At 38.6% G+C, this 144,179-nt stretch overlaps 1 protein-coding gene, 1 long non-coding RNA gene and 1 pseudogene across 3 annotated transcripts; 1 reads left to right on the forward strand and 2 right to left on the reverse strand.

The window, feature by feature from the left end:
* Positions 1-7,650: 7,650 nt before the first annotated feature.
* On the reverse strand, positions 7,651-27,123 carry LOC309965110. The gene is made up of 3 exons (XR_014326370.1): positions 27,056-27,123; positions 22,492-22,616; positions 7,651-7,693 (listed from the first exon to the last, which is right to left on the reverse strand). It is a non-coding gene; the product is annotated as an uncharacterized lncRNA (long non-coding RNA).
* Positions 27,124-32,023: 4,900 nt separating this feature from the next.
* FAR1 (fatty acyl-CoA reductase 1) lies at positions 32,024-103,787 on the forward strand. The gene is made up of 12 exons (XM_082844356.1): positions 32,024-32,094; positions 65,239-65,434; positions 75,426-75,601; positions 82,734-82,913; positions 85,832-86,009; positions 87,060-87,104; positions 87,228-87,346; positions 88,267-88,334; positions 89,837-90,008; positions 97,084-97,213; positions 99,592-99,719; positions 102,071-103,787. The coding sequence occupies exons 2-12, from the start codon at positions 65,246-65,248 to the stop codon at positions 102,231-102,233; spliced, it is 1,548 nt and encodes a 515-aa protein (XP_082700482.1). The 5' UTR covers positions 32,024-32,094; positions 65,239-65,245; the 3' UTR covers positions 102,234-103,787.
* On the reverse strand, positions 43,180-43,632 carry LOC309965569 (small ribosomal subunit protein eS24-like; annotated as a pseudogene). Its single transcript has one exon. The product of its transcript is annotated as a small ribosomal subunit protein eS24-like (transcript).
* Positions 103,788-144,179: the final 40,392 nt, after the last annotated feature.

The raw sequence follows: 144,179 nt of genomic DNA on the forward strand, positions 1-144,179 counted from the left end.
TTCTTAATGGTTTCCCATGGGATTACAATTAACATCTTAATTTACAACAAGATAATTTCAGTTAATACCAACTTAGTTTCAATAATATATAAAAACGTTGTTCCTATATAGCTCCTCCATTCCCTATGCTGTTATTGCCTCAAATTACATTTTTACACAATATGTGCCCAACACAGATTTATAATTATTGTTTTATGTAGATTTTTAAAAATTGAATAGACTAAAAAGAGAAGTTATAACCAAAAATACATTAAGACTAACTTTTGGGCTTCCCTGGTGGCGCAGTGGTTGAGAATCTGCCTGCCAATGCAGGGGACACAGGCTTGAGCCCTGGTCTGGGAAGATCCCACATGCCACGGAGCAACTAGGCCCATGTGCCACAACTACTGAGCTGAGCCTGTGCGTCTGGAGCTTGTGCTCTGCAACAAGAGAGGCTGCGACAGAGAGACGCCCGTGCACCGCGATGAAGAGTGGCCCCCACTCGCCGCAACTAGAGGAAACCCATGCACAGAAACGAAGACCCAACAAGCCAAAAATAAATAAATAAAATTTTTTTAAAAAAGACTTTTATATTTAGCTATGTGGTTACCTTTATTAGTGGACATTTCTTCATGTGGATTTGAATTTACATCTAGTGTTCTTTTATTTCAGATTAAAGGGCTCCTTTTTTCATTTCTTGTAGGGGAATGTTTACCAGAAACAATTTCTCAGTTTTTATTTATCTGCGAAAGTCTTGGTTTCTTCCTTTTTTGTTAGGCTTTTCTTGTATGTGGTTAAAAAACAACAACAACAACACATGACATAAATTTACCATCTTAACAATTTTTAAGTATATGTTACAGTATTGTTAACTATATGCACATAGTTGTACAACAGTTCTCTAGAACTTTTTCATCTTGCATAACTGAAACTCTATATTCATTGAACAACAACTCCCATTTCCTCCTCACCCCAGCCCCTGGAAACTACTATTATTTCATTTCTATGAGTTTGATTACTTTAGATATTTCATATAAATGGAATCATGAGTGTTTGTCTTTTTGTGATTGGATTATTTTACTTAGCATACTGTCTTCAAAGTTCATACTTGCTGTAGTATATGACAGGATTTCCTTTTTTAAGACTGAATAATATTCTATTATATGTATGTTCAATATTTTCTTTATCCTTTAATCCACTGATGGGAATTTAGGTTGCTTCTACATATTGGGTATTGTGAAAAATGATGCAATAAGTATACCTCTTTCATTTCTGCAAGATCATTTTGCTGGATATATAATTCTTGGTTGACAGGGTTTTTTTTTTTCTTTTAGCATTTTGAATATGTTGTCTCATACCCTCTGGCCTCTGTGGTTTCTGATGAGAAATCAGCTGTTAATCTTATTGATGATCACTTGTACTTGACAAGTCATTGCTCCCTTGCTGATTTCATGATTCTCTTTGTCTTTGATTTTTGACAGTTTGATTATAATGTATCTTGGTGTGTATCTCCTTGATTTTATCCTACTTGAAGTTCACTGAGCTTGTTGAATATGACCATTCACATCTTTTATCAAATCTAGGAGGTTTTCAGCCATTATTTCTTCAAATGTTCTTTCTGTCCCTTTCTCTTCTCTCCTTCTGGGACTCCAATTACGTGTACGTTGGTATGCTTGGTGGTGTCTCACAAATTTCTGAGATTCTTCATTTTTTTTCATTCATTTTTCTTTGTTCTCCTCAGATCAGATAATTTCAATTGACCTATCTTTAATTTCACTGACTCTTTCTTTTGCATATTTAAATCTGCTGTTGAACCCTCAAGTGAATTTTTAATTTCAGTTATACATTTTTCAGCTCCAGAATTTCTATTTGGTTCATTTTTAAATAATCTCTATTTATTTATTGATATTCTCTATTTGATGAGACTTTGTTCTCCTGGTTTCCTTTACTTCTTTGTACAAGTACCTTTTGAATATTATAATGCAGCATCTACAGAAATTATATTCTTTCCTCCCCAAGGTTTGTTGTTCCTGCTTGTTGTAGTTGTTGTTTGTTTCTTTATTGAGTTTTCTGAATTAATTTTGTAAACACTTTTTTTTTGGTCATGTGGGCCACTGAAGTCTCTGTTCAATTATCTCAGTGATCAGCTAATGATTTGACAGATTTCCTTTAATGTCTGGAAAACAACAACAGAAAACCTCCCAGTTTGTTACAGGTCTCCATGTGCATGTTGTGGCACACATTCAACACTTATCCAGATATTAGCAACTCTGCCTTAGACTTCACTTCCTGCTTGAGCAGAGACTTAAGGCCAGCTAGAGGTGAGAGCCCAGGGTCTTCTCCGGTCTTTTCTGAACACACACCAGCCCTGGGCATGCAATGCCCTTCCAGAGCCTTGGGAACTTTTCAAAAGCCTTATTCCCCAAAGCATCTCATTTCCCAGGATTTCCCCTCCCAAGCTTTTCTATTGCTTGTTCCAACTGTTATTTTTTGCCCCATGTAGCAGCAGATAATACATTTGCCTTTAAATGTTTTTGACAAATACCTCCAGGTAACTGCCTTAGCATCGGGAGAGATCCAAGTTAGGTGAAATAAAGTCAAGTCCTTTGATCTGGTCTTTCAGGGAACCACCAGACAAGTTAAAAAAAAAAAAAAAACTACCACAATTCTTTGAGAATAAGGTCTGTTCTTCTCTCTCTGGCACTTGGAACTTAACCTATAATGCAAGATGTCTTGAAAGCTGCTGCTGAATTAACCAGGGAGTGAGGGATGGAGGATAAGGAGTGAAAAATCAAAATTCCACAAAGCTGTCTTACCAAGATTCACCTGTTTTTTTTTTTTTCTTGATTAAGCATTTGCCTGGTTGCAAACTTTTTATTACTTTCTAGAGGTTCTGATAAAGTTGGTTTTGACAGTTTTCTTTTTCCAGTTTATTTACTGCTTTTATGGAGGGGAAGAACTTTGGATTTCCCTCTCTACTTTAAAATTTTCACTGATGTGGGAGTTCCCTGGTGGTCTAGTGGTTAGGATTTGGTGCTTTCACTGTTGTGGCCCAGGTTCAATCCCTGGTCAGAGGAGTGAGATCCCACAAGCCGTGCAGGTGGCCAAAATTTTTAAAATTAAAAATAATAAAAAAATTAAAAATTTCACTGATGTCACTCTGATTTAGGTTTCTGAAACTCATTTAAGGACTTTCTACATCTAGGATAATAAATCTATTCCCTTAAATTTTCTTTTATTCTTTGAAAGATATGTTTTTTAAAAAACACATGGATCTGAGAGACTTCCCTGGTGGTCCAGTGGCTAAGACTCTGCACTCCCAATGCAGGGGGCCTGGGTTCGAGCCCTGGTCAGGGAACTAGATCCCACATACCACAACTAAGAGTTTTCATACTGCAACTAAAGATCCCGCATGCCTCAACTAAAGCCCGCATGCCGCAACAAAGATCCCGCACGTGGCAATGAAGATCCATAGCACCAAACTAAGACCTGGCACAACCAAATAAATTATTTTTGAAAATAAAAATAAAAAACACATGGGCCTGAAATTCATCAGAATTTATTTTTGTGAACAATGTGAGAAAGAGATTGTGGTAGGCTGAATAGTGGTCCTCCAAGAACCACTGAGTATTATCATATATAGCAAAAGGAACTTTGCAGATGTGATTAAGGATTTTTAAATGGGGAAATTATCCTGTATTATCAGAGTGGGTCTGAAGTAATCACAAGGGTCCTTAAAAGGAGGAGGCAGGCAATCAGAGTAAGTAGTACTAGGAGATCTGAAGTGGAAGCAAGAAGTTGGAGTGCTGCAAGGAATGAGCCATGAGGCAAGAAATGGGACATGAGGAAAGGAATGCAGGCAGCCTCTAGAGGCTAAAAAAAGGCAAAGATACATTCTTTCCTGAAGCCTCCAGAATGAATACAGCCCTGCTGATATCTTGATTTTAGTCTTCTGACCTCCAGAACTGTAAGAGAATAAATTTGTGTTGTTTTAAGCCACTAAGTTTGTGGTAATTTTTAACGCAGAAATAGGAAACTAATACAGATTTCTTACTTTAAATTTTAGCCAAAGGAATGAGATATGACCTCACACCTGTCAGAATGGCTATCATCAAAAAGTCTACAAATAACAAATGTGGGGAAACGTGTACCCTAGTATACTGTTGGTGGGAAGGTAAGTTGGTGTGCACTATGGAAAACAGTGTGGAAGTTCCTCAAAGCACAAAAATAGAGTTACCATATGATCCAGCAATTCCACTCCTGGGTATATACCCATAAAATAACAAAAACACTAATTTGAAAAGATCCATGCACCTTGATGTTCACAGCAGCATTATTTACAATAGCCAAGATATGGAAGCAACTTAAGTGTCCATCAACAGATGAATGGATAAAGATAAATGGATGTGATATATGTACAATACAATATTAATTAGCCATATAAAAAGAATGAAATTTTGCCATTTGCAACAAATGAATGGACCTGGAGGGTATTATTGCTTAGTGAAATAAGTCAGATGGAGAAAGACAAATACTGTATGTTACCACATATGTGGTATCTAAAAAATAAAAGAAACAAATGAACATAACAAAACAGAAACAGACTCACAGATATAGAAAACAAACTGTGGTTACCAGTGGGGAGGAGCAAGATAGGGGTAGGGGATTAAGAGGTACAAACTACTATGCATAAAATAAGTATACTGCAAAGATATATTGTACAGCACAAGAATATAAGCAATATTTTATAACTTTAAATTTATAAAATCGATTTAATCTATAAAAATATTGAGTCACTATGTGATACACCTGAAACTAATATGATATTTTAAATCAATTATGCTTCAATAAAAATATTTAGCCAAAGGACTATGCAAATATACCCAATGCCAAGTACTAAAAATGTATCCTCTCACTGATTGGAAATGCAGGGGTTGGGGTGGGATGGAAGGGTTGTGCAAGAGTAACATGATCTGAATTATGTATTAAAAGGATCATTATGGCTGCTGTCTTAACAATAGACTATGGGAAGGTGGGGATAGAAACACAGGAAGATAAGTGAGGAGGCTATTAATCCACATGAGAGCTATGGTGACTTGAAACAGGGTAGCATAAGTGGTGGTGATAAATAAGTGGTGGCTAGATTCAAGTTATATTTTAAAGGTAGAAGAAGTAGGATTTCCAGAGTGACTGGATGTGAGGTGTTAGAGGAATCCAGGATCATTTTTTGTCTGAGCAACGGATAGAATGGAGTTGCCACTTTTTAAAATAAGAAAAACTATACGAAGAGCAGGTTTGGGGGAAGAAAGACAGTGTTGGACATGTAAACTTTTACACTCTCCAAATGGAGATACCAAGAAGTGGTTGTAAAAGTTATTGACTTGGGAGTGGGGTCAAGGTCAGGACTAGAGATAAGAATTTGAGGGAGTCATCAGCATATAGATGACACTTAAAGTAATGATACTGGATGAGATAATCTAGGGAGGGAAGGTGGATAAAGAGAGCTGGGCATTAAGCCTTGGTAGACTCCAATAAATGCTGAGGAGGAGAAATCAACAATGGAGGCTCTGAACAAATGGTCTATGAGGTAGAAGGAAAATCAAAGAGATATGATGCCCATAAAGCCAAGTGAAGAAATATTTCAAGAAAGAGGAAATGATCAACTGTGTCAACCACTGCTGGCGGTTAACAAGATGAAACTGAAAAATAATCATTGGACCTGGAAACATGAAGATTGATTACTTTGCCAAAGTTATAAAGCCTGAATGGAGTGAATATAAGAGAGAATATGAGGATAGGAAGTAAAATAGAGATAATAGACAACTCTTTTGAGGAGCTTTGCAGTAAGGTGGAATTGAGAAATAAAGAAGCTTTTGCAAGGGGAAGTGTGGTCAAGAAGCATTTTTTGAAAGATGGGATGTACAAAATTATATGGCTCTGAGCATCCTCTAGCTAGTGATCTGACGCAGTATCATATTCCTCTGCAACTTCCCCAATACACTCTGCCCTTTGGAAGTCTTTGTCATAAACAAAATGTTCCATTCTCTCAACCTGTTTTCTGAAACTTTGCCTATTTATATGGATCAGCCCCATGTACACCAAGTTGGGCTGGGAGTAGAGGAGATCAAATCCCAATCACAGATGTTCCCTGCTCCTTCTCTTTTATGGGGAATTTATCACTAGATACATACCTTTTGTTTTCAAAGATGCATTTCCTAGGGATTCTCAAATTAGAATCACTTTTGGCCTGTGTTAATGATGTAAATACCTTGCTTCTACCCCAGACCATTTATGGCCCATGCTGACCAAGTAACCTTGTTTTTTATTATGTGACTACCTCACCCCATACCACATGGGGTGATTGAGGCCAGGTAGGCACCTGACTGAAGAACCACCAATACACAGGCACCTGACTGAAGAACCACCAATACATAGGCTGGCCCACATCCTGTACAGTGGAATGACATGAAATTCTTTGCCTTAACTGAGGAAGGAGTTTGCTTACTAAAGACTGGACCTTACAAAAAGTGTAGATGCAAGAACATTTTCATTTTATACGCTGCAAGCACCTTCTGCCACGCAGGATGGAAAAACAGATTACTTTTAGGAGCAGACCCTCCCCGCACTCTGGAAAGTATTATTTTTGCATGACTTTTTAGTTACATGAATATGAGTCAAGTATCTATCAACTTTCCTTGGGGAATTCTGTAAAAATATACAAATATAGATGGTCTATGTTGAAAAATCGAGGGTCCTATCTAAAGGAGTAAATTGTTTTTGTTTTTTTTTAGCAGAACCACATCCCTGAAAATGATATTAAAAACATTTTTTCTTAATCTGGAAATAGAATAGCCTACACCTAAAAATCACTGTTTTGAAGGAAGGGATGTGATTTTGTCCAAGTAACTAGAAGTAGGAAATTAGAACTGAAGACAAGCCACAAATATCCAAAACGAGCTTGACTGCTTGGTTGTAAGCCTACATGTGATATTATAAAAGATTGAGTTGTTCACATTTTGGAAAATGGACGGCTCATTATTTTCAGAGGAATCTTTTGATGAGAACCTAAGGTAAGGGAGGATAGCTCTGAGAATGGGGGGGTGAAGAGAATGTGTGCTTCCACCTTCAATCACCCTGGGACAAGGTGAATTCTGGAGCATAATATGAGGACTCTGTGGGGAAGATAAAAGCAATGGCCCCCTCCCAGAACCTTGGGGATTTGAGGAATGTACTTTAGGGAGGGAAAATTGACTCAAGGGCACTCTAGCAAGCATTAGGCTGGCCCTCCAAACACTGTGCTGAGGCAGTCCAGGGCCAGCACTAGGGTGAGGCCAGCAAGACCACCAGGGGGCAGCATGTCAGGAGGCATTCCCTCTTAGGGTTGTACAAGTGCGTGGTTGGCATCACAGAGTGCATGCCTTCTGAAATTCTGTTCTCTGGGGGCCTTGCTTGCTTCACACTAGTCCTGGCCCTGTGTGGCACTCTGATTATTGGGGAATGAGCTGTGGCAGAGTCTCACTCACAGAAGTTTAATTGCTGAATCCTGAAAGTTTCAGTAAATTAAGGATGAAAGCAGAGGCTCAGAAGCCTGAGGGGAGCAGAACATGCCAAATGCAAATCGAAATACACAGCTTTGACACATTGATTATTTTGAGTGGAAGGCATTTGAGAAACAGCAGATGCAGGAAGGGCTCTCTGAACTTCTCCTTTCTACCTAAAAGCAGATCATAAAATTTCCCATAAGAAAAGTGTCCTCCACGTATCAGGAAGAGAACATTCTTATCACCAGAGATCGGGAGTCAATGCCAAAATTGATCTGTACAAACCAACCTACTAAAACAACCCTTGGGCTTCCCTGGTGGCGCAGTGGTTGAGAGTCCGCCTGCCAATGCAGGGGACACGGGTTCGTGCCCCGGTCCGGGAAGATCCCACATGCTGCAGAGCGGCTGGGCCCGTGAGCCATGGCCACTGAGCCTGCGCGTCCGGAGCCTGTGCTCTGCAATGGGAGAGGCCACAACAGTGAGAGGCCCACATACTGCCAAAAAAAAAAAAAAAAAAAAAGTAAAACAACCCTTATCTTTCATTACTTTCCCCTAATACTTCCTAGTCACTTCCTCACACTTTACCACTCCTAGAAGGTTAAACTCTTTTCCTTTGTCTTGTCATTTCTCCACAGATTTATTGTCTTTTTGATTAAAAAAAGAAAAAAAGGTATATAAGCTCTTGGTCCTAATTGCTTCTTCGGGTCTTCAGTTTTCCTATAAAGGCTCCAAGTGCACATAACAATATTCAATAAAATTTGTATATATTTCTCCTGTTAATCTCTCTTATGTCAGTTTAATTCTCAGGCCTGGCCACAGAACCTAAGAGGATAGAGGAATGGTTTTCCCTCCCCTGCAGGGGTCATGAATGTGTTAAAGAGACTAATTGAAAGTTTGAGTATACAGGAACTGTGAGCTGGAGAGAAGATAAAGGGTGAGGATGAATTCGTAGTAGGGAAAGAAACAGATGCAGAGAATAGCAGACAAAGAATAGCTGATCATGGTGCACTAGAGAGATAGTACTTCAGTTTTTACTGCTGAGGACCCAAGAGTTGTTTTGGATTCTGCATGACCACCCAGTCCCATGGGACCCAGCTCTACCATGGTTCCAGCCATTCATGAGTAAAGCTCTCTGTGGCAAGCTGTAGAAAATGGCTCTGACTAACTTAAGCAGAAGGGAATTTATTCAAAAGGCATTGGGGGGGACTTCCCTGGTGGCCCAGTGGTTAAGACTCTGCTCTCCTAATGCAGGGGCCTGAGTTCGATCCCTGGTCGTGGAACTAGATCCCGCATGCATGCCACAACTAAAAGATCCTGCATGTTGCAACTAAGACCGAGCGCAGCCAAATAAATAGATACATAAATTTTTTTTAAAAAAGAAGAGGCATTAGGGGTATAATCAAATTGACAGGAGGTGGGAGAGTCAGACTTGAGGACTGGTGGGAAGCAAGACAGCCCTAGAGACAATAGCTGTCTCGGTGGCAGGAATGGTCTGGTCGAGATGTTGCTATACAGACAGAGTGAAATTTGATAATTGATAGCTTCAGTCTCTTTGTCCCTGTGCTAGAGATTCAAATTCCAGGAAGGGAATATACAATGCCCTAGCTTGAGTCATGGGCCTGCCCTCCTAGCTTGGGTTACAAGCCAAATCTCAAACAATAGCTCCAAATTAATCAAAGTGGAAGAGGCAATAGGGGAAAAGGAAACTGGAGGGCTAAGAACAGGAAAAGATGAATATAGGGAAGCCAAACCAAGAACTGTCCACTGCCCAGCAACATGGCTTTCTGTCCTTTTCTGTGTTGCCATAGGCCTTCCCACATGCTTCTGATTCCTGTCTTTTGATTCCTGTGAGTACCATTACCCTGGCTATCCCATAACTGTTACTTGAATGACGATTCTCAGTCCCTTGCAACAGAGACAGCTGAGGCAGATTGTGAGGCAAAGGGTGCTCTTCTGCTTTTTTTTGGTCTGCCTCCTACAGAAATTATCAAAAACCTCTCAAAAAAAGATCCCAACTTGCTTCTTCAGAGACTGTTTGGCTCTGCTGGATCCTCTTGACTTGTCAGCTTTTTCTTGGGACATTTTCCATGTGGGAAGGGAAAGGGGTCATAACATGATAGTATTTCCTTTCTCAGTTAATGTTTAGCATGGTTCGGCTCAGAGATCAGCCCAAATGGGCAATACATGGGCCCTTACACTCCCTCATTCTTTTTTTTTAATTGAGCTATAATTCACATGCCATAAAATTCACACTTTTAAGTAATGTGACTCAGTGGTTGCTGTATATTCACAAACTTGTGCAACTATCACTACTATATAATACCAGAACATTTTCATCAGTTACTCCCGATTTTCACCTTCCCTCAACCGCTGACAACTACTAGTCTATTTTCTTTTCTTTTAATAAATGTATGTATGTATTTATTTATTTATGGCAGCGTTGGGTCTTCATTGCTGTGCGTGGTCTTTCTCTAGTTGCGAGAGCGGAGGCTATTCTTTGTTGCAGTGCACAGGATTCTCATTGCGGTGGCTTCTCTTTGTTGCAGAGCACAGGCTCTAGGTGCATGGGCTTCAGTAGTTGTGGCATGCAGGCTCAGTAGTTGTGTCTCATGGGCTCTAGAGCGCAGGCTCAGTAGCTGTGGTGCACGGCCTTAGTTGCTCCACGGCATGTGGGATCTTCCCAGACAAAGGATCGAACCCGTGTCCCCTGCATTGGCAGGCGAATGCACTTAACCACTGTGCCACCAGGGAAGTCCCTACTAGTCTATTTTCTGTCTCTATGAATTTGCCTATTCTGGACATTTCATATAAATAGAATCATATAATATGTGGCATTGTGTGTCTGGTTTCTTTCATTTAGCGTAACGTTTCAAGGCTCATCCACGTTGTAACATGTATTAGTACTTTATTTCTTTTTATGGCTAAACAACATGCCATTGTATGGATACATCACAATTTATTAATCCACTCATAATGATAGATATTTGGGTTGTTTCTACTTTATAGCTATTGTAAACAATGCAGTTATGAACATCATGTACAATTTTTTGTGTCCATGTGTGTTTTCAATTCTATTGGGTTTACACCTAGGAGTGTAATTGCTGGGTCATGTGTTAATTCTATGTATAACATTTCGAGTAACTGACAAACACCATCTGCAAGCTATAAGGTTCTATTCCAGATCCTCAGCAACACTTGGCCCTCATTTTTATTTTAACCATTCTAGGGGGTGAGAAATGGTATCTCATCGTGGTTTCCATTTGCATTTCCCTAATGGCTGATGATGCTGAACACCTTTTCATGTGCTTATTGGCTATTTATGTAACTTCCCTGGAGAAATGTCTATTCAAATCCTTTGCCCATATTTTAGTTGGATTGTCTTTTTACCGTTTAGTTGAAAGTGCCCTTTATGTATTCTGGATACTAGTTTCTTATCTGATATATAATTTGCAAATATTTTCTCCCATTCTGTGGTTAGTTATTTCACTTTCTTGACATTGAAGCACAAACATTTTTAATTTTGATGAAGTCCAATCTAATTTTTATTTGGTGGCATTTTTTTAAACATCTTTTTTGGAGTATAATTGCTTTACAAAGGTGTGCCAGCTTCTGCTGTATAACAAAGTGAATCAGCTATACATAAACATATATCCCCCTATCTCCTCCCTCTTGCGTCTCCCTCCCACCCTCCCTGTCCCACCCCTCTAGGTGGTCACAAAGCACCGAGCTCATCTCCCTGTGCTATGCAGCTGCCCCCCATTAGCTATCTATTTTACGTTTGGTAGTGTATATATGTCCATGCCACTCTCTCACTCTGTCACAGCTTACCCTTCCCCCTCCCCATATCCTCAAGTCCATTCTCTAGTAGGTCTCTGTCTTTATTCCCATCTTACCCCTAGGTTCTTCATGACCTTTTTTTTTTTTTCCTTAGATTCCATATATATGTGTTAGCATACGGTATTTGTTTTTCTCTTTCTGACTTATTTCACTCTGTATGACAGACTCTAGGTCCATCCACCTCACTACAAATAACTCAATTTTGTTTATTTTTATGGCCGAGTAATATTCCATTGTATATTTGTGCCACATCTTCTTTATCCATTCATCTGTCGATGGACACTTAAGTTACTTCCATGTCCTGGCTATTGTAAATAGAGCTGCAATGAACATTGTGGTACAAGACTCTTTTTCAATTATGGTTTTCTCAGGGTGTATGCCCAGTTGTGGGATTGCTGGGTCGTATGGTAGTTCTGTTTTTAGTTTTTTAAGGAATCTCCATACTGTTCTCCATAGTGGTTGTATCAATTTGCATTCCCATATTTGGTGGCATATTTAAGAAATCATTGGTTAATCCAAGATTACAAAACCTTATACTCATGCTTTCTTCTAAGAGTTTTATAGTTTAAAGTTTTACATTTAGTTATTTGATTCATTTTGAGTTAATTTTTTTATATGGTGTGAGGTAGGGGGTACAAATTCATGTGGATTTGTTGCTGTCCCTGTGTCATTTTGCACGTGGATATCTTGCTGTCCCCATGGATATCTTGCTGTCCCCATGTCATTTGTGGAAAAGATTATTCTTTTCCCCATTGAGTTGTTTTGGTATCCTTGTTGAAATCAAATGACTGTAAATATAAGGGTTTATTTCTGGACTGTCAACTTGATTCCATTAATCTATATTGCTATCTTTATGCCAGTACCACAATGCCTTGATGATTGTAGTTTTGTAATAAGTTTTGAAATCAAGAATTGTGTGTCCTCCAACTTTGATCTTTTTCAAGATTACTTTCACTATTTCAAATCCCTTGCTATTCCATGTGAATTTTAGGATCAAAAGAAAAGCTGTTGGTATTTTGATAGTGATTGCACTGGATCTGTAGATCAACTTGGGGTATACTGCCATCTTAACAATATTAATTTTTCCAATCTGTGACCATGTCTTCACATTTATTTAGGTCTTCTTTAATTTTTTTCAAAATTTTTAACAATTAAAAAAATTATTTCTAAATATTTTATTCGTTTGATGCTATTGAAAATGGAATTGTTTTCTCAATCTTATTTTCTTACTGTTGTTTGCTGGTGTACCTAGGTACAAGTGACATTTGTATATTGAGCTTCTATTTTGCAACTTCAGTGAGTAAATTTATTTCTTAGTTTTAATGGTCTTAATGGAGTCTTGGGATTTCCTATGTACAAGATTATGTCATCTACAAGTAGAAGTAGTTTTACTTCTTCCTTTCCAGTCTGAATGGGGCTTTTCTTTTTTTCTTTTCTTTTTTTTTTCTTTTTGCCTAATTGCACTGACCAGACTCTCCAGCACAATGTTGAATAGAAGCGGCAAGAGCAAACATCCTTGTCTTGTTCCTGATCTTAGGGGGAAGCTTTAAAACTTTCACCATTAAGTATGATGTTAGCTGTGGTTTTTTCACAGATGCCCTTTATCAGATTAAGGAAGTTGCCTTCTATTCTTAGTTTGTTGAATGTTTTTATCAGAAATATTGAGATCATATGATTTTTAAACTTTATTCTATTAATGTGGTGTATTATATTGCTTGATTTTTGTATGTTAAACCAACATTGCATTCTTGGGATAAATCCCAATTGGTCATGGTATATAATCCTTTTTTATACGTTGCTAGACGTGGTCTGCAAATGAATAAATATGCAGCTATTATTTTGCTGAGGATTTTTGTGACTATATTCACAGAGATGTTGGTCTGTAGTTTGGTTTTGTCATTTTCCTTGTGACGCCTTTGTCTGGTTTTGGCCTCATAGAATTAGTCAGGAAGTTTTCCCTCCTCCTCCATTTTTTTGAAGTTTGGAAAGGACTTTAGTAATGCAACTAAAGTCAAGAAAATGAAAGACTGTTTTGTGCTGCATAATTCTACCCTTAGAATACAAAATATTACATATCAAGATAGACTATTACGAACAAGATACTAAATATTTAAAAGACAAAAATCAAGACAACAAGTTTTGTCCCAGATTAAGTTTACCCCCTCCTAAAATTCCTAGAGATAATTTACTTAATCTATATCACAAATTTATTTTTAAACCAATGACTTCTGTGTTGGTGAAAAGGCAAATAAAGCACACTCTTTGAAAAGCATTCAAGAAGCACAGCAACATATTAGTAAGAAAGTAAAAAGAAATAAAAATACTATCCTCCAGAAATAATCATCAGAAATATTTGGTGAACACCATTTCAGACCATGCTCTATATCACAGTTATTTAACTCCATATTTAAATGTATTCATTGTTTACCACCAATCCTCTTACTTTACCTTCTGTATACTTAAATCTCATGGATATATGGATTTTTTTTTTTAAGTAGGTTTGTGCTAGGACTCCTGGGCAATGTGATTCCTGAGTTCCTTTCTGCTTAGGGATGTTAATATGCTTCCTTACATGTGTAGTATTCTTGTCTCACATTTTAGCTTATTAGAGATTGTTCTATTATTTTCTGGCATGAATACTGTTGTGGAAGAGTCAAAGGATAATCCCATTGCCCCCTCTTATAGATGACCTTCTTTTTCTGGGTTGATGCTTAAAGAACATTCTTTAATCCTTGAAATTCAACTTAATTTGACATGTTTCATCTCAGGTAGATCATTCTGGAATGATCAAAATCAGCCCTTTAATTTACAGTTTCAGTTTCTTTTAATACTTTTTTTTGCTGCATTTTTTTGGTCACCTCTATTTAGACCTCTTTTTAAAAATTTTTTATTGGAGTATCATTTATTTACAATGTTGTGTTACTTTCTGCTATACAGCAAAGTGAATCAGTTATACATATATCCACTCTGCATTTTTTAAGCTCACTCTTCTAGGGATAATAATTAGTCTTATGTTGGATAATGTTTGTCCTCTGCAATGTCTAACTTCTAATTGCTTTCACCTTTGTTTTCTTCTCTTATAAGTGATCAACCAGGCTTTCTTTTGTGTTAGAAATCTCTTTTCAGTTGTGCCCATTCTATTTCTTCCTATTTCATATTAATTTGTTAGAGAAAGTTAGTGTTATTTTGGTCCTTGAATTGGTTTTGCAACTCTGCAATTTCCCTTTCCATCTCCTGGTCTCATTTTATCTGGTATTTGAGCTCTTGCTTTATTGAACGGAAATTCTTATTAAATTTTCCTTAGGTGTACTTATGAACATTTTTATTCCGCAAAGTATTTAAATAGTTCCAGATGTTTCTTCCTTAACATCCCACACTCATCTAAACTTTCACCATTTGGGTATTTTGCAGGGGCAGAGAATGTTTAATGCATATCCTTATTTCTGTCATGTTTTAATCCTATCAGTTAGGATGCTTTTGCCTGCAAATAACAGAAGCTCTAACTAACAATGTTTTAAACAATAAATACTTTCTGTTATCTGACATGTCTAGTATCTAGAGGTAGTCAGCTCCAAGGTTATTTCTGCAGTTTAACTATGTCCTTGAGGATATAATCTCTTCCCATTTTTCTGTTCTGCCATACCTCAAAATCACAGGATGGCTGCCACAGCTCCAAGATTCAAGTTTATACACACCAGCATCCCAGGCAACAAGGAAGGGGATGCGCTAAAAGAGCCTTATCATTTTTTATCTCTCTTTTTTTCAGAAAAGAAACTTTTCCTAAGAACCTCTCTCCCTTTCACCCCAACCCCTAAACGGACTTCTCCTTTCTTTTTTCCAGAACTTGATCATATGCTCTTCCGTAAATAAGTCACTGAAAAAGGAGAACTGGATTGTCATGATTGGTCTAAGACAGTGATTCTCAACTGAGGGTGATTTTGACCTCCAGGGGACATTTGGCAATATCTGTGAACAGTTTTGGTTGTTACAACTTCAAACCAAAATCAAACCAAAACCAATATTGGCAAGGATATAGGGGGAGAATAGTAGTGGAGTATGTGCACTACCTAACTATACACCATTGTCTAGTGGAAGGAAACCATTTTCAGTTAGAATACTAATGAATAATTTATTTTTCTCACCAAAAGGGTGGTTAAGTTGTCCTTCCCTTGCCATACAAAGGACAAAATAGAACTCAGAGAGAATGTAGAGGTCCTAGATATATAGAGAGAAATGCTTCAAAATAATGCAGTCAGAAAAAGAGAAAAGTAATCAGGGTTTAACAAGTGAAAAATACTTCTGCAGAGTATAAGAAGAATAAACCTATGAAAATGAACTAATCAAAACAGTCCTTAATGTGAACTTTGTAAATAACTTTATGAACAAAAGTAAAGGTTAAGTAAAACAGAGAATAAATGAGAAAAAAGGACATCTATGGTAGACAGAATAATAAGTCCTCAAAGATACCCATGTCCTAACCCCTGGCATCTGTAAATGTTACATGCAAAAGGGGTTAAGATAGGAATAAATTGTCATGAAATAATAAAAAAATTGTCATGAAATAATCAAAAAATCAAATATTTTTTGATTATCCTCTGAGGCCCAGTGTAATCACAAAAGTTCTTACAAAAGGGAGGCAGGAGGGTCAGAGTCAGAATAAGAAATGTGATAACAGAAGCAGAGTTGAAGTGATGCCATAGCCAAGGCATGCAGATGGCCTCCCCAAACTAGAAAAGGAAAGGAAATGGATTCTCCGTTGGAGCCTCCAGAAGGAATGTAGCCCTGCTGACACCCATTTGAGACTTGATCTCCAGAACTATAAGATAATAAATTTAAGTTGTTTTAGGCCACTAAGTTTGGGATAATTTGTTACAGCAGCATTAGAGCATCCAGTACAGGCTGATGTACAATAAGAACAGCATGAGACAAAGCAAAGATCATCTACAAGACTTAGACAATGCAAAGACAAGAGGAATCAAAACTGGATCAAAACAGAGGCAATACCTAGCTAAAAACTAATTTTTTCATCATTTTTCATAGTAAGAAAACTGGACATTTCTATGGGAATTCACTGTGTATTTGTTACAGTTTGATGTATGTATTATTTAAGGTTCTCCAGAGAAACAGATCCAATAGGAGATTTTATATATGTGAGGTGGTGTGTGTGTGTATGTGTGTGTGTTTTAAGGAATTGTCTCATACAGTTGGGAGGGCTGGCAAGTTTGAAATCTGTAGGGCTGGCTAGCAGCCTGGCAATTCAGGTTGATGTTGCAGTTTTGAGAACTCTGTAGGGCTGCAGGCTACGAACTCAGGTAAGGCTTCTATGTTGCAGTTGTGAGAATTCCTTTTTCAGGAAACCTCAGTCTTTGCTCTTAAGGCCTTGAACTGATTGAATGAGGCCCCATCATATTATTCAAATTGCACTGATTTAAATGTTAATCACATGTTAAAAAAAAACAACCCTTACAGATCATCTAGTCTGTTGTTTGACCAAACAACTGCGCATATAATCTAATCAAGTTGACAGATAAAATTAACCATCACAATGTACACATGTACATTTAACTCTATAGTAGAATACACTCATTAATTAACAACAAATCCCTTGTATTCATCAATTTGCCTTACTAGTATTTAGATAAAGATTCTTAATCTGGAATCCATGGACCTCTAGAGGGTCTCCCATCTTCAGGTGGGGGGAGGAGGTCCATGAAACATTCTAATTACATACAGCATTTTGAGTTGATGTGTGTTCATTTTTCTGGGTGATGAGTCCATAGTTTTCACCATATTCTCAGAAAACTCTAGAAGGGTATGAGACTGGCCAAGAAAGGTCAAGAAGCCGCTATAGACAGACATCTAAACTGAGTGGACCATTCTTGACATTTGAAGGCTGGGTTCTCATGTCTGAAAAAGCAGCACCCTTACCAACTGCCCTGGGAGTTACTCATTACACAAATACTAAGTCCTCACCAACTGCAAATAATAGATTAAATATAAATCTTTGCTTTCCAACAAAGTTTTCTATATCTTACTCTGATATGATATTGCAAAGTGGGGGGATGGAACGGTCTCATAGTTCAGTCCCAAATTAGTCTTTCAGAAGCAATTTTTGGGTCATTATAATTTTATGGGTGAGCTATTTAGTTAATTCCTGGCAGTGGAGTGAGCAGCAGTGAGGAGCCTTCTAAAATTTTAGAAATGAGAAAGAATGCTGCTCTTTGAATCCTAAACCTATCAACTCAACACATAAGAAGCCAGCAAAATGTCTCCTAGGCCCTGAGAACAGCTACATAGTTAAAGTGAATAAATCAATTAATAGGAAAAACTAGTATTTTAAAGCAGTTCAGACTACAAATAGGCTGCACAGGGGAATTTATAGGGTGATGGAAATACTCTATATGATACTGTAGTTTTAGACAGATGACTTGTATCTTTGTCACAACCCACAGAATTATGCATCACAAATAGTGAATTTCTGCATGCAAATTTCAAAAATACCAACCAGGATGCCCAGAGAACCCAGGATGGAATGCAGACAATGACTAATGAACATAATTGTATTACAAATGTATAATATAACTTGACTGAAGGAAGTGAGGAAAACAGGAGCTAACAAGTAACTTTGGAAAACCATGTTTTGACTGGATACTTTAAGGCTAAAGACAAAACTAGTGACATGAGTTAGCATTTCTGAAACTGCTTTATATATATACTAGGGTAGAAGAATTAAATAAGTTGTAGATAATAGGAGGCAGATTTCCAACTGTCAGATAATAGTTAAAAAATTAATTATAGAGAAAGAGGCTAGAGTTAATCCTATTGTGCTGTATTAGAGTTGGGGATGTATGAACTCATGTTTATTTTAAGATATATGTAGACAGATACAGAAACATATATATGTGTGTTTACATGGGTTAGTATCTTCATGTACACACATACATACACACACACACATTTACTAGCTTTGTTCACTGAGTGGGCTGAGAAACAGTGGCAACTCAGTAGCAATGAGCACACCCAGGACCCAAACCTTGGTTTCTAAGTATAATTCTCCAATAAAAGGATACTGGAGGCAACCTGAAATAGCTCTCAAAGCTAGAAAAATTTGGCCAAAGCTGGAACTATTTGAGCAACAAAATAATGACAGTACTCTATTATGACCCAAAGAATAAAATATCCATGAACCTATACTGATATAAACAATTGAATAAATAAGTAGATAGGTAAGTGTTGAAGAAAGAACAAATTTTTCTTACAGAAGAATTCAAAACAATATTTGTAGATACTTCCTCCTCCAGGAAGTAGAGATAATTCCCCTCTCCTTGAGTGTCGGCTGGATTTAGTGACTTGCTTCCAAAGAAAGTATGGGAAAGAAAAATAGTAACTTTCAGTGGAGAAAACTGGCAGGTACTACCTTAACCAACTGAATAAGGTTAACATCATCAGTAATAAATCATTTTGATATCATAATACCTCCTGATACATGATGTGTGGAGAAGGCACTTCACCTTTGTGGTAATTTCCCCCAAAACTCATAACTCTCATATAATCAGGAGAAAAACCCAAATTGAAGGACATTCTCAAAGTATCTGACCAGCTCTCATCAAAACTGTCAAAGTCATAAGGAACAAAGAGACTGAGAAACTGTCAAAGATTGGAGGGGATTAAGGAACTGTGATGACTAAATGCAGTATGGGATACCAGGTAGGCTCCTCAAATAGGAAAAGGACATTAGCAGAAAAACTGGTAAAATAAAAATAAAGTGCAAGGTTAATGGTATTATAACTATGTTAATTTCTTAGTTTTGACAACTGTATCGTGTTTGTGTTAAGATGTTAACAGTAGGGGAAGCTGGGTGAAGGATACAAGGGAACACTTGATACTACCTTTGCAACTTTTTAGTAAATCTAAAATTATTCCAAAAGTATAAGGTGGTTCTGAAAAGCAAATTCTGACAGAGTGCCTAGTACAAGAAAAACGTTCTTCTGTGGGTCAAGAATACTTCCCCAGGCCTGAGCTGGCTGAAATATGCCTCAGGTCTAACTATATGCTTTGACTGGATTTCCCTGCTTATTCAACAACTTTCGGAATGTTGATTCAGCCTACAAGGGACTGTGGTCCTGGGAAAGGAATGCAGTGAAGAGGGCACAGGAGCATAATGTCACTAGAAAGACATATCCCCTTATTATAAATCAATCATCCAGCATTCAAGCTAATTGCACCAACTCAGAAGATTCTGTTATGAATCTCTCACTGAGAACCTGTTCATTCTAGGGTCCAAAGTCTATTTTCTGGACTAGCAAGCCTCAAATTCAGACCTTACAGTCTGGTGGGTTCCCTCTCCAATTCCTCCCCACGCCCACTCCCAGCACCCCTTTATCCACGTTGTTGTTCCAGCCCATTAGGCCTCCCAATAGTCAGCTCTCCCAGTGATACCTCCAGGAACACCATACCAGCTATATACAAGGTATTTCTGATATCTTGGCATCCTTTTTACTTTCTTGAATAACATGAATACCAGTTTAAAAAGTGAGATTCCCTCAGCTCCCTTGATATTTTTACTAAGTAAATGTTGTGGCTGTATCCTAGAAAAATTAGGGCACAACACCAATAAACAATGACTCTAGAATACAGCCTCTACCAGGTTTTTACTGTGCTGAAAGAAAAGAACTTGATTCTCTCCCTCCTGTATAAGTAATTTTTCTTTAATCTCTGTGTACATTACTTGTGCTTTTCCTTATCATTCTATGTTTGAAGGCCTGTGTAACCTGAATTGCCACTTTCCTTTACAGAGATGAAGAGAGAAGTACTCATGTCATTTGTATTTCAAGTATGAAGTCATTCCTCTTTCTCACTTTTTTATCCATTCTAAAACTTTGCCTTGAACATCAAGTTCTTCTGGCCCACATGACTCTAACCTGGTTGTCAATAATTTTTAGTAACTATTGTAACTGAGAGCTTTTCTTTCCACTCAAAGTTCACCAAACCCTATATTAAAGACAGAAATGTGTTAGTGAATCAAGCAGAGGCATGCAGAGCGTCTTCTGTGTAACCCACAATGAAAAGTAAAGTTGCTGAATATTTGTTTCCTTTTCATTATTCAAACTTGATTACATATAATTTTGTGTGTGTGTGTTTCCTACAGTAAATACACACTTAACTTTGAGAAATGGATGGGGTGATTTTTGATTGAGAGAATTTTTGTCTTATTACTACAGACAAGCCTGGACCTTGAAATGCCTGACTTCTGTATATTTCTCTCACAGGATTGGGTAAAGAGTGGGAAATTTCCTTCCCTTTACATTGTGGATGAACGGTTAACCCCCCTCATTCTTCTTTCTGGGAGCTGATCCTTGCCAGGGTCCCAGGGCCTTGACTCAGTTTCCTCTTCATTCTGGTCCCCCGTTCCATACTGTGCTCACAGTAGGTGAGGTGAAGGCGAAAGCAAGCAAGGAAGGGGGAAAAAGGTCCAACCTGCTGTTGCCACGGTATTAGTCAACACCATGTCCTTCTGCATCACCTCCTTCCTAACTTTTATACTACCCTCATGGTCAAGAAAGGCTGACTGGACTGGGAACTTCCCAAGTTGGGATTTTATGAGAAGGAGAAGGAATGAGAAAGGGTAAACTCCATCCCAATACAAGCTTCAGACCCTAATTCTCCCACTCCCTGAAATAATGCCTCACCCTTTTCCATAGAACTTTCTTTAGGTTCTTTGTACACTAATTTCTTGCCTCATGTTTCAGCCTTTGGTCAGCCCCTATTCTCCCTGCTCCTCAACCATCCCACACCCTTACTCCATTGTTATGCTGTTCTTGCACCAGTGCCAGTAATGCGGAAGGCCCACTCTCATTGTCAGAGGGAAGAGAACAGCACCTCCAGGGAATGGTACTGAAGAAAGATTTGCTTCTAGCACCTCAAGATGGAATTCTGTCACTTACCTTGATAAACCTAAAGAATAAGCATATACCACTATCTCTTGATTCATTTATTTTATCAATGAATGATCAATTAACTGCCTAGTCTCTCCACCTTTTCAACGTACTCACATATTTCCAAGTGAAGATACTTAGTAGGCAACGTTCAGGGGACAGGATAAGCCTGGATGTTTAAATTTGGGAGTTGTCAGCATCCATATGATATCTGACATACAGACTGAATAAACGCGCAAGCTTCAATCCTTATAATACATTTTAGTAAAGCTCAATTTCTTTTTCATTTCTGTATATATACATATTTTAAAAACACATCTATAGAAGTTCTCACATTTCCTTCCCACACATGCCTGGGGTGGTAGAGCCTTGCTTTGCAGAACAGTGCTCAGGGATACAGAAATCCAATGGCCAAGTTCTACAAAATGTACATTTTCAGTTTTACTGCAAACTGCCAAATTGCTTTTCTAAATGCAACGTACTAATCTGCAAGCAGTTTATGAAGGAGCTCCTGTTTCTTCACATCCTTTCTTAAACTTTATATTATCAGACTTCATACCTGCCAGTCTGTGGATTGATCTCTCCCCTCAGGGATCAGATTCCTGCTCTATCTCATTAGAGGAGGAACTGCCACTCTCACCTTAGCACAAGAACTTTGCCCATTTAATGTCCCTGAAAATAAGATTATTCCACAGAAATAAAAGTTTCGTTAGTGGGCCAGTAATTAAATGTGGATTTAATACTTTCTTTTCTGATCCCTATAATCACATAACGTTAAGACATTGTACCAGGAGCCCATTAAGCACTACTACCTACTACTTGGCACGTAAGTAAGCCTTCAATAAATATTTTGTGAATGAACAGAAGGAGATGTCACTACATAGCCATGTACAAATACAACTGGGCATCTCTCTTGATCCCTCTCTTTTTGTTGCTTCCCTGACATGAATTACCAGGTCCTGTCAGTTCTACTTCTGAGATATCTTTTGTGGCCCTGTCTTATGAATTCCCACTACCATTGCCCAAGTTATGGACATCTAAATCTCCTCTCTTCCTTTCTCATTCTTCCATCCCCAAATTGAAAATGTGTGGGTTATTCTCTCATGTTTATGTGACATTCTACATGCTCATCTTCTGCCTAGAAAATACTCACCTGACAATATTCATACTTATCCTTCAGAATTCAAGTCAAATATTACCTCCTCTGTGAAAACTTTCTTCACTCCTGGGCAGTTTCTCCTCTGTGCTCCCACAGATGTTCTAGTGACTCTTCTCATTGGACTTACATTCTGTTGGTTCATCTTTTCTGCTATCTTGACCAATGCTGTCCAATAGAAATATAATGCAAGCCACATGTAACTTTTCTAGCAGCCACATTAAAAAATGTAAACAGAAACAGATTAAAAGAATTTAAATATTTTAATTTAACCTGATACATCCCAAATATCATTTCAACATGTAACATTTATTAATGAGGTATTTTATTTTTTGGTACTAAGTCTTCAAAATTGTGCGTGTTTTTTATACTTATAACATTTTCCACTCCAGACCGGCCACATTGCAGGTGCTCAATAGCCACATGTGGTTAATGGCTCCTGTACTGAAAGACTAGTATGACGTTCAAAAGGAATCATACCTTGTTAATTTTTGTATTCCCAGGTGTTCGACTTGTCAGAAATGCCTAACAAATGCTTGCTAAATGAATTAATGAATAAATGAACAATGATAAAAATTACCTAGTGCTGATTGCATGTGAAAGGCACTGTGGTAAGCAATATACATAACTTCATTCCTTTCCCTACCGGCAAATGTTTAGTTGGTATTCAATGGCTACTTAACAGTCATTAAGTAATTAGTCTTGGGAAAGCCACTTGTTTGTTAAGAACTCAAGTTTTCCTACTTGTGAAAGACAGAGGGGATGGGCAAAGTGAGACTTAGACCAGTTCTGAAATAGTGTGGATACAAATGAATGCAGAGCATTTAGAGTTGAGTCATGAAAACAATGAATGATCAGATAAATTTTAAGAGACAATGTTGCACAGTGGAAGGGCACAGGCTTTGGAATTAGGCACACCTGGTTAGAATTCCCAGCTCCACTACTCAGTTATGTGCTCTTAGGCAATGAAATTAAATTTCCCAGTCTTCCACTTCTTCCCTGTAAAATGGAGACAACAGCTACCTGTTGCGGGGTTCGGAAATAATACCTATAAAGTCTTTGGCATGTTAGTATACCTTTAAAAAACAGAAGACATTATTATTGGTTCTGAGAAGTCTTTCATTTTATTTTTTCCCCCTTAGGATTTTAACAGTCGTAAAGGTAAGAGTTTAGATAAGGTTTACCATGTGCCGGAAACTGTGACAAAAAGCTTAAAAATATTAACTCATTCAGCTTGATAGCACCCCTATGAGGTAAGTGCTATTACTGTCATTTCCATTTACCCCCAGGGAACTGAGGCACAGAGGGTAAGTAACTTGCCCAGGGTCACACACATAGTAAGTCGTAGTGCTTCGATTCTACACCCAGGTGTTCAGAGTCAGGACTGTTAATCACTGCTCTATTCTTCTCAAGCCAAGCACTGACTAATTTATTAGAAAAAACCTACAATTGGCTGCTCTAATAAATATCATAACAGAGTGGTTAAATGGCTTTTTTATGGAGAACCTAATCTGCGCACTGTTCTCTGATCTGGAGAATAAGTGATTAGGAACTGAGTTAAATATAAGTTTTATTTCCTTAAGAGTCATACATGTGTGTCACATACATGTGTGTGACAGATTTTTTTTACACATAGATGTGGTTTGCTGTCTGAGGTTCTCCCAGTTCAGGTCCTTTGTTTCAACTGTTTCTGGGAAGAGGGCTTTCCCTAGAAGCTCAAGGGTGAGCTGATACTGATCTCAGAGACTTTAGGCACAGTTCTCAAAAAGCACCACCCAGAGAGCAGGACATAGGGGAGACAGAGTCTGTGGTTTACACCTTGAACATGCTGTGATGTTCTAATACAGATAATGAACTAGTGATTCCCACTTCTGGGCATCTGAAGCAGCTCGGTTCTGACTAATGTGCAAAGAGAGTAAATCCCTAAAAAAGAAAGAAAAAGAAAAAAAGAATAATTTCCAGGTCTCAGGGTCCTACTGAGTTACTACTGCCCCCAAAGTGAGCTCCAAACAATGACAATGCCACCCACAAAAGAAGGGCAAATGACCACCAAATCAGTTGTGGGAAGAAACTGGCCAGCAAGATGGTTACTTCTTTCCACAGTGACACTTGGAAAAAAGACAGCAGATGGTATTTAAAGAAATGTTACAAATACTGTTCCTCTTCCTCCCAATACCTGTGAGTCGGGTAACATCAGAACACTGTTAGAACAGGGTCTGGAGGAGACACTTGAGAATGTAGGGAAGGCAAAATTTTACCTCTACCTCCTTAGGGGTTTTCAGCTGGGCCTGAGAATTAAACTGACATAAGACAGGAGAAATGTATACAAATTTATATGTTTTACGTGACACGGGGGCTCTGACAAGAAAATGAAGACGCAAAGAAATGGCAAAACCTACAGGCTTTTACATTAGGTTGAACAAAGAGAGGAAATTGTGGGAAAGTAACTAAATTATATGGGGAGGTTAAAGGAAGATAAGAATTAACAGTTCTGTTTATACAGGATTCTTTCAGCTTTGATTCCCCATTGAAGAATGTTTCTTTCTTCTGGTATAGGAAGGGTATCTTTCACCTGGGAGATTTTATCTCCTGTTTTCAGGAAGAAATGGGGAGATTAGAAGGCCGTTTTGGCATCTGCTATTCTTTCAAGTGCCTTTAGTTCAAAATAATCCTTATGTCACAGTAGCATATTTTGGGGTGGTATATTCTGCCACTTTTTATTCCTCCCCTGTGAAACTTCACCCCAAAGATTCATAGTGCAGAATCTGAGCTTGCAGATTATTCTGTTTCTTCTCGAATTAGTCTTGAGAATAGGTCAGTTTATTTGAACAGTTGTGTCTTAGTTAAGGAGGCAGTGGTGCAGGTGAGAGCAGTAGCTCATCTAAGTTAGATCTCTATATGATGTGAACAATCAGGCATTTAGTGAGGGTTTTTTTTTTGTTTTGTTTTGTTTTTTTGTGGTACGCAGGCCTCTCACTGTTTTGGCCTCTCCCGTTGCAGAGCACAGGCTACGGACGCACAGTCTCAGCGGCCATGGCTCATGGGTCCAGCCGCTCTGCGGCATGTGGGATCCTCCTGGACCGGGGCACGAACCCGTGTCCCCTGCATCGGCAGGCGGACTCTCAACCACTGCGCCACCAGGGAAGCCCTCTCCAACTTTTTTAATGTACTGCTGTGTTTGACATGCATCAAGCAATTTATTTTTACTATACGTCCTGATTTTAAATTGAGTTTAAAATTTTACAATCTTAAGCATCTAGTAGAGATAACATAAATTCATTTGACTAGTAAACGCAAATAGAATAAGTGCTATGTCTTCATTATATTTACTGTTGACAACTCTGAAGACATGACTTAAACAAGCTTTTATCCCAGATCCTGTGAACCTGAGAAACATTTGGGTTAGTTTCTATATTTCTGAGAGTTTTAGGAATACTTCATACAAGCGTTTATTTTTTTAAACCAATGAAATAGAACTCTTTTACAGAGTAATTTTGGCAGTATCATCCAGAGGTAGAAAAATATTACATGTATACATAGACATATAGAGACATATACAAAAAGAGATCTTACAGTTTTCATTTTAAACCTTAGCCATGAGTTAGGTATAAATATAGAAACACAAAATTTACTAACTTATACAAGAGTTATCTTCATCTTATTAATTTTTTCCTTTCAATTTGACCTTCCCATAGGTAACAGTAGGATAATTGTATAGGGTGGGAGCTCTCTAAAAAATCCTTTTAGATATAGAAGTCCAAATATTCAAGAGTATACCTATTTTAATTATGACTCAAAACCAATAAGCCTTTTATGGCTTAGCCACAGACATGAGAGGCATCCCCAAAGACAGTACAAAAGATGCAGCCCTCCCAAAATCCAGAAAGTTCACTCCCAGCGTTAGCCTAAGAATGCAAAGAGCTTTACTGTCACAGGCAGTAAGAATAGTGTTTGTGAAACTGGTGTCTCTTGTTTCCTACAGGAACTTGAAATGTCTCCAGCTATAGACCAGCTCATTTGTGGCATCGGGTGGGTGACATTAGGATAAGGGCTTCCTAGCACTATGAAGACAACAAAGGTCAGACAACCAAGGCTCCTTATGGACTGGAATCTCTCAAGACAAACTGGAATCTCTCTTAAGACACACTTCTCTGAGAGGTGGCAAGGATGGACAAAGAGAATGCTGCTTGTCATTTTGTGTCTTGATTTCCACCCTGTCTGGCTCATTACCTGACTCAAGCCAATACTTGTACTGTCCAGTCCAGCTGGTGGAGACCAGAGAGAATATTTTCCCTGGTCACAAAGCCAAGCTCTGAAGATGTGAAACAAGATGAATGGTGCAGCTCATTTTATGATTTTCCTCCTTATGACAAGCACCACTAAAGACAGAGACAAAGAAACAAAGACTAGGAGGCTGTGGATTATAACCAATCGGTACTCAGAACCAAATACAAAGGTCACAACTCAAAGAACTAAGTTTTACATACTTTTTCTCCTGCCAAGCTACATTTAGAAAGGGAAAAAGATAAGGAGAGACTTTCATTATTCTTGCTTTGGTTGGGCCATGCAGGCAGAGATCTAAGGGATTGATGTGTAAGAATTCTTACCTTCTGCTGGCTTTTTGTCAGCTGTCCCAGGATCTCTCAGTGTCCCAACCATTGAAATCCCAACCTCATAACCAGAAACTGTAGGGGAGGCAAAATTTTACCTCTATCTTCTTAAGGTTTTTTGGCTGGGCCTGAGAATTAAATTGGCATAAAACAGATTAACAGTAGAACTGTATACACATTTATGTTAAATGAAGACTCAAAGAAATGGCAAAATCTACAGCCTTTTATACTAGGTTGAACAAATAAAGGCAATTGTGAAAAGTAAATTATATGGGGAGGCTAAAGGAAGATACGAATTATTTTAACAAAGTCTATGTATACAGGATACTCGGCTTTGATTTGCCACTGAAGAATGTTTCTTTTCTTCTGGTATAAGAGCATCCTTCACATGGGAGCTTTTATCTCCTGTTTTCAGGAAGAAAAGGGGAGCTTAGAAGGCTCTTCTTGCATCTGCTGTTTCTTAGGTGACTTTAGCTCAAAATAATCCTTATGCTAAAGTGGCATATTTTGGGGTGGCATATTCTGCCACTCTTCAAGAACCAGAAAGTCAGTGGTCAGGACACAAGGAATATTTTAGAAGAGCCAAGAACACAGCAGCTCCATTTTTGTTCCACGTAGATTAAAGCTGTTGAATAACTGAGGGTCAGATGATTCGCCTCCAGGTGAAAACCAAACTTATTTCACAGATCTCTAAAACACTCAGAACAGATACTGGGCATTAAGTTTCACCCTTCTTTTACAGATGAGGAAATGAAACCACAGAAACCTGTGTGTACTCGTTCAGACTGACAATTGATGTATTAGCAGAAATGTTAGAAACTTGGTAGAATTTTTTTGTTTGCTTTTTAATAACAAGCTTTAAAAATATGTTTAAAGCAGACCAATTCTGGATGTCATAATTGAATACAGAACAAGGTAGAGATCACCAAATGAATTGCAGAGAGTAACTGTACTCACTAGAAATTTGGCTCTCTTGAGAAAAGCTGCCTGAAACTCTTTCTATGCTGTGCTCAGTCTATGCTATGAAAGTGAGCATCTCTGATGCATTCTAGATAGCAGTAATGGGCTCTTCACTGCAACTACAAAGTTGTGTTCCCTTTAGTTTTGTCAAAAGAAGTAGTTACTTTTAAATAGTTCACACTCTCCTTTGTCATGAAATCTGTAAAGATAAAGCATGGTGAAAAGAATTATTAACACCATGAGTTCCATGAAAGACATACGTAAGATTCTGTGCTACTCATTGTGAGGAACACAAAGATGTATGGAGGAGAAGGCAAAATGACCAGATCTTGTTTTGGAGGAGGCAAATGTGGCATAGTAAAAAGATTATGGAATTTGCCATCAAATAGACCTAGATTTCAATCCCACTTCTGCCACCTAACAGATGTGTGACTTTGGGCAAATTACTTGTCTCATTGAGCCTCAATTTTCTCTTCTACAAAATTCAGATGAATAGATGAACATTTGCATAGGGTTGTTGTAAAGATGGAGTGAAGAACCTCAACAAAACTATGTTTGATGAGACATTGACAGAACAATATATCATATGAGTTAGAAAATGATACATGCCATGAGAAAAGTATTTCCTCAGAGCAGGAAGAGGTACTATTTGCATAAAAAAGTTAATGCTTGACCTTACTTGACTTCTGTTTTTAAAGAAGTTATGGAAGTTTGAGGGAATGCACAAATAGCTATAACTAGTTTATGAGTAACATATGTGTTTTTGGTGTCTATTCCTATTTATTTTCTCAGTAATGTATGGTATCCTTAGGCTGTAAACTATAGTAATACATTTTTGGCTTGGTATAATTTACCTTCATTTACAGAACTGTGTTTCTGTAGCAAGAATCAAAAGTATATACAGGTGTTCCATACGTGAATAAAATTACAATGTAGTAGATTCCAATATATGGCAGCCCAATTTTCGGGGCTCTTGCTGAAAAGAGATGGGAAAAGCATTTGAATGAATTATTACTTTTTTTTGGTATTACTATATTTTAAGTGTTAGACTCTGGGCAAAATCCTTCATTACCTTTTGTGAAGACTATTAGTCACTTTTTATAGATATATGACTTGGAATTCACGTACAAATGGTGGTGCACTGCAAGGGACATGAGCCACACAACATGCCCATGAGACTGTACCATCTTGGATAGTAAACCGTTGTTTTAATTTTAAGTCCTCTTCCAGAATGCATGCTGCCCATCTGTGGCGGGTCTCTGCTGGAGGGACATGTTACATACACATGGACTTGAATCAAATGAATGCCTTTAAGCTTGCAACCCTAAAGCTATTTTTGAAAGTCATAATGTATTCATTAAGCAATTACTTAATTTCTTCACATGTTTTTCTCAGAACTAAGTATTAATTTATATATTTATATATAGCTATTATATTGTTATATTTACATATAACTATTTTTAAAAAATGAAGGTATTTGCACAAAAATTTAAAAATTTGTAATGAAAGTACTCTCCAGAAATAGTGCCTAATTGCTTATGGTATGGTGATAAACCTTAGCAGTGGTTAACTTAGCTCTGTATCTTCTAAGAAGATGCCCCTAAATTCCCTAGGCTGGGTTAGATCCTTTTTATATATATCCTCTCATCCTTCATTATAATGGAATTATCCGTTTATGTCTGCCTCCCTATTACACCCTATACTCTGTGGGAAATACTGTCTTACCTAACTTTATGTGCCTAGTTCAGGGACAAGTACTTTAAACAAAGGTATTTATCAGAAATGAACAACTAATGACTGAGTTAATAAACACGAATCCTGTAATCTTTAACTTGTTTTGCTGCTGATGCCCTTCCACAGGCTAGCATTTGGCCCATAGTTCTTATGGCTATTTTGGGAAGAATATTATTGACCTATAGCTGCGAAGTGTTTCATCTGACCCTGGATATTTCAGAATTTTGCTAATGGCCTGGGTTTTAGACACACATACATCTTGCCTAGCCTAGGGAAATGACTCATCCCTGAGGGTAGGCAGCTGTATTAGTTTTGTGTTCAGTGCCCTCTGCCAGGAATGACTGTATCGACAGCCTCAGTATCTGTGGGTTCCACATCTGTGAATTCAAATAACTGTGGGTTGAAAATATTCAGAAAAAAAATTCTAGAAAAGTTCCAAAAAGCAAAAGTTTGAATTTGCTATTTGTCAGCAACTGTTTACCCAGCATTTACATTGTATTTACAACTACTTACATAGCATTTACATTGTATTAGGTATTATAAGTTAACTAGAGATGATTTAAAGAATGTGGGAGGATGTGCACAGTGGTTATGTTAGCAGTGGTTAACTTAATTCTGCATCTTCTAAGAAGATGCCCCTAAATTCCCTAGGCTGGGTAAGATCCTGTTTATATGTATTCCCTCATCCTGCATTATAGTGGAATTATCTGTTTATGTCTGTGTCCTTATTATATCCTATGCTCTGTGGAAAATACTATCTTACCTAACTTTATATGTCAAGTTCAGAAACAAAGATTCTTCACCATCTCACATAAGGAACATGAACATCTGTGGATTTTGGTATTTGCGGGGGGGCGGGGGGAGAGTGTGTCCTGGAACCAATTCCCCACGGATACAGAGGGTGACTGTACTTGGTGCTGGACTGAGCTCCTCCAAGGCAGAAGCCATGGTGTTCAAATGAAAGTAAAGTACGCAGCTCCTTAAACTTCTGTAGTTTCCAACTGGGTGCAGCACCATGGGTGCTTTAGTTCTGGTAACAGTGTCAGGCACTGAAACAGGCTCTAAATCCTCAGAGAAAAATCATTCTGAACCATCTTAGCTCATCCTTAAAGCACCAACCTGTGAGTGTTATTCACCGTGCCAGGAGCTTTCACTCACTTTAAATTCTCACAGTCCTTTTTTTCTTCCTCTGGTTTCTAGTTTTTGAACGATAGCTAAATCCTAGTGGGATTGTCTATACCATGGGTGTCCCATGGAGCCTACGGTTATGGTAATATTAGAGTTTTTCTCACAATCCTTTTATCATTTAAAAAATTGAGATATTATACATAAAGTGCGTTGAGTGAACTAATCTTAAGTGTACGACTCGGTGAAGTTTTATCTAGGCAGACACCACCTCGGTAACCCACCCAGATCAAGAGGCAGAACGCTCCGAGCTTCCGTGAGGTTCCCTTGTGCCCTTTCCATTTCCCCTCCTCCCCCCCGCGAGATAACCATTATTCTAATTTCTCTCATGGATAAATTTTGTATGAAATTACTCTGGAAGCAGTGTTAAGTGGAAATATTTGACCCACAGTCCCGCGGGGCTGGACGAGACGCACGCTCGGCTCCCTCTCTATAGGGCACCCCGCGGAGGCTCCAGGGGACCACAGAGCCACGATTCCGCTCTCACCGACCCAAACCAGCCCCGCCAAGAGGCGCGTCGGGACTCACGAAGACAGCACGGGAGCACGCCACAATGGCTGCCAGCGGTCACCCGCGGCCGCCTCGCCGCATCTTCCCCACCTTTCCAGTTGGCGCCGCTCCCAAGCGACGGGCAGCCCGGGTGTGGCCCTGGACGCGACCCGCCAGAACGCGAGCTGCCGGCGGGGGCGCTCGTGAGCTCGGGGTGTGGGGCGCGCGACCATTGGATGAACTTTCCCCGCGAGCTGGCCGGGAGCAGAGCCCACCTCCCGGCCCTCTCTCCGCCCTCCCATTGGCCGTTCGTGTCCCACCCGCGCCCGCTCCCGTCTCCTCCCGCCCGGATGGAAACGGGGTTGAGGGGGTGGGAGGCCGAAGCCAGGCGGAGGGTGAGCGGTCCTCCTAGTAAGGGGGCACTAGAGAGCCAATCAGGACAAGACGTGGAAAAGAGGCGCCGCGTTAGCCAGTCACATTCCGAGGTCCGTGTCGGGGCCGGCTGACGCGAGCGCGGGCCGCAGCCAATGGGCGTGCCACCGCCCGTTTGCTCTTCAGCGGCCGGTCGGGGGCGGTGGAAGAGCGAGTGAAGGGAGCGCGACGCCGACGGCGACAGAGCCCTCTCTGGACTGCCAGGAGGAAAGCGAGGCCCGAGCCTCTGCGTCTAGGTGAGAGGCGGGGACGCCGGGCGGGAGAGGCGGGCTGCGGGTCCCTCCTCGCCTGGCCGGGGCCACGGCTCTGGGAGCCGGGGAGGCAGGCCTGGCCGAGGCGGGGGCTACACCAGCTGCCCCGCCCCCGCCCACGGCTGCGTAGAGCGGGGGGCGCCCGCTTCTGCCCGGATGGTCTCTGCGAGGCTTGGCGGGGCCACTGCCCTCTGGAGAGCCGGGACTGAGAGCAGTGCCATGGGGGGGGGGGGCTTGGTTTGCAGGCGCGGAGCCTGGGGGCGCCGCCTGGGGCGGTGAGACCGCGTAGAGGTGGCGAAGGTGGGGCGGAGTAGTTAACGGAGGAGCAGGTTTGTGCGCCTGAGGGTGGCAGTGAAAGGAGGCCTGTGATGGCAGGATTCTGGGTCTGGGGACGAAGAAAGTGATGGGAATAGGGTGATGCTCAGAAAAGGGTGCCCGGGGAGAAGGTGCGGAGCCGGGGCGTGTGGTTGGCCTCTTGGAAGTAGGCATTGATTGAGACTGGGGGGAAATCAGCTGGGAGTGAAGGGAGGACAGGCTTGGGACACGTGAATCTGGAGTAAGAGGCACTTACTAAAGCCGGAAGGTGACTGAGAGGCAGAGGTTTTAGGTGAGGTGTGGTTGGAGGCTGTTAGACTAGAAAGCGTTAGGTGACCAGTTAGGAGAAAGTATACGAGGAGCAAACGAGGTAGGTTTATGTATGGTAACTGAAGGGTGTGGATCTTTTATGAGTAAGTCAGCAAGAATAACTGTCGGTTTTGTCAGGTAGGAGTCAGTCAGCCAGGTCCATAGGTTCATTCACTACTCATCGATGGCCAAACTCACAGACTTGTTAACTCTCACCGCTGAGGTTGATTGTCCTCCCTCCCCAACCCTCCTCCTTCCTCCCCAACCCTTCTCCCACCCGTGTGACAGTTCATCTCATTGTTTTGCCTCAGCAGCACACGAACTCATCTTCTCACAAGCCATGGCACAAATATTGTTTGCTTTTGATTGGATGGCAGTGAGGAATCGCTTAATTCTTATATCAAAAAAAGTAGAATGTGTTAGTTTAAAGACAACATCACAGGATACTTTGCGAAAACTGCAATACAGGGGAGTTTCTCAACAGTCATGTGTCATAAAAATGATGTAAGATCTCTTACAGCAACACAAGTAAGAGTGAACATAAGTACAATTCTCTTACTCTATAAGAATCAAGCATTTTGATGTAGAATTTGATTATGCATCATGCTTGTTGGGAAATTTTTCAGCCTTGGGAAGAGTTTTGTAGCTAAATAGGTTCAAAGTTCTTTTCACTTACAGGAAAGAAAAACGTGGTATCACTGCTACTACCTTTCTGTTTAAAGCTTTGGAAGTTTTATTTGCGGGGTATGGGCAGAGGTTGGGGGCAGGGAAAAGATAGTAGAAAAGAAAATGGTCCATTACTACATTTCCATTGGATTTAAACAGGAGGAGGTGATACAACTGAGGTATTATTTCTGCCTGAGGATAGGACAAAAGGATTGTGAAGAGTTAAGTGCTTCTTTACCAACATGAAGTAGTATAGTGTTAAGGACAAAACCCAAAGAGGGCATTTGTCATATAGGATGTTTTCTAATTAACCAAATCAACAAAGCATTATAGGTAATGGACCATTCTTTAGGATGTAGAAATAGTTTTGTGGAAGTAATTTCTTGGTAATGCTATTTACTGATCACATTTTACTCTTAGTATAACAGAGTACCTAAGTGCTGAGGGGCTGAGGCGACTCGAAGCAGAGAAGTAATCTGAGTGGTGTGGAGTTAATCAGGGAAAGTTTCCTGGAAGAGGTGAGTGTTGAGCCATCTTTTGAACTAGGAGTTGGGACATGGGTTATTGCAAGATAAGAGGATGGCATTCCAGTAGTATGGACATGTTATAAGCAACTGTGGACAAGAGTGACAAATTAAAAATGGTTTTTAAGGAGGATTGAAGATTTGAATGAAGATCTTTTTAAAAATAAATTTTATTTATTTATTTATTTTTGGCTGAGTTGGGTCTTCGTTGTTGCGCGCAGGCTTTCTCTAGTTGTGGTGCGCTGGAGCTACCCTTCTTTGTGATGCATGGGCTTCTCATTGCGGTGGCTTCTCTTGTTGTGGAGCACCGGCTATAGGTGTGCAGGCTTCAGTAGCTGTGGCACGCGGGCTCTAGAGCGCAGGCTCAGTAGTTGCTTGAGGCACACGGGCTTAGTTGCTCCGCAGCAGTGGGATCTTCCCGGACCAGGTTTCGAACATGTGTCCCCTGCATTGGCAGGTGGATTCTTAACCACTGCGCCACCAGGGAAGCCCATGAATGAAGATATAAAGGTGTAGAAATCAAGTAAGTCTGTTGTTATAGCTTAGTTGATAAATGATGGTTTTGTATGGTGGCTAGGAGAGAAAAATTAGAATAGTTGACGATGGATTGGAGATAAGTGGTGAAGAGTACAAAAATGTTTTTTGATAGTTATGATAAGAGGAATATGGTGAAAGTAAATTAGGTTATTGAGAAGTAGATTTGGTGTTCAACCATATATAATAATAAATTTTTTTTTTTTTTTTTTTTTTTTTGCGGTACACAAGCCTCTCACTGTTGTGGCCTCTGCCACCGCGGCATGTGGGATCTTCCCGGACCGGGGCACGAACCCGTGTCCCCTGTATCGGCAGGCAGACTCTCAATCACTGTGCCACCAGGGAAGCCCAATAATAAATATTTTTGATTCCTGTACTAGATTATGTTGATAATAATAGCAAAATTTATTGGGTGCAACTTTGTGCCAGAAACTGTTTTGAGCTTTCCAAGCATCATCTTCCTTTGATTATCCCTACTTTATAAATGAGAGAACTGAGGTTCAGAAAGATTTAATTTAACCAAGGTAACACAACTAGTAGGTGGCAGGTCAGGGTTGGCAAAGTCAGTAAGTAAACGTAAATTGAGCATCTGCTTCATGCCAGGTATTGTGTTATTAAGTGCTAGGGATTCAAGGTTGACAAGCAAATTCAAAGTCAGGACTGAGCCATGTTTTAGAGATTGTCAGGAGTTAACAGAAGAGAGCCAGTGAAGAAATAGAAAAAGATTAGTTGGAGAGACTTTTGTAGACACTGAGGAATATACTGTTTAGGGAAACTTAGGATAGAGTTTTAAGAAAGAGGAAGTGATCATCAGCAAAATATGTAGAGACTCAGAAGAGGAAAGATTGAGAAGAAACCATTGAGTTAAGTAAGGAAAAACAGTGTGAATTTGGTCTCAAGAAAGCCATAATGAAGATACTAACATATGGACTGGTGGTTAATTGTGTTTAGTGGCAAGTGCTCTATACAAATTTAAAGTTTGGTATGATCATAATTATGGTCAAATTCATAGGAAAGATGTTGGTATGTCCTTTTGTAATATTTTAGTTATTGGCTGGTAAGATCATGGGTAGTTTAAAAATGCTGGTACTTTTTGTATTTTTCCAAGTTTAAAAAAAAGCATTGTTATTTTTATCATTAGTGGGGAAAAATCATTCAACTAAAATGAACTAATAGTGAGAGAATATGTGGGTGGTCTAGTCTGTACTATGTTTGGGGTAGGAGAGAAGATGGTCTTATTTCAGTGTCTACTGCATATGAGCCACTTTGCTAGGCACAGTCCCATCTTGGCAATGACTTGTTATTGTTGGAAACAACCTGAAACTACATTTGCTTAATCTGGGGGATCAGGTTACTAAAGCACCCTGAATCATGGAGATACGGTCTTGGCTTTTCTGAACATTGTTTAATAAATGAATTTAAGGTTAAAAAAAACCAAACCAGTCGTACATTGAGTCATTTTAAATGTGTCTTTTTGACCTTATACCCTTCTCTCCTCCCACACGTAGGCTTATAGTTCCTCTCTTCAGTGGGTTTGTATTGGGCTTAGAGTCTCAGTTCAGTAAGGCAACATGAAAGTGCTGAGTTTACATATAACAAGTTTAACTTAAACACTTAAAATTTGTCATTGTTTTCTGTTCCTAGTTTGAAGAAGAAAAGAGAGAAATTTCAAGAAAATAAGCTTTTCTTATCAAATAATTATTCCAAAGGAAATTAGTATTTGCCCTAGGGTTAGTACAGATTTATTCCAATCTTATAAGTCAAGAATGGGACGTAGTTTTTAGTTTTAATTTCATTTGGTCCATAGGAATTGTGGAAGGAAACTTAATATTTCATCTAGGCACTGTACTATGTTCCTTAAATAAATTATTACATTTAATTCTCAGGCAATTCTCTAAGGTGGTTATCTTATTTTATGAAGAGAATGAGATTTGGAGAAATTAGTAACTTTCCAAAGGCCAGAGAGCTAAGTGGCAGAGCTGGAGATTCCAGTTTGCTTTCTCTGACTCCAGAGCTCATGCATATGAGATGTATGGCAAAAAGGACTTGTTTATTAATACAGACAACTGAAAAAAATGCCACATAGCCTTAGGTATTTAGTAATATTCGTTACTTTAGAAGATGGGACTCTTGCTCTGTGTGTTTGTGCCTGTGACATGGGGTCTTAAATGATAGTGATTTTTGTGTCTTGTAGGGTGCGTTATATTTTATTGCTTTAGAGGTGTGTGTTTTCACATTTTAATATTTTTTGAAATGAAGATTTTACAGTGTCTATATTTTTTAAAAAATGTTTACAAAATGGATACTATGTCTTAAAGTCAAATGTGTCTCAGAATTAAGGAAGTGTGGTATATGCATATAGTATTCATGTAAAACTGTCTTAGCAGTTTGTTTGCATTTTCTACCCAGCCTCCTCCCTTTACTTAGTGTATTGCTTTTTTTTTTTAGTGTGGTAGAATACAGAATTGAAGTGTATATTAATAATAAAATAGTCATTCTCTTTAGGTAGTGAATATTATGGGGTAGGAGGAAGTTTTTTATGTAGAAAATTCACATTGCACTGTGAATGAGCAGATCTGAATTTTACTTTTGGTTTTGTTAGCAACTTGATGTGTAACTTGAGGCAAGTCACTTCCCCTCTCTGAGCTTTAGTTTCCTCATCTGTAGAATAGAGTGCGGAGGGGAACTTTTAGACCTGTCTAGCTTAAAGAAACTGTATGCCTTCTTTCTAATTAAAAATGTGAATGCCTTAGAGCCCTTTCTTAAAATACTGTATTTGTTGCTTTTTACTATTTTTTCTTTCCCTTTATCTCCCTTTCTTCCCTCCCTGCCCTTTTTCCCATGGATCTTTGAGGGTATTGTCAGATTCTTAATTTATTAGAGAGTATGAATTACTTTTTATATCCTCCATTTATCAAGACAGGATATCTGAGAAAAGTAGGTAACCAGTAAGTAGTGAATGAATGAATATGTTTTATCTGGGTTAATAAAAGAATTGTTTAAATAAAATACCATCAAAGAGTTGTTGAAGTTTCATTGAAGGATAGTACTGCTGCCTTTCACATAAAGAATGAAATGTGTTTAGCAAAGTAACTGCTCTCTACTGGGCAGATGTACAAAGAGGAAAGCTCCTGCACCTGTCTTTAAGAAGCTCTCTGTTCTAATAGGCGAGGCCAATGTCTTTAAACTTTGTATTATGGAAAATTGCAAACATAAAAATATAATAATATGCATATCACCAGCTTTAACATTTTTCAACTTGTGGTCAATCTTGTTTTTTCTGTATCTCCACCCACTCCCCTCCCCCTTCTTAATTTTGAAACAAGTCCCTAGACATTTTTACCTGTTATTACCATACAGCATGATAAATGCAACAATAGACATGCTAATCTAAGTGAAGTGGAAATTTCTTCATATAAATATATTTGAGACTTGTATATTATACTGTTCTGAGCAAGAGAAATTAGATATAATAATCTACTGTAGGACAGGGATAAGTAGTTGGAGAGACTGAATATACATGTATAAAACAGAATGTAGCAACGTAAGATCATATGCCAGTATTAGAGATTCTAAATGGGAAATGACATTGGTGGAGTGTGTGTGTATGTGTGCGTGTGTTTAAGTTTTAACTGTTTGACAGTTTTAAGATTGCTTTGAGATATCTAGTCTAGATCATTCTTGTTCTTTATGGAATTTTTGCCAAAAATGTTGGCATGGCAGCCACATGAGAAATCCTTCTTGAATGTAAGGAATTCTTACCACTATATCTTATTATTTTGGAGTATTGACTTAAAAACTTTGAACTATTAACTGAGAATTAAAATCTTAAAATATATCCCATGATGCAGAGTCTTAGTCAAAGGTCATAAACTTCTTTGAGCATCTCAGAGCTTTGTGCTATCTCTTCTCCTCAGAAAAAATATACATATACATTTAGTTTTTCTAATAATTTCAGGAGGCTAATAATAAGACTTTCAAAACCCATTCAGATATCTTTGAAGGTTTACAGATTCTGGTTTAATAATCCATTCTTTAATGTATAGGCAGATAGCATACTGCTAAAATTCAACTTTATTTATTTCTTTGTGCTTTCCACCTTCTACATATAAGTGTTTTTGTTTTTTTTAACTTTAAACAATTTTTATTACACAAACGTTGTCACATAATTGGATATTGCTCTACTCTGTACACAATTATTCTTACTCTCCACAGAAAGGCTGCTTCTCAGCTTCTCATCTGTTGATGGCAATCACTAAAATCCTGATTTTAATAGAATAGTAGTAAAAATGCCTCAGTGATTTAAGTTGAAAGCAGTACATTGGTACATGGCTCTTATACTCATTTACCAGGAATGTGCAAATGTCTTTATTCAAAAATACAAAATAAATTATCTGTAGGTATGGACAATGACAGCAGTAAACCATTCTATGTTGTCAACTGAAACCAGTAACTGATGGTTATAGTGATTTTCTTAAACATCAGCCAGCCTTTTCTTCAGTCATCTCCTTCAACGACCTCTCTTAAAGTTATTGGTGAGGAACGCTGCCTTGAGCTTCCTTTCACATCTCATTAATGATGGTAAAGCACTATTCTAGGAATTAGGACATGCCACCTCCCATCCCACCTCCCATCCCACCCATTCCGCCCATTCCAGGATCCTTCTCTTCTTTAGGAATTTCTGTGACTACGACTTCTACTGTAGTTAACAGAGAGGCCACTCCAGCAGCATCCAGTAAGGCACTTCTTACAACCTTAGTTGGATCGGTGATTCCTTTCCCCACCATATTCACAAAATCTCCAAGCATAGCGTCATAACCAACTTCTGAAGAACTTTGCAAAATTTTCTCGACTATCAGTGATCCTTCGACACCTGCATTCTTAGCAGTGGTCATTGAAGGAATTTTGAGTCAAACAAGTGTTTTTCATTATTGAGTGAAATTATAAAATTCATTATGCAATGCCTAATTTTTTAAAAGACCAATTCTTAATTGCATTCTTGGGGGAAAACAAGCTGTAGCCAGTTTGAATATGTAGGAATGATTTTACCAAAGAGTTTGGAATAAGTGTATGGAACTTTATATAATGGCTGCTATCCATCCTGAATTAAGATGAAGTAGAATATGATTTAAGAATGAATAAATACATAAATACCACTTTTTCAGAGGTAAAGGAAAATCTTTGACCTCTCTTGCCCTTAAATAGTTAAGATCTGTGGAGGAAAGGATCTGTTAAAGTATTTTGAGGTTCACATTTGTGTTAAAACAACTCCTAGATATGATACACAGAGGCTTAGAAACATGTATTGGTCTGACAGAGGATTGATTCTCTGTAGAGCCCTGAGATCATAAGTGTTTATTGTCCATCTAGTTTGAAGGATGGACCTAAATATATTTCTTAGAAGTATGGTTTTTTTTTTAACATCTTTATTGGAGTATAATTGCTTTACAATGTTGTGTTAGTTTCTGCTGTATAACAAAATGAATCAGCTATATGTATGCATATATCCCCATATCCCCTCCCTCTTGCGTCTGCCTCCCACCCTCCCTATCCCACCCCTGTAGGTGGTCACAAAGCACTGAGCTGATCTCCCCTTGCGATGCGCCTGCTTCCCACTAGCTATCGATTTTACATTTGGTAGTGTATATGTGTCAGTGCTACCCTTTCACTTTGTCCCAGCTTACCCTTCCCCCTCCTCGTGTCCTCAAGTCCATTCTCTACATCTGCATCTTTATTCCTGTCCTGCCCCTGGGTTCATCAGAACCTTTTTTTTTTTTTTTTTTTAGATTCCATATATATGTGTTAGCATACGGTATTTGTTTTTCTCTTTTTGACTTACTTCATTCTGTATGACAGACTCTAGGTCCATCTACCTCACTACAAATAACTCAATTTCGTTTCTTTTTATGGCTGAGTAATATTCCATTGTATATATGTGCCACATCTTCTTTATCCATTCGTCAGTGGACACTTAGGTTGCTTCCATGTCCTGGCTATTGTAAATAGTGCGGCAGTGAACATTGTGGTACATGACTCTTTGAATTATGGTTTTATCAGGGTATATGCCCAGTAGTAGGATTGCTGGGTCGTATGGTAGTTCTGTTTTTAGTTTTTTAAGGAACCTCCATACTGTTCTTCATAGTGGGTATATCAATTTACATTCCCACCAACAGTGCAAGAGGGTTCCCTTTTCTCCACACTCTCTTCAGCATTTATGGTTTGAGGATTTTTTTTTTGATGATGGCCATTCTGACCAGTGTGAGGTGAGAAGTATGGGGTTTTAAAAATTTGTGGATTGTACCTAAAATATAATCGTAATAATGGTTATTAGCATAAGCAGAATCCTTAGGAGATAGGAACAGATCAGTTAGCTGCTAAATGAGACATTTGACTGCAGAGCAGAGCATAGGTTGTTTGAAGATCAGTGAATATTAGGTGTATGGCTTTAAAGTGATAACCTTGTGACCCATTGGAGTTAATAATTTTCTGAGTATCTAATGTATTACTAGGAAATAAACTTATTCTAATATACAGTAATACATAGACTTTGAGAGCTAGAAGAGGATTTATCCATCAGTGATTTAGCCTCCCCTTCAGTGAATTTTATGACTGATCAGAGCAATTAATTGACTTTCCCAAGGTCACGTGGTTAGTGGCAGTCACAACAGTGTAGTCTGTTGCTCTTATTTATCTTGGCTGTCTTTTCGTTCTGGATCTCAGTTTCTGGAGAAGGAAATATCTTGACAGAGTTTTTAGCATTGTGACTTTGATTCTCAATTGATAAATTGACTAAGAATTCGCTGGGCTTCTTAGATGCGTTAAGTCAGTTTCAGAGCTGGAAAGAGATTCTAAGAATCCACAAAGTCATCAAACACTTCCCTCCTGTTTTCTGTACCTTTCTATGCTTGACAGCATTTTGTTTGTTGCAAGCTTTACATAAGAACCTGGCAAGGTTTTAAAGCTAGACCAGGAAGATTTTTGAGAAGAGGCTTTGTTACGGGATTCAGTTGTTTAAAGAGATTCCTGGAAGCTTCCTCCTCAAAACTAGAGACTGGAGGGATCATTGACATTCAAGTTCAGAGAAGTTTCTATTACTTCCACGAAGGGCTCTGATTCCAAGTCCTCATGCCACATTTGGTTGGTGTGGACCTGGTGACCAGGGAGAAGACCTGCGCCTATAGCTGGGGTAAAGACCTTTAGAACGGTGACCCTCCAGCTCTTTTAATCCCGGCCCTTTAGCTGGGTCATTCTTTAGCTCAGTAATTCCCATTTTCTAGTGGAATAATAACAACTAAATTGTCAAGGTATAAGCATTTTGTGGGAGAGAGGGACTTTCTTCAGCAGTTAGGGAAATGGATGGTTCCTATTTGAATCACAAAAAATATACTTATCTTAAAGTCTAGACTAGTTAGAAAACTGTAGGTCTCAAATTCTAGTGATGGAATTATATAACAGATTCTCCTGGTTTAATAAAACAACTAAAATGATAATAATTAAGCTCAACTTAATTAGAAGTAAGAATAATGATAATTGAAAACCATGACCAGTTTCACTGACAATGATTGATTGCTCCTCTTGAAAATTACAGAATTCCAGGTTTTGAGTGTGCATATTTGGAGCATTGTGAGTTGCAGCAAGCAGAGTTATTAATTGTATACAAACTGAAGTTTTCGGTGCATTCTAATAACATACTCATATTTGCAACTCTTAATAACTGGCTTTATAGTTTATTCATAAGTAGCCTTGTGGATCAATGGAAGGTCATGCTTTCTAAATCATTTGTAGACCATGGGAGGTTTGGTCCATGTTTGTATAGTCATTACCTTAGAAGGCTGATGTGGCAATAATGAGCTTTTCAGGAGCATTGTTTCCCTAGCGGTGCTGGGAAATTGGTGAAAGGCCAGCCTTAAAAAGAGGTCAGATGAACCGGTTTGCAGGGCAGAAATTGAGACATAGATGTAGAGAACAAACGTATGGACACCAAGGGGGGAAAGCGGCGGGGGGGTGGTGGGGTGTGTGTGATGAATTGGGCGATTGGGATTGACATGTATACACTAATATGTATAACATGGATAACTAATAAGAACCTGCTGTATAAAAAAAAAATTAAATTAAAAAAGAGGTCTAGGAGTTTCTTTACCTTAGTACATTTTGTAGGTCTTTGATATGCTAATGCACTTTGTAGCTCTCCTGGTTGGGGATAAAATGTACAGCATCCCAGCCCCATTTACCACAATTTGGAAAATGCTGCCTTGGTGGACTAGAGCCTGTTTTTAGGTTCAGCCTTGGGAACAGATTCAGAAGGCTTCATAAGAAAGTGACACAAGAGAAATGGAGAGGAAATAACAGCATACAGCAGGAACTTCAAAGCACTTTTCCGTAGTTAAGAGTTGCAGGTTATTTGCTATAATAATCAGACTGAGTATAAACAGCTTTCAAACAAAGTCTACTTCTGTAACCAGTGAAATACCTGATTCTAACAACTTGTTCTTAAAGTTACTAATCTTCATGAATAGGCTTTGGTAGTTTTAAATCAGACCACACAAGATACATGATTAGTAATCTGCCTGAGTCAATTTTTTGGGTAAACTTGTATGTGTACGTCTACATGTAATGTTCGCGGTATACATGGAACATTTTCATGTTAAAATCAGTTTTGCTGAGTAATTTGAAATGTGTATATATTTTCATGTAAAAGTTCTTAGTTTATTAATCGTCTCATGAAAAATCTGCACAGTCACCACAGATACAATCACTGCAGAGTCTTTACTCCTTCTGTTGTCCAATCTACAGCTCACTTTTTCCCAGCACCAACATTGGCCTTTGCAGTCCTCTTGACTTTCTTCATTCTGTTCTTCGTTCCTTTTGCTGTTTCCTTGAGGTGTTTTTCTTAATGCAGGCCATGTCTTGCATGTCTATGTTAGGGTTCATTTTTCTTTCTGTAGTCCAAGGAATCGTAAATCCTGCCAAAGCCAGTTGTCTTGCCACTGCCAAAATGGATTCTGAATCCACATCCAAAGATGACATCTGGTGTGGTCTTGTACATTTTGGCTAGTTTTTCCTGAATATCTCTCTTAGCTACTTTTGCCTTCCCAGGGTGAAGGATGTCGATGACCAATTGTTTCTGCTAAAGTAGTTGGTTGGTCATGAACTTCCTGGTCTGGAGAGCTACTGTGTCATTTATGATGGTTGCTGATCTTCAAGCAGCCAGAGAGGAAAAGAGTGAAATATTTTTATATTAATTCTTAGGTATATTATGGAATCAGATGCACAACTTTAATGAGTTTTTAAGCAAAATGGGATATTTTGATTTCTGTGTTGTATTGGAGAAGTTTAAGAAGCCTTATCTTTGCTAATACACTTAAAATACTAGTATGCCTTCGTATATTGTATTTCACTTTTTTGAGTCTGAAAGTGTTAGGATAAAAATTACAATATTTAACATGAAAACATTTTTATTAAGGTAAGGCATCTGTAGCACAATAGTTGATCTAAAGAAAATCATGTATGACTTTTGGAGGTTACTTTTTTAAGATTGTTTTCTCCCAGAATGGAATTGGATACATGTTTTTGCAAGCTGTGGAACTGTTTATTACCAAACTGTGTTAACAAGAGCACAGCCCTTCTTCTGTAGGCTTTACAGTAGAGAAGTTACCCTACTGGTATACAAGCCTCGAGGACAGAAACAAAGGAAAATGGGTATTGCTAAAAAATTTAAGTTTTCTTGTCAGCAAATAATTTTAATGCTGTAGAATTGACATTTCCTCTCTGATGAAGTAGAACTTGACTTTTAAGGATGTTTTTGTGTTTGATTTTTACATCACTCAAAGGAATTCTGAGTCTGATTTTTCTTAACGTTTAGTATTTTCCAGGATAATGAGGTTTTAGAGGCATTTTAACTTGCCAAAGTGCCATGCTTACGGAGTAACATCAGTATACAAAATAGTTGTGTAGTGCCCTAAGAACTAACGAACCTACTGAGATTCCTTACCAAGATGTGTCGTAGAAATTGGGGAAGATTGGATATAGAGAGTTAAATATTGGCATATCAATGTCTGTGTAGGCAAACAGAGTGGCCATTATATTCACTTCAATGGGTGCTTACAACAGGGTTGGACACTAGCATCTTTTATTGAAAACCAAGATGCTAGAGTTATTCTTTTGTTTGTTGAAAAATGCTTTGTAAGCCTTAATTTTTGAAAAGAAAAAGGAACCCACTATTCTTATCAACTTGTACATTTTGAGTTTGCATTTTTTAGTCCTCCTTTTGTTGTTTACAGTTCACTTGCAGAGGTTTTCTTTTATGTTGAGTCTTAATCAAAACACTAAATATTCTAGAGTTATTAAAATATAGTAAAAAGACGCTATACCAGTGGTTCCCGATATGCCTCCAGATGAGAGTCTATCAAAAATTTTAAAAGAAAATATATGCTTACCTATAATATGAGGCCTCTTAATAGTCTAACTAAAATGAGTTGGCTTGTTTTTGGCTACAAGTATGTCAACTCCAAGTAGAAATCTACTGGTTATAAGTTCACAATTAAGTGAATATGGGAAAGTGAAATTTTTATTCAGTGAATGAGATTATTTGGTGGGCAAAATCAGTTGACCCTGGAGCAGCAGTGGAGGTTATGGGTGCCAGTCTTCCTAGAAGTCAAAAAAATCTGTGTGTAATTTTACAGTTGGCTCTCTGTATCTGTGGTTCTGCCTCCTCAGGTTCAACCAACTGCAGGTTGTATAATGCTGTAATATGCATTTGTTGAAAAAAATCTGTGCATAAGTACACCCATGTAGTTTAAACCTGTGTTGTTCAAGGATCATCTGTACTTAGAAGTATGAGGCCCATGGGGCCATTTTTTTTTTAAGGCATTTTGGGTAACTTGAACATGGATTAAATGGGTTACCGAACCAGGTTTGTTTGCCTGATGTGCAGCAAGCCAAACGCTGAGACACCGAGGTTTGCAGCAGAGAAAGGGGTTATTCAGGAGACAGCCAAGTGAGGAGACAGGAGACAGGAGAGCAGATCTCAGATCTGCCTCCCTGAAGGCAAGGGGTTTGAAATATTTATGGGATAAAGAAGCAGGGTGGTATTAGGCATGGGGAGGCACCTGATTGGAGGTAGGGTGGTATTAGGCATGGGGAGGCACCTGATTGGAGGTAGGGAAAAGGTGAGGTAATTGGTGTTCTTTGCAGGCATATCTGAGTTACATGCTTCTTCTTGAGATGCATGTTCAAAAATGGAGGCACTTAGCATGATCTGAGGGGGGAGTTTTGAGTCCTCTGATGTCAAAAGGTCATTTATTGGACACCTTTGCAGGCCCAGTTTTAGGGTCAGTGGTCCCAACCAAAAATCTTAGCCGGCTTGAACTGGATAAGAGCTGACTCCAAGTTTCTGGAAAACAGCATAAGCCCCCAATACTGTAGGGACCCATACGACAGAGGTGTTATCTATAGGTGGTGGTTAAGGAGCCAAAAGAAATAATTAAGATGAGCTTGATCAGTGAAAGCATATTACAATCGGGGGTTTTTAATAAGCTGTTCCCTTAGCTGCTGTTCTGTAAGACAAGCTCAAGAATTTCTTTTAGTCATCAGTTTCTGTTAACCTATGGGACAGTTTCAAATGGTTGACCATCTCAGGAGTAATGAGCAGTTACTTTACCATATTCTTTGTGGCAGATTGTATTTTCTAAAAGTAGTTGTAACAATGTGTCCCTTCTCACATGTTCTTGTGACCTTGACCATTCTCTCATCCTGAGGTGGAGTTATGTTCCCTTCCCTTGAATTTGGGTGTTCTTGTGAATCACTTGTGAGCAATAAGGTGAGGTCAGAAAAGGTGAGCTTCCATCCAGCTCACCAAAATACTGGTCTTGAAGTCTTCAACAGCTTTTCATCAGTATAGCCTGAGATTGCCGTGCTATAAGGAAACCCAGACTGCCTCATGTGGACAGACCACGTGAAGAGGCTCTAAGATAGGAGCTAGAACTGTTCAGCTAAAACTGCTTATTTGAGCCATTCCCAAATTCCTAACTCTCAGAAACTATGAGAGAGAATAAAAATGATTATTGTTGCTTTAAGATGTTGTTTTAGAGTGATTTTGTTACATAGCCATAGATAATCAGAACACTACTTTCCCTGAATCTGCTACTATATACTGAGATTTGTCAGTGTACAGATGTACAGTTAGTGATATACCACAATGATTTGTTCTGGGATCTGAACATTAACTTTATTTTGGTCTTTACCTTTGATATATAAAGCTTTTTTTCTATCATTCTTTCCTGTACCCATTTGGAAAAGCCATTCCATCCTTAACTATTTAGTAGAATATATTTTGGTAATTGAAACTGTCATGTTTGTTGGAAAGTGTCCATGATATGTTTATTATGTCATGAGAGCATATGATCATCTTTAGAAGGCCTTTTGCTCTGTACCTTAATTTTAGTTACTATGGTATTTGGCCTTCTCTTAGTTTCCTAGGGCTGCTGTAACAAAGTACTACAAACTGGGTGGCTTAAAACAACAGATATTTATTGTCTCACAGTTCTGGAGATTAGAAGCCCAAAATCCATGCTCTGTCCGAAACCTGTGAGGGAATTCTTCCTTGCCTCTTCCTAGTTTTTTCTTAGCAATTTTGATATTCCTTGGCTTGTAGCTGTGTAATTCCAGTCTCTGCTTTTGTTGTCAGGTGGAGTTCTCCCTGTGTATATCTATGTCTTTACATGCCTCTCCTCTTATAAGGACACCAGTGATGTTGGATTAGAGACCCATTCTGCTCCAGTGTTATATCATTTACCTTAACTAATTACACCTTCAACAACCCCATTTCCAAATAAGGTCACATTCTGAAGTCCTAGGGATTAGGATTTCAACATATCTTTTTAGGGGGAACACAGTTCAATCCATAACAGGCTTCAAGGGAGATTGATATAATTATATGTTAACCATTTAAACATTTTTACTCCAGATTAGATGTGAATGGGGTTTTTAATCAGTGACCATGAAGCTCTATTCTCTGCAGTTTAGGTCCCCTTTCTCTCTAGCATACATACATACTACACATAAAATTTGATAGTAGTTTTTTACTGTTTACGCTCATTGACCCTTTTGAGAATCTGATAAGAACAGTGGATTTTTCCTCTAGAAAAAATGTACAGATATATGCACGAGAGTGCACACTTGTACACACACACATAAACACACTCAAAACAATATTTTGCATGAAACTTTAACACGTTCTTGGATTTCCCCGCCACCCCCCAAGCCTGTTCATGAACTTCTGGATTAGAGAGTTATTAATTCCCATCAGTTACAGATACCTAATTTCTATTTCCCTTTTAGTGGAAAAGCAAACGAAAAGGAAAAATAATGAGGAAGCAGAAGTATGTATATGGAATCCCCTCATGGTCATTGTAGCTCAGTGCAGCTTTTTGGGGAATTTTCATAATTCTGTGATATTTACCATGTGCGTAGTCTCTTTTCTGCTTCCATTCCCGTTCCCTTAGCCATGTATTATAACCTTTGGCTACATAAAATTATAAGTAACGTTATACTTTTATGTAGAAAAGAATAATCTATGTAGTTTTAGACCTGTACACAGTATATAAACAAAGCTTTGTATCCTGCAACAGTGTTGGGTTAACTCTTGACCTCTTTAAATTCTGTGTTATTTTTTGATTATTATATCAAGATTTTTTTGAACATGGTAGCGGTCTAGGGTTTCTGAGACTGCGACAGGGTTATATTCTGTGCTCTTCTTCACTTGTAGCCTTTTCTCCAAAATAATATCGCCCAAGCTTCACCCCTGAACATCTTATCTTAATGGGCTCTCTTTTTAAAAATACGTATTTTTAGGTACACCTTGAAAAAGGCTAAAGGTCATGTCTTTGTGTTGTGTTTAGTCTCTGACATATCTGTGTTTCTGAAGCCTGTCATTCATTTATTGTTTTTGTTTTGAAAATATTATATCAATTATTTACTGTCCATTTTAGAGTGATATGCATAGTAACTCTAGTAATAGTGAAATCATAGGCAATGGATATTTAGACTGTGCTGGTTTCCCATTGATGCCTTTCTTAGTAGTTCATTTTTCTGAATGTAGAATATTCAGAATCTTTATTTAGAACAGGGGTTGGCAAACTGTGACCTGCAAACTGTTTTCCTGTCTTTGTGAATAAAGTTTTATTGAAACAGAGCCATGCCCATTTGTTTACTTACTGTTCATGGCTGATTTTGTGCCCCAAATGGCAGAATGGAGTAGTTGCTACTAAGATTGTATGGCCCACAAGCTGAAAATATTTACTACTTGACCCTTTACAGAAACCTTTGCCAACTCTTGGTTTCGAATATTTTGGAATTAATTCCCCCTCTTTTAAGGATATTTGAAATTCTTTTATTTATTTTACTTCTTCAGCCATGGAATCTAAGGAATATTAAAAGACCATTTAGCTCAGCATTCTATCTACTGCTGCTTGAATTTCCTCCAGTACTCCTGCCAAGTGGTCCTCCAGCTTAGAGGTGTAGTAGGATTATGAGACAAAACAGCATTGGATGTGTCTGTGTTAAACACAGAATTGCCCCTGATTGGGAGTCAATCAGTGACTCTCAATAAAAAGATAGATGAAATAGCTTATTCTTTGTCTCTTTGCTCTCCCCACTGTCTCCATTGGTAGGTTATTTACTTTGGGTTTGTTTACATGCTAGAGGCACAGAGGAGTCACTTTTTAAGAGGAAGACAACTAAGTAGATCCTACTTTAAGGTGTAGCTGTAGGTGGAAATTTATAGGAAGCTGGAATGAATGTTTAGACATTGTCTAGAGATTTTCATATTCAGTGCTTAGTTTCCCTAAATAAATTTATAGCAGCTAAAACAAGGAACTAAGAGTTCTTACAATTACCTTTTGTCAGTTTTTAGTGTATGTTCAATAAATACTGGTGCAGAAAGAAACATATAGGTAGAGCCAGTCTCACTGCAGAACTTCACTGCAGAACTGTGTTTGGTAATTCTGTGTACTTGACTCCTTGGTGAACATGGTGAGCATAGGGGTCCTCTCAGGAGATGGGAGAGAGTGGTATCTGATCCAAAGATCAACATTATCCAGACGGGGGAAGAATTTCTCACATTCCATTTAGGAAATCCAGCCTGCTAAAGTCTTGTTAAACAACAGTTTCATAGTTAAAACATCATCTGGTTTTTAATCTAGTAGGTTTGCCATCTAATAAAGAAATGAAATAAAAACTCAAGTAATAAAGATTAGCAGAAGAAAGATATTACACTTTTTTTCTTAACACAATGCTCGTCTTTTATTTTTCACTTTAGAAAAGATTTTTCGTACTTTTTTTCTCATAGATGAAAGTGAGTTTGTAAATTGTTAGAGGACAAAAGATAGTATAGACTGGCTAATTGATGGGAAAATATACGCTTTCAATTTTTTTTTGGTACCTTCTGATTTTTCTATTTACAGGCTCTACCTGTATGTTTCTTTCTGCACCAGTAGTTTAAAATATATAACACATGCACTTTGTACATAATTTTAAATTGTGCAAAAGGATATATAGTGTGTATAGTGAAAAGCAAATGCCCGTCATTTCTCTTCCCTAATTATCCAGTTCTCCCTCCCAGAGGCAACCATTATTACCAGTTTTCTGGCTTTTTTGCCAGAAAAATCTGTGTATTTATAAACATATGCATTCATTTTTTCATTCCTTTTCCATAAAAGGTGGTATATCATACAGAATATTACATCTTGGCTTTTAAAGTTAATCATGAATGCTGTGTTTCATATCAGTATAAGTTGAACCACCTCTTTCCTTCTTTAGTCCTCAGAGGTTTGGTTTAAACCTACTTCTCCTAAAATCATTAATTTCCTTCCCAGAATTAAAAAAATGGGTATATGTGCATGTGACTGTAACAGTATACAGTCCAGAGATAAAGTAGCTATTATTTTTACTTTGATAATAAAAATTTTTTCCTAGTCTAAAAATTACACTCATAACTAAATGATTATTTCCATAAAAAAAGATAATTAAAGTATTTTAGACTGAAATATTACAGATCAGACTGACTGCTGAGGGACCACAGAGAAATCACTGCCAAAGAAGTATGGGGAAGATGAATAAGGAAATGTAATTATGTGCCCAGCCTTAATCCTTACACAGATGCTATGAAGTGAAGGGGTGGGGATGTATATGCTGTCTATATGTTTTAGAAATGAGGAAACTACAGAAACAAACAGATAAGTAAGCTCACCCCCAAGATAAATGGATGAGCCTGGATTCCAGCCCAGCCCTGCTAGACTCAGAGCCCAAAGGTCCCCACTACATCATGGCATTGGGTTATCTGAAAGGCTTGTTTCCACAAAGGGGGCCTACCTTGTTTATCAGGAAGCAGTTTATAACAGGGCCGGATTCAATAGAGTACTGAAAATGGCTTCACTAGAGACTTAATTTCTTAATAGCTTATGTAAGGGAGGAAGACTTTTCTTCTATCCTTTTATGTTCTAGGACTGATGCCTGCAAATTAAACTGACAAAAGACATTAATAGAAAAGGCATATGTATATTTTTAAAATGTGCATAAAGGCTTCACAGAAAAGTGAAAACCCAAAATAAGATGGTTAGACTTGAGAGCTTATATACCATATTAACAAAGGGCTATAAATTATGGAGAAGTGACTAGACAAAGGAAAAGGAGTTTGGGCTTCTAGGGGCAATAAATTGTGGGAAGGTAAATATGTGGGAAAACGAATAGAAGGTATCGGTTGCTAACATTCCATCTTCTTCATGGCCATAAAACTCACCCAGAGAGTCCTCATTATGGCAGCCCTCATTTCTTGAAAGTTTCTGCTTTTAATCAGATGAGGGAAGCTCTGAGAAGAATTCTTTCTGCATCTGTTGAATCTCAGTTCCTTCAGCTCAAAGTAACCCATGTGCTATTAGTGATAAGCTTTGGGGTGTAAATTCTGATCCCATACTCCCTTACACAGAACTCACTGTTTTTCAAAGGTAGGTAAGTGTGATACATAGTATATATATTGGTACAGATATTTGCATATATTGGTATAGATATTTATAGAAACATGTTTGAATTTTGTTATTAATCTTAAGCAAGACCTTAAGAAGCTCTCAGAGCTTCTTGTCTTTACCTTATCTTATTACCTTTACTGCCTTGAGTTTTTTGTTTCTAGTCTTCCAATAAATAGTTCTGTTTAGAAAAGTTCTTTCAGTGGGTCGGGTAGAGTAGAGTTGGAAATAAATCCACTAACCTTCGATAAGTGTGTATTTCTTAACCTGAGAATGATGTCTTTTTATTCAAACTGATAGTGGCAATAATTAAGTCCGCTTCGGTGTTCTTGTGAGTCGAGTTCTAAGTTTGACAACAGACCTTTTCCTTTCTCATTCTCTTTGTTGGGTGCCTCTGGAAATGGCCTTCAGGGAAATACTGGTAAAGTCTAATTGCTCTTGAGCTTTAATTGTTTAAGAGTCTACCTGAACCAGTTAATAGTCTCATTTCTAAACTGTGTTGCTTAATTGGCCCATCAGCTTTTACTGTGAAATGATGTGGAGTTTTAAGGATTTTTCAGCCAGAATTTGCCTTATTTCATATGCTAAAATTTTCTGTGGAGCAGGTTCTTGACTGTTATATGCCAAGAAGACTCTGTAGTAAAGATACTGTCCATTTCCTCTTATAGTGAATCATACAACTTTAGAAATGGAAAGGAAGACCATCTGTTCCAGCCTCTTCACTTTCCTGCAACTTCTCTTCCAGTGTTATGCACTCACTCCTTACCCATGAGTTGATGCCTTTACCTCACTGTAGGACAAGTGGAAACTTCTTATACTCTCTATAAATGTGGAATTTAGTTAGAAGATACTGGTTTAAATTTGCCTCTGTCTATATATAGGTGCTGAGTGACCTTAGGCAAGAAACATTATTAAGAAGACTTGTAGGAAATTGTAGCGGAAAGCATGAGAGATATAGTTTTTCGTGCTTAATCTCTCCTTTTCCTGTCTTCCTTTTATTATTTATTTTTCTCATCACTAATGACTTCTGTAAAGCTTTGCTTCAAGCCCATGGACCCACCTCGTTCCTCTCACCATATCCTAATCTCCATGTACTTTGTTCACATTTGTCTTTCTGCTTAGCAAGTTTCTGAAACAACTACTTGACAGTATATTAAAAGTTTTAATTAATTTGAGTTGTTTTTAGCGGTAATATAGGCAAAGGAATTCCCATTTCTTGGCACTAAAGAGCTGCTTTTTTTGGCAGATTTTTGTGGTTTTCATGTTACTGTAATACCCCAGTCTCTCACTTTGATTGCTTTGTCTATTTAAAGAACTCTTTTTTAAAAATTTAAGTTTATATTTTTAGTTTTTTACACATATCCGCTTTTTTGGATTTTCCTCCCATCTAGGTCACCACAGAACACCGAGTAGAGCTCCCTGTACCACCCAGCAGACTCTCACCAGTCATCCACTTTATACACAGTATAAAGAACTCTTTTTTAAAAAGTTGAAAATGAGAGAAGGAACTTGTCTCTAATTATTTATCTTAACTAGGTTTCTGAAAGTAATGAGACAACATGATTGGCTTGCCATTAATTTTAGGACATCTATTAAGAGACTACAATTATGTTACAAGGGTGCAGTTTATATTGATTGGGTGAGTGCTATCTTAGAATTATCTGTGGTTTCTCCATTTACATCCATTCCAGGCTCTTTTTGCCCATAAGCCTGCATGTTCTCCTTTTATAGATAAGGAAACAGGTTAAGAGTAGTAGGTTTATCTTAGGATCTCATGGCTTCAAAGTGGCAGAGCCTGGACCTCAGCCACTAGCAAGTGAAGGTATCTTAGTTTAAGTAGCTTTATAATATATTCTCTTAATGTAAGTTTATGTGCATAATATAAAACCCACTAGGAAAACCCACTTTAGCAAGAAAGCCTCTAAAGTAATTGTGATATTTGGTACCCACCATTTTGCTGGTCTTCTGAAAGATTTCTGCCTCTTTAACTATTGAACCATAGGATAAGGCACTTTTTGAAGAAAATACCCAGCTGCCACTGCTAGGTGGTGTATCCTAAGGCATCTCAAGAACAGTGAAAATAAATATGAATCATGTTTCACAGCTTCTCTGCCCTGGCACATGGAATAATATTGCTGCTTTTCTCATTACTGCAGTGCTGCAGCTACTTTTTAAACAGCTGATAGGAGCTTTAGATATTTTCCTGTGTAAGTAGAATCATACAGTAGGAACCTAAACAGCATGCTCTGGAAGGATTGGCAGCATTTCTTTCCTGGCTTCTGCTTTTCCTGTAGCTTTTGGCCATACTAGCAGGACTATGTGGAAGATGTGATAAGTCTAGACTTTCCTTAAAAGGAGTGCTCATATGCACTTACTTTGCCAGTAAGTTAATAGGGTAAAGTATATTGGTGGGTGGGGGAATCAAGAATACCTGGAGACAGAGTTTAAAAATACTTGGTGCTTGTAAAGTTTTTGGGTGGGGTAATCAAGAATACCTGGAGACAGAGTTTAAAAATACTTGGTGCTTGTAAAGTTTTTGGTTGTGTTGTGATAAAGTTGGGGAGCTGTGGGAATCTGTTCTTTCTTCCATGAAGAGAACCTTAAGGATAAAATCACATGCAATTAGCTTTAAGCTAGTTACCTGAAACTGGTAAGACGTAGTTTCATTCTACAACTCTCTTAGCAAATAATCTTTATACTGTTAAGGAGAGAGTATTAAATTCGGTAAAAATTTTCTGTTGTTTGGTTTTAACAGATTTTTATAGGGAGGGTGTCCTGGTAGGTGAGGAAGGGTTGAGCCAATCGTTTTAGGGTTGAGCCAATCACATATTCAGGCTATAAATCCTCAATTATTAAAGGGCAAACTGCTTAGTATCTTTTTCTGTCTTAAATGCATGTGTACACCTATGGAAAACTTTCTGGTTCCTGGTATCTGGTAGGTGCTTAATAAATATTTCTTGAATAGATTTTTACATATGAAGCTCAGAGAATTAAATAACTTGTTCTAGGTCATGTGTCTAGGACACTGTGTTTAATATATATTTAGTATGTAATTGTCATTAATACTTACCAGATTTGTTAGGTGTATTGATGCAGAATTATTCTTCATTTCTCCCCTATGACAACATTTTAATGCTCTATAGTTTTAATTAGGTTTGGGGGTCAATGAAGTCTTGAAATAGTCTTATTAGACCTGAAGCAGATTATAAGTAGAGTAACCATACTGTGAAAACTGGAACACTTTCGAGAAGAGGGGGCTCTAATCAAAGTTAAGCTGGAATAATGTGTAAAACCAGGCTTATTCCAGGAAAACCAGGACATATATGGTCACCCTATATTTACTTTTATTTTTTACAGTAAACTTTTTTTTTTTTTTTTTTTTGCGGTACGCGGGCCTCTCACTGTTGTGGCCTCTCCCGTTGCGGAGCACAGGCTCCGGACGCGCAGGCTCAACGGCCATGGCTCACCGGCCCAGCCGCTCCGCGGCATGTGGGATCTTCCCAGACCCGGGCACGATCCCATGTCCCCTGCATCGGCAGACGGACTCTCAACCACTGCGCCACCAGGGAAGCCCTACAGTAAACTTTTTATTGACGTGTAACATACCTTCAGAAAGTCCATAAATCCTGTGTACAACTTGACGAGTTTTAAAAATGAGCCACCCAGATCAAGAAATAGAACATAACCAGTATCCCAGAAGCCTCCCTCACACCCTTTTTGGTCACTACCTCTTCCTCCCCTGGAATATAACCATTGTTCTGACTTTTAACCGTAGATGATTTTTGCCTGTTTTTGAACTTTATATGCATGATATCATACAGTATACACCTTTTGTGTCTGGCCTCTTTGGCTCAGTGTTCTCTTTGTGAGCCCCATCCATGTGGTGTGTAGGATAATTCCTTCATTCTCATTGTTTTTTAATATTCCATTGTATGAATATACTATAATTTATGTAATATACTATTGACCAGACATTGGGTTTTTAAAATTTTGGGTCAGTAGGAATAGTGCTCCTACAAACATGTAAACATTGTTTATGAGTCTTTTGGTGAACAAATGTACTCGTTTCTGTTGGGTATATAATCAGGAATGGAGCTGCTACATCATATGATATGTGATTGTTTAGCTTTATTAGGTTGTACAACTTTTACTAAGTGTTATAACTATCTGTACTTCCTCCAGCAGTAGATGAGAGTTCCATTTTTCTCTCTCTGAAACTTTACCAATACTATGTATTGTCTGTCTTTTTCATTTTAGCCATTCTGGGGACAGTGTACCAGGATCACATTGAGATTTGATAACTAATGAAGTTCAGCCCTTTCTAAATTTTTAAAACTATATTTTATTTTTATTTATTTATTTTTGGTTGTATTGGGTCTTTGTTGCTGTGCGCAGGCTTTCTCCAGTTGTGGGGAGTGGGGGCTACTCTTCATTGCATGCGCGGACTTCTCGTTGCAGTGGCTTCTCTTGTTGTGGAGCGTAGGCTCTCGGTGCGTGGGCTCAGTAGTTGTGGCACACAGGCATAGTTGCTCCGTGGCATGTGGGATCTTCCCGGACCAGGGATCGAACCCATGTCCCCTGCATTGGCAGGTGGATTCTTAACCACTATGCCACCAGGGAAGTCCTCAGCCCTTTTTTATGTGCTAATGGGCCATTTGGATACTCTCCCTTATGCTTCCTTTTCTGTTCAAGGCTTTCCCATTTTCTATTGTTTTTTTCACTTCTCCTTATTCATTTGTAGTTCTTCATATATTCTGGGTAGTAATCAGTTGTCATTTATACATACTACTGCAAATATCTTTTACCTGTTTTGCCTTTTCTCTCTGTTAATAGTGTTGTGGGATGAACTCAGTTTTAGTGTCTTCCAGTTTATCAATATTTTTCTTTTTTGGTTAGCACTTCTTGTGTCCTATTTAATAAATATTTGCCTACCCCATGATCATGGAGATGTTCTGTGTCATCTTCTAGAATCATAACTATTTTACCTTTCACATTTGGGTGTATAGTCTGTCTGGAATTCATTTTTGTGTGTGGTGTGGTATAGAAGTCAAGATTCATTTTTTGCTATATGGACATCCATTGATTGTACTCTTCTCTTCTTGTCCCAATACCACATTTCTGTAGCTTTATAATACATCTTGTTACATGGTAATATAAGTTCTCCAGCTTTGTTGTTCTTAATGCTTGTCTTGGCTACTCTTGGCCCTTTGTATTTCTGTAACATTTTAGAGTCTTAGTTTTCATACATAAATAAAAACAGCTTAAATTTTGATTGGGATTGTATTGAATCTAAGGAATGTAGTACATCTCTCCATTTATTTAAGTATTGTTTGATTTCTCTCAATGTTTTGTAGTTTTCCATTAGTATCTTTTACATTTATTTCTAATTTTTGGTGTTCTCAAAAAAACAATAATTCAGGGGCTTCCCTGGTGGTGCAGTGGTTAAGAATCCGCCTGCCAATGCAGGGGACACGGGTTCGAGCCCTGGCCCAGGAAGATGCCACATGCCATGGAGCAGTTAAGCCTGTGCGCCACAACTGCTGAGCCTGTGCTCTAGAACCGTGAGCCACAGCTACTGAAACCCATGTGCCTAGAGCCTGTGCTCTGCAACAAGAGAAGCCACCGTAATGAGAAGCCCGTGCACCACAACAAAGACCCAACTCAGCCCCCCCAAAAAATTCGTTGAGGTGAAATTCACATAATATAAAATTAATCATTTTAAAGGGAAAAATTCAATGACATTTGCTACATTCACAATGTTATGCAGCTGCCACCTCTGTCTAGTTCCAGAATTCCTTCACTCCAAAGTAAAGCTCCTGAAGCAGTTTTCCTCCACTGCCCACTCTCTCCACTCTTCAGCTCCTGCCAACCACCAGTCTGCATTGTCTCTATGGATTTATCTATTCTGGATATTTCATAAAAATGAAATCCTATAGTATGTGATCTTCTATATCTGATTTTTTAAACTTAGTATGTTTTTGAGGTTCATCCCCCATTGTAGTACATGTCAGTACTTCATTCCTTATTATGACTGAATAATATTCCACTATATATACATGATTTGTTGATCCATTCATTTGTTGATGGACTTTTGGGCTGTTTGTACTAGTTGGCTGTTGTAAACACTGCTGCTATAAGCAAGTGTGTATGTGTACTTTTTGAGTACCTATCTGCAGATCTTTGGGGTGTATACCTAGGAGCAGAATTGCAGGGTCATATGATAATTTTTTGTTTAACTTTTTGAGGAACTGCCAAACTTTCCCACAGCAGCTGAATCATTTTTCATTCCCATCAGCAATGTGCATGAGTTCCAGTTTCTCTGCATCCTCATCAGTCGATACTTGATATTTTCCATAATTTTTTGGTGTTTTGGATGGTATTATAAGTGGTATAGTTTTTTTTTAACTTTATTTCGTGTGTGTTGGTGGTGTATAGAAATACATTTGTTTTTTTTTCTGTATAAACCTTGTATCTAGTTCTCAAATTCATTGGTAATTCTAATAATTTACTTACGTATTGTCTGAATTTTCTGCGTACATTTGCATTTCTGATTTCCAATGCTTTCTTTTTTTAAATTTTATTTATTTTTTTATACAGCAGGTTCTTATTAGTTATCCATTTTATACATATTAGTGTATATATGTCAATCCCAATCTCCCAATTCATCACTCCCCCCTCACCCCCCCCGCCACTTTCCCCCCTTGGTGTCCATATGTTTGTTCTCTACATCTGTGTCTCAATTTCTGCCCTGCAAACTGGTTCATCTGTACCATTTTTATAGGTTCCACATATATGTGTTAATATACGATATTTGTTTTTCTTTTCCTGACTGACTTCACTCTGCATGACAGTCTCTAGATTCATCCATGTCTCTAAGATGACCCAATTTCTTTCCTTTTTATGGCTGAGTAATATTCCACTGTATGTATGTACCACATCTTCTTTATCCATTTGTCTGTCGATGGGCATTTAGGTTGCTTCCATGACCTGGCTGTAGTAAATAGTGCTGCAATGAACATTGATGTGCATGTGTCTTTTTGAATTATGGTTTTCTCTGAGTATATGCCCAGTAGTGGTATTGCTGGGTCATATGGTAATTCTATTTTTAGTTTTTTAAGGAACCTCCATACAGTTCTCCATAGTGGTGGTATCAATTTACATTCCCACCAACAGTGCAAGAGGGTTCCCTTTTCTCCACACCCTCTCCAGCATTTCTTGTTTGTAGATTTTCTGATGATGCCCCTTCTAACTGGTGTGAGGTGATACCTCATTGTACTTTTGATTTGCATTTCTCTAATAATTAGTGATGTAGAGCTGCTTTTCATGTTCTTCTTGGCCATCTGTATGTCTTTGAAGAAATGTCTATTTAGGTCTTCTGCCCATTTTTGGATTGGGTTGTTTGTTTTTTTAATATTGAGCTGCACGAGCTGTTTATATATTTTGGAGATTAACCCTTTGTCTGTTGATTCATTTGCAAATATTTTCTCCCATTCTGAGGGTTGTCTTTTCATCTTGTTTGTAGTTTCCCTTGCTTTGCAAAAGCTTTTAGGTTTCATTAGGTCCCGTTTGTTTATTTTTGCTTTTATTTCCATTACTCTAAGAGGTGGATCAAAAAACGTCTTGCTGTGATTTATGTCAAAGAGTGTTCGTCCTATGTTTTCCTCTAAGAGTTTTATAGTGTCTGGCCTTACATTTAGGTCTCTAATCCATTTTGAGATTATTTTTGTGTATGGTGTTAGGGAGTGTTCTAATTTCATTCTTTTACATGTAGCTGTCCAGTTTTCCCAGCATCATTTATTGAAGAGACTGTCTTTTCTCCATTGTATATCCTTGCCTCCTTTGTCATAGATTGTTGACCATAGGTGTGTGGGTTTATCTCTGGGCTTTCTGTCCTGTTCTATTGATCTATATTTCTCTTTTTGTGCCAGTACCATCATATTGTCTTCATTACTGTAGCTTTGTAATATAGTCTGAAGTCAGGGAGTCTGATTCCTCCAGCTCCGTTTTTCTCCCTCAAGATTGCTTTGGCTATTCGGGGTCTTTTGTGTCTCCATACAAATTTTAAGATTTCTTGTTCCAGTTATGTAAAAAATGCCATTGGTAATTTGATAGGGATTGCATTGAATCTGTAGATTGCTTTGGGTAGTATAGTCATTTTCACAATATTGATTCTTCCAATCCAAGAACATGTTAAACATCTCTCCATCTGTTTGTATCATTAATTTCGTTCATCAGTGTCATATTGTTTTCTGCATACAGGTCTTCTGTCTCCCTGGGTAGGTTTATTCCTAGGTATTTTATTATTTTTGTTGCAATGGTAAATGGGAGTGTTTCCTTAATTTCTCTTTCAGATTTTTCATCATTAGCATATAGGAATGCAAGAGATTTCTGTGCATTAATTTTGTATCCTGCAACTTGACCAGATTCACTGATTAGCTCTAGTAGTTTTTTGGTGGCATCTTTAGGATTCTGTATGTATAGTATCATGTCATCTGCAAACAGTGACAGTTTTACTTCTTTTCCAATTTGTATTCCTTTTATTTCTTTTTCTTCTCTGATTGCCGTGGCTAGGACTTCCAAGACTATGTTGAATAATAGTGGTGAGAGTGGACATCCTTGTCTTGTTCTTGATCTTAGAGGAAATGCTTTCAGTTTTGCACCATTGAGAATGATGTTTGCTGTGGGTTTGTCGTATATGGCCTGTTTATGTTGAGGTAGGTTCCCTCTGTGCCTACTTTCTGGAGAGTTTTTATCATAAATATGTGTTGAATTTTGTCAAAAGCTTTTTCTGCAACTATTGAGATGATCATATGGTTTTTATTCTTCAATTTGTTAATATGGTGTATCACATTGATTGATTTGTGTATATTGAAGAATCCTTGCATCCCTGGGATAAATCCCACTTGATCATGGTGTATGATCCTTTTAATGTGTTGTTGCATTCTGTTTGCTAGTATTTTGTTGAGGATTTTTGCATCTGTATTCATCAGTGATATGGGTGTGTAATTTTCTTTTTTTGTAGTATCTTTGTCTGGTTTTGGTATCAGGGTGATGGCGGCCTCATAGAATGAGTTTGGGCATGTTTCTTCCTCTGCAATTTTTTGGAAGAGTTTGAGAAGGATGGGTGGTAGCTCTTCTCTAAATGTTTGGTAGAATTCACCTGTGAAGCCATCTGGTCCTGGACTTTTGTTTGTTGGAAGATTTTTAATCACAGTTTCAATTTCAGTGCTTGTGATTGGTCTGTTCATATTTTCTATTTCTTCCTAGTTCAGTCTTGGAAGGTTATAGCTTTCTAAGAATTTGTCCATTTCTTCCAGGTTGTCCATTTTATTGGCATAGAGTTGTTGGTAGTAGTTTCTTAGGATGCTTTGTACTTCTGCGGTGTCTGTTGTAACTTCTCCTTTTTCATTTCTAATTTTATTGATTTGAGTGCTCTCCTTCTTTTTCTTGATGAGTCTGGCTAATGGTTTATCAATTTTGTTTATCTTCTCAAAGAACCAGCTTTTAGTTTTGTTGATCTTTGCTATTGTCTTCTTTGTTTCTATTTCATTTATTTCTTCTCTGATCTTTATAATTTCTTTCCTTCTGCTAACTTTGGGTTTTGTTTGTTCTTCTTTCTCTAGTTCCTTTAGGCATAAGGTTAGATTGTTTATTTGAGATTTTTCTTGTTTCTTGAGGTAGGCTTGTATTGCTATAAACGTCCCTCTTAGAACTGCTTCTGCTGCATCCCATAGGTTTTGGATCATTGTGTTTTCATTGTCTTTTGTCTCTAGGTATTTTTTGATTTCCTCTTTGATTTCTTTGGTGATTTCTTGGTTATTTTGTAACATATTGTTTTGTCAAAATATGAACAATCCATGTGTTTGTGTGTTTTACGTTTTTTTCCCTGTAATTGCTTTCTAATCCCATAGCGTTGTGGTCAGAAAAGATGCTTGATATGATTTGAATTTTCTTAAATTTACTGAGTCTTGATTTGTGACCCAAGACATGATCTATCCTGGAGAACGTTCCGTGCGCACTTGAGAAGAAAGTGTAATCTACTGTTTTTGGATGGAATGTCCTATAGATATCAATTAATTCTGTCTGGTCTATTGTGTCATTTAAAGCTTGTGTTCCCTTATTAATTTTCTGTTTGGATGATCTGTCCATTGATGTAAGTGAGGTGTTAAAGTCCCCCAGTATTACTGTGTTATTGTTGATTTATTGTTTTGTTTTGTTTTGGCGGTATGTGGGCCTCTCACTGTTGTGGCCTCTCTCGTTGCGGAGCACAGGCTCCAGACGCGCAGGCTCAGAGACCATGGTTCACGGGCCCAGCCACTCCACGGCATGTGGGATATTCCCGCACTGGGGCACAAACCCGTGTCCCCTGCATCGCCAGGCAGACTCTCAACCACTGCACCACCAGGAAAGCCCCGATTTATTCTTTTATAGCTGTTAGCAGTTGCCTTATGTATTGAGGTGCTCCGATGTTGGGTGCATATATATTTATAATTGTTATGTTTTGTTCTTGGATTGATCCCTTGATCCTTATGTAGTGTCCTTCCTTGTGTCTTGTAACATTCTTTATTTTAAAGTCTATTTTGTCTGATACAGTTTTGCCACTCCAGCTTTCTTTTGATTTCTATTTGCATGGAATATCTTTTTCCATCCCCTCACTTTCAGTCTGTATGTGTTCCTAGGTCTGAAGTTGGTCTCTTGTAGACAGCATATATATGGGTCTTGTTTTTGTATCCATTCAGCAAGCCTGTGTCTTTTGGTTGGAGCATTTAATCCATTCACGTTTAAGGTAATTATCAATATGTACGTTCCTATTACCATTTTCTTAATTGTTTTGGGTTTGTTTTTGTTGGTACTTTTCTTCTCTTGTGTTTCCCACTTAGAGAAGTTCCTTTAGCATTTGTTGTAGAGCTGGTTTGGTGGTGCTGAATTCTCTTAGCTTTTGCTTGTCTGTAAAGCTTTTGATTTCTCCTTCGAATCTGAATGAAATCCTTGCCGTGTAGAGTAATCTTGGTTGTAGGTTCTTCCCTTTCGTCACTTTAAATATGCCATGCCATTCCCTTCTGGCTTGTAGAGTTTCTGCTGAGAGATCAGTTTTTAACCTTATGGGCGTTCCCTTGTATGTTATTTGTCGTTTTTCCCTTGCTGCTTTCAATAATTTTTTTTTGTCTTTAATTTTTGCCAGTTTGATTACTGTGTGTCTCAGTGTGTTTCTCCTTGGATTTATCCTGTATGGGACTATCTGTGCTTCCTGGACGTTGGTGGCTATTTCCCTTCCCATGTTAGGGAAGTTTTCGCCTATAATCTTTTCAAATATTTTCTCAGGTCATTTCTCTCTCTCTTCTCCTTCTGGGACTCCTATAATGCGAACGTTGTTGTGTTTAATGTCCCAGAGGTCTCTCAGGCTGTCTTCATTTCTTTTCATTCTTTTTTCTTTATTCTGTTCCGCAGCAGTGAATTCCACCATTCTACCTTCCAGGTCGCTCATCCGTTCTTCTGCCTCAGTTATTCTGCTATTGATTCCTTCTAGTGTATTTTCCATTTCAGTTATTGTGTTGTTTATCTCTGTTTGTTCTTTAATTCTTCTAGGTCTTTGTTAAACATTTCTTGCATCTTCTTGATCTTTGCCTCCATTCTTTTAGCGAGGTCCTGGATCATCTCCACTATCATTATTCTGATTTCTTTTTCTGGAAGGTTGCCTATCTCCACTTCATTTAGTTGCTTTTCTGGGGTTTTATCTTGTTCCTTCATCTGGTGCATAGCACTCTGCCTTTCCATCTTGTCTATCTTTCTGTGAATATGGTTTTTGTTCCACAGGCTGCAGGATTGTAGTTCTTCTTGCTTCTGCTGTCTGCCTTCTGGTGGATGAGGCTATCTAAGAGGCTTGTGCAAGTTTCCTGATAGGAGGGACTGGTGGTAGGTAGAGCTGGCTGTTGCTGTGGTGGGCAGAGCTCCGTCTCCAATGGTTTCTTATTCTCTGTTCCTTTTTCATAGTAGTTTACTCGATGGATGCAATATTCTTGTGAATGACTTGGAGGGTATTTATTAGAATTTAAATTTCCTGTAAATTTTTCATTACCTTAGTTTTCATGGTTGGTTCTGTTGCTTTTCATTTTGGTCCTTCTTAATTTTGTAGATATTTCTTAAATATCTGATGATCCTTAGTTATCCATATTTATGAAGGACTAGTATGATTGGTTTTGGTAGCTGATACTGCCTTCCTCTCAGTTTTCTGAAGCCTGATTTTCCAAGAGATCTTTTCTCCAAGTGGAATTACTGAGAGCTCTGTATGAGTTTGTTTTAAGGGTCAGCAGCAGCCAGATAATCTAAGGACCTAAAATTTATTTCGGGGGCACAAGTGCTCTGAAGACTTTTCTTCTTTTGGTTGTTTTTGTTTCCTTTCTCCCAGTGCCCCACCTCCATTTGTGGATGTACAGAGCAACCTCAAACTTAGCCCTACTTCTCTTTTGTCCTTTAGCAGCCATGCTGGATGTTCTCAGCAGATCTGGATACTAAGCCTGGGAGCCAAAGTTTATACAGGAAGTAAGACTGTCAGGAGTGGCTTTGCTGTTCTGTGAGCAACCTTTAGGTACCTTAATTTCCCTAAGCTTTTATTCAGCTTCTTGATCCTGAACTTGGCGTTTTCTATATAGGGGGTTGGGACAGCTCTTGCCTCCTTATGGTGCTTTCCTATGTTTGTTTTGCTTAGGTTGTTATTTCTTATGCTATGGCTTCTCTATCAGTTTAGTCTCATCTGTTTCTTGTGGAAATTCTTTTTTCTTGCCTTCCTTCCTACCTTCCTTCCTTCTTTTCTTTTTGCTTGTTAATGGGTTTTCAGATTGTTATGAATTTAATTTTTTATAATTGTGAAAAATTTAGATATAAAATACAGGTATCTACTCCTTAGCTTAAACAAAACATAAATACAATTGAAGCTTCTTATTCTCTTTTCTGATTGTATTATACTCTCTCTAATGCATTTATTAATATTATCATGTATATGCATTGCTAAACAGTAAGTAGCATCATTTTGAATGTGTTTGAGCCTTGAATAGTGACATACTGCATGAGTCCTTCTGCATCTTGTTTTTTCCACTCATCATGGTTCTTTTGTGTGTTCATTCTGTTAGTATACTCTCTTTTCTGCTGTTTCAGTGGAATTTGGGTAGGGAGGATAAGTCAGTCTATATATTCCTTACTATATTTCTTACTAAAAGGGAGGTTTAAGTACCTTTTGAATATATTGTCACTACAGACATATAAAAGAAAGGACTTGGTGTTACCTCTTGTTTCAACTGGTGATGATAGGTGAATATGACACCTCACCATGTTATACAAGCTAGGCAATTGAGTCTTGCTGCTGACCTCTATTTGGTGTTATAAATACTTTTGGAGACAGAGAAACACCACTTATTCATGTTTGGTGTTTAACTGAGGTTTAAGTGAAGATTTGGATTCTTATTGCTGAAGGAATTTTTAGAGGTCACTTGGTACAAACTGTACTAAAGAAACCCAGGCCCAGAGAAGGTGAGTGACTTGTCTGAGGTGGTCCAGGTAAAAACAGGGATTAGAAGCCAGTGTTGCAGTTCACTGTACTTTCCACCTTACTGCAATGAGCCAAACGTTAATGTCCCCTTTTGTGTTAACGTTGAACTTTGATTTTTGCCTGTCCTTGAAAATACTTATTTGAATACCAAGAGATTTTCAGTATGTAACAATGAACATAAATCTTTGAAGTTGATGCTTATTTGTCATATTTTCCATAGGATCAGAATGGTTTCAATCCCAGAATACTATGAAGGCAAGAATGTCCTCCTCACTGGAGCTACTGGTTTCCTAGGGAAGGTACTTCTGGAAAAGTTGCTGAGGTCTTGTCCTAAGGTGAATTCAGTGTATGTTTTGGTGAGGCAGAAAGCTGGACAGACACCCCAGGAACGAGTAGAAGAAGTCATTAGTGGCAAGGTAAGTATGGAAAATGATCATTTGGAAGAGAGAAAAAAGTGTGTGTTTGTGCATGTAATTATTGTAATCATCAACAGCTTAGTATATTTCTTAAGTATCCTGAAAAAAATTGGTAAAAAAACCCCTATAAGAATGGCAGTAAACTGAATATGACTTGTGATCAGGAGGAGAAAAAAGCTTTCTTCTTCTTTTTTTTTTTTTTGAAAAAAACTTTCTTCTGTGATGAACAAAATTATATAACAAGTTCTAAATTACCTTTATGGTAAAGGTTTAATGTGTTTTTAGAATATTTGAGGCAGGTTATTTGTAATTACTAGATGTTTAAATAGTTTCAGAATGATAATAATGAGTTAGTTTCTAACTCCTACTATGCTGTGAGACAGTGCTTTGATAACAGTTAAAAATTTGTAAGCACTAATTGCTCCTCACAAAAGTATTAGGAAGTAGCAAAGTCACATATTCCCATTTGACAAATAAGAACATGGTGACAGAGGGGTTATATAGAATACAAGAGTATGTCATACATTTGAACCTTTAGTAAAATATGGCTAAGAAAAAATGGAAATGAGCTGGAGTAAAATTATTTCACAGTTATAGGCTTTAGAATTTATCTGACATTCATTGTTAGTAAGTTTGGTATAGTAGCTATGTAATTTTTTAGTTATTAGGTGGGTATCTGGTACCTTTTAACCTTCTAGGGCAGCTGTGACTTATGTATAAAAAAACAAAAAAGACCAAAACTAGAAACCTCTGAGTTACTCTGAGCAGTGAAAGAATTGCTGAAAAGTATCAAAAGATATGTTGATTAATTATAGATTAACAATTCTCTAGAGTTAATAAATAATTTATTAGACATGATTTGTATTCCAGCCTGTTTTGATCTTTCAGTAGAAATCCATAGTTAATAGTGGCTGACATTTATTGAGTGCTTAAGTTGTGCCAGGCACTGTGTGCAAAGCACCTTATATGTATTTAATTATCATGGGAACTCTTCAAGGTAAGTACTGGTCTTATTCCCATTCTACAAGGTCATATAGTTAGTGTTAGAGCCAATGTCTGTGAACGATTGAAACCAGAGCTCATGCTCTGGCAGGGACAGATGTTGATATATCGCATTTTACAAATATGGACAATGAGTCTCAGAGGTGGTTATTTTATCTGAAGTTGTGTAGCTAATAGATGTCGGATATAACGCAGATGACTTGATAACAAATCCCTTTCTACTTTATAGCATTACTTCCCCAATAGATAAGAAAGTAAGGCAAAGATGATGGAACGCTTTGTGATAAAATGGAAAAAGTAATCTTGAGAGTTGGATACCTTACTAGTTGTATGTTGTAGCTGGTACACACTGAGTAAAAATAGCTTAATTTCCCTAAGCCAATGGCAAAAAGCTTGGTGCCCAAGTTTACAAAAATTAAAAGAGAAGATGACAAAAGCAAAAGAGAAGTGCATGAAGGGCAGCGAATAACAGAGGTTAACATCAGAAGGAATAAGAGTCAGTTTATGGGTTAGGGCAGTAGTGGGAAGCTTATCTCCTAGGAGTGATAAAGTATGATAACAGAAAAATAATTAAGAGAAAAAGAGAAGGTACACAATAAGACCTGTACAGAAGTGTGGGAGGGTTTAAATATAACTTTTAATTTTCTTAACATTACAGAGTTATAATAAAATACAATCGCTAATATTCACTACAGTGACTTAGGATAAATTAAGAAAAGGTTAAACTACATTTAGAATGTTTTCTTTACTAAGATGTTACGTTGTTTGAGAATGATTTCCATTCAAATATAATTTTGGTTCAGAAAGATAAACTTCTCTTTTGTGAAGCATCCACGTTTTTCTTGTTTGTATTCCCCCTCCTCCCCATTAAGAGGTAATCCTAGACCTACAGGGTTTTAACAGTGATGTAAATTAATATTTGTTTTTACTTTAAAAAATAAATTGTTTGAAACTATTAATAGGGCATTAAAGAATAAAAATAATATTTACTTTTGTCCCACTGTTTATTGAGTTTGTCCCCACATGAAAACTTTAAATAATCTTTATTTCAACTAGAAAAACTTCTTTTCTCTGAATTACTTTTTAAAACAAATCTACTTCTTTGAGGGCTACTCAGTGACAGTATAGCTCACAAGGGTAGTTATACTCTAGTAACGTTCTTCCAATTGCCCCAAACTCTGGTGCACTTGTGTTCTTCCCATTTGCCCTCCCTTCCACAAAGATGTGAGTCCTGCTACATACTAGAAGCTGTTCAGGTTACTAGAGATACGGCAATGAAGAAAACAAAATCCCAGCATTTGGAATTTACATTCTAGTTAGGGAGACAAGTTAACAACTATATAACATGTTGAATAGTGCCACGTGCTGTTCAAAAGTAAAGCAGAAAAGGGGGATTGAAAGTGATGGAGGTGCTGCTTTAGATACGATGGTCAGAAAAAGTTCTCTCTGAGGTGACGTTTGGTCAGAGACCTGAATGATGAAGTGAGGAAGAATCCATGTGGTACGTGGAGGAAGAGTGTTAAAGGTAGAGAGAACAGCACGGGCAAAGGCTCTGAGAACTGCTTGGCAGGTTGGAAGAGTGTCAGAGCAAGCTGTGGTGTTTGCTTTACTGGACTCTGTATAAGGCATGTAAAGTAAATACTAAGTGCGGGAGTATTCCTACTAACACTCTCCTCTACCCAAGTGAGGTTTTTGCCTTTTATAATACAATTGAAATTGTTAATTATTCTTTTAAATTTTTGCTTGTTTGACTTGAGGAAGAGGGCTTCAAACAAATATTTATACTTACACATGAGAAAAATGTAGCAAGTGTTAACTTTAAACTCTTAGATTAAGGAATTATCACATGAACTTTCTATGTACTTATTTTTAAAAGTAAGATGTGGGTTAAATGTGAAAACAGAGAACAGAGTAGTGATTACCAGAGAGGAAGGGGTTGGGGGTAGGGTGAAATGGGTAAAGGGGGTCAACTGTATGGTGACAGATGGAAACTAAACTTTTGTTGGTGAGCACGCAGTAGTGTATATAGGAGTCAAAATATAATGTCCTAATCGTGGAACTTATATGATGTTATAAACCAGTGTTAGTTATCTCAATTAAAAAAAAAGACAAGGGACTTCCCTGGCGATCCATTGGTTAAGACTCTTTGCTTCCACTGGAGGGGGCATGGGTTCGATCCCTAGTCGGGGAACTAAGATCCCGGGTGCCAAGGGGAATGCCCCCCCCCCCACACACACAAAAAGACAAGTTTTAGTCATTTTCATTATTGTTTCTAAATTCTTTAGAGACAATAAAAAAAAGATGAGAGTTAATATTTCAGTATTTACTACCGTAAAATCTAGCTACATAATAACTATGCTTGAAGAATTTGCCATCTTAAAGTGTGGTAGGTACAAAGGTCATTTTCAGTTTTTCCTGAGAACTGGGAAGATCAACTAAACTGTATTCAATATATTTTAAAATTAAAAGTATTTGGTAGCCTAGTGTAAGGACTTTTTAAAAAATGTGATATAATTTATAGCTTTTTTCCAAGTGACTTTTAATTAAAACTCTTGAGCAAATTATTTGATAATGTATATTGACTGCAGTGTATTGCAGACTGATATTATTACCTTATGGCTGTATTTTTTCATATCATCCAAATAGGTTGAAAGATTCTGTTTATTTAAGGCAGTGATTCTCAAACTTTTGATCTCTGGACCCCTTTACACTCTTAAAAATTATTGAGGACTTCAAAGAGATTTTGTTTTTGTGAGGTTTTATTTCAAATATCTTACTGATGTTTTATCGTAGTAGAGATTAAAATTGAGAATTTTTTTTTTCAGTCCGTAACACCTCTTTGTAAAGTTTTGAGACTTTAACAATACCTTACACAGACTACGTGTTAAATACATGTTGAATGATTGATTCAAATAAGATACTGCTATTTAAAACATTTTGCACAGAGCCTGGGCCATAGTAAAAACTCAAAACATGATAGAAGCAGTAATAGCAATGATAGTGATTTAGTACTTATGATAATTGTAGTGCAATATTAATATTGATTTATTTTATACTGGATTGCTAGATCATTCATCGAGTGCTGAGAGTTATTTAACAAGAACAATTTTCCAAACAGTCGGGTATTCACACTGTAGGTATGATCTATGCTTCCCGAGTTCAGCTCTTCACCCATCTTTTTCTGTGTATAGATTTATCAAAGTAAGCTTTATGCTGTATTCCTCTTCTAGTTTCCTCTTTTCTTTTTTTTTAACATCTTTATTGGAGTATAATTGCTTTACAATGGTGTGTTAGTTAATGCTTTATAACAAAGTGAATCAGCTATACATATACATATATCCCTGTATCTCCTCCCTCTTGCGTCTCCCTACCACCCTCCCTATCCCACCCCTCTAGGTGGTCACAAAGCACCGAGCTGATCTCCCTGTGCTATGGGCTGCTTCCCACTAGTTATCTATTTTACCTTTGTTAGTATATGTAAGTCCATGCCACTCTCTCACTTTGTCCCAGCTTACCCTTCCCCCTCCCTGTGTCCTCAAGTCCATTCTCTACGTCTGCGTCTTTATTCCTGTCCTGTCCCTAGGTTCTTCAGAACCTTTTTTTTTTTTTTTAGATTCCATATATATGTGTTAGCATATGGTATTTATTTTTCTCTTTCTGACTTACTTCACTCTATATGACAGTCTCTGTGTCCTTCCACCTCACTACAAATAACTCAATTTTGTTTCTTTTTATGGCTGAGTAATATTCCATTGTATATATGTGCCAATTCTTTATCCATTCATCTGTCGATGGACACTTAGGTTGCTTCCATGTCCTGGCTATTGTAAATAGAACTGCAGTGAACATTGTGGTACATGACCCTTTTTGAACTATGGTTTTCTCAGGGTATATGCCCAGTAGTGGGATTGCTAGGTCATATGGTAGTTCTATTTTTAGTTTTTTAAGGAACCTCCATACTGTTCTCCATAGTGGCTGTTATCAATTTACATTCCCACCAAGAGTGCAGGAAGGTTCCCTTTTCTCCACACCCTCCAGCATTTATTGTTTGTAGATTTTTTGATGATGGCCATTCTGACTGGTGTGAGGTGATACCTCATTGTAGTTTTGATTTGCATTTCTCTAATGATTAGTGATGTTCAGCATCCTTTCATGTGTTTGTTGGCAATCTGTGTATCTTCTTTGGAGAAATGTCTATTTAGGTCTTCTGCCCATTTTTGGATTGGGTTGTTTGTTTTTTTGATATTGAGTTGCATGAGCTGCTTGTAAATTTTGGAAATTAATCCTTTGTCAGTTGCTTCATTTGCAAATATTTTCTCCCATTCTGAGGGTTGTCTTATTGTCTTGTTTATGGTTTCCTTTGCTGTGCAAAAGCTTTTTTCATTAGGTCCCATTTAAAATTGAGAAATTTTTAAAGTAAAAGAATATACATACAAGCACACATTCCATGAGCCATCGAGAGTGATGATGTCATTACACATGTAGCTTTGGAAAATTCCTCTCTATACTTGTGAGAGAATGAAAGTGAAAAATGCAAATAATGTTTTACTTTTATTATGAAAATAGTTTTGACTTCGTGAACTCCCTAAGTGGGAGTCTCAGGGACTCCTAGGATCTTCTATACTTTGCGAACTGGTGCTGATTAAGAGTGTACAGTGTTGCTTAGACCATGTGGGGACAGCCTACTGGCACATTCTAATGGATATACTGAATAGGGGCAAATGTTCATGCTTTAAGGAGAGAGTTGACTTTTGCAGACATCCAAAATTAATTTGAACCCAAGCTTGGCAGTAAAGATTCAGAGAATAAAATTGGAGTCAGAAACCAAAGTGATTAGAAAGCTGTGAGCTCAGTTTTGCAAGGGCTCTGACTCTATAGGCATATCCCTCCAAAGAAATGTCAATGATAGCATTTTTTTTTTTTTTTTGGAAGAGAATGATGCTCATTTGTCTATCTAAATTCTTATAGTCCTGTTGGAAAAAACAAAAAAATTAGCAAATCCTTACATAGCAACTAACCAGACTTTTTACTTTGAATGAACTTCGTATACCTTTGTGATAGTTCTTTGGATTAGAACTAATTGTCATGTCACAGTAGCTTTTCTTTGACATCATGCAGCAGATACTTAACATGTTGCTTTTATTTTTATTTAACTGTAGGATGTAAAATCCTTTCTCCAAAATTTAGAAGTTATGCCTAAACTTCTTAACTACTCAGATAGTGTATGTTAGTCTCTCTTCTTTTTCCTCTTTCTGATTTTTTGCCAGATCCTTTTGGAATTCTTTGCTTCCCTGAAAACCTGTGAGAAGGGAGTCATCAAGGGGGCTATCAGACCACAAGGCCTATTTTAAGTAATAATGCCTGCATGTGTGTTTTGCTGCCATCTCTGCCCTTTGTTTACTCATCTTGGCATTTTATCATGAACCACTTGTAATTGGTATATTGTAATTCCCTTCCCAACACCCTCCTTCCCCCTAGTGAGAGGTTATTTTTTCTTATTCATTTTTTATTTTTCAGAAAACATTTATTGTGTGTACTCAGTGCTGGGCACTTGACTTGATGTAAGGGGTTGAATTCAGGAATAAATAAGAGTCCCTGCCTTAATGGAGCCTACAGTCTAGAGAGTTTTTAAGAGGGAGGAGGGAAGGAAGAGAGAGTATAGAGGTGTTAAGAGAGATTGGATAGGAGCAATTATTGAAGCTGATGTCTTGGTTGGAATTGAGGACCTAAGTAAAATGTGAAAGAGTTGGGCATCTTCTCTGGGGTCTCCAGGGTAATGCTTCTAAAATTTTTCCTCACCAGTAAGTCTGATTTGTAAAGAAAATGATTATCTTCTACTGAAAGCCTAAAATTTCATTGAACTTTTATAGTTTAGTCTAAACATAGGGCCATTATTTTCAATATAAAAATGCCTTGTCCCCAAGTATTTGTCTAAATAAATATTTGACTAAAATACTCTATTAAAATTTTGTCATTTTATCTTATGCTTTTAATTCCCCCTGGCACATCCCACCACTTACTCTTAGGGCCATTCATTCCCACTTATGTATAGCATTTCTGGTGAATCAATAAAATGAGTTCTTTTTATATCAAGTAGCAGTGAATATGTACACTTAAAGTTGTTAAGAAACTTTTAGGTAGAGCCTTCTATGATTTTGAAACAGGAATAAAAGAGCATAGGCATAGAGCATATACTATAGTGGGACATTGTCTTATAGCAGAATTTCTCAACTTCAGCACTATTCATATTTTGGGCCAGATAATTCTTTGTTATGGGGAGCTGTCCTATGCATTGTAGGGTGGTCAGCATTCCTGGCCTCTACCCACTGAATGCCAGCAGCTCCCTCTCCTCACCATCCCAGTTTTGACAAAGAAAAATGTCTTCAGACATCACCAAATGTTCCCTGGGGGCTAAAATTGCCCCAACTTGAGAACCACTGATTTACAGGAATGTCTCTGGGAAGGTAAACCTCATTGCTGGCAAGGAGTGCAAATAGTTGACCACAAAATAAATTCTGGAAAGGGAATAAAATACATTAAAGAGGGCATTAGTGGACTTAGTAAAGTAGGAACTAATTGGGATACCAGTGGGTTAAAAACTTTGGAAAAGATGGTATTGAATAAAGAGACGGTAGCTAAAGAAGGGAAGAGCATCACATTTGAGATGTAACTTGTGAAGCAGCGTGATCATGTATTGGTGGTAGTGGTGGAGATATCTGATATGAAGGGGAATTAAAGGTCATTGGCAGTCTGGGAGAATGAAAAAGTCTGAATTCAGTGTGTTAAAAGTACTTTTCTGGTCATTCCTCAGGCTCCTTTTTCTCTGCTAGCCCCTTAAATATTCTTCAGAATTCTGTCCTAGGCCTTGATCTCTTTTTACTAGGTCCATTTAGGTAATTACTCAGCACCTTCTGTTTTGTGTGAGGTGAAAGGTTGTATTTTAAATTAGATTTGGAAAAAGCTTCATATAGTCTGGACCTTGGGTGCTCATCACTGCTGCTACCTGGGTGGTTAATAAAATCTATATCAGTAGTCTGACTCTTTCTTCCCTGAACTCAGGACCCACAGAGCCAGTTATCTCTACTAGACCAGTCTTCTGGGGTGTTCTCATTGGCACTTTACACTCAGCATTCACAAAACTGAACTCATATCTCCATAGCTGTACTTCTTTCTCTTCCAGTGTTTTCCATCTAATGAATTTATTCATTTAACAAATGTTTATCATGTCACTATCTTGCCAGGCACTCTGTTACCTAGGGCCTTTGTTCTGAGCAAAATAGACCTAGTCCCTGTCCACATGGAGTTTATATTCCTTATCCCTCTTCCAGTCATTGGCCAAGTCTTACTGAGTTTTTTAAATTTCCCAAACATTAATGCTCTGTTACTTCTAGGTGGTTATACATGCTACTTTCTCTACCTGAAACACTATTCTTCTACTTTATAATCTCAGGTCCTTCCCACCTAGCAGGGCTAGATGTTGCTCCTGTACAGTCTCATAACACTTATATTATCCCTATTTTATTACTTATAACATTATATTTTAACTATTTACTTGTCTAATTTTTCCTATTAGACTCTAAATAGCCTGAGGCAAAGGTCATAATTCTTGTTTTCTCAGTGTCTAGAAGGTACTTAGTTCATCTGAAATGCTTAGTAAATATTTTATTAATTAATATAAAAAAACAATAATATTGAAGTCACTAGCTAGCAGTGGTGGAGGGGAAGACTGTTACTTACTAAAAGTCACCTGGGAAGGTGAAAGCGAGTACCATATATGTTTTATAGACCTTTTTCCCCAGATTTCAGAATCTCTGCTTAAACTACAAATATGGACTTTAAATGGAGTGGAGAGTCAGGGTGTAATAGAACAGTGATCTGGAGGTGACATCATTGTTCCTCTGTAAAATCTGGGATAAAAAATTAAATTTGACTCAAAATTGAATGTACCTTTATACTGTAACCATTTTGGGATCTGATTCTCTAGTTAAAAATTTATTCCTTTGAGTATACTTAAGGAATATTGAATTTTCTATTTTCAAGTTAGAATCCTATATGTATTTCTCAAGTTTATCCAGCTTCATATTCACATTTGCTTACCAAATTTTTTTTCCTTTAACATACTTACTTTGTTTTCCCCTTTAAAATTTTCTTAAGATTTTAGGTAGAGTATGATTAATGGTATTTTAATCTACTAAAAGAGACTAAAAGCAAAATAAAATGAAGTGATAAATTAAGGTTTGGATTTTAGAAATCTGAATGATCATTTTATTTTTATTTATTTTTTAAAAAATGTTATTTATTTATTTTTATCTGAGTTGGGTCTTCGTTGCTGCATGCAGGCTTTCTCTAGTTGTGGAGAGCAGGGGCTCCTCTTCATTGCGGCGCATGGGCTTCTCATTGCGGTGGCTTCTCTTGTTGCAGAGTACGGGCTCTAGGTGTGCAGGCTTCAGTGGTTGTGGCACACAGGCTCAGTAGTTGTGGCTCGTGGGCTCTAGAGTGCAGGCTCAGTGGTTGTGATGCACAGGCTTAGTTGCTCCGCGGTATGTGGGATCTTCCCGGACCAGGGATTGAACCCGTGTACCCTGCATTGGCAGGCGGATTCTTAACCGCTGCGCCACAAGGAAGTCTCTGGATGATCATTGTAAACATTGTTCTGATGTCTGTGCTGCTTATGTCTATTCTGAGAGATAATATAATCTAATCAACAAAGGCATGGACAGTTAAAATTTAACTCTGCAAGCTACCAGCCCTATGTCCTTTGGCAAGTTACTTAACCTCTCTGTGTCTCAGATTCCTCATCTATAAAATGGGGATAACAATGTGGACCCCATAGAGTGTTTTTCATGCAGAATGATAGCAATTTAAGCAACCTTAGGATTCACGTAGTTGAAATTTAAAAAATAGTGATCCTTGGGGGAGGAAAAGGTGGTGATGATGGGTTTTAGAAAGTTGAAAAATACTGCCCTAAAATGTTTTTCCCCTTTGATAGCTTTTTGACAGATTGAGAGATGAAAATCCAGATTTTAGGGAGAAAATTATAGCAGTCAACAGTGAACTCACCCAACCTAAACTGGCTCTTAGTGAAGAAGATAAAGAGATCATCATAGAGTCTACCAATATTATATTCCACTGTGCAGCTACAGTAAGGTTTAATGAAAACTTGAGGTAAGTAAAGGTATTTATATGATATTTGAACTGCAGCACAGTTAAAAGATCTAATTTGAATTCTACTTTTTAGCCAAGTCATTTGAAAGTGTTTTGAAAATGTTTGCTCTCTGTTAATTGTAGCATTCCGTGTCCTACAGAGTATTAAAAGAATTTTCTTTCTCTTCTTAACAGTTTAAAAACATCGGATAGCTAGTATATGTTTATTAGAAGTTGCCATAAATTTATATATGGGGCAGGGAGGAGGCAAGAAATGGGAAGTGTGGAGTAAAAGAAAGAGAAGTTTCCCTTGGGTAGGAGTATTAGTCTTAACAACTAATAATGTTTATTTCCTCTGCCCTCCATTCTTTCAGAAGTATATACCCCAGCAGCTTTGTCTACTTCACACATATTCATCTGAAAATTTTAAAAAGTTAGGCTCAGGTTTTGCAGAGTAAGATGAAATGGCTTATACACTGAAGTCATACCCTGTTTTTGTTTTAAAACTTTGGTATCAGTGTTAAGGGCAGGGTACATTGGATATAGGTTTACTTTAAAAACGGTTTGGACTTCCTTCAAGATGCCCTATTTCAAGAAAAAAATAACATTTTAAATGGTCACTATGTTTTTAAAAATCTAACAAATACACATTTCAAATAATGGTGCTTAATTCAGAGCATATTTTGATGTTATATACAATTTTATAATGTTAATCTAATTGTATGGTCTTATATCAATTAAAATGGTGCACACTTCTTTATGTTTCATAATTGCTTGACCGCCTTCTTAAAATGTTTTTAAGTTCAATTCTGATTGTAAAGAGTTTTGAGATTATCCCCCATATTGTCTATGTGTAGAAGTATAAACCTTAATCGACAGTGTATAACATGACAGTTCAGTGCCAAAGCATTACAGTGAGTTTTGCCTATATTGCAGGTAAGGACACTATAATAGTCCCTTAGATTCCTCTAACAATGCTTTATAGTTTCAGGGTGTTTTCTCGCTCATTATTTCATTCCATGCTTAGTGTTACCCAATGTAATATAATGGTCAAATCTATTTTATACTTGAGGAAGCTGAGGCAGCACTGTATAATGGAGAGGGCATGAGCTTTGGAATTACACACCTTAGTTCTAATCTTGACTTTATCCTTTATTATCTGGTGGTAATAATTTATTTACATTTTAGTTCTTTTTATGCAGCAATTATGTGTTCAGGATTCAAAAGTGACAAAAGAATCTTATTAGAACTATAGTATAATCTCATTTTAATAAAATATGTATGTACATAAATGTGTATTTATATACATATCTTTTAATATTGGCCAGTTATTATACTTGGATAGTGCGATTACAGGTAGGTTTTTAATATGAAATAGTCTGTCTAACTGGTATTTTTCCCTGTAGTTCTAGCTTTCATTTTTTTCATAACCAAAAGAAAGAGTTCACATAGCCTTATGAAACTGTTTTCAAGGAAAAAGGTATATAGATACTTGATAATTATGGTATAGTCCTCAAAGGGAAAATCAGATGCTTTTGAAGGGGAAATTGTTTTACAAACAGGCAACATTTATTAGGGTGAAACTCATCCAAGTAACGAGGAGAACCAAAGTGTAATACTTTTGGGGAATGTTCTCTCCTCTTTCTCTTCCCCTCAGGGTAAACAAGGTTACCATTAACAAAAGGGAAATCTTTTTATTATTATTCTTTCTTCTTTCACTAGAGATGCCATAGTGGAAGGAGGTAGACAGGTGAACAAGAAAATTTATTGTTCTTCTCTTCCTTGTCAGGGCATGCATATTTACTGACCTAATCCTAGTCATTAATTGAGATTACTGTTTTCTGTGGAGCAATTTTAATGGATATTGATGTCTAAGTGGTGATACTACAACATTCTAAAATACTGTAGGTTGACATATAATAACTACTTACAAAACAATTATTCTTTATAGCCACTTTTTAAGTTAGCCCACAAATAAAAAATTATTCAGAGCCTTTACTGCCAGGACAAGAAAATCCAGATTTTACTCCCAACATTATACTCTGTATTTTGGGAGAAATCAAAATAAATTGTACACAGATCCTATTTGCAAAGTCCATATTGTCTATTAGAGGAAATGGAATATACTTAAATAACCATAAAATAGGATAGAAAATGTGGAGTTACTGAAGAGCATACATTAAAGTGCTGTGAGAGTTGAGAGGTAGCAGAGCTCATTTATTTTCAGATACGGTGGTCTATAAATCTTGAAGTGGGAAAAAATGGATATCAAGATTAGGAATTATAAAGAAATACTGACAAAAGTTGAGGAGAGAGTGATATTGAGGATAATAAAGGGAGTTACTTAAATAGTTGACCACAGGTATGGTATCTCTTTAGTAAGGAAAGTGAAGGTAGAACAGGGCCATTGGACTTGAGAGTAAAGAAGTATCAGAAGACTAAAGACCATGATGAGGACAGAAAACAGGCTTAAGGGCAGAAATGGGAGGACGGATAGTGTGGTCTGGGGAAAATTCATAGTATGAGATTTTAGAGCTAGAGCAATTTTGGGTGAGAGGGCCCAGGGTATGAATATGAGAGTAGGTGTTCAGAAAGGAGTGGAAGTAAAGATAGATGATTTAGAAAAGATCAAGAAACTGTTGAGCCTAAGGGCATGGATTCTCAAACTTTAGAATGTATTATGAATCTTAAGGATTACTGGAAAATGTGTTAAAAATGCATAGTCTTGGGCTTCCCTGGTGGCGCAGTGGTTGAGAGTCTGCCTGCCGATGCAGGGGACATGGGTTCGTGCCCCTGTCCGGGAAGACCCCACATGCTGCGGAGTGGCTGGGCCCGTGAGCCATGGCCGCTGAGCCTGTGCATCCGGAGCCTGCGCATCCGGAGCCTGTGCTCTGCAACGGGAGATGCCACAACAGTGAGAGGCCGGCGTACTGCCAAAAAAAATGCATAGTCTTGGACTGTATTTGCCAAATTCAGACCCTCTAGTTTTGAGATAATACCCAGGAATCCTCATTTTTAATAAGAGCCTAGGGTGTGATTTAAATTACAAACGACTGGATCCCCTACCCTGATTGATTAATTGTCCCCTTAATAGACATCTGTTTCTATATCTTCATTAAGTTAAAAAAAAATCAGCAGCAGTATAGTGATGAGATCTCATGTAGGTAGTATTTTCTCAGACGTGGGGAAGGGAGTGATGAGGAAGAGATCAGAATGGCCTGGGGAGCTTATATAAGATGTGATTTAAGGGCTTCCCTGGTGACGTAGTGGTTGAGAGTCCACCTGCCGATGCAGGGGACACGGGTTCGTGCTCCGGTCCGGGAAGATCCTACATGCCGCGGAGCGGCTAGGCCCATGAGCCATGGCCTCTGAGCCTGCGCGTCCAGAGCCTGTGCTCCGCAACGGGAGAGGCCACAACAGTGAGAGGCCCGCGTACCGCAAAAAAAAAAAAAAAAAAAAAAAAAGATGTGATTTAAGACACATTAAAAAGTGTCTGAAGATGAGGGCCAGCAATCTGCATTTTTAATAAGCTCACAGGTGTCTGTCAAGCAAAGCATGATCTCTGGTTTAAGGTCTTAAAAGTGTTATCAGCATAGATTTTGAACAACCCAATATGTCAATAGAAGACAGGTGAATAAGAAAATTTATTGGCAGTTCAAGTTGAGCTTTTTCCTTTATTAAAGTGGTTTCTATGTCTACATTAGTGATGGACCATAATTACAAAGATTTATTCATTTTTGCTCTCCCCCCAAAAAGCCAGTGTTATATAAGATGCGTTTATGAATACCCATAACCAAAACATAGTGAGAACTTTATGTTCGTTTGGTACTGCTAAATGCTTTCAGATCTAACATGTCAGGGTCTCAGCCTAAAGTTCAAGGTGTACAAATTGGATGGTAGTAAAACAGAATGAGGATACTAGCCTGGCAGAGATACTAAGTTATTTACATGGGCACAAAATGCCTTCAGGTTTGCGCTGTCAGGTGCGGATGGATGGGAAGAGGTGACTAGGCAAAGCTCAGGAGTGCTTCCTCTCTCAAGTTATTCCTTATTTTCAGTGACCCAGAAATTCTGTCACCATCCTCAGGAACCTGTAACAAAATATCCTTTGTGTTCTGTTCCCAAAACATCACTCTCCCTACCACTATTGTTTTGCAAATGCAAAAGAAAATAGCACATTGCCTTATAGTCTAGTGGACAGTATCCTCTCTGTGTGAAACGTCTTTTTTGCTGGATATCTATTTAAACAGATTTTCCTCCCTCAGCTGAGATAAGGAAGGAAAAAGATACACTCATGTTTTTAAGATCCCAGCCCAATTATTCCATTAAAAAATTTTTTTCCATTTAGTATGTCTTCATAGGTTCTCAGATAATATTAAATTAAAAGAAAAAATAAGTCCCAAGAGTTTTTCCTCTCATGAATTACTTCTTATTCCTAGTGACCCAGAACTTGTTGTTCTGTCCTCAGAAACCTGTAACAGGATATTCTCTGTATACCTTTTCGAAAACAGTACCCTCCCCATTCCCACTGTTTTGCAAATGTGATACGCATCAAAGAACTACTTTACAGTCAAGTAGACCAGATTCTATCTGTGACATATCCTGGCCTTTTAAAAGAACAGTTGGATTTTTTTCTTCTTAAATACTGAAAATGTAAGAATTTCGGAAAGTACTCAAAACTGTTTTTATTTTTTTAAAAAATTTTCTTGTGGTTTCTCTTTGAAAATACGTTGTTTTCCATAAAATGTAAACATAGAATTTGTAATTTTACTTATTGAAACAATTTCCATATTTCTAACTTTTTCATAGTTATAATTTTCATGATATGATATTTAATCATGTTACTATACTGTAATTTATGTCATGTTCACTTAGTATAGCAAATATAGGGAATTTTTCTGAGGGTGTGGAGAAAAGGGAACCCTCCTACGCTGTTGGTGGGAATGTAAATTGGTGCAGCCAATTTCTATGGAGAACAGTATGCAGGTTCCTCAAAAACTAAAAATAGAGTTGCCATATGGTCCAGCAATCCCACTCCTGGGCACATATATCTGGACAAAACTATAATTCAAAAAGATATATGCAACCCTGTGTTCATAGCAGCACTATTTACAATAGCCAAGACATGGAAACAACCTAAATGTCCATCAGCAGATGAATGGATAGAGAAGATGTGGTGGTGTGTGTGTGTGTGCGTGTGTGTGTACACACACAGGCACACACACACAGAGAAATATTACTCAACCATGAAAAAGAATGAAATAACGCCATTTGCAACTACATGGATGGACCTAGAGATTATCATATTACATGAAGTAAGTCAGAAAGAGAAAGACAAATACCATATGATATCACTTATATGCAGAATCTAAAATATGACACAAATGAACTTATCTACAAAACAAACTGACTCACAGACATAGAGAACAGACTTGTGGTTGCCAAGGGGTAGGGGCGGGGGAGGGTTGGATTGGGAGTTGGGGACTAGAGGATGCAAATTATTATAGATAGAATGGATAAACAACAAGGTCCTAATGTATATACACTGGGAACTGTATTTAATATCCTGTAATAAACCATAATGGAAAAGAATATGAAGAAGAATATATATGTATAACTGAATCACTTTGCTGTACACCAGAAGCTAACACAACGTTGTAAATCAAGTATACTTCAATTAAAACACAAAAGCAAAAACACAACCAAAAAACCCAAAAAACAAATTTAGGGAATCTTAATTTCTTTCTGTTTGAAAAATTACGGTTAGAACAAGTTTTTCCTCAGTTAATTTCAGTGGGTTAACTAGATTAATAACTCTGTCATCTCTGTAATTCCTGGTACTTTGTCCTAGTCTCTTTCAGATCAGTTGTATCAGTTTATAGTGTCACCAACAGTGTATTACTTTGCCAGTTTTTTCACAGTATTACTGGTTTGGGGTATTTCAACTTTTTTTCCCTCAAGTAAGTTATAAACAAAAGTATAATAGAAAGGAAAAACTATCCACCCCTTAAGTAATATTTATTGAATGCCTATTTTGGGACTATGTTAAGAATAATGCTGAATACTTGCAAGCTGTTTTGTTTAATTTAACTTTATACAAATCTTAGTAGTTAGTCTCCATTATGTATTCTCCTTTACAGATGAAGAAATTGAGGCCTGAGTGCTTGAATGACTTTACAGGGTCACCTAATCCTAGCTGATAGGCAGGCTAAACCAGGGTTTGAACCCAGGTCTTATTCCAGAGTCTTGTTTTTAATCCTGTTTCACTTCATAATCTATATATTTAAAAAATATTATTCACACAGATTTTCCATGTTTTTATAGTTGTCAGTTATTTAATGGCTATATTCTTTCGTTGTGATAAGATACCTACTTTATTATACCATTTCATAGTGAATATTTGAGCTCTCTAGGCTTTTGCTATTACTAGATGATGCTTCATCGATTATTTTTCTGCATATATACTTTTGCATTTGTGAAATTATTTACCTCAAATAAATTTCAAGAAGGGAATATATAGACCATCTTGGGGTCTTGCATTTGCCTCTTGTGACAAATGTATTATAACACTGCTTTGAATTTTGTAAGGTAGTCTTAAAAAGGTGTTTGGGTTAATTGCTACAAAGAGAGAAGTAAACATACTTTTACTTGATTATATATTAATATAATTTAATGTTTTTGAGTTTTCTTTGACTGTTTTACCCTTATTGATGACTCTACCATAGCGGTTTAAAATTACTTAATGATTCTTACTTCTCCTGGTGGTATAGCCATTCAGAAAACAGTATGCTTTCAAAAATCAAGAGGCAAAAGAAGTCTAAAATGACTTCAAAAATGTATGCATAAAAGCCAAAGACTGAAATTATCTGTGTCTATTTCTGAGTAATTTAAAATTTTTAATTTGTGCTTTTATTTTTACAATCCTAATATGAAGTTTATTTTATAATCAGAAGAATTTTAAACATAACTGGTAGAATGGTTGTACTTCATGTTGAAATAACACACGAAATCTGAGCTAAGGGATCAGTTGTAAAGAAACAAAAACCTCTTTGTCCCTTTCTGTCTCTGATGCTCTAAAATGGAAATAAGTTTTTTAACAGGTGAAAAAGTGACACAGCTTCCCAATTTTTTATTGTCACTTTTTCTTTTACAGAGATGCTGTTCAGTTAAATGTGATTGCTACACGACAGCTTATTCTGCTTGCACAACAGATGAAGAATCTGGAAGTGTTCATGCATGTATCAACGGCATATGCCTACTGCAATCGAAAGCATATTGATGAAGTAGTCTATCCACCCCCTGTGGATCCCAAGAAGCTGATTGATTCTTTAGAGTACGTTTGTTTGAAATTTATATACATTTGCTTTGACCCCAAACTTTGGATCCGAGTTTTGGATCTATTTACATGTATCTCTTGGTCTGTTTCAGTTTCTATCTCTTTCTCTCTAAATCTCCACCCACGCTTATGTATACATTTACCTCTTCCTTATTCAGCAAATTATTATGTATCTACTATGTTCTTTTTATTGTATAGATTTGTACCTAAATGACTCTCCATAAAGTCAATGTGTAAAGTCAGTGTAGAGCTTTCACTTTTGACCAGGTGTGATGGTTGGAGGAAAGCCTCTGAACAACTCATCCATGGTATTAGAGTCTCCGTTTTTCCAAGGAATCAATCTTAGCTGCTAAGAAGTGCCTGATATCCATGGAGACTAATGACTGCCTATTCAGTCGCAAGGTCTAATTTATTAAAAGATTATCCTTTTATTTTGCCCAATGGAGTACAGTTGACCCTTGAACAACACGGGCTTGAACTATGTGGGTTCACTTATACACAGATTTTTTTCAATAAATAAGTACTCTAGTACTACACAGTCTGCAGTTGGTTGAATCTTTTGATGCAGAACCATGATACAGAGGGCTGACTGTAGAGTTATATGTGGATTTTTGACTGCGCAGTCAACGCCCCAACCCCATGTTTTTCAAGTGTCAACTGTATATCTGCAGAGAGGCCTTGAATTATTAGGGAATCGGAGGAGTCATGGTCCTTTCATTGATACTCCTAGTGTTGTTGTTTGTCATCTTTCTGAGGACTAGGATCCTGTCATCAATTATTACTTGAGAAATGTTTGCATTTGATGGATACAAATAGGCATGGCCAAGATCTCATTTGCTTCAGCCTTTACTTTCTCATCGAGTGAAACAAACAGGATCAGAGCAAGAATAAAGAAAGGGTCTTTTATAGACGATAATTATAGAAAATTCTAGTATCCGTATCTTCACATATTTGTTAATCCTCATATAATATTCCTGTGAGCTTTTTCCTCCTTTATTCTGTTTGCTTTTCGGTCTCTTTTCTTCCAAGGAATCCTATTCACGTTCAGCTCTTCAGTTACCATCCCCTGTTTTCTCAGTTGAATTCTTTTCTTCCCAAGGGTGCTACAGAATGTTGGTAGCTCCTTCTCCAAGTTTTCTTCTAAAATAAACACATAAGTCCATTTCTTTAAAGCTTCCCTGGAAATATGAGGAAGTGGACAGGTTTGTAAGGAAACTAATAAGTATGGGAGCTTACTGAGACATTCTTATGGCAGTTCCCTGGTTTCTGTTTTCTAATTCGTTTCTTAGATGGTCCCAAATATCTACCTCATTTTCCTCAGGTCAGTAGGCAGAAGTGTTTAATATCTCTGGGAACAGCTGGGTGTGGAAGTTAATAAATCTTTTTACTTTTTCTCTTATTAGCAGTTTGTATAGCCAGACATCGAAGTTGCTGAGAAAGAGCCTATAACCTTCTAATTCTATTATTTCCTTTCTTTGCTTACAAAGAAATCTGACCAACTGGCCAACAGATAATTTTAGGATAACTCATAGATTGGCTCTGTAAACTCACTCCAGTGATGAGGCTTACTGACTCTAAAAGTCTTTCCTCGGTTTAGCTAGTTTGTCTTTTTTTTGCGGTACGCGGGCCTCTCACCGTTGTGGCCTCTCCCGTTGTGGAGCACAGGCTCCGGATGCGCAGGCTCAGCAGCCATGGCTTACAGGCCCAGCCGCTTCGCGGCATGTGGGATCTTCCCGGACTGGGGCACAAACCCGTGTCCCCTGCATCGGCAGGCGGCCTCTCAACTGCTGCGCCACCAGGGAAGCCCTTGTTTTTTTTTAATATAGCAGCTCTCTCTTCCATTTTTCAAAGTTCATCTCCACTATGGAATTTTTCCTAAGTTGAGTAGCAACCTCCCTTCAATTTTGTTAGTGTTCTTTTCCTTCTACATGCAAAAAGTACTTCCACATACAGAAGAAAGTTTATCTTGATAGTCTCCATTTTATGCATCCTTATCAGTTAGTATGGATATCATTTGTGCACTGATAGAGTACTTAGTATGCATTGTATTATAGACAGGAAGAAAAACTATCTGAAAACAAGTACATAATGTTTTGGAATTAGAAATTTAGACTGGAAAAGACTATAGAGATCACCTAGTGTATCACCCTCCTCTTACAGATTATCATAGTAGAACTTTTCTTCAGAGACACTGAGAGAATTGGAGGAATTTTGTGACTTCACAGTAGGTTGCTAATTGAACTTTTACAGCACGGTTCAATTTATTTTTATCATTTACCCCAGTATTTGTTAGTGTTGCTAGTGAGAGTATAACAAGTTTTAGTGCTTCACCTTAAATATTTAGATTACTAGACCTTTTATGTTGATTGTAAATGTATGTTCATTTAAAATGTATATAATTTACATGTTATGCTGTTATGGTGATTATACACAAATCTGTAATTCCTAATCTGAAACCCTTGGGGCCAGATGTATTTTGGAATTTATTTAGACTTTAGAAAGGAAATATAATCTATGTATTGTGTAATATGAAATAACTTCAACTGGATTCGGGGTAGCACCCCTCATCAAACACATATGAAGTATATGAATATGTACAACTAAATGATGGTTTTTTTTTAAAAAAAAAGAACATAAATCAGTTCTGATTCACTTTTGCTACCTACCATATGAGTTATTAAAGAAGGGTTATTAAAGGTTTTCAGACCTTTGTGGGTATAGAAACTGGATATAAGAGATAATGGAGTTCTGGTTGATATTTAATGAAAGTAAAGCTAATTTCCATTTTTTTAGTAAAAGTTGTTGTCAGATCACTTGAGTCAGAGCAACAGATATGTTTGAAATATGCAAAGTGTTTTTTCATTTTATAGTAAAACATCGAAAATATTTTTGCATGCAATTTCTTTGTTTACCAGGTGGATGGATGATGGTCTAGTAAATGACATCACACCAAAATTGATAGGAGACAGACCTAATACATACATATACACAAAAGCATTGGCAGAATATGTTGTACAACAAGAAGGAGCAAAGCTAAATGTGGCGATTGTAAGGCCATCAATTGTTGGTGCCAGTTGGAAAGAACCTTTTCCAGTAAGTTGTTAGAAATCTTTGTAAATAATTGGAATTGGGAATTTTAAGGCATAATTCTGTACAAAAAGAGTTGGCAATTTTTTATGAGCGGGTTTTGTTTACTGAACATGGCTTACTATGGCAAAGTTGTTTCCGTTTGTAGAAAGAGACACTCTTATTGGTACTTTTATTTCTAATGTAATACTGTATGTATACATATGCAGATCAATTTTTAAAATGTTAATTGAAAATTAAATCGAAGGCTATGGTGTTGTCTGGAGTCAAAGGAGACCATGAGTTTTCTTCATGATTGATGAGGGATTGGACTCTGACACGTCAACGTTTGTTGGAGTTTAAAATTATTTGCAGATTAGTTTCCCTTGCAGAGGTGAAGGAAATAGAGATGAGAATATTCAGATCTTATTTTATTTCATTTGCTTTTTAGTACCAAAAAGAGGCAGGCCTTCCAAGAGGTTGACTCCTCCCTGTATAGATTACAAGCTAAGGAAAATAAGAGAGTTCTGTGATCTGCTGTAGAAAAGCAAGGCATTATGGTATTTGTGAATCCCTGAAATAAGAGAAAACATAAGAGATAAATTGATTTAGGAAAAACTTAGGTCTCTGTAATGGTAGTAAACGATAGTATCTCTTCTGTTGCTTTGGCATTATTCTGTTTTCTTCTGTTTTATTCAGTAATTTTGAGGAGGATTTACCATTTCCCTCAATCTCAGGCTACTGCTTAGTAAATAGCACAAAATCAAACTTAAACAGTCATCATTTAGCTAAAATATTTGACAGATATAAACTCCTTTTTTAAAAATTCTCTTTGCAGAGAGTTAATGGAAGAGTAGGTACGCCTTTGAAAACTATTTTACTTAGTCATTTGCAATCTCAGAGGAAGACTGCTTCTATTTAAGATGGGGAGAAATATTCTGGCCTGAATCTAGTCTGTTTTTTAGTTTTTAGAAGAAAACTACCAAGTATGTATGTGGAGTTATAGATTTCAAGTGATAAATCTCTAGTTTCATAATATTTCTAAGCTCCCTCCCTTTTTTTAATTTTTGGTATTAGGGATGGATTGATAACTTTAATGGACCAAGTGGTCTCTTTATTGCGGTAAGTAAGCCTTTTGTTTTATTGAATATTCTGTACTTTTTTTCTGTTTTCTGTGTATCTGTATATTGTGTATATGTGCTTTGGCTTATATATCTTAAGGTGTTGTTTTTAATTTCAACAAAGGCAGGGAAAGGAATTCTTCGAACAATGCGTGCCTCCAACAATGCCCTTGCAGATCTTGTTCCTGTAGATGTAGTTGTCAACATGAGTCTTGCGGCAGCCTGGTATTCCGGAGTTAATAGGTATATGAGATGACAGTGTCACTTGTTAAATATATAGTAACTGAGATGGGAATACTAATGTTAAATTATCCCTCATAACTGATATTTATCAGTTTTATTAACCCATACCAATATTATATAGGCATTATCACTTTAAACTGCAAGAGTTGGTTTAAATAGGTGATGAAGTGGTTCCATCAGCAATTATTAAGAATTAACATAAATTCTTGTGTACTGCCCACAGGATGGACAAGGTCATTAGAAATTAAAAAAAAAAAAAACATGTTTTTTTTAAAATCCAAACTAGAACTTGGTATAAACTTGGCATATATAAAGAGCTAAAATTCGCAAAGAATGGCTTACATATATCAAATATGCACACTACAGCACTTTAATCAACTCATGGGCCTCCTTTTAAAAGGGAGTAGTAGCATTTACAGGTAACACCTAAGCCTAAACACCTAAGCTTCTTAATAACTTTTTTCTAAATAATAAACTGCCCTTATTTTTGAAGTCAGTATTTTATATCTTAAAAAGGAGGGATATGATTATATGAATATATTGTTTCTGGTGAAAGGGAACTCAATTCATAATTGTTTCAGCTAGAGCCTCTGAAAATGGGAAGGAGATAGGAAGAGCTGAGGTTGTTTGTTGTTCTTTTTCCTCGCATGAAAAACAGACACTCCTGCTAATACAAAGAAGAAAATATGAAGTCTATATTATTTTTTATAAATAATTTTTTTGGTAGAATAGGGAAAAAGGGTAGTGTAAATAGTCGTTCAGACACAAAAATTAATCCTTTAAAGGTAATATTTTAAATATTCACTGTAGAAGAGGTACCCATCATCCTCATTTCTTCCTACTTAAGTATCATGTAAGATTTAGATTGGTTAAGTTTAGCCTCTTTTTATGTTTCATTGCTTTGATCTTTGTCTTTGCAGACCAAGAAACATCATGGTGTATAATTGTACAACAGGCAGCACTAATCCTTTCCACTGGGGTGAAGTTGGTATGATTTTACCTGTGTTTTTGAATGTTAGAATAAATTTTAACGAACTTAAAATGTTCACTGAGTTTTTACGTTAGAATAACCCATGAGGCATTAAAGCCACCAGTTGCCAATTTATTCTTATTTTAATTGCCATGTTAGAATATCTACTAGTACTGCCTTTTGGTCCTTAATAATATTTCATAAATTTTAAAATATCCTGCTGTATATTCCTTCCTCATCCCACCCTTGTCTGACCCTTACTATTTCTCTGCTGCCATCTGCAGCAACGCCTATAGATACTCGTGGTATGGAAATAATGCTTTTTTCCTCCCTCGTGGGTACTCTCAATCCTGATGTTCCCTGTTCACAGGCAGTATCACTTCCAACTACAAGAGTTGGTATATTGTAGGAGATAGCTAGTTGTCCTAAGAGTAATAACTGAAGGAATTAGCAAGTAGAATACATGTTGCCAGAATATTTTCTATTACATTTATTAATCTGTTTAAATTCACAGATTCACAGCAGGTAGTGTATATGCTATGTTACTTGTTTTAGAATAGGAATAGTATAACTTAAAGGCCTACTTAAATTGAATCATTTTTAAGTTGTTGGTTTATGTTTTCAAATTTAAAGTAAAATGTATTTACAGTGTTGATTTAGTGCTAGGTCTTATTTTACCTCTAATTGAACAATTTTTGTTACCCTTGAGGAGCGATTTGATTTTAAAGTAAATCTTTGTCTTTCATCCTCGGGTTTTTTATGGCATTTTTATTTCAATTGAAAGATTGACTGTTAGAGCATATAAGAAAAAGAAAATCTAGGGTGCTTTTAATTTTATGATAATTTGTATTCTTTTAAGAATTTTAAAGCACTTTAATGAGTTAGGTTTTTTGTAGTCTTTCATTGTGTTATGAAGTTTAGCAAAAATCAAGTTGAGCTTTATTTTAGTGAATATTCCAGTATACATTTCCATTGAAGTATTAACATACATGATAATAGATTTGATTATTTTGATATTGCATAACCTAAATAAATTACAACAGAAGTTAATTTGGGGTTGTTTTAAGCTTGTTGATATATGTTAATTTGAGCAACTTAATTATTCACAAGCAAAGGATGATGGTTTCCCTTTTCTTTTTTAAGTAAGTACAGTAATAAGAATCTGGAAAGAGGAACAGAAAGAAAGAAGCTATCATGAGAGGTGAAATATAGAAACTGACATTGTAAACTGATGTAGGTAAAACATTAAAAGGATTTTTAAGAGTGAATTTTAGCAAAAATTCATTCATCTAATTAAAATTCATAAATAGTGGCAGTTCTAAAATCATTTGAGTTCCGCAGTCTAATACCCATATTCTCTTAGCTACTATAGAAAATAGAAAAGTTTGTTTTTTAAATGAGCAAACTCTTACATCTTTGGTAAAATATTTTGCTTTGTAAAAACATGTGTTTTTGTTTTTTTTTTCAAAACTTCATTACATGGTTATTATCAAAGCTGTTACACAACTTTTCTTCCTCAGAATACCATGTAATTTCCACTTTCAAGAGGAATCCTCTCGAACAGGCCTTCAGACGGCCCAATGTAAATCTAACCTCCAATCACCTTTTATATCATTACTGGATTGCTGTAAGCCATAAGGCCCCAGCATTCCTGTATGATATCTACCTCAGGATGACTGGAAGAAGCCCAAGGTAATGGTGACTAGCTCTGTCTTATCTGTTCCTCTGACTGTTAAGCAACCCATGCTTACGCTAAAATGCATATTAACTCTGTATTTGTTTATGCTTATGATAAGGCTTAATGGCCTTTTGTGAATGAGAAGACTCTTGAATTTAAGAATTTGTCAGAAAAGTGAAGGTAGTATTATAATTCACTCTGTTTTAAAGTTTGGATGATAAATTATTGTCATGTGCTGAATTCTAGGTCTAACTTCAGGTATTTTTTCTGAATAACAAATAACATTCAAAATGCTTTGACGCTTATTTTTCCTACAGGATATTATCTAAATCATTCCTTCAAGATGAATCCTTTAAACCAAGTATTCAGGCGCCCCAATATTAAGTTGTATTCCAACAACTTATTGCTTCATTATTGGAAGGGTGTCAGACATACAGTACCTGCATTATTGCTCGATCTTGCACTCAGGTTGACAGGTCAGAAACCGTGGTAAGAAGAATAGCAGTAAATACACTATGTATTGGTAAGGTGGTGGAAGCTTGCTGGAGAGACAAAAAGTCGCTAGCATGAGCTTTACCTTTAGAATTACTAACCTGATTAATCACAATCACAGTCAGGATGCTAGGACATTTCTTAGAAATTAAGCATATTTGGGGAGACTGACTGTGGATCTCATCTGATTGGGCCATTGATCCTCCAAAATCCCATAATATAGGAAATGTCCAGCGTCAAGGTTGTCATTGTTATTATAAGCTGAAATTGAGCCCTTCTCTCCCCGTTAAAAACTTGGAGGTGAGTTTTATAGGGGATTAAGGGTTAAATGTTTTGCTTTAAGTGGATTGTGCAGTTTAATATGAAAAAACCTAGGATGCTTCTAGAAAATTAACTGCTTGAGCTATCTCAGCTTCCTATTCAGCTTATAATATGGTAATTACCGTTTTTGACTAATTTTTAAGGTTGAGAATTTAAAACAAAAGTTAACAAATGGAAAACTTTCTATTATAGTTGTTATGGCCTTTCTTTCTTTTCTTTTTATTGAAACCCCACAAACTTAAATGAAGTAATCCTACTGTCTTTACCACAATTATAGTGAAATATACTATAAAATATTTATTTTTTTAACTACATTGTCATTATAGTGGAGCCTTTGATTAGAGAGTTCAGGATTTGAGTATTTATGTATAAAGAAGATGCTGATTCTAGAACTTTCATCAACTGCTCAAAAAAATAAAAGTGAGGTATCTTCCAGTTATAGTGTATCAAGATCTGAGTTACATGTAGGGAATTTTCTGTGGATTCACTTGTCCATTATGTTTCTAACCCTGTATCTTAAATATTGAAATACAAGAGAGGTGTTGAATTGAACAACTTTAGAATAGATAAAGAAATACTCAGTGGAAAGAAGATCCAAAATACATTAAAACTATCTTCAAGTTTTCCTAGAATGATCTGCAAAGTACAGTATTTGTCATTGGCAACATTCTTTCGTGGCTAGAAAGCAGATGTAAATTTATGAGTGATGGCAGTGATGCTGTCTTGATATTAATAAAGTTGTTGCAAATTAGAGCAGAACAATCAAAACTAGGTCAAAAAAGTAAAATAAGTTAAATATATCACAGTGCTTTACACAGAAAATGGGGCTTAGTAAACTTAAAAAATGAAGAGCCAAAGTTTATTAAATAATTTATAGTAGATGTTGCTACATAACAAATCATCTCAAACTTAGTGGCTTAAAACAGCAGTAGTCATTTTATTTCTTTCAGGATCTGGAATTCAGGAAGGAATCCACTGGGCAACTTTGTCTTAGAGGTCTTTCATGTGATTGTGGTCAGATGGAGCTGAAAGGGGGGCGTGCAGTGGAACAGCTGGTATCACTGTCTCTTCATATTGTGTCAGGATCTCTTCATAGAGTCTCTTTGCAAGGACCAGTGGTAGCCTTAGGGGAATTGGACTACTTACATGGCAACTGAAGGCTTCAAGGAAAAGTGCTTCAGCAGGCAAGGTGGAAGTTATGTGCATTTTCTGACCTACCTAAGGAAATCATGCAGCACTACTTCCACCTCATTCTTTTAGTCACAGGCGAGTCACAGATCCTCCAAGATTGAAGAAGAAGGGATATAGAGAATAGTCAAGATCATCTTGTAAATGAACGGGTGAGATGAAAGGTATTGTTGCAGCCATTTTTGGAAAGTGCAGTCTGCTATAGTCAGGCCTCTGGTGCAAACAATTCATATTCCTCCTACATGGAAAATACTCTTGCCTTTTCCCCCCAAAACCTCTCTGACATCAGCTTGAAGCCAGTGTGGTCAGCGAAATCTGGTAAATTGTGGATGAAGCTCTTTAGGAGTGTTTTTTCAGGTATAGTTCCTCAAGTGTTAATCTGAAAACCTGTGAACTAAAGTGACAGGTAACCTGCTGCCCGTCCACCCAACATATAATAGTGAGACAAGCATAGGAAATACTTTAGACAGTCTTGTTCGAAAGAGAGAAAAAGAGAGGCATGCAGCAATCAGTGGTCCATAACAGTTCTGCATTCCAGCAGGGTCCCGTTTGATGGTTTCTTAGTTAGGGCTCATTCCCACTCCCTGGTTGTTTTCTGAGGCTTTTGGCTCTCCCCTCTGAGTCATCCTTCTTTTCCCATAAAAAAAATGGCCTGTGTTTGCAACTGAACAGCCTTCGTACCCTACTTCCTGCCTGTAAAAAGTTGGGAATCTTCAGGGCAGGGATTGGCAAACTTTCTGTAAAGGGCCATATAGTAAATATTTTAGCCTTTGTGAGCCATGGATTCTGTTGTAACACTTAACTCTGCTGTTAAATGTAGCTTCCACCTTGTAACTACTCAATTCTGCAGCCTTAGGCAATATGTAAATGAATAAGCATGACTGTGTTCCAATCAGACTTTATTTACAAAAACAGGTGGATTTGGCCCCTAAGCTCTGGTTTGCTCGCCCTTGATCCAGAGATCTCTTTTCATTTGGTACTGTCTCTGTCCTTTTAAGTGTAAACTCATAGGATTCCTTTTAAAACTGTGTGGGTTTCCCATGTATCTATTTTAAAACAATCCACTCCATTAGACCAAAGCCCACATATCTTTTTGAGACATAACCTTCTCTATCTTGGGTTCCTTATGAGGTTGCTGTGGGATAACACCCTTGAATCTTAGATCCTTAGACTCTTACATCCTGCCTCTTAAACAATAGAGCTTATGTAAGACATGTCTTTAACATCTAGTGAAACTTTTGTTTGTCTGAAAGGTTCTATGAAGTATACTACCTTAAATCTTTCTGCAGTCCCAACAAAGAATCTTATATTTACATTCTGGATTTGATCTATCCCCAGAAGATGTTTCTTAAAGAATTCCTGGCTGGAAATTTACATTCCTTCCAAGTTGCACCCAAACAGATAGTTCATTTTTTAAGATCATCTTTGAGGAAATCTTAGCTAGATCATCGAGTTTATTAGATACATTTTCCATGTGACCACAGGTGACAATTTTGTTCTTTTAACTTCCAACGTTATTTTCCTCACTTACCTTGAAACTCTCACCAACAGTTTCCTTAGAGCCCTTTTATTTTTTCCACTAACACTCTTGGTCCTTCCAGGTTTTAGCAGTGGTTTCCAGGGCCTTCCAGTTTCTGTCTGCCCCCTAATCCTAAAGTCAGTACTGCATGTTTAGATTTTTATTATAGCAGTCCCTCACTCCCAGTACTGATATCTGTTCCCATTATTTGTGCTGCATAACAAATCTTTCAGTTCCCATTATTTGTGCTGCATAGCAAATCTTTCAAATTTATTATCTTTCTTTTTTTAAAAAATTGAGATCTAATTGACATCAAACTTAGTATCTTAAAACAGTAATCATTTCATTTATTGCTCATGATTTCTGTGGGTCAGAAATTCTAGAAGCCTTTGATGGGGTGGTTTTTTCTCAGGATCTTTCAAGTGGTTGCAGTCATAGGGGCTGGAGCAGGTACACTGTAGGAATGGTAAAGGAGAGAAAGGGTACAGAGCAGCTGGGTGGCCAGGCATCTTTCTCTCTTCATATAGTCTCAGAGCCTCTCAATGTGGTCTCTACACGTGGACTAATTTGGGCCTCCTCACAGCCTGGCAGCCTCAGGGGGAGTTGGACAGCATACATGACCTCTGAAGGCTTCAAGGGTGAGTATTCCAGTGAGCAAGGCAGAAAGCTACATCACTTTTTCTTACCTCCCCACGGAAGTCACACAGTGTCACTTCCTCCTCATTCTTTTTGTATAAGTTACCTTCACCTCTTAATAGGGCGATAATTAAGGTGATATTATAGGTGAACATGTAAGATGGGAGATAATATTTGCAGCCACCTTTGGAAATTAAAATTTGCTACAAATAGGAAACATCAAATAAAGAATCTTCTTACATGAGGTTTGTCCTGTACAAGGCTTCCTAAGTATCAAAGCAGGAATGCTTTGGGAGCCTACACTGTAAAAGCAACAAGAGACATAAAGGTTTTTTATTTAGGCAATGTTATAAATGTTAAATATAAATATAGCAAATTTATATTAATTTATATGTAATATAACATATTTACAAATATAAATATGTAGTTTATATTAATTTGTTCAGATATTTACTGAGCAAGGTACTGGCCTCTATACCTTATATTGGGGCCTTAATATAATGCCTAGTTCTGCATTAAATTAATGGCAGTCATGTCATTCGTGATGTCCAGTTTACTCATTTACATTATTCTGAGTACCAGCTAGATAAAAATCTGACTTACTCTATAGCTTGACATAATTTAAAAAGTATACACATCATATGGATTCCTGGTTAATAGTCACTGGGGACTAAGATGCATGATATTATCACATGTAGAAGCAGTATAAATTATTTACTCTAGCTCTTGAAATGTAGTAGATATTTCATCACTCTTAAAATGGTATTTAAAAAAAATGTTTCCATTGTCTTTTTTTTTTGATTATTTAGCTTAACTTTCTCCAGCTTAACTTCTCTGAATATGATTTTTTTTTATCTTTGTGATTCTCAGTGGAGGACAATTTTGCCTCCCTCAAGGGACATTGGACAATTTTTGGAGATGTTTTTAGTTCTCACAACTGGGGGATGGGTGCTACTAGCATCTAGTGAGTAGAGACCAGGGATGCTGCCGAGTATCTTACAGTGCACAGGACAGCCCCCTACCACAAATAATTATCTGCCCTAAAATGTCTATAGTGCTGAGGTTGAGGAACCCTGGACTAGATGACCATTAAGATCTTGCCTGCCTCTGAAAGATTGTGATTATTTTTTACAGGTTGCTGTTATAAAGAATAAATACTCAGAACATACATGGCAGTGTAGTCCCAGGCATCTGCTCTTACAGCATGTTTAACCAAAGATTGATGGTGCAAAGTTTTAAGTTTCTTTTTATCCCCCATAGTATTCAATCCAGAGTTTTATTGCTTGATAAGTATTCTGTGAACTTCACACATATATGACCTTTCAGATTTCCTTCTCCCCCTCCAATTTTTTATTGTCATTATGGCTGAATCAGTGATTGGTTTTAGGGTAATTCTGTCACTTGAATGAATCTGAAAATAAGACTAGGTGAGAATTGTCAGTGAAAAAGGAGTTAGGAAGAAAAACTTTTTAGTAAGATGTATGTTGGAAAATCACATTAACTAAATATGTGTGATTCAAGTGTACTATACTGGCTGTGATAGTGGGTGTTAATTACAAATCTGTTAAATCTTTTTGTTGTTTTTTAGAAAAAAATTGCCTAATCTCTTTTCTAAAAGCAGCATGAATTGTTTTTTCTTCCCTTCAAGTACTTTCTATTTGAACTATTCCTGTCCACATTTAGCCTTTGATGCTCAATAATTCTTTTTGTGTTTAATGGAGGTTTTATTTTGGAATTGCTTCCTTGCATGAAGTACAGTTTTTCTTTACATAGTCCATGTTGCCTCATTTTCTTTCAGTATTCTGGATTTAGGGTTTCTTTCTAAATGTATATGTCATCAGAATTTCTTAGCTAATGTTACTGTTTTGATTTCCCCCCCGCCATTTCTAATGTTCTAATTTTCTCCTATTTCCCCCGTTTCTGAAGCCCATAATTTTGGGACTTCTAAACTGCATATAATGCTATTACTTATTGTGGGACTATAAATAGAATTCTTTTAAAGTATTACTTCACACGTAATTTTTCTGTTTACCAGAGGTTAGGAATTTTTGGTGTGTGTTTTGTTTCAAAAAGTTCTTTCTTCCGTTCCTCTACTTATCATAGGTAATTATTATTGTATAGATGTTGCTTTTCTGGTTAGTGTTACGATATCAGTGACTTATGGTGAGCCATGATATATAAAATGACAAATTTAAAGATTAAAGCCCTTCACACTTCTAAAAAGAAACAAAGTATCGAACTCCCTTGTTTCTGTAAGGATGGATATTGGGGACTTGGGAAGGTGAGTGAATATCTTGAATATCTTGAATATTTTTTTCAGAAAGCTGTCAACATGAGTCATTGATTTCATGGCACGCCCAGACAATCACGGAACCTGTTAGTGTTCAAGAGAAAGTTATTTAAAATATATAGAGAGAGTTGACTAAATGGCAAATGAATATTTCTGTATACTTTGCTTCCATGATGCTGAAGAGTTGAGATTATAATGGAACAGTATGTTATGAATTCACGGATAATCTTAGTAAAATGCAGCTGAACTAAAATGTGGCTTAAGGAACAAAAAGGAAAGGAATACTAATTGAATCCATTTATTTGCTTAGTATTGTATGTAGAAAATTTGAGCTTGAAGTCTTGCATTTCCTTTGAAAATTAATTTCATATATCAGCAGAACTCTCGTTAGGCATTTACTGCTGCTTAAATTCAATTACTGCTGCTTAAACTTACTGCTGCTGTATTAAATTCATTTTGGATTTATAGAATGTTCTTCTAAGATGCAGAAATATTCTTATTTCCTGGTGGTTTGGTACACTTATTGAATTACGTGTTACAATTTTGTTGTTAATGTCTCAAAATAGAAACTGGTTCCCTGGGTGGTGATGAGATTTTTCCCTATCTATGCAAATTATGAATCTCAATTTTTCTTATAATACAGGATGATGAAGACAATAACTCGTCTTCATAAAGCTATGGTGTTTCTTGAATATTTCACAAGTAATTCTTGGGTTTGGAATACTGACAATGTCAATATGTTAATGAATCAACTAAACCCGGAAGATAAAAAGGCAAGTATTTTCTGTTTTATATTAGAAAACAAGTAGCATACTAATTAGAGTATGCTAATTAGCAACCCGAGAAATAATTGAGTATTTCCCCCAACCATTATACAATAAATTTGATCTATTTATATTCTCCCATTAAAGCTTCAGTCATAATTGGTGGTGATAAAGTTGCTTTATCCTAGAATTTATAATGTAAGTATGAGAGTAGCAGAGGTATTTTCAAAGCATGATTGACATGTTGATTCTCTTTTTCTCTTTAATGCCAGATTCAAAGAGAATTTTGACTTCTTTATGCATTTTCCCCCCAAACACTCTGTTTTCTTTAAGTTTTAAGGAAAACCTTCTCTCAGAAATTGCTTTTGTATACTCTTTTACTTTTTGCCATTCCACATTTTGCTCTCTGTTAGTTTGAGACTAAACTCTGTATTTTCTTTTTAAGGTTACCTTAGATATTTGAACATGCATACTTAACAAAGTCTAAATTGAGCAATTTCTATAGCTTCTTCCTTAATAATATTTAGGACCATAAAATGTTTTAGCTCTGATTACCATCCTCATTAACTTATATGGTTATATGTTACTTTAGTTCTCTACTTAAACCTCATAATTAGAAATGATTATTTTGTTCAGTTTTACTGAGATTTAACTATATATTTACTAGAGTCTTTGCTATAAGATCTTCTCTTTAGGGTTATTTTTTTTCTGCTTGAAATATATCCAGAATATGAGAATATGTTTGAGTAGCAGGTATGTTGGTAGTGAATTCTCTGTGATTATGTTACATGATTTCAGCACATTAAAGACAACTTTCTTTTTATATTTGTCTTATTTTCTTAGTGTTGAAAAGCCAGTCTAATTTGCGGCTGCTTTACAGTATCCTTTCTTAATTTAGCAAGGTCTAATATAATATTGATACTTCTACCTTTTCTTGGGTAATGCAAAGGGTAACACCTATCTGCTATGTTGTTATGTTTTTTAATTCTGTATTTATGTTATGTACCTCACAATCATTCCTATTGTAGTCTAGTCAATTAGTATTCATATAGATTTACTGGCATAATTGTCCTTTTACTGCTCTTATTTCTTCCTCCATCGTCCATCCTCCTCTAATGATTCCAGACTTCAATCTGGAATCATTTTCATTCTGCCTGAAGAGTACCCATTAGTATACTTCTTCTAGTGTGTGTCTTCTATTGATGTCAGTTTGTATCCGTTTTTATTCTTCTGGGACTATTTTTATTTTTCAAAGATATTTATACTGGTATAGAATTCTATGTTAGCAGCTTTCTTTGAGCACTTGGAAGACATCTTCTCATAGTCTTTCGGCTTCTACTGCTTCTTTTCAGAAGTCAGTTGGTCAGACTAATGTTTCTTTGGAGGTAATCCGCAGTGCCTTCTCTGGTTTTTAAAAAAATTTTTTCTTTGACTTTCAGCAGTTTTACTCTAATATGTGTAGATATATGTGTGTATATGTGGTATATGTGTGTTTTGAATCTTTGGCTTGGTCTCTCACCATTTTTGGAAAATTTCCAGCCATTGTCTTTTCAGATATTGCTTCTGTTCTATTATTTTTCACTCTTCCTATGGGAATACAGTTGCACATATGTGTGACCTTCTCATAATATCTCATATCTTAAGTCAAGTCTCCATTTCAGTGCACTGGTACTTTAGTGATTTATTTATGGTAGCTTTTTTATTTTTGGTCTAGAACTTGCTATTTTCAGAAATAATGGTAAATTAAATTGTGAATAATTTATTACACCAAAAAAATTACCTGATTGTGTGTGGAGGAGCACTGAGCAGTGTATAGCCCTCTTATTTTGTCATGAAATAGCATTTTTGTAAGGCTTTCTTTTTCAGATTTATCTACCCTTTTCATCAAATGGCCTACTTAAAGTTATCTAAATTCCTAAGCCAGCTTTCATAACATATTCTATCTCTTGATGTCAATACTGTTTCTCTAGGAAAATTAATCTGTGTGGTATGCAGGATGTTCAAAAAGAAGAGATAGTGTAGACAGAAGGAAACTGGAAACAGGTGTATTGTTACATGTATAAAAGGAATACTTAGGTCTATTTGGACAATGGGATTTTGTCGGTTTATTTATTTATTTTTAATGGTGCAGGCTTCTTTCTTCTTCATGTACTCCTCTTTAAACGCTGACATGAGTTTTTAGATTATCTTCTCAAATGTTTCTTTGTTTAATGGACGATACGAAATAAGAACTTTCTTGTGAATAGCAGTAACATTTAAACAATTAATACAGTAAATGTTTTGTAATCATGTCATGTGGAATTAGCCTTTAGAAAAAGTGTGAATTTTTGACTGGTTGTGAAAAAAATTATCCAAGAAAGTAACCAATAATTTTTTTGTTTATGTAGACTTTTAATATTGATGTACGACAGTTACATTGGGCAGAATATATAGAGAACTACTGTATGGGAACTAAGAAATATGTATTGAATGAAGAAATGTCTGGCCTCCCTGCAGCTAGAAAACATCTGAACAAGTACGTTTTTATATGGGTTTGATTTCATCTTGTCTTCCTTATGAAATATTACAATTTTTTCTAAGCTGATAAATTGAGATACTGCTAATAACATATTGTATCAATATTTAAGAAAAGTGGTTGCCTTTGAGCTGTAACTATGGTAGTATTAATTTAGCCTATGATTGTTGAACCTTACTATTTTCATCAGCTTATACTGTCCATTAGTAATGAAGTCAGGTGGAATTTAGTTTTAAATATCACTTTAATCTTCCCTTATTGCTAGTGAAGGAAGAAGTAAAGATATTAGGAGAAAATAAAAATATATTTTAAACTGGAGGTAATGTAAAGTTTCTTTTACCCTATTTAAATACATCTTTAGAAGAGGAAAAGAGATATAATAATACATTATTCACTATAGAATTTTTTTCCTTGTTTATAAAATAGTTGTAATTATTCTCTTAGTCTCTTACAAAAGTAATACATACTAATTGTTAAAAAAAAAACCTCAGAAAATAGAAAAGGAAAAATTACTATTAATCCATTATTCAGAGATGCAGTTAGTTTTAATAGTAATCTCTTTTATTCATAGTAATTTTTGTGTGTGTGTGTGGTACGCGGGCCTCTCACTGTCGTGGCCTCTCCCATTGCGGAGCACAGGCTCCGGATGCGCAGGCTCAGCGGCCATGGCTCACGGGCCCAGCTGCTCCGCGGCATGTGGGATCTTCCCGGACCGGGGCACGAACCCGTGTCCCCTGCATCGGCAGGCGGACTCTCAACCACTGCACCACCAGGGAAGCCCCCATAGTAATTTTTTAATACAAGTTTTATAACAGTTTTCAAAAGTTTCACATTATTATTCTTGTGTTTTCAACTCTTTGAGAATTTATAGGGCAGCTAGTTGTATAGATGAGGAAATGGAGACTTAAGAAAATTGTGTTTGACAAGGTCGTATTGTATTAAGTGGCAGGGCAAACCAGAATACTGATCTTTGACTCCTAATTCAAAGCTCTTTTGTCTACACCCATTGTTTGTGTGTTGTTTGGTAAACCCTTGAACAACATAGGTTTGAACTGCATGGGTCCATTTATTGATACATGTAGATTTTTTTCTACAAATACATACTATATTACTACACAATGTGAAGTTGGTTGAATTCACTGATGCAGAAACACGGGTAAGAAGGGCTGACTGTGAAGTTATACTTGGATTGTTGGAGGGTCGATGCCCTAACCCCCACGTTGTTCAAGGATCAACTGTAGTCCTATATCTTTCACTGCCTGTTGAAGTTAATGGAATTTATGTAACAGTATTGCATATCTAAAGGATTTATATTCCTTTCTAACACCATTAAAAAACATCAAAAATGTTTTGAAACATGAGCAAGATAATGTGCATGTTGCTCTTTGAGAATAGGAGGGTCTTCCTATTTAGAGCAAGTGCCATGTTTCTTTCATGAATGAGGACTTGTCCAGTTGGCTTTTGATCCTGTGACTGAAGGAGTAAATTCACTTGTCTGACATCTTGTAAGCAGCTAAAGATGTCCAAAAAATGTTTATTTTGTCTGTAGGATGATGTATATGATGAATCTACCTTTTTAGATTAGATAGGAAGCTCCGAAGTGCAAGAGATATGTCTATTGTACCTACTAATGTACTTGCTGACTAGCACAGTATAGGGCATACAGAAGGATATAAGATACAGAAGGATACATACAGAAGGACTAGCACAGTATAGGGCATACTTGTTAAATAAATAAATTTGCATCCCAAATGTAGTTATAAAAAAACTTTGCATTATTCATTATTAATAGAGGTAATGCATTGTTTGATGGACTCTTGTCCAGAATGTGCACAGTCAGGTTTGTTTGATGTTTGCTAACTTTCTAATTTAAGGACTTCTAGTTAGTTTTTTTTTTTTAAATAGATTTGTTTGTTTACTTTTGGCTGCGTTGGTTCTTAGTTGCTGCGAGCGGGCTTTCTCTAGTTGTGGAGAGCGGGGGCTACTCTTAATTGTGGTGCACAGGCTTCTCATTGCGGTGGCTTCTCTTGCTGCGGAGCACTGGCTCTAGGCACACGGGCTTCAGTAGTTGTGGCACACAGGCTCAGTAGTTGTGGCACATGGGCTTAGTTGCTCTGTGGCATGTGGGATCTTCCCAGACCAGGGCTCGAACCCATGTCCCCTGCATCGGCAGGTGGATTCTTAACCACTGTACCACCAGGGAAGTTGCTTCTAGTTAGTTTTTAAATAAGTTGCAGCTTAATATGGATTTGAACTTTGATTAGATTAAAACTGAGCATGAATTATCTGCTGTCCAACAATATTCTATTCTAGAAAATAGTATCCAGTACATTTCTTGATTTGCTTTTCAGGTTGAGGAACATACGTTACGGTTTCAATACTATCCTCGTGATCCTGATTTGGCGCATTTTTATCGCAAGATCACAAATGGCAAGAAACATCTGGTACTTTGTGGTTAGTCTGTGCTACAAGTTTCTGTCTTACTTCCGAGCATCCAGCACTATGAGATACTGAAGACAAGAATTTAGCATTAGAACATCTATGCATATGGTGGTCTAAATGCACAAAATGTAAAATGTACTTAAGTCATTTCACCTTTTGTCAAGACATTAAACCATCTTAACTCAGAGTGTGGAGTAAATTATGGAACGTTTTATGTAACATATGCTCATAAAAACCTAGTGAATACACTGTGGTATGCCAACTCAAATCTATAATAGCCACCAAAACCATGACTTAACATTTTGATCCCTGGGGAAAAGGGGTTGGGTGAGGATAGGAGTGGGGAAATAGGAACACTGACCAGTATAACTGTGCAATTCTGGAACATATTAATTAAAATATGCCTTAACATACAGTGATTTTCTAATTATATTTAGTGCAGTGGAAAGCATTTATTTGGACAGGAATACTAGCTAAGTGGTAGATATTTGATTCTTCAGTGTTTGATTTTTTTCATCAGTTCAAGTGGGTTTTAGTTTTGTTAAAATTACAACCAAACTATTTTCACCTCATCCTGTAAGTTATTGAGTAGTCTCAGACATGAGAGACACGTTCTCATTTTTCTTTCTCTGATTAGAGGTCTGATGCATATCATTTTCCTATAAGCAGTCAGTTGCTTTCATAATCAGAAGGCTATATATTATTATAGAGGCCCTACTGGATCTAAATGAGTTTGAGAATCATGTCAACATATGCTATGTGTTTTTAGAAGGAAAATGAAAATTCAGTAAGACAGTTAGTATCAAAAAGAATAGGAATACATTTTTCTTGACCACATTATGACCAAATGAAAATCCGTTCTGTGACATTTTGTTCATATTTTGAAGCTGGATGATTACTTGAGACTTTGACAAGCAGGTGTGGGTGCAGGGAGGAATTAACCATACTTATGCTCTCTGCCCTTTATAAATTTTATTAATAGGACTTTAAAAGGCTTATACTGTCTTTCCAATGAAAACTAAAAGTACATTACTATGGAAGAATGTATTTGCAGGTAGTCATAGCATTAAGAAAATGTTCTCGTGTGTAAACACATACTAATTTTTGACCTTGAGAGCTGAATTTCTTCCACAAAAACAAAATAATACATAAAATAATGTGTATAAAATTAAAGAACTTTATTTACATACCACATAAAGTAGCAAACTGTTGAATGAGTTTAAAGATATCATTTATTTTTTTCTGCATGTGGTTTTAGCTTTTAGAAAGGAATTCATTATAGAAACAAGTAATAGCAAGAAAATCGATGTATATTTTAATGATACATTATAATTCCCTTTAAATCTTAATAGTAGGTAACTCTCCTTACTGTTATAACACATTTGCTTTAACATATCAGCATAACATGTTCTAATTTAGCTGATCAAGTTGTACTATATTTAAATCATTAACAATGTATCTTGAATATGTTTAATGAAGTCAGTTCACAATACAAAAAGTTACATAGAACTTTACATCTTAATTTTCTTCATCAATTTAAATGCAATGTATAAGAAATTTATTTTGTTATTGTGAAAAAACTAAATGTAAAGGAAACCACCTTCTTCCATGCAGGTGTATAATCTTGAAAAGGAAAATGCTTCCATGTTGAAGCCAGATTTTCTGTAGTAAACCTTTTAAAACATTATTTTAAAAGAAATATGTATATAAATATAAATACATATGTATTCTTTGCAATGATACTAAAGTCTCTGGTTTAGGACCATACCTTGTGTAAGGTGTGAGAGACCATGGCAGTGTCTAAAAATGGAATAAATGATGATGCCTTTGATTTGAAGTGGCCCACAAAGTTAACTATAGATGCTCTACACATTGAGTACTCCATCTCTCCAAATACATTTCCATAATGTGTTGAAAACATGCTAACATTTGTATGATTTTTACACATCTGCTGAATATACTTAGAATCAGATGAATTGTCTTTGTGTCTTGCAAAAGAATCAGGTACAACTTTGGCAGGTGTGTGAAGCACATGGAAGGTGTATGTCTCTGAACTCTGTCAGTTCTAGTAATTGTTCTTGTAATCTAACTTAAAGAAATGATAACTGGGAGGGTGCTGAGGCCACTGCATTAATTTTGTGTGTTTAGAATTCTTCTGTCAAAAGAAAGCTAATGAATAAATTAATATGTCATTCTGGAACTTAAAGTTCTAAAATTAGTATAAAAAGTATATAGGTTGTTAATCCTCACCAACTTGACTTTAAGCTTAACTCAAACAAAGATTTTGGAAATCATTTGTATTTATGTCATTTGCTAGATATGGTTTTTAGTTCTTTCTGATTGTGTTTTACACACAAACTCAAATTTTAACAGGATAGCCTGTTAAATAAATCTAATATTTCATTTAACTCATTTGATAAAGCTGATTTTTAAACATTGGGTTTTTTCCCCCTATTCACCCTTGATTCTTATAATTCTAACATATGCATTTGTCAGTCGTGAAGTCATTATAACTGTATTTAAACTTGACTTGGCAACATTAATATGTTCAAAAACTCAACACAGAGAAGCATGGCAATACATTCTTTGACTTAAGGATGGTATAAAATAAATATTTTCTGAATCTGTGTAATAAAGCTTGGAAGCAGGGAGGAAAAATCTTCTCTCCCTTTTTTGTGCTTGTCTGTAGGAACTGTTTCAGGGTTTTTTGCTTTTTGTTTTAAATGTAAATCGATAGTCTTTTATAAGAAATAAATAGAAGCATTATTGGGTGCCTTTGTTTGTAAACCAAAAAGTAATAAATGAATCCCTATATTTCCATTATAGTATTTATTGTATTTTTACAATAATTGTCCTGAAAATTACTCATGGGGTAATGTGGTTAGGATTACGGGAAACAGTTCTCATTTATACTTCTTACCTTTTTAAAGGTGTACTCATTACTTTTTATATCCTAATTTTATTGAATTCTAAATCTCTTACACAGCATTTTAGGGGAAGCATATAGGCAGGATGAATACTTTTTGTTAAAGTATCATTTTTATTTATTAGCTGGAATGAGGTGGTTTTTCTAAAAACAGTGCCAGGGTGTCATTAGGCTCCAGCTCCTCTCCTCCACATTGAATGATATTATATTAATTTATAAATACATTTGTTGTAATTTGTCTATTGAGTAAGTATAAGGAATCATTCATTAGTAATAGAGGGTAACTAAAAAAGGAGAGAGCTGATATCAGGCTGGGGTACGGGTGAATATAAATGTCCTTCCTAGCCAAGCTCTTCTAGGCTGACTCCAAGCTGTGACTTGAAAATATTAGCACTGACTTGCTCTATTTTGAGAAAAACTCCCTAATCTTTTGCATGAGAAGCTAGAGAAAGGAAGGTATACTGCATAACTTGATATAGAAATGTGTTAATTAAATTTACAGTCTCTGTGATAAAAGAAATATGAAATATTTTCTTATTGAATTAGTATTTTTATCTTGAGACATTTTCAAGTCATAGAATGAATGAATGCCTTTTTTTTTTATGATGGTACTCTCTTAGCATACATCTCTGCTACCCTTAAGATTCCTAAACAAATCATCTTTGTCATTTGAGCATATTTGTTAAATTATTCCTTTGATTTTTCTTTATTAAAGAAAATTTGAGTAACATTAAGTTTGACGTGCTCCTTTGCAAGTTGATGGTTGTAAGAATACATTTATATAGAAAAATGTAAAGTGATAAATATGAGTTAAATATCTTTATGGTGGGCAAATAAGGCTATAATTGTCGTTTTCTTTCTTTTCTTTCTCCCTCTCTTTCCCTCCCTCCCTCCCTCCCTTCCTTTGTCACAGATCACATACAATACCTATACTTATATACAAGATGAAAAGAGGCAGGGACTTCCCTGGCAGTCCAGTGGTTAAGACTCCGCACTTCCAATGCAGGGATGCAGGGGGTGTGGGTTCAATCCCTGGTCAGGGAACTAAGATCCCACATGCTGTGTGGTGCAGCCAAGAAATTAAAAAAAATAGATGAAGAGAGGCCGTGGAGATTTTTCCGAATTCATTAAAATATATAAGCGTACCTCATTATTCTCTTCAAAATATTTACTTTGAGATTCTCTCCTAGACATTTGACTTTATTTTTTTATGGGGTTGAATTAGGTGTCCTCCAAAGATGCTTTGGAGGCAGAATTCCTTTATTTTCTGCTGTTATACAGAAAACCTAATTCTCTTTCTCTCTTTCTCTCTCTCTCACATATATCTGTGGAAAGCTTATCTTCAGTTTTTGAGAGCAAAGTATAACTAGAAAGTGTTAGGTTGAAACACGTAAAAATGCTAATACTTGATGGTCTTTGAACTACAAAGATAATCTCATATGACTCTACCCTAGTATTAGAGCTGCTTTTTTTGTTTTATTTTTTAACAAACACACCTGAACCTAAACATACAGATGAATGGATTTTATTTAAAATAGTCATCCCAGGAGAATATATATTTATTTCATCAGTACTTAATTTTTTGACATATAATACCTACTTCTCTGCTTTATGTTACATCTTTCACAGGTTTGTCATTTTCCCGAACTGGGTTGTTGATTTCTGGTTGTTGAGAGGAAAACCAGCTCGCACCTTTTACACTGTAAAAATAACATTAGTGAACACTTGTTGAGCACTCACTATGTGCCAGACACTACTCTAAGCATTTTACATGTATTAACCCATTTGTGACTTACAGCAACCCTTTGAGAAGGGCACCTCTGTTACCCATGTTTTATAGGTGTGGTAACTAAGGTGTGTAACATTAGTAATTTATCCATGTTACACTGCTAGTGGCAGAGCCAAGGTTTGAACTCAAGTAAGTCTAGCTCAAAAGCCTGCTACACTTGTCCATGACACTATACTGTCTTTCACTATAGGAGCACGTGCTTCTGGACCATTTAGAGAGGTTCTCTTATATGCTGTTGGGTTAGGCACTGTGTTTTATATATAGCAATTATCTGTTTATCTGTCTGTATCACTCAACACACTCTAAACTTGTCAGTGGTTCAGATCGGAGTATGACCCTTTAGGGTTGTATGACTTAACATAGGTAAGTAAACATAGTTTTAATATAACATATAAAGAACATAAAAGAACATACAAAGAACAAAATACTAAAAGCACAAAGGAGTGATTTACTGCTTAGTGTTTCAGGGAGGAGCTCATACAGACATACAACAGTTGAATTGTGGTTTTAAGTCTCATTGGAAGAATGGTGGGAAAGGGAAGCATTCCAGGTATAGAGAAGGGCATGTGTAAAGGGAAGTGTGGGGAGCCATGAGGAAATATCTTGGTGCCAAAGGGGAGGATGACTAAGGGAAGATGAGGCTGGGGAGGCAACTGGGGGCCAACCAAGGGCCTTTATATGCTCAGAATTCACTATGGAATGTGGAATGGCTGCAGTCAAAAACACTCAGAAGGTCCTCCTAGCCAAAGCACACCAATTCCTATTAAATATGAATAGATTTTGGACTTCAGTGAACTGACCTATAACACTTATTTCCTGAATGAAATCAACTTAGGAGAAAAAATTCTACTTAAATAGTGACACTAAGTATTTTTGAGAATACAAGCCACACCAGTGTTTAAACAGCTGGTGTCTCTGTTTTTCAGTTTTCTGTGATTCTCAAAGTATGATCCCAGACCAGCAGCATCAGCATCTGCATCACCTGGGAGCTCAATAGAAATGCAGCTTTCAGATCCCATCCAGACTTACTGAATCAGAAACTGGGTGGGGCCCAGCAGCCTGTTCTGAGGTGGCCTCCAAGTGATCGCTACTCACACCAAAGTTGGAGAACTGCTGGTCTGAGTAGTCAGTCTTCGTGAGATACCAGCAAGGTCCAAGTAGAGTACATTCCTAGGACCTGGGACAAGGTCTGGAAAGTCCCACTTGAAACTAAAAATCAATATATAAAACATGACACAAAACACATAGTAATACATAGGAAATGGTCTGGCCTCACAGGAATAATGCCAAAATGTTCAAGAAGTTAGCCTTATGTGATAATTATGGGTGGTCTAGCTTTTTGACCCTTATACTTTCATATTTTCTACGTTTTCTGCAATGAGCCTGAGTTTTTTGTAAACTAAAGCAAAAGTTTTTATTTTACAGTAACAAATGAGGGTGTGTTTCCGGAATCTGGAAAAATAAGAAAAGCCTTAAAAAAAAAAAAAAAAAAAGTCCATTCATTCTGGGTTTTTAACTCCAGATCTTGAGATGGCATTTTTGTCTCATGGTTAGAGAACAACAACTTACTATGCTATGATAGCCTTTGAAATTGTCCAGGTCTTTGTTAGGTTTTTGGTAAACTTGGTAAGTATATTCATTTCTGTGCTTACTAGTTTCTTACTCGGTCTTTATCTGGTACTAAGCATGAGTGTATGTCCTTTCTGTGCAGCCAAGTTACCACAGTCCTCCAACTAGCTTACTTTCCCATTGTAATTCCCATTATAATGCTCATTTTATATATCAATTAATTGTGAGTTTATGGAGAGTCAGCTGTCACAGAGAGTGCTCAGCTCTTCATAGGTTGAGAAGGTGTTTCTGTCCTTAAAACTGGGTTCTAGAGACTGTGGCATGGGAACCTCACATAATTACCAAAGCATGCAGGCAGTTGAAAGTATTGCTAATTTTAGAATGTCTTACTTGAGAAAATCTGAAATGATTAGGGGGTTTGCCTTAAGCTATATGAAAACAGGATCTAACCCCATTAGATTGAAAATACCTGTTTACTTCATACACTTGTGAGCTCTCCCATAGGGCAGGGCCTATTTCTTTAAGGAACCTGGCACATAGAAGTTAATAAATGTCTCAGCTTAATTGATAATATGAAGTTTGTCCTTCCTTCTATCAGCCCCAGAATTTGTTAAGCTTCCTTTTCCTATATAATACAAAATTACAATCAAGAATTTGCCAAGGGCTTCCCGGGTGGCACAGTGGTTGAGAATTTGCCTGCTAATGCAGGGGACACAGGTTCGAGCCCTGGTCTGGGAGGATCCCACATGCCGCGGAGCAGCTGGGCCCGTGAGCCACAACTACTGAGCCTGCGCATCTGGAGCCCGTGCTCCGCAACAAGAGAGGCCGCGATAGTGAGAGGCCCGCGCACCACGATGAAGAGTGGCCCCAGCTTGCCACAACTAGAGAAAGCCCTCGTACTCGCACAGAAACGAAGACCCAACACAGCAAAAATAAATAAATTAATAAACTCCTACCCCCAACATCAAAAAAAAAAAAGAATTTGCCAAAAGGAATATAAAAGTTGACACCAATAATTTCATTTTTTTTCCTCACCTAGAGATGCTAACAAAAGACAATGCAAATGCTCCAAGTTAGAAACTCCACAATTGACAAAGTTTAGTAAGTCTTTTATTCTATAAGCATTGATTGGCTCTTTGCTATCCACTAATGTAAAATCATGCTAAATACAACCTTCTGAATTCTTAGTAGATCATAAAGTACTAGTTCTGCTGTCTGTACTACTTCTAGAGTTTTTCTTTATGAAGACACTTATCCAAAGAAATCTAGTTGTCTAGATTGAAGGGCAACTTGATTCCTGGTGTGTGGTGATTCCTAGTGGTGTGTGCTTTAGATCAGAAAATCTCTGGATAAGCTTTATGAATCTGCTTAGCTCAGTGGTGCGAAAGCAACTGGGAGGGTCGACTGTGCATGTAACATCTGGCAGCACAGTAGAATGGCCTGATGGCACATTTTTGACCTGGCTATATCATCTGCCTTCTTCCCCAGTATACCAGAATGATCTTGCAGGCCTAGGCCAATTTTTGAATTTTTTCCCTTTGACACAAGAGGTAATGTTCAGTACACTATATGAAATGCCCGCCCTGCTCTGACATCACTTCAACCCTCAATTTTCTCATTGTATAATTCCAGTATTGTTCAAACTTATACCATGTTATGAGCACCCTCCTACTTCTCGAATTGTCAGATGCACTTTACCTGCAAGCATATTGTATCCATATACATCAATACTCTGCTTAACAGACCATAAAATTGTAGGTCATCACAGAGCATAAGGACAAATTCTTCAAGAAATGTCAGTACTGGGATTCTGGAGTATCCCGAGATCCTCCTTGGCACTAGGCACACATATTAGCATAATCTCAAAAAGGCACACAGAACCATCCCCTAGGTTGGGCATCCTAGGAGGAATCCCTTTTGTCTGAAAAGAAACCTTTTTTTTCTTAACACAGAAAAAATGCAAGGGGAAAAAGTTGACTTTGAGGCATTTTAAAACTCCAGCTCTGGGACTTCTTCACAAAGCCCAGGTAATGTACTAAAACCTAGCCTCATCTGTTTGAGAGTCACTACTGCTTGTTTGCCCACTCTGGTCCCATTGCTACTCTGCCTTTTGTCACATAGTTCTTGACAGTTCTCTCTCTGCTCTTGTCTTCCGCATTTCCCATTTGAAAACTCCCTTTCCAGCTGCAGTGAGTCTTCCAGAATTACTGACATTCTTCTTGAAGGGAATTGGACTAATATTCCTTCTAGGAGGCTTAATTCCTATAAGGTCCGCACACATGAAGGATTTGCTGTTTTAAAAAATAAGCGGAATTCCCTGGCGGCCCAGTGGTTAAGACTCAGTGCTTTCACTACCGTGGCCTGGATTCGATCCCTGGTCAGGGAAGTAGAATCCCACAAGCTGCGTGGCACAGCCATGTTAATAATAATAATAAAAATAACTAAGCAGTTAAAGATTAGTGTCGAAAGGGATTCTCACAGATATTCTAATTGTTCTTGAGAATGAATACTCCATGTCTACTTTTCTAACATACTGTTCCATGGTAACTGGAGCACAAGTACATAGTCACTTCTAAAATTAAAAAAAAATACAACAAACTTCCGTAAGGACAGAGAAGCAGAATTGTATAGTAGAAAAAGCATTAGTTTTGCTGTAAGACTAGGCATGAATCAACTGCCGCTTATGAGCTGTGTGACTATAAATGAGTCATTTAACCTCTCAGACTCAGTTTCCACTTTTGTAAAATACCTGCCCAGGAACGTGGTTGTAAGGATTAAATGATATAATGAATATAAAGTGTGTGTTACATAGTGTTCAGTAACTATTTCTTCAAAATCACCAAAAATGCCTAAGGAATAAAGCTATGGAATTAGTTATACTAATGCAACGCAATTTATATTCTCCAATTTTATACTATGATTTCTCCATTTCTGATATCACTTTTTTTTAAAGATTTTATTAATGTGGGCCATTTTTTTAAAGCCTTCTTTTAAAATCTAAATTTATTTATTTTTGGCTGCATTGGGTCTTTGTTGCTGTGCACGGGCTTTCTCTAGTTGCGGTGAGCGGGGGCTACTCTTCGTTGTGGTACACGGGCTTCTCATTGCAGTGGCTTCTCGTTGCGGAGCACAGGCTCTAGGCGTGCGGGTTCAGTAGTTGTGGCACGTGGGCTCAGAATTTGTGGCTCATGGGCTCTAGAGTGCAGGCTCAGTAGTTGTGGCACATGGGCTTAGTTGCCCCGCGGCATGTGGGATCATCCCTGACCAGGGATCGAATCTGTGTCCCCTGCATTGGCAGGCGGATTCTTAACCACAGTGCCACCAGGGAAGTCCTCATTTCTTATTTGACACAATATTGCACACACAATATGAATTTGACACAATATTGCCCTTGCTTTTATGTTTTTGGTTTCTTGGCCCCGAGGCATGTGGGATCCTAGTCCCCTGACCAGGGATCAAACCCACACCCCCTACATTGGATGGCAAAGTCTCAACCACTGGACCACCAGGAAAGTCCCAGATACCACTTTTTTTAATCATTAAGGAATACAAATTTTGAACATTTTGAATAAAAGTATAAGAAATCAGTTCTCTTTACACCTTGCAGTGTTAATATTATTATCACTTTAATTGAGCACCCTTCTCCACTGTGGCTTTTCTGCAATCAACAGGACTTGCCCACTGGATAAAATGAGGATCCTTCAAAATTTCCTCATACGGGAACAGAAGTCCCACTTAGTCATTTCACCTGCGGGCACGTTGAGACAACTGGCCCTCTTTATCTGCCCTAATGATCTGTAGTCAACCCAATAGTTTGTCTTCTTGCCGAGATAGATTATAGCACATGACCTGGGCCTCATTTGTGTTCCAAGAATTCTTTGGGGAGTTTCCCTCCTCTTGCTTTTATTTAAAAGAGATAAAACAAACTTGAACTGCAAACTGTCAATTTTTTCTAATTGTTTATATAACTTGGCTGCTGGAGCATTTCACATTCCATTAGCTCTGTAGTCCTCAATCCTGATCAGTGGCCTAATTAGGAAAAGACTTGAACTATCCAGAAGCCAATTCTGGAAATCATCCCACCCTCACACATACACATTTAAAATCTTCGTTTTTGAACAAGGCTTCTTCCTCAGAATCAAAAATCTTCAGGAAATTTTCACTTACAACTAGAAATTGCAGGGTACGTGTATTTGTATACTGTTAAATCACAGATTCTTAGCTCTGGATTTGATTCTTTGCTTTGCCAGGCATTCTGTACAGCTTTCTCAGTCTTCCTCATTTTCAAAGGAGAATGTACAGTGTTACCACATCAGTTGTCAGGTTCCCCTCTTCCCCCTCCCACCCCTACCCTGGGCTTCAATTATTTTTTTTCCAAGATAAGTCTAGTTACTTTTTACCTTTTTTCCTTGGTTAGAGCTTGCTGGTTATTTCATTTGAGTTTCTAATTCTGATTCACAGTCCTCACTTTAGAGGCACCCTGCCTCACCCTTTTCCCTCAAGAGGAAAGTTCCTCTGCTGAATGTTCTTTGCCCCTGCAGACCCACTCTATTCTCCACGCTGCTCTTTGCCACGTCAAGCTGACCTCTGTGGATGACACATTGGGGTTCCCTTGCCTTCTGGCTTCCAGTTGGATTCAGCCCGTGAGAGGCACTGGCAGGAGTAGAGGACAAGAGGAGAGAAAGGATAGGGCTGTTTGCTCCTCAGTCATTCCCTCTGAGCTCTGGTTTGGCAGTGGTTGCATTCCTCTACCAAATGCCATTGCTGCTGCAGGGTGGCCTCCCTCCTACAGCTCCGCATTTCTCAGAGTTCCAATCATCGTCTCCTCCCCTTGCCTGCAGCTCCCCACTGTTGATAGTCCCTGTGCTTCACCGTTCCTCGTCTTTGCTTTAACCCTGCTCATACTTTTGTAGTCCCTTCCTTGACCTCTATTACTTTTCTCAGTGTGCCATCTGTTTCCTGTCCGGTTTGGATACAGCTCCTCATCTACATCTTAGCAATGCTGGTACCTTCCACTAACACAGTTCAGGACCCCAAATGTGGTGGAATAAAGCCTACTGGTTGGTCCTGAAAAAATGTTCACTGCCTTTCTCACTTTTTCAAGTTGGCTACTACTTCCTTTGTCAGTACCTGATATGGGCACACCATCATTACATGGGAATCATCCTTGCTCTTCCATATGTATTATATCACTGTGGAACCGATTGCTAATTCGCAGATTTGGTCAGCCCACCAACACCTAGAAGGCAAATTCTTTGCCTGAAAACAAAAAACAAAAAACCTCCCACTCTTTCTACCTAGTCTGTCTTCCCCATCTATACATCCCATTCCCAAAAAGGCGTGCGCACATGCGCGCGCGCGCACGCACGCGCGCGCGCACACACACACACACACACACACACACACACTCTTTTGTTGTTTGTCAGTGGAGTCACGGTTGTAGTACTTCAATAAAGAGACCTTCATCCGTTCCTTAAGATGAACTCAGCTCTGGAAGAGACTGTTCAAGGTTGTCAAAAAATGGAAATTATCTCTTATATTTTTCTCCCTGTCCCCCAAACTCTCCTCCTCTGTCCCATCAGATGGACCCCATCATCCACCCAGGTAAACTAGAAATGGGAATCATTCTTTGCTCTTCCCTCTCTTTATACTAATTTTTGCATTAGTCACCAAATCTTTGCCATTCTATTCCCTTAACATTGGGGATATGTTAACTTCCTTCCATCTTCATTGCTACCGCTGTGGTCCAGAGACCAACATTTCTTTTACCTAGATCGTGATGACATTTTCCTAACTGATTTCCATGCCTCTAGTCTGGTTCCTCTCCAAAGCATGCTCTCTTCAACAACTGAATGATCTTTCTAAATCACAATTCTGATATGTTGGTTTCCATACTTAAAACCCCTAAGTGACTTCCCATTTGTACACTGTACCCAGAATAAAGTTTGTACTTCATAACACAGATTTCTAAAGCTCATTATGATCTGAACATTCTCATCTCCTACATTTTTTCCTGTTCCTCATACCTCAACCACTTGCTCTTCTACCAAAGTTCTAATCTCTGTCTTGTCTTGATCACGACGTGCCTCTACCTGCAAAATTTTGTCAGCTCTCACCCATTTTTCACATTTCAATTTAGGCATCAAGTCTGTATCAAGAATGCTTTCAATGGCAAATATCCAAAAACAGATTGCTACTAAGTTTTCTTATATAAGAAATCTGGAGATAGGCAGTTGATAGCATTGATTCATTATTACTGTCATCATAATCATTACTGTTATTATTTATAATAATAAGATTAGTCTTCTAACCATCATTCTTAAGTGATCCCAGACTTCTGATAAAACCCATTCCACATCTCATTCTTCTGGTCCAAACCAGTTATTGTAAACGGACATTATCTTAGGTATTATTGCCAGTCAGTTGATAACTAATATCTGTATTGAGAAAAAATTTGAGACCCAAGAGAGGCTCAGCAGAAGAGAATGCGAGGCATGATCATTTATTGATGTCTGCCATGGGTGCAAAAAACATGGGATGTGTGCAATATATCTGCCATCTTTTGTCAAACTTAAGCATCTCTATGTGGCCTGGTTAGAAGTTGCACAGTTAGCTTGTCAGGATGGAAAAGGACAATTCTAGAATAGGAAAAACATGATTATTTTTTTCTCCTTTAATTTGCATAGAGTGAATTATTCCACTTTAAATTATAAAACTCACTTTTCTAGGATTAAACCCAATTTAGTTTTGGTATAGTGTCTTTTGTATACACTTCTGAGTTTGGCTTGCTAATATCTCTACTTATCACAGTCTACGTGGAATTAATTACACCACTTAGCATATAAGAACCTTACAACAGTATATTTCCAATTACCCCCTTCCCATTTTTCATGATACTGTTACCAAACATTTTTCTTTTTCTTTTTTTTTTTTTTTGCTTTTCCAAATGTTATAAACTGTAATAAATTGTTAATACTTTTGCTTTAAACAGTCGGCTGTTTTTCTTGTAATGAAAACAAGACTTTGTATTTTCTAAAGTACTTTTAAGAAAAAGTATTTAACATTTCTGGAGTTCTTCATTTCTTCATGTAGATTCATATTTCCACCTGGTGCCATTTCCCTTTGGCCTGAAAGCATTATCATATCTTGTTGTGTAGGTCTGCTGGTGATGAATTCTTGTGCCTTTGTCTGGAAATGTCTATATTTCATCTTCATTTTATAGGATATTGTCTCTGGAAAAAGAATTCTAGGTTGACAGTTTTTTTCTTTAGCACTTTACATATATCATTCTGTTGTCTTTTTTTTTAACATCTTTATTGGAGTGTAATTGCTTTACAGTGGTGTGTTAGTTTCTGCTTTATAACACAGTGAATCAGCTGTACATATATCCCCATATCTCCTCCCTCTTGTGTCTCCTTCCCACCCTGCCTATCCCACCCCTCTAGGTGGTCACAAAGCACTGAGCTGATCTCCCTGTGCTATGCGGCTGCTTCCCACTAGCTATCTATTTTACATTTGGTAGTATATATAAGTCCATGCCACTCTCTCACTTCGTCCCAGCTTACCCTTCCCCCTCCCTGTGTCCTCAAGTCCATTCTCTAGTAGGTCTGCGTCTTGATTCCCGTCCTCTCCCTAGATTCTTCATAACCATTCCTTTTTTTTTTTTTTTAGATTCCATATATATGTGTTAGCTTACGGTATTTGTTTTTCACTTTCTGACTTACTTCACTTTGTATGACAGACTCTAGGTCCACTGACCTCACTACAAATAACTCAATTTCGTTTCTTTTTATGGCTGAGTAATATTCCATTGTATAAATATATGCCACTTCTTCTTTATCCATTCATCTGTTGATGGACACTTAGGTTGCTTCCATCTCCTGGCTATTGTAAATAGAACTGCAATGAACCTTGTGGTACATGACTCTTTTTGAATTGTGGTTTTCTCAGGGTATATGCCCAGTAGTGGGATTGCTGGGTCATAGGGTAGTTCTATTTTTAGTTTTTTAAGGAACTCCATACTGTTCTGCATAGTGGCTGTACCAATTCACATTCCCACCAAGAGTGCAAGAAGGTTCCCTCTTCTCCACACCTTCTCCAGCATTTATTGTTTGTAGATTGTTTGATGATGGCCATTCTGACTGCTGTGAGGTAATACCTCATTGCAGTTTGATTTGCATTTCTCTAAGGATTAGTGATGTTGAGCATTCTTTCATGTGTTTGTTGGCAGTCTGTATATCTTCTTTGGAGAAATGTCTATTTAGGTCTTCTGCCCATTTTTGGATTGGGTTGTTTATTTTTTTGATATTGAGCTGCTTGAGCTGCTTGTAAATTTTGGAGATTAATCCTTTGTCCATTGCTTCATTTGCAAATATTTTCTCCCATTCTGAGGGTTGTCTTTTCATCTTCTGTATGGTTTCCTTTGCTGTGCAAAAGCTTTGAAGTTTCATTAGGTCCCATTTGTTTATTTTTGGTTTTATTTCCCTTTCTCTAGGAGATGGATCAAAAAGGATCTTGCTGTGATTTATGTCATAGAGGTGTTCTGCCTATGTTTTCCTCTAAGAGTTTTATAGTGTCTGGCCTTACATTTAGGTCTTTAATCCATTTTGAGTTTATTTTTGTGTATGGTGTTAGGGAGTGTTCTAATTTCATTCTTTTACATGTAGCTGTCCAGTTTTCCCAGCACCACTGATTGAAGAGGCTGTCTTTTCTCCATTGTATATTCTTGCCTCCTTTATCAAAAATAATGTGACCATAGGTGCGTGGGTTTACCTCTGGGCTTTCTATCCTGTTCCATTGGTCTATATTTCTGTTTTTGTGCCAGTACCAGACTGTCTTGATTACTGTAGGTTTGTAGTATAGTCTGAAGTCAGGGAGCCTGATTCCTCCAGCTCCGTTTTTCTTTCTCAGGATTGCTTTGGCTATTCGGGGTCTTTTGTGTTTCCATACAAATTGTGAAATTTTTTGTTCTAGTTCTGTGAAAAATGCCAGTGGTAGTTTGACAGGGATTGCATTGATCTGTAGATTGCTTTGTGTAGTAGAGTCATTTTCACAATGTTTATTCTTCCAGTCCAAGAACATGGTATATCTCTCCATCTGTTTCTATCATCTTTAATTTGTTTCATCAGTGTCTTATAGTCTTCTGCATACAGGTCTTTTGTCTCCTTAGGTATGTTTATTCCTAGGTATTTTATTCTTTTTGTTGCAGTGGTAAATGGGAGTGTTTCCTTAATTTCTCTTTCAGATTTTTCATCATTAGTGTATGGGAATGCAAGAGATTTCTGTGCATTAATTTTATATCCTGCTACTTTACCAGATTCACTGATTAGCTCTAGTAGTTTTCTGGTAGCATCTTTAGGATTCTCTATGTATAGTATCATGTCATCTGCCAACAGTGACAGCTTTACTTCTTCTTTTCCAATTTGGATTCCTTTTATTTCTTTTTCTTCTCTGATTGCTGTGGCTAAAACTTCCAAAACTATGTTGAATAATAGTGGTAAGAGTAGGCAACCTTGTCTTGTTCCTGATCTTAGTGGAAATGGTTTCAGTTTTTCACCATTGAGGACGATGTTTGCTGTGGGTTTGTCATATATGGCCTTTATTATGTTGAGATAAGTTCCCTCTGTGCCTACTTTCTGGAGAGTTTTTATCATAAATGGGTGTTGAATTTTGTTGAAAGCTTTTTCTGCATCTATTGAGATGATCATATTGTTTTTATTCTTCAATTTGTTAATATGGTGTATTACATTGATTGATTTGCGTATGTTGAAGAATCCTTGCATTCCTGGGATAAACCCCCTTTATCATGGTGTATGATCCTTTTAATGTGCTGTTGGTTTCTGTTTGCTAGTATTTTGTTGAGGTTTTTTGCATCTGTGTTCATCAGTGATATTGGCCTGTAGTTTTCTTTCTTTGTGACATCCTTGTCTGGTTTTGGAATCAGGGTGATTGTGGCCTTGTAGAATGAGTTTGGGAGTGTTACTCCCTCTGCTATATTTTGGAAGAGTTTGAGAAGGATAGGTGTTAGCTCTTCTCTAAATGTTTGATGGCTTTGCCTGTGAAGCCATCTGGTCCTGGGCTTTCGTTTGTTGGAAGATTTTTAATCACAGTTTCAATTTCAGTGCTTGTGATTGGTCTGTTCATATTTTCTATTTCTTCCTCGTTCAGTCTTGTAAGGTTATAGCTTTCTAAGGATTTGTCCATTTCTTCCAGGTTGTCCATTTTATTGGCACAGAGTTGCTTGTAGTAATCGCTCATGATCCTTTGTATTTCTGCATTGTCAGTTGTTACTTCTCCTTTTTCATCTCTAATTCTCTTGATTTGAGTCTTCTCCCTTTTTTTCTTGATGATTCTGGCTAATGGTTTATCAATTTTGTTTATCTTCTCAAAGAACCAGCTTTTAGTTTTATTGATCTGTGCTATTGTTTCCTTCATTTCTTTTTCATTTATTTCTGATCAGATCTTTATGATTTCTTTCCTTCTGCTAACTTTGAGGGTATTTTTGTCCTTCTTTCTCTAATTGCTTTCAGTATAAGGTTAGGTTGTTTATTTGAGATGTTTCTTGTTTCTTGAGGTAGGATTGTATTGCTATAAACTTCCCTCGTAGAATTGCTTTTGCTGCATCCCATAGGTTTTGGGTCATCGTGTTTTCATTGTCATTTGTTTCTAGGTATTTTTTAATTTCCTATTTGATTTCTTCAGTGATCTCTTGGTTATTAAGTAGTGTATTGTTTAGCCTCCATGTGTTTGTATTTTTTACAGATTTTTTCCTGTAATCGATATCTAGCCTCATAGTGTTGTGGTCGGAAAAGATACTTGATATGATTTCAGTCTTCTTAAATTTACCAAGGCTTGATTTGTGACCCAAGATATGATCTATCCTGGAGAATGTTCCATGAGCACTTGAGAAGAAAGTATATTCTGTTCTTTTGAATGGAATGTCCTATAAATATCAATTAAGTCCATCTTGTTTAATGTATCATTTAAAGCTTGTGTTTCCTTATTTATTTTCATTCTGGATGATCTGTCCATTGGTGAAAGTGAGGTGTTAAAGTCCCCTACTATGATTGTGTTACTGTTGATTTCCCCTTTTATAGCTGTTAGCATTTGCCTTAGGTATTGAGGTGCTCCTTTGTTGGGTGCATAAATATATACAATTGTTATACCTTCTTCTTGGATCAATCCCTTGATCATTATGTAGTGTCCTTCTTTGTGTCTTGTAATAGTCTTTATTTTAAAGTCTGTTTTGTCTGATATGAGTATTGCTACTCCAGCTTTCTTTTGATTTCCATTTGCATGGAATATCGTTTTTCATTCCCTCACTTTCAGTCTGTATGTGTCCCTAGGTCTGAAGTGGGTCTCTTGTAGACAGCATATATATGGGTTTTATTTTTGTATCCATTCAGCCAGTCTGTGTCTTTTGGTGGGAGCATTTAATCCATTTACATTTAAGGTAATTATCAATATGTATGTTCCTATTACCATTTTTTTAATTGGTCTGGGTTTGTTATTGTAGGTCTTTTCCTTCTCTTGTGTTTCCTGCCTAGAGAACTTCCTTTAGCATTTGTTGTAAAGCTGGTTTGGTGGTGCTGAATTCTCTTAGCTTTTGCTTGTCTGTAAACGTTTTAATTTCTCGCTCAAATCTGAGTGAGATCCTTGCCAGGTGGAGTAATCTTAATTGTAGGTTTTCCTCTTTCATTACTCTAAATATGTCCTGCCAGTCCCTTCTGGCTTGCATAGTTTCTGCTGAAAGATCAGCTGTTAACCTTATGGGGATTCCCTTGTATGTTATTTGTTGTTTTTCCCTTGCTGCTTTTAATATTTTTTCTTTGTATTTAATTTTTGATAGTTTGATTAATATGTGTCTTGGCATGTTTCTCCTTGGATTTATCCTGTATGGGACAATCTGTGATTCCTGGACTTGATTATTTCTTTTTCCATATTAGGGAAATTTTCAACTATCATATCTTCAAATATTTTCTCAGTCCCTTTCTTTTTCTCCTCTTCTTCTGGGAGCCCTATAAATTGAATGTTGGTGCATTTAATGTTGTCCCAGAGGTCTCTGAGACTGTCCTCAATTCTTTTCATTCTTTTTTCTTTATTCTGCTCTGCAATAGTTATATCCACTATTTTATCTTCCAGGTCACTTATCCGTTCTTCTGCCTCAGTTATTCTGCTATTGAGTCCCTCTAGAGAATTTTTAATTTCATTTATTGTGTCGTTCATCATTGTTCGTTTGCTCTTTAGTTCTTGTAGGTCCTTGTTAAACGTTTCTTGTATTTTCTCCATTCTATTTCCAAGATTTTGCATCATCTTTACTATCATTACTCTGAATTCTTTTTCAGGTGGACTGCCTATTTCCTCTTCATTTGTTTGGTCTGGTGGGTTTTTACCTTGCCCCTTCATCTGCTGTGTGTTTCTCTGTCTTCTCATTTTGTGTAACTTACTGTGTTTGGGGTATCCTTTTCACAGGCTGCAGGTTCATAGTTCCTATTGTTTTGGGTGTCTGCCCCCAATGGCTAAGGTTGGTTCAGTGGGTGGGGTAGGCTTCGCGGTGGAGGGGACTAGTTCCTGTGTTCTGGTGGATGAGGCTGCATCGTGTCTTTCTGGTGGGCAGGTCTCTGTCAAGTGGTGTGTTTTGGGGTGTCTGTGACCTTAGTACGATTTTAGGCCGGTTTTCTGCTAGTGGGTGGGGTAGTGTTCCTGTCTTGCTAGTTGTTTGGCATAGGGTGTCCAGCACTGTAGCTTGCTGATCGTTGAGTGGAGCTGGGTCTTGGCGTTGAGATGGAGATCTCTGGGAGATTTTCACCATTTGATATTACGTGGAGCTGGTAGGTCTCTGGTGGACCATAGTCCTGAACTTGGCTCTCCCACCTCAGAGACACAGGCCTGACAGCTGGCCGGAGCACCAAGACCCTGTCATCCACATGGCTCAGAATAAAAGAGAGAAAAAAAGAACGAACGAAAGAAAAAAAATAATAAAGTTGTTAAAATAAAAAATAATTATTAAAAATTAAAAAGTAATAGAAAGAAAGAAAGAAGAGAGCAACCAAACCAAAAAACAAATCCACCAGTGATAACAAGCAGTTAAAAACTATACTAAAAACGACAACAAAAAGCAAAAACAAAAAACGGACAGACAGAACCCTAGGACAAATGGTTAAAGCAAAGCTATACAGACAAAATCACACACAGAAGCATACACATACACACTCACAAGAAGAGAAAAAGGAAAAAAAAAAAAAAAATATATATATATATATATATATATATATATATATATATATCATTGCTCCCAAAGTCCACCGCCTAAGTGGGATGATTCATTGTCTATTCATGTATTCCACAGATGCAGGGTACATCAAGTTCATTGTGTAGGTTTAATCTGCTGCTCCTGAGACTGCTGGGAGAGATTTCCCTTTCTCTTCTTTGTTTGCACAGCTCCTGGGGTTCAGCTTTGGATTTGGCCCTGCCTCTGCATGTAGGTCACCTGAGGGCGTCTGTTCTTTGCTCAAACAGGACGGGGTTAAAGTAGCAGCTGATTAGGGGGCTCTGTTTCACTCAGGCCAGGGGGAGGGAGGGGTACGGAATGAGGGGTGAGCCTGTGGTGGCAGAGGCCAGCATGACATTGCAACAGACTGAGGCGCGCCGTGTGTTCTCCTGGGGAAGTTGTCCCTGGATCACAGGACCCTGGCAGTGGCGGGCTGCACAGGCTCCTGGGAGGGGAGGTGTAGTTAGTGACCTGTGCTTGCACACATACTTCTTGGTGGCTGCAGCAGCAGCCTTAGCGTTTCATGCCTGTCTCTGGGGTCCATGCTGATAGCCAAGACTCACACCCGTCTCTGGAGCTCGTTTAGGCGGTGCTCTGAATCCCCTCTCCTCGCACACCCCAAAACAATGGTCTCTTGCCTCTTAGGCAGGTCCAGACGTTTTCCTGGACTCCCTCCCGGCTAGCTGTGGTGCACTAGCCCCCTTCAGGCTGTGTTAACGCAGCCAACCCCAGTCCTCTCCCTGGGATCTGACCTCCGAAGCCAGAGCCTCAGCTCCCAGCCCCTTCCCGTCCCCCTGGGTGAGCAGACAAGCCTCTTGGGCTGGTGAGTGCTGGTCGGCACTGATCCTCTGTGCGGCAGTCTCTCCACTTTGCCTTCTGCAGCCCTGTTGCTGCGCTCTCCTCTGTGGCTCTGAAGCTTCCCCCTCACCCCCCCACCCCCATCTCCACCAGTGAAGGGGCTTTCTAGTGTGGGGAAATTTTTCCTGCTTCACAGCTCCCTCCCACTGGTGCAGGTCCCGTACCTATTCTTTTCTCTCTGTTTTTTCTTTTCCCCTACCCAGGTACATGGGGAGTTTCTTGCCTTTTGGGAAGTCTGAGGTCTTCTGCCAGCATTCAGTAGGTGTTCTGTAGGCGTTGTTCCACATATAGATGTATTTTTGATGTATTTGTGGGGAGGAAGGTGATCTCCGCGTGTTACTCTTCTGCCATCTTGAATGTCTCCATTCTGTTGTCTTTTGATCTCCGTTGCTTCTCATGAGCAGTGATTATTCTTATCATTGACCCCCATATGTAATGTGCCTTTTTTCCTCTGGGTGCTTTATTTTTATTTTCTTTTAGCAATTTGACTACGATGGATTTTTAGTTTAGTTTTTTTTTTTTTTTTTTAATGTTTATTCTGCTTGTGTTATATTGAGCTTCTGGGATCCGTGGGTTGACAGTTTTTATCAAATTTAGAAAATTTTGGCCATTATTTCTTCAAAATCTTTTCTGTGCTGATCTTTCTTTCCCTCTGAGGCTCCATATATACGTATATTAGACTGCTTGACATTATCCCATAAGTCACTGAGGCTGTGTTTTTCAATCCTTTTTCTTTCTGTGTTTCAGTTTGGATAGTTTCTATTCACCTGTTTTCAAATATACTGATTTTTGTTTTGTAGTGTCCAACTTGCTGTTAAGCCCATCCAGTAAATTTTTGTTTTGTTTTGTTTTTTCTTCTTGGCCATGCTGCACAGCATGTGGTATCTTAGTTCCCCGACCACGACCACGGATCAAACCTGCGCCCCCTGCAGTGGAAGCGCAGAGTCTTAACCACTGGACTGCCAGGGAAATTCCAAAATTTCATTTTAAATATTATGATTTTTAGTTTTAGAATTTCCATTCTGTTCTTTTTTTTTTTTAAATAGTTTCCATTTCTCTGCTGAGATGCCTTACCTCCATCTTTTTTTTTTTTAATCTTGAATATATTTATAATAGCTGTTTTAAAGTCCTTGGCTGTTAATTCCAGTGTCCTCTCAGAGTCTGTTTCTTTGGACCATTTTGTTTTTGTTGTTGCTACTCCTGGTTATGGGTTGCATTTTCTTGCTCCTTTCCAGGTCTAATGATTGTTATTGCTTGCTGAGCCATGTGGATATTACATTATTGAGAGTCTGGATTTGTTTTCTTCCCTCAAAGAGTGTTGTTTTTTTGTTCTTTTAGGTAGTTAATGTATCGGCACATCAGTTTGATCCAACTGGGACTTGGTTTTAGGCTTCATTAGGGTGGGACTAGTATAGCCCTTATTCTAAGGCTAGAGCAAACCTACTTCTAAGATATGGCCCTTCTGAGCTCTCCACTGAATGCCTGGGATGTCACTTTATTCTGGCTAGTTGGAACACCAATATCTCAGCACTGTGCAGCCTTCAGAATCCTCATTTCGCTTATACAGACCCCAATGGATAATTCCTTTCTGACAGACCTGTGGTATCTTGCTCTGTGCATCTACAGGTTAGTATTTGGTGAAAGACCCAAGGGGGTTCATACGCAGATTGCAGGAGCTCCTTCCCTGTGCAGCTCCCTCCTCTCTGATATCCTGACTCTCAATTTCCAGGCACCTCAGCAGCTCCAGACTCTGCTCTCTGTTTCCTCCACCTAGGAAGACCATGCTCAATCCTGGGCTCCCCAAGGCTCTGGAAGTCCCTCCTGAGTGAGAAGCAGGTGGTCTTGCTACTGTTTCTGGCCATCTCATTAGGGGGGTGCCTGATATCCAGGAAGAAATCTGCAGCTCCCTTTCTCCCCCTAGATCCACCTAGGGCACCCAGCTCCCTGTCCCTGACGTACTCCTTGCTAAGTTTGTCTGTACACACAGGGCTTCCAAACCAGAAAACTCTACCAGATGTCAGTGTGGTGAAAAGGGAGGACTGGAGAGCCTTCAGCTTCTCCATCATCTCCACTGACACCCCGGAGCCACCACTTGGTATTCTTCGGTAGGGATGATTTTTCTCAAATGTATGAAAGGCTTGAATGCAAGAAGTTTAGAAAATATTGATATTTGTATTTATCTTTAAATTTAAAAAAATGTGGCAGTTTGGGTTTTGGGGAACAGACTCTGGGTTGGGGTTCTGGGATCAAGCTGTTTGTTAGGGATTAACACCTGTGAAATTGGTAGAGGTGGAAATCAAACTGTGTTGGATGCTGATAGAGCCTCAGCCCTCCAGCAGGAAGCCCAGGAGTCAGCATTGCCTGTTAGATGTCTTGCATCAAGCCAAAATAGCTAAGCCTAGATACGCCACCTCCCTCGGTCACCAGATAGGGGCTGCCCCGGTGAGGGCATGATATTGGACATGGCAACTCTTCAGCTGAGGCAGACCCTGTAGGAGCTGACATCAAAGGCTGTCTGCTGACCATGCTCCCTGCAGCTGAGCAGCAAGTCCTCTCTCAAAGGGGACTGTGGTGGTAAACCTCCATGTCTACCACACAAAAAAAATGGGAAATGCAACTTTAAGACAAATCCTCTTGCCAATCTTCCCAACCTGATTGCTACTCCTAAGCTCCTTCTAAATAGAAAGTCTGGAGCCAACTGGACTCATCCTTTGAAATACCAGGAAGTAGTGAGAACTGGACTGTCATGGAGCCTCACTGGGGTTACGTCATGGCAGGGACTCCAGCAGGCATTGATCCATTTATCCAACCATCTGTCCGTCTTTCCACAGGTCCACCCACAAATGTTCCCTGTGCCAGATTCTTAGACATATGTTGGGAAGGTAATTGTGGCTATGACACCTTCTCTGTCCTCAAGGAACCCAGAGTCAATGGGGCTGACATCACAGAGAGCACAGCAGCCCTCAGTGTGACCTGGGCAGATGATTGGACCCACAGCAGGAGGGCCTCAGCTAGTCAGTTGTCCCACTGCTTCTGGGCCCAGAAGCCAGTATCAAGACAAATGGGAAGCACTGAGAAGTCAGCCCGCATGGGAGAGTAGTAGCCATGAGGCCACGACAGGGCTGGGCTGGCAACACCTGCCATAAAAGGGTCAGGCCTCGGGCTGGGGTGCCTGGGGTAGCACAGGAGAAATAGGCCCTGGGCTCTGTGGCAATCCTGCTGGGCCGGAGCCCTGAGGTGTCTGGGCACAAGGTGCAGCTGAGCTTGGAGGAACTGAAGAAAGTGTAGTTAATCCAGAAATGAGGGGGGAGGAAACAGGCTGGGTGGACATAGGAGTGGAGTGGGGTGAGGGGCACCAGTAGTGACTGTGACAGGTGGGAGGGGCACAGATTCAGACAGTGGAGACAAGGTCAGCTTCCTTCTGGGGTTGAGGGTCCTGTTTCTAAATGTTCTTTCTCAGACGAGCTTACTTGGTGGTCCCTTACTCCCTCCTTCGTGCTCCTGCTGCCTTCTCCCTGACCCAGAGCTGACCTAGGAGGAGGCTGATCTTCCAAGAGAGAAAGTCACGGTGAATGAGAAACAGGAAGACCAGCCCTGAAATGGGCACCAGCCTCACCTGGCTGATGATGACCCTCTGCTGAGGATTTCAGCCAACAGAGGGCAGGCGGAGGAAGATGCCCTGCGTGTACCTAGGGCTGCAGCCATCGTTTCTCAGGCCTCTGCTGTTTGGGGAGCTTGAAGCAAGCTCAAAACTCTCCTACAGTATGCTTCATCCTGGAAATATTTCCTCTGCCTGCTGCAGAGACACAGCTCCCATATCCAAAACATACCTGCTTACGTCACCTTCTCACCCAGGCAGATCCACTCAGGCTGTGAGGAAAAACGGCCTTCGGAAGGTCTGGAGCCCTGCAGCCAATATTCCAATAGGCGTCGCCTGACCGGGGCCTAAGGAAGCGGACCTGAAGGCCTGAGGGAGGCCTTTTAGAAACTTCAGCAGTAATATTATTTCTGGGCAATTTAGGCCTTCCCTCAAAGCCCTGGCACATGCTGCATCTATGGCAAGAAAAAAGACAGCTGAAGGTTTTCGCAAGATACTTGCCTTTTGGAGAAAAGCCAAAGAAAAGAAAGGATTAGCACGAATGCTCAAGCTGTTGTTTTCTGCTGGGGCAAATTCTCTTGCACCTGGGCTGCAGGGGAAAATCCAAAGCACGACTCTTCTGAGCGTCCCTGGTGGGCTGCTTTGCCCACTTCCTGTTGTGGTCATTCAGTGCTCTTCTTCACTCTCTGCAAGTTCCCACATCAGTCCAGACTCCTTTCCCCCAAATCACAGACCTTCAGGTGTGAACCCTTCTACTTACAGACTCACCGCTCAGCACTGCCGCCCTTCCCTGGGTCTCAGAAGCTGCATCCCTCCACCTGGTCAAGGCCAGGCCCACCCCTCTCCTCAGGTGCCCTTCCTGCCTTGACTGTTCCAGGACACTTAACCTCTCTATGATTCTTTCTAACCTCTCGCTCCCCCTGCTTCCTTTCCTCTTCCCTAGCCACCTGCTCAGATGTACCCCATCAAGAGGCAGAGACTCTCCACTGGCTCCTTTTCACACTAATGCCTTCTTGTTTCTCTCCTGTCACTCCCAATCTTGAAAGAGCAGTTCTTTCTTGCTTTTCTATCTTGGCTCCCTAGCTGCCACCCATATTTCAGCACGTTGTGCTCAGGCTAGTCACATCCAACAGATCCTTGTCCGCAAGTCCTTATCTCCTTTGACCTTGCTGTACCAGTTGGCAGAGTTGGCCACTCCATTCTCCTTGATCTCTCCCCTCCCTTGGCTTTCCCTAACACAGCTGTATCCTGAGTGTCCCCAATCTCCTTTGTTGACATTGCTTTCCTTTTTTTCCCCTTCTCTTTACACAAGCTCTGTCCTCCGTACTCTTCTCTCCTTCAAGTGCTCCCTGGCAGTGACCCATCTAGAGTTCCCCTCTAGTGATTCCAAGTCTGTATCCTCAGCTCAGATACCTCTCCTGAGCTTCAGATCCACATTTCCAGAGTCCACCTGTCACCCCTTGAGGATGTACATAGGCATTTTCAAAAAGGAACTGGTCATCTTCCCACCTTCCATTTCTCCCTTCTCCTGTGTTATCTTAGTCATGTCTCCTGTGTTATCTGTCCTAGTCACTCAGTACATGTGGTTGCCCAAGCCAAGCACCTGGGAGTCATCCTTGCTCCTCTACTTGCGCACTTGCCTCAGTCCCCCTCCCCCCCTCCCCCTCTTCCTCTCTCTCCTCCATTACCACTGCTCTACTCTGGTCCTTATCTCCTCTTACTCCAGTCACTCCAATAGCCCCCTAGAAGAGTCAGCGCCTCCTGTCTGACACTCCTGAAACTCATTCTGTGTAATCAGAACAGTCTCGCAAAGCACACAGCTGATCATCTCACTCCTCTGCTAGACACCTTCAATGGCTCTCTTACAGTACAATCTCCTCATTGTAGTCTATAAAACCATCTCTGACCTGGCTCCTGTCGACTCCTCCAGCTTCCCTTCTCCCTCCATGCCTTGCATTTTACACTCCAGCAACAAGCTGATGGCTCTGTAACTTTGTTCATGCTGTTCTTTCTGTCTGGAATCTGTTCTCCTTATATGTCCCCTTTCACTTTCCCTACTCCTTATTTAATGCTCAACTCTGATGTTCCTTCTCCAAGACACACATCTGATTTACATGCCCCTTCTCTGAGCTTGCAACTATGATAGCTTGTGTCACCATTGCACTGTAGTTATTTATGCAAAAGAGTGTTCTAAGTGAGCCTAGAATGGGAGTCAGAATTGGTGGACTGGACAGCCCTTGGATTCTATTGGCAAGAGCTGATATGCATGAGGGTAGTTTAGGGGGAAGTACTGAGTGTGAGATTGGACAACTGGATGACTGAGAGAAAGATGGGAGATAGGAGAGGCATTTATTCTCTGCCAAGCCCCTTGAAATGTGAGTCCTGGTGAGGGTGAGTCTCAACCTTGTGCAACCTTGTGCAGCTCTGGGCTCTGGCAGCATTAGTTGGCCCCCAGGTGACGAAGTACAATGCAAATGTAAGGAGAGGCTGTTCTCTTCTCAGCATGGACCACTATCAGTCTGGCACCCTGAGGCCTAGAGGTTTGGGGATCATCCTTGGCCCCCAGCCCTACCTTGTATGGTTACACAGGTTGTGACTTCCACGTGGCTCCCGGACAAAGGGTTGGGAGTGGAGCTCAAGTCCACCCAAAGTAAGCAAGACCTTCCTCTGCTTTGCATAGAAGATTTTATGGTCTTGTGGCAGTTCTGTTGGAGTAGCCATGGCTTTCCTGGAAAGGGCACTGTCATTTCTGGGTGTGGAAAGGCTCCCTTGTGCACCTGTGAGGACACAGGACATTGACAAGAGAGAACCAGGGCAAGCTATAGGGTAGGGGTTTAGTGTTGGTTAAACTGATGAGTTGATTCATGATTATAGGTCAAACACTCCTTGGAAACTTCAAGAAATATTTGAGGGGCTCTGTAGGGAATTTAAGTCTCTGAGTGAGTTATTTGAATGCATGAGCCCCCATCTGTATTCATAAGCTGCTGAGGACTGGGGACATTGAGTTTATATTTTCAGTCTCCCCATACTGGACCCCCAAAATCTAAGGATTGGACTATTCTTATTCCTTTTTCACTCCCTGAGGCTAAGCACAGTGCTTGGACATAACAGATGATAAATGGATGGATGGTTGGATGATGGATGGATGAAAAGACTATTCTATTGATTCCTTGCCCCAAATCCAAGGGATTTAAGGAGGCCATAGCAGCCCTGCCCAGGCCAGTCCCAATAGCAATTTTCTCTTGTTTCTTCAGGCAGGATAATAGCCCTCTGACAGTGAGAGACTTGACCCTCACCCAGGAGGATGCAAAGAAAAACAGCCAGTGGTGGATCTGGCTTGTGCATTGGCTCTGGGGACTGTGAGCTGTGGGCCTTTATGGGGCCCTGGGGAGAGAGGAGTGCTTCCATGAGGTGCTGCCTCCACAGGCTCTGGCTCCTCTTCCCCACGTAAAGGTGGCTAGATCAGTACATCCCTGTGCGGCCATGGCGCCAGCCGAAAGCGAGGAATTGGCTGAGGCAACTTCGGGCAGCCCTGGAAGAGAACACCCTGCCCAAGCTCTACTCCCCTTCCTGCTTCCACTCTGCAGCTCTCCTGGCCCTATTCTGAGCTGAGCGAGGGCCCGGAGAGTAGTGGGCATGGAGCCCTCACACCATCGTGCACGGAACCCACTGTAGTCCTCTGCAGACCTGTCCTGCCAGGCGGCTGAAAGAGCATGCCTTTCTTCACTGCCTGGGAGTTACCTGGCTTTGGGCCCTTTCCTCCCTTTCAAGAAACCACCATTTTCTTGTGACTGAGAGGAACAGGCCGGTGTAGGGGAAAGGGCAAAGGCCTTTAGAGTCAGAAAGATCTGGGTTCAAGGCCTGGTTCTCCACTTGGGCACCTTAGGCAACTCATTTACTTCTCCTAGCCTCAGTTTTCTAACCTGAATGCAAAATGAGTCACTGCGACGATGAACCGGGATCATTTCATGTAATGTACTGGGACAACGCCTGACTCAGAGTAGCTTGCTTAATAAATGCTAGCTCTTATCATCATTACAGGCAAGCTGGCAGAACAAGTTCTTTGGCCTCCTCCTGGGATGAAAGCCCTTGTACAGGCTAAGAGCAAATATTCTGACAATCCAGTGGTGCCACTTTATCCAACCGAAATATACACGAGCAACGTGGAACAGGGGTTTACTTTCACTGAGCTGGTGCACCAGGTCTTGGAAGTGAATTCAATTTGGCAAATGTTTGTGTTTTTTTTTGCGGTACGCGGGCCTCTCACTGTTGTGGCCTCTCCGTTGTGGAGCACAGGCTCCGGACACGCAGGCTCAGCGGCCATGGCTCACGGGCCCAGCCGCTCCACGGCATGTGGGATCTTCCCGGACCGGGGCACGAACCCGTGTCCCCTGCATCGGCAGGCAGACTCTCAACCACCAGGGAAGCCCTGGCAAATGGTTTTTAATAGCCTGTTTGTATCCACGCTTAGTCTGGAGTTTCAAAGGGAGGATGGCATCATTCTGGGGCCAGGGACAGGACGACTGGGAATCTGAGCAAGAGCCGTGGTGGGGGGGGAGCCTAGGGAGCATACCTGGGCACCGTGTGAGCACATCCATCTCAGCACCTCCCCACAGAGGCCTGCAGGGATGCCTGCTGGCTTTTAGAAATGGTGGGAGCCGTTCCCTGCAGATGATTCGGTGGCTCTGTGTCACCTGCAGGAGGGCCCAAAGCCCATCATGTAGCCATGAGGCCGTTTACAATTTGGCCCTAGTTTATCTTTTCACTTACATCTCACACTCAAGCTAGCCTTCCCCACCCAGACGCTCAGTTTCTCAATGGGGCTGCTACTGCCATTTCAGGCGGGACATGTCTTCATAATACAGGACTGTCCTGCATGGTTCAGGACATTGGACTTCACTGGCCTCCACTCACTAAATGTCCGTTGCACCCACCCCTTTACCATTCATTTCCAAATGCCCTCCCCCTTTTCCAAATGCACCAGGTGCTCTTTGCACTTGTCTGAGCCTCTGCCTGGAATGTCCCTCCCACCCCCACTTCTCCACCTAGAGAAGCGTCACATCTCTGGAAGCTCTTCCTAATTCCCCACAGGCCAAGTCACAGCTACAGTCAGTCCTTCCCTCTGACCCTGCTGGGATCTCCACTATTGGACGGGTTGTTTGGAGGTCGATTTCCTTCGTTAACCTGCAGCCCCTGAAGGCTGGACCACATCTTAGAAGCTTTTTTTGTAGTCCTCACAGTGCCTACCATCAAGCTCGAGATGCAAAATATGCTTCACCCTGGGTGCCTCGGAGTAGCGCCGCGTATTCCCAGGCAGGGCGGGGCGCGCTCCAGGACACCCGGAGGGACTGCAGCTGGGCTTCCACTGCCACCTGGCGGCGACCCAGCGCTCGCTTTGATGCAATGGAAAGAGGGCTGGGCCCGCGGCCAGCCCGCCCCAGCCTGGGCTCCTGAGGCCCAGTTTCAGAGGCGCTCCGGGCATAAGCCAGGATATTACAGCAACCATCATGATTATTATCACAGTGGCAACCACTGTTTATGCAGCTGTTTACAGTTTAAAGAGCTTTTATTTCATACACACTATTTCACGCAAAGTGCATTGCAACCTTGGGAAGTCGCCAGAGCTTAAATTATTATTCTTGTTTTTCAGATGAGCAAAGGGAGATGAATAATATCATTAACAACACCAGTTACTACTATAAAAATAACATCTCTTCTTCCACCTCCATTCTCTCCTCTGTCCTAATTACTGAGTACTTAATATGTGCCAGGCAGTGGTCTAAGGGATTTGCAAACATCACATAACAGCCTCTTGAATGGGACTTTTCCTATCTCAGAGTTTGGACCAGGCCCTAAAGCCATGGGCCCATGCATTTTAAAGTAGCGCTATCCAATAGAAATATAATGTGAGCTCTATATGTAATTTAAAATTTCCAGTAGCCACATTTTAAAAAAAGACAAAGTGGTGAAATCAATTTTAATGAGATAGTAAATTCATGCAATACATCAAAAATATTATTTCGACGTCTAATTAATATAAAAATATTAATGAGATATTTTACAATCTTTTATTCATACTAAGTCTTGGAAAACTGGTGTCTTGGGGACATAGCTCATCCCACCTTGGACCAACCATACTTCAAGTGCTCAATAGTCATACAAGGTTAGTAGCTGCCATGTTGGGTGGTGTGGTTCTGAAGAAAGGAATTTCACCATCCAGAAAGACCTTGCTCACTGTAAGTCTGCAAGCCAGCTCATAGTCTTAGCCCACCACTATCAATGTCTAGACCCTTTGTAAGAGGAGCTAGGGGATTGGAGGAAGAGAACTGGGGAGTGAGAATTTCTTTGAAAAGAGTTGTTGGAGTGCTGTGTGATTTCATTCCCCTACTAATGGAGGAGAGGAGGGCTGTTCCCTTTCTCCAATTTGAACTAAATAAGGGAAACTTCTATGCAGTACAGAAGCTGATGCCTGACTAGTGCTGGGAGAAGCCAAGGAATGAGCCTGGCTGGGGTTGACCCTGATGTCAGAGGAGGGAGAGAGGGCTGCAGAGTGAATAAGGTGAGCCGTGCTTATGGCAGGGCAAGGGGCATGTTCTCCATGGGACACTCGTCACCTTGAAGGAGCCAGCCCAGAGGACCTCATGCCAGGACAGAAAGGCTGCATGGAATGCACCAAAGGAGCAGGGATGGAGGGGCCAGGTGCGAGCAGCCAGCCAGAGTTTGTGTCACTCACAGCTGAGGATGGTGCAGTGAGAGCGCCCCACTGAAGGGAGTTTTTGAGAAACCCACAAAAGGCCTCCATGGGAGAAGGGGCCAGGATGTTGATACCTCCCACCCAGAGTGTCCCGAACCTGTGTTAAAACGTTATCTGTGGAGGACCTTGCCCTTTTCCTCAGATCTCCTGCTCTTCCCGTATGTGACCTGAAAGAAGGCCCAACAGGGCAGCTTGAACAAGTGGAAGGCAGTGGAGCAAGGAAGAGGGAAGAAACTGACCGTTACCTTCTTCTCCTTCTGTGGCTTCTCCAGCAGTGGCAGACATTATATGGGGAGGTAGGGCAAGCAGGAACTGAAATTCCTAGAGAGGGACATAGGACTACGTAGCCTCAGCTGGGTCCTGCCCTGTCTTTTGACAAGGCTTTTGTACTTTGGTGATGATCATTCATCCCATGAACACTTAGGGAGCACTCCACAGTAGTAGTTGCTATTATCACATACTAGCCTTTATTATTTGGGTTAAAATGTATTGTAATAAATAACTATTGATAACACTGAGGTTAAGTTGGAAGCTTTGTAATACAGGTAGATTAATCAGAGATCTCTGATGTAAGCAAAAGAAATCCAGCTCAAACTAGCAAAAGTGGAAATGGTAATGGAGTAGATCATATAAGTGAGAAATTTAGTGGTGACTTACTTCAGGAACAGTTTAATCCAGAAACTCAGACAATAGTATGTCTTCTTTTAATCTTAGAATTTTTTTTTCTGCTTCTCTTTGTGTGATGACCACAAACTTTCTTACTGTAAATGACGTCTCCTGCCAAGCTACGCAAGATGGCTGTCCATTGCTCCAAATTTGCAGCTTTCTAGCACTGTAACCTGAAGGTAAGATAGCATCTTTCTTGCTAGTGTCAGCAGGCATGTTCTTAAGACTCTGGTTTGACTGACTCAGGTGTCCACCCTTTGGAGTTGGGGATTAGGCATAGACAAGATGTGGTAATTGACCACATCCAAAACACGAGGACTGGGGGCAAGTTTCCTTGGGAATGAGGGTGCTATTGCCAGAAGTGAGCTGGGGAAGCACGCTGAGAAGATACAGCTACAGTTACCCCTATCCACTCCGGGGTACAAGTGCACAGAGCTGTGGGCACACAGAAGAGGGTGTGACCAATATTGCTTCTTTAAGAAATTCCCAACAACCTTTGTCAAATACCTCATTCAAATCCAGATACGTTATGTGTATTTAATTTTCCTAATATTCCTCAGCTGGATATCTTCTATTTGCCCCTCCAGATCTGCCCTCCACCCTTCTCTAGCCTGTTCTGTGCCCAGGAGGCTGACTTCTCTGGACTGCATCAATGGCTCCTTTGCCCTCTGGTTGGATTTCCAGTTGGGGTTGGCCAATGGAGGCAAGAAATTGAAGGGAAAGAGAAGGACGTGCTGGGATATTTATTCTCCAGGTCCCTTAATTCAAGATTACTTGAGCTGGCCAAGTGGTGTGGCCCTGTAGGCAGTCACTCTGCTTCCAGGTGTGCCCTCTCACTGCCACTCCTTCAGGCTTGGCTGGTAGCATCCCCACTGTTCTAGCCCGGGGTGCTGTACTATTATTCCCTGTGGTTTTCCTACATCCTGCTCATCTTTGTGTATAGTCCCTTTATAAGACTCTCTTTTAAACCATCCTAATATGTGTACGCTGTTACCTGCCAAGACCCAGACTGATATAAAATCTGTCTGCAAAGCAAGTGAAAATTAGTTGGTTGTGATTGTCTTTAAACCACATTGACTCCTTATGGTCTCTGCTTTTTTCCTAAGTGCTCACAGACCATTCTCTTCACAGTACTTGTTCCTTGCAGACTCTTGTAGAGAGTCAACACCAAGCTTGGCAGCCTGTAGTTTCGGAACACTCTTTTAAAAAGAATCACTGCATTTGCTAGTCTCAGTTATTTAATGTCCTTCCTTATGCTCTAAAGTGCTCTAGAAGCTTGACCATTTCGTCCCTTTAGTGTCTCAGTCAGAATAACCCAGGTTATGCTGTGATAATAAACAACCTCCAACACATGATGGCTTCAAACAGAAACAGGTTTATTTCTCGTTCCCAGTACGTACTCATCACAGGTTGGCAGAGGGCTCTGCTCATGGCAGACACTCAGAGACCCACAATGATGGAGCTGCCGTAACTCAAGTGGTGCCGGTCATTGTGCCAGAGGGAAAGAGAATCTGAGAGTCTTGCAAGGACAATTAAATGTTTGTCCTGAAAGTGACACCAAACTAGTCACAAGGCCTCATCCCTGCACAAGGGGGCCAGAAAGGTAGTCCTACTGAGTGTCTCTTTTAGGGGAATGTTGTTATTTTAGGTATATATCTCGTTCTTCCAACTGGGGTATAAGCTCTCTTGGGACAGAGTTATTTTTCTACTGCTTTTTGTTAGTATATGTCTGGACCCAGATCATGCTCAGTAATTACTCACTGGAGGGACAGATTATCCAGCCATGATTTTAAGAGTGAATGACATTTGAAAAAAAAAAAAAAAGAGTGAATGACATTTGAAGGCAGGAAGGTGTGCTGGGTGTTATGATGTTTAGGCAGAAGTTGCTAAGGTTTTGGGGTGTGTGTGTGTGTGTGTGTGTGTGTGTTTTAATGTTAATGGTAAATACTAGTTCTTCCAATAGTAAAATCTCATACAGAAGGTAAAAAGCATAATACAGAAGGAAAAATGCATCTTCTAGATGTGCCAGTTCTACTACTAGGTTTGTTTTAAGGTAAATATACAATTTGGTTTGGAACCAACACAATGCCTGGCACATATTAGGCTAAATATTTGTTGAATGAATGAATGAGTATCATCTCTGCTTATTCACTTAGCCTCATATATCAGCTTTTTCTCGTTGCCAGGCAACAGAGACCATATGTTCACTTTATATATAGTATAACATAGAAGAGCTGGACTACAATGCCAATAAGGTGAAATGAATGATGAGGGCTCTTATTGAAACACAAAGACAGTAGAATCTGGGCTAGAGGGGCTTTTATTGTAAAGGGGGAAAGGGGTGGGTGGAGGACCACAGAGGCCATACCTACTATTTGCTGGCCACTGCTAACCTCACCTGTGTAACTTTAAATCCCCCTGGCTTCACCTGCCTGAGAGTGTAAAATACACTGAATTAACATAGAATCCCACGTCTTGAGTGCTGTGAGTCCCACCTGCTCACAAAGGAGTTCCAGGTAGTTCCAAAGCCCCCCACCCCAGGTATTTCTACGTACCTGTGCTCAGGCTGAGTCCATTCATGCTTTCCTGCTCCTCGATGCAGGTTGGTGCCTGCAAACCATGCTGCCCCTGCTAGGGGTACCGGTGGTTTAATACACAGTTCTGTCACGCACAGCTGTCTGTCCTCTGGCCAATTCTTTCTAACATAAATGAAGAAGCATTTTGAAGGGATGTAAGTATCTCCTTTGACCGTATAGTTTAGGATTAGCTTGTAGATAAGCCAGGACTGCATAGAGTACACAGCTTTAATCCCAACAGAACAAGACAGGTGTGGGCAGTGACATGTGGCACTGGGTGATGAAAGAGCCCTGGAAAGAGTTGACTTAGAGACGATGAAAGAAGAGGAGAGAGGAGTGGAATACAGTTGTAATTGCTCAGAGACCACAGGAAAAAGACAGTAGATTGGAGACGATGTTTATATGATGAAAACAATCCACTAGGGTTATTTAAGTGTTAGAAACATCACAGTCCAAATCAAAGAGATTTGGCTTAGTCCTTTATCTGCCAGAATTAACGAGAAAAGCGAAGTCTGTCATTGCACGTGCCTCTGTGTGTGTGCACACGTGCATGCCTATGTGCACACCTTTCCTAGCCAGCAATTATGCAAGAGCCCTGGGGGCTTATGGGGTATTCCCAAAAGAAGGCTTTTGCAGGTGGGTGCAGCTGTTGCTACTTCTTGGTCATCTCTCGTTGGATCCATTCAGAAGCAGCGGATTCCGTGTATGTTATAACAAGCCCAAACACAGAGATCTTTGCCAAGATTCCTACCTAAGCCCTGGTTCCTTGTGCCCAGTGTTCTTAACCATCTCTATTTGGAGCCTCTAGTAGTTTTTTTGCTATGCAGCATCCATCCTTGACTTCTTGCAGTTATAGTACGCAATTCTCACAGTTTCAGGGAAGAAATATGTGACTGGCCAATTAGAGTACTATGTCTCATGGCTTCAGTAATTGGCTCAGTAATTGACATATATTCTGTTGAGAAGCCAGTGAGAGTTTGTCTGTTTGTTTGAGACAGCTGCTGGGGGAACATTACACGGATCTTGACAATGAAGTCAACAGAGAGAGGGAAATGCAATGTTGAGAGATGAATAGAAACAGTTCTCGTGATATATTTTAGATCCCTGGAATAACCCACTGTGGGTAACCCATAGTTACCCATGCACTTTTTAGTAACAAACAAATAAATTACCCAACTTCATCTTTTTTCTCCTCTTTAAGCCTGTTTGGCTGTGTCTTCTGTTATTTGCAATAGAAGGAATCCTAATATTACTGAGTCCTGCTCATCCTGGGGATATTAAGTGAGATGAAGGTCATGGTCATTTATGAACCCAGCTTCTCCCCTCTAGCCTGAGTCTTAAAGAGTATAATTCTCTTCTTGTTTGCAAGTTTTCTCTCTCTTCAACCCTTGGGATACTTTCTTCTCTGGAACAATCCAGCTCTAGGTTCTAGGTGACTAGGTCCTTGAAAATAAAAGCCTATTAATTCTCCCACAAGGCAAAGGTCACTTAGATCTTTTGGACACAAATGCTTGTCTGTTCTTCCAGGAATAGGGGAGGGAAAATTTACCTTTTCATTTGTCTTCAGCTGGGGGAATAAGCTAGAATAAATATCTCAGTAAATTGCCTGCTAATTAACTTTAGAAGGTGGAATGGTAAGGCAGCAAGTCCTAGTAATAGAGCACCTGACCAATGACTCAGTTTCAGGCATGTTTGAAACACTATGAGGACAGGACAGCAGAGGAAGACAGAGGGCACCTGACCCAGCCCTTCCTGACTAGAGAACTCTTGCCAACTGCCACTGGAGAGACTGGGTGGCCAGAGGTAAACTCACTTGGCAGACTGCAAATTCAAATGCCACCAGGGGCCAGGTGGATAACAAAATAAGTGAACTGGGGGAGGACGGAGGAGGAGTGGGGTCTTCTGTGAACAGGAGAGGTTGCCTCAATAAAGAGGCAGCCCCTATTCAACGGAGCCTATGTCTCCATGTGGGAAAACGGGCACCATGTGGCTCCAGTTTAAGAGAAGCCCTAAATTTTGCAAGTTCTGAATGTTGGCAGCCAATTCCAAAAAAAAAAAATAACACTATTGAGCCAAATAAAATATTCAAGCAGGCCAGATCCATCTTTTTCTGTTCCTTTGTTTAAATCCAAGATAAATAGTTGGTCTAAGATATCATGTTCATCAGAAACCAGATTCCCCAAACCTCACAAGCTACTAGATGGGTGCCTGGCTTGGACCACTGTGGGTGATGGGTATCTGCGTTGATCTGTTCCTCCTTTCCATGCACTGGACCCGTCTCTCATTTGAGGACTGCTCCCTCTCCAAGTACACGTGGTTTGGCTGGGGCCGACTCAATCCCTGAATCCAAGGGTCAGCCCATAACCTGATCCTCTGATCATCCCTGGTGGACTAGGGCAAGGTTGGGGTGTAGTGCATCAAGCCACACCAATGAGACCGTTTCTTTGTTTGTTGTTGTTGTTACTATTATTATTTTTGCAAAAATTATTGGGAAAGAGAAGCTCTCTTTCCTCTGGCATTGCTAGCTGTGAATATTATAAATCTGGAAGATCCAGGTGCCGTCAGCGGCAGAGGGCCTGGAAAAGAAGGACACTGTCACCAAGGAAAGTGGAAAATGGGGAGAGTGCAGGTGAGAGAGACAGGGACCAAATTTGAGCCCCTGACTACAGCTGAGCCTGACGCCATATCTACAGCTGAACTTTTGATTAGGTTAGCAAAATGTAATCCTTTTCTTAAGATAGTTTGAGTTTAGGTTCCCTCACTGGTAACCAAAATAAACTTGTCAAATATATACTGTATTGTTAACTACCTGTTAGCACCTCAGACATAACTGAAGCCTGGGAGCCCAGAGCTTTGATGGTGCCTCCCTAGCAGGAGGTGAGACATTTGTGAATCCAACATTGAGTTTGTAGGGAGAGAGGCCAGAGGAAGAAGGAGGGCTGACAGATCCATCCTTTCAGCAGGGGTTATTGTCAGATGTGTTCGAGGGAAGCATCCCACGTTCAGTCTGTTTGCTATAACACTTGTGTGTTTGTGAGTGATTGTAACATAAATTAGCTCAAATGTAGTTGATAAATGGTGGAGTGGTGTCAGTGAAATGTGGGAGTTGTGCTGGTTCATAGGAGAGGCTCCTAGCCTGTCAGAAGAGGAAGACAAAGTTTAGGACCAAGGCTGACGGCAGCAAGCTGAGGAGGGAGGCGGTCTGGTGCGTGGTCCTCCCTGCCTCATGCCTCCCTGTCGCCTTAGCTGAGCCATCACCTTGGTCCAGGAGTGCTTCTTGCTCAGTGCGCCCCCATGCTGCGCGTCGTTCCCTTATTTCCAAGACTCAGAAGACTACGCTTCTCCCACACTGCCTGCTATCAAATTACCTTCTCTTTCTTTTTTTTCTTTTTCAGGCAAAGTCCTTTGTTTTCTGCAAAATGTTTTATTTGTTAAGTGCTGACCATTCTTTTTAAACTCTGCTGATATTTTAAAAATTAAGATTTTTATTGCTTTTGTTAGTGTTCTAGTTGCAAAGTTGGGTAAGTTTTAAACTATCTGCCTCAATCCTCTTTCCCCCATAAGTCTTATTATTTTTAGTTTGCAATTTGCAGAAAGTGTCTTTTTGTCCTCTCCCACAGGAACACATATATCTCGTTATTGAAGAAACACTTGTACTTTTTAAAAGAGCAAAATGGTAGATAGCTCTAGATGTGCTGAGCCTGGACCACATTGCTTCAGTTCTCATTGATTTTCCTTGCTTTTATACAGTAGCATCAAAGTTCAACCTGTCTTATCACTTTTTTTTTTTTTTTGGTCTAGTATTGAAATATAAAGAGACTTGAATCTGATTCCTGGTTCCTGATAGGCTGAACCCAGGAATTTTTCTGGATCCCTGAATCCAATTTTCAAACCTGGGTGACCTAACTTGTGCTCTGCCTCTCAGCATCCAGGGGGAGCCTTTAAACAAAACTATATACACCAACAACACAGCATAAGCAGATGCCACACACTGTAAAGGACACAGGATGCAGGCAGCTGGAAAATTGTGCTACAAAAATAAACACCCGGTTTCTGCAAATTGGGCGACTCTCATTAGCCCGGGGAAGCTCATTCTCATGGTTAAGTAGTTAAGCTGCTGATTAAAGGCACAAGACTATTTAGGCACCTGCTTATTCTTTCATTTTCTTTTCATTACTTTGGCCAGGAGATGGTGCTCTGGAATGTAATCTGCCAGAGGACCCCTCAGATTTGGAGCTACAAGAACAAATTCAGCACCTGCAAATACTCTTTCTTAAACTGAGAAAATTACTTGGATTTTCCAAGGGGGAGAGGAGTGCAATTTTAAAACCAGTTAGAGACGGAGTGGCTAAGAACATAACACTACCTGTCATTTTTCTTTTGGATTCCCAAATCCAATTAACGATGATTCGTGGTAGGGGCAGGTACAGTGCAAGACTGTGATGTTAAACTGGCAAGTAAGACTATTTGGAAGTAAAAAATATAAAGCACTTCAGGAGAAACTAGTTTTAGAGCCTACCACATTAGAATAATGACAGTGTACCATTATTAATAATAATGGTACACTGGCCTGAGGTGACCTGGATTTAAATCTTGTACACAAATGATGCATATAATGGCTTACACCTTCCAGGTATGCCTTTGCATGTTACCAGAGGCCTTCAAAGCCATTATGCCCAGGACTGAGTAAACCAGGATGGATCGTCAAATATTGCTTTTTAGGCAGCTTCCACCTCTATTCGAAGAGCTAGTTCTAGAACATAGCAGCTTGGGGTCTGAATCTTACATTGAGAGGTAAGAGAGTGATATCCTAAAATAGAATCATACCACTATTGATGGCTGCCATGAGCCAGTTGCTCTGCAGGAGGTGCTCTGAGTGTTCTTTTTCTCTCATTCCTTACTACAACATCAAGAGGCGGTTGCTCTTGGGCTTCCCTGGTGGTGCAGTGGTTAAGAATCCACCTGCCAATGCAGGGGACATGGGTTCGATCCCTGGTCCGGGAAAATCCCACATGCCGCAGAGCAACTAAGCCCGTTTGCCACAACTACTGAGCCTGTGCTCTAGAGCCCACAAGCCACAACTACTGAGCCCGTGTGCCACAACTACTGAAGCCCGAGCGCTTAGAGCCCGTGCTCTGCAAAGAGAAGCCACCGCAATTAGAATCCTGCACACTGCAACGGAGAGAAGCCCATGCACGGCAATGAAGACCCAACACAGCCAAAAATAAATAAATAAATAAAATAAATTTATATATATATATAAAGAGGTGGTTACTCTTATTATCCTCATTTTACAGATGAGGAAACAGAGACTTGAAGAGGCTAAATAACTTGCCCAAGGTTAAACTGGTAGGAAACATTACAGCTAGTAAATAATTCACCTGGTTCCAGAATCCACACTAATTATTATGCCGTTAACCTCCCCGCAGAATTGCTACTGTGTATTTCCCACTTAAAACCTTCCGAGGCCTTTCACAGCCCACAGGATAGAAACCAGATCCCTTAGCCTGACACTTAAGGTCTTTTATGAATTATGAATCAGAAAAACGGCAGTGATATTATCTAAGGCCATGTGTAAGGCAGTGACCACCAAGTCCTATCACTGCAACTGTTTTGAAGCACACACCCACAACACATGAATATTTATTCATGAGTTATTTATGGGTTTTCTTGTCAAATCGGGCATTAAATACTATTAAAATTTATTTCTAATTTAAAAGAAATTCTAAAGAATGTCTAATATATCCTTCCTTCACCCCCAGTGGAAGATCTTGTTCATCCCTTGCCTTGCACACTCTGTGCACACTTGGGAAACCACCAGCCTAAGGTGAGGCCAGCTGGGTCTGGATCTCTGCTCTGAGACAGAGATTCTCCCTTGTCAATGTTCAGGAGAGCTCAGGCCCTGAGAGGCAATGGGCTGGCATACTTGTGCTGAAAAATCTTTTCCCTGGGATGGGGAGGGGGTGAGTATCATAATTATCTATAACTTGGTAAGCCTGGAAACAGAACTAAGGGACATATAGGGACTGAATGATGCTTGCACTTCGTGGTCCAGGATGTGCAAAGTCCATTGGCCAAAGCATCATCTCGCATAAAGTGTGCTTGGATGATGTATCAGTTTTCTAGGGCTGCCATAACAAAGTACCACACACTGGGTGCCTAAGACAACAGAAATTTATTCTCTCACAGTTCTGGAGGCTAGAAGTCTGAGATCACAGTGTTGGCAGGGTTGGTTCCTTCTGAGGGTATGAGAAAGAATCCTGTTCCATGCCTCTTCTTTGATATTCCTTGGCTTGTAGACACAGTACCCCAATATCTGCCTTCATCTTCACAGGGCATTCTTTTTATGAGGATGCCAGTCATGTTGGATTAGGGAGTCTGCCCTTCTCCAGTATGACCTCACCTTAACTAATTATATCTACAACGACCCTATTTCCAAGGATGATTGCATTCTTGGGGGTGAGGATTTCAACATATCTTTTTTTAACATCTTTATTGGCGTATAATTGCTTTACAATGGTGTGCTAGTTTCTGCTGTATAACAAAGTGAATCAGCTATATGTATACATATATCCCCATATCGCCTCCCTCTTGCATCTTCCTCCCACCTTCCCTATCCCACCCCTGTAGGTGGTCACAAAGCACTGAGCTGATCTCCCCTTGCGATGCAGCTACTTCCCACTAGCTAGCTATTTTACATTTGGTAGTTTATATATGTCAGGGCTGCTCTCTCACTTTGTCCCAGCTTACCCTTCCCCCTCCCCATGTCCTCAAGTCCATTCTCTATATCTGCATATTTATTCCAGTCCTGCCCCTAGGATGTTCAGAACCTGTTTGTTTTGGGTTTTTTTTAGATTCCATGTATATGTGTTAGCATACGGTATTTGTTTTTCTCTTTCTGACTTACTTCACTCTGTATGACAGACTCTAGGTCCATCCACCTCACTACAAATAACTCAATTTCGTTTCTTTTTATGGCTGAGTAATATTTCATTTTATATATGTGCCACATCTTCTATATCCATTAATCTGTCGATGGACACTTAGGTTGCTTCCATGTCCTGGCTATTGTAAATAGAGCTGCAATGAACATTGTGGTACATGACTCTTTTTGAATTATGGTTTTCTCAGGGTATATGCCCAGTAGTGGGATTGCTGGGTCGTATGGTAGATCCATTTGTAGTTTTTTAAGGAACCTCCATACTGTTCTCCATAGTGGTGGTATCAATTTACATTCCCACCAACAGTGCAAGAGGGTTCCCTTTTCTCCACACCCTCTCCAGCATTTATTGTTAGTAGATTTTTTGATGATGGCCATTCTGACTGGCATGAGGTGATACCTCATTGTTTTGATTTGCATTTTTTTAATGATTAGTGATGTTTAGTGTCCTTTCATGTGTTTGTTGGCAATCTGTATATCTTCTTTGGAGAAATGTCTATTTAGGTCTTCTGCCCATTTTTGGATTGGGTTGTTTGTTTTTTTGATATTGAGCTGCACGAGCTGCTTGCATATTTTGGAGATTAAACCTTTGTCAGTTGCTTCGTCTGCAAATATTTTCTCCCATTCTGAGGGCTGTCTTTTCGTCTTGTTTAAGGTTTCCTTTGCTGTGCAAAAGCTTTGAAGTTTCATTAGGTCCCATTTGTTTATTTTTGTTTTTATTTCCATTTCTCTAGGAGGGGGGTCAAAAAGGATCTTGCTGTGATTTATGTCATAGAGTATTCTGCCTATGTTTTCCTCTAACAGTTTTATAGTGTCTGCCTTACATTTAGGTCTTTAATCCATTTTGAGTTTATTTTTGTGTATGGTGTCAGGAAGTGTTCTAATTTCATTCTTTTTCATGTAGCTGTCCAGTTTTCCCAGCACCACTGATTGAAGAGGCTGTCTTTTCTCCATTGTATATTCTTGCCTCCTTTATAAAGATAAGGTGAGCATATGTGTGTGGGTTTATCTCTGGGCTTTCTATCCTATTCCATTGATCTATATTTCTGTTTTTGTGCCAGTACCAGACTGT

Source organism: Leucopleurus acutus (genome assembly GCF_964270905.1).
Source record: "Leucopleurus acutus genome assembly, chromosome: 8".
Classification (NCBI taxonomy): Eukaryota; Metazoa; Chordata; class Mammalia; order Artiodactyla; family Delphinidae; genus Leucopleurus; species Leucopleurus acutus.

Coding starts and splice junctions, on each gene's coding strand:
- FAR1 (XM_082844356.1), top strand. CDS start 65,246: ATGGTTTCAATCCCAGAATACTATGAAGGCAAGAATGTCCTCCTCACT. Junction 87,105..87,227: donor CAAGTGGTCTCTTTATTGCG/GTAAGTAAGCCT, acceptor ATTTCAACAAAG/GCAGGGAAAGGAATTCTTCG. Junction 97,214..99,591: donor TAAACCCGGAAGATAAAAAG/GCAAGTATTTTC, acceptor TTGTTTATGTAG/ACTTTTAATATTGATGTACG.